General features: G+C 38.9%; 1 protein-coding gene and 1 pseudogene across 2 annotated transcripts; one reads left to right on the plus strand and one right to left on the minus strand.

The window, feature by feature from the left end:
* The first annotated feature begins 20,505 nt into the window (after positions 1 to 20,505).
* Positions 20,506 to 82,272, plus strand: Cul3 (cullin 3). Of its 2 annotated transcripts, XM_052192335.1 has the most exons (16): positions 20,506 to 20,598; positions 33,261 to 33,458; positions 49,950 to 50,063; positions 62,582 to 62,742; positions 64,003 to 64,117; positions 65,367 to 65,595; positions 68,759 to 68,904; positions 69,459 to 69,635; positions 70,584 to 70,754; positions 71,150 to 71,257; positions 73,138 to 73,262; positions 73,742 to 73,838; positions 74,736 to 74,870; positions 77,546 to 77,732; positions 79,809 to 79,954; positions 81,799 to 82,272. In XM_052192335.1, exons 1-16 carry the CDS (start codon positions 20,533 to 20,535, stop codon positions 81,928 to 81,930), a joined length of 2,307 nt encoding a protein of 768 aa, XP_052048295.1. In that variant the 5' UTR covers positions 20,506 to 20,532; the 3' UTR covers positions 81,931 to 82,272. The 2 variants fall into 2 exon arrangements, with proteins under 2 accessions (XP_052048295.1, XP_052048296.1); XM_052192336.1 differs by lacking the exons at positions 20,506 to 20,598; positions 33,261 to 33,458 and adding an exon at positions 34,351 to 34,497.
* Positions 82,273 to 127,694: 45,422 nt separating this feature from the next.
* Positions 127,695 to 128,409, minus strand: LOC127692921 (glutathione S-transferase alpha-4-like; annotated as a pseudogene).
* Positions 128,410 to 136,324: the final 7,915 nt, after the last annotated feature.

Genomic DNA, 136,324 nt, shown 5'->3' on the forward strand with positions numbered 1-136,324 from the left:
TAAGTCTAGTTTGTGTGTCTTGTTGGCATAAGACTAGCCAGCAACGCCCCCTCAGCTGACAAGTTTTCCACGGTACATTTTGAAATTTATGCCAGCTGGGTAGGTCCTTGCCTTGCCGTGCTGTCAGTACCCTGCCTTCTTTCCTATGCCCACTGGCTTCCGTTTACTCCTCCACACCAAGAGGCCTGGACTAGGAATCTGCTGACGTTAAGGCAGGGCTTCCAACCTGGGGTGATTTCATCCTTGGGGTGTATTAGGTGCCCTCTTTTTACGCAGCGTGGACTGGGGAAGTGCTCATGAATAGAGACCAGAGAATTTTGGAAACCACCCTGTACTGTATAACAGAAATGTCTGTCTCTGTGTCTGTGCAGAAAGTGGGAAAATCTACTATAAAGGCCTAGACAATCAAACAAACTTGGCAAGTTATTTAACTTTATGCTTTCAAATCTCCTTCCATCAAAATAGATACAACTCCTACAAGGAAGTTGCCCTGGGGCCTTATTAATCTGCTGTAGTCATATTAACACATGAGAAAAATAAACCTTATTTAATCATTATGGCACTACAGAACTATATTTTCAGTATTTTAGCTATATTGACATTGAAAATTTTTAGCAGTTATTAAATTGCGTGTTTACCAATCAAGTGTTTTAGGATTCTGAAGCCTCTAATTAGAGCACACAGAGAATAAAATTGACCTTATTAGTGATTTCTAAGTCTGTGGTTCAGTCATATTAAAGCACCCATATTGTGGAGTAACCCTCACTACCATCCGCTTCCAGGAATCTTTCTGCAGTGCAAATTTGACAGTCTAGACTCATTAAACAATTAATCTCCCAAGCTCTTGGTACAAACAAAATTTCCCATTCCATCTCTTTGAATTTCACTATGCCAAGTACCTGCCGTCAGTAGAGCCACAGGGTTGGTACTTTTGCAGCTGGCTTATTTCATTTTAGAGCATTGTCCTCGAAGTTCATTGATACTGCAGAATATTTCAGAATTTCATTTTCGTTTTTTACAGCTCAGTTACATCTCGTTGTTCATTTTAGCCACATTTCCCTCAAGTATGCATCTGCAAAAGACACTGGGTTGTTAACATGTTTTCTCTTTTTACAGTTACGGCTCTATGAGCATGGTGAAGTATACAGACATCTCTTCCTTCAGTTGTTTAAGGGAGAGATGAAATTGCTGGGTCTCGTGATTAATCTATGTCACACTTCTGAGGAACTACCCACCTCCTGGCTGTAGCAGCTACACCATTTTATATACACATATATATATTTTTTTAAAGAGATTTACTTATTTATTTATTTACATGTAAGTACACTGTAGCTATCCTCAGACACACCAGAAGAGGGCATCAGAACTCATTACAGATGGTTGTGAGCCACCATGTGGTTGCTGGGACTTGAACTAAGGACTTTTGGAAGAGCAGTCAGTGCTCTTTTCTCTTTTTGTTTGTTTGTTTGTTTTGCTTGTTTTTTTTTGTTTTTTTGTTTTTTGTTTTTTTTTATTTGTTTTTTTCAAGACAGGGTCTCTCTGTATAGCCTTGGCTGTCCTGGAACTCACTCTGTAGACCAGGCTGGCCTCGAACTCAGAAATCCACCTGCCTCTGCCTCCCAGAGTGCTGGGATTACAGGTGTGTGCCACCACAACCCAGTTGCAGTTAGTGCTCTTAACCACTGAGCCATCTCTCCAGCTCCCCATTTTATATTTATATTCCTGCACCAACAAACAGTGCAGAAGGGTTCCAGATTCTTCACATCTTTTCCAATAATTGTTGTTTTTCTGTGTTGCCAGTTTATGGATAACAGACATCCTAATGGCTCTGAGGTGGCCTTTGTACATGGTTTTGATTTGAACTTTACAACAGATTGATGGTGTCAGCAACTTTTTATGTGCTAATTGGCCATTTGTATCTATGCTCTTTAAGTACCATCTCCAGCTTCTTTTGTTTGATGCTTTTTGAGGGTTAGGAATCCCTTAGTGCATTCTGGACATTTCTGTTTATATCTGCTCTTTTCAACCCTGTGGGTTGCCTTTTGCTCTGTCTTTTGGTGGGGAAAAAAATGTTTAAATCCAATTTATTTTTATTCTTCAGTTACCTGGTGTTTGACGTCACATACAAAAACTTATTGCCAAATAGTGAATGTTGTGCACAAGCATGTATACTTGCATGCCAACGCATGCATGTGGAGGACAGAGGACAGTCAGTGAGAGCTGGTCTTCCCTGGATTCTGGGGATCCAGGGCAGGTTCTCAGGCTTGGTAGAAAATGCCCTTGCCCACCAGCCATCTCACCAGTCCTAGCTCCATTTTTAAATACGTTTTTCACTGTTATTTTGTTTCTTTGTTTAATTTTCTTTTTCAGTGCTAGGAACTGAACCTAGAACCTTGTAGATGCTAGACAAATATTCCACCACTGCTTCGTACCTTAACAAGGGTTTTAAATAGTAGCTCATTCATATCTTTCACTCAATTTGCTTTTAAGAGTTTTATTTTTCCAAGCTAAATCTGTAGCTTAGACATACTTGAACTAACACACACACACACACACACATATACACAAACACACACACACACATACACACACAGATACATCATGTAGTGATGAAACACAAAAAGTCAGATAAAGTTGAGAAGGCCTGTGTGTAGTGTGTGCATATTTGTGCATGTCCCTGCTTGTGCACGATGCCCAGGTCATCACTTGATGCTAGAAATAGAAAAAAAAATTAGTAGCAGTATAGGAAAAGACAGGTATATTAATTAGATAGGAGAGGCTAATAGCTAAACAAAGAAATAAAAAAATTAGCATTTGTTTTTTGTTTTTTTTTTTTAAGACAGGAAAAATTATTTCTTGCCTAACCTACAAAGTGAATTGTAGGCTACCCTCCAAATGATGAATCAGGGGGTATGTGTTCCTTCCTCCTTGTGCCATCTGTCACAAATGGCTTTGAAGGCTGCCATGTCCTTCCTGTCAAGCTGGTAGAAAGGGACAAAGAGAGTAAAGAAGCCAAGCTGACTCTTTAACCCGGCTATTTTGGAAGTGACACAAATAGCTTGGGCTTTCACGTTTTGTTGGCACAACACTGCTCACCAGGTGTTAGGGTCTCACTATGAGGTGCCACCTAAGGGACTTGCTCCTCGGCCAGTGGAGTTTATTTATTTATTTATTGAGAGCTTATTGACTCATGGGGGCTCTGACTTTACCAGTCAACTAATCCACTGATGGATTCAGAATTTGATGCTATTATTGAGAGGGGATGAAGCTTTGCAAGGTGAGAGTCTACCTGTAGTATAGAGGCCACAGGAGGCATGCTCTTGGAGGGGGAGGGGCCTATGTTGTCCTAGGCCCTTTTCCTCTGTTACCTGGCTGCTATCAAGCAAGCAACTCTTCTATGCCACATTATTTTGTCATCAGGATTCTCGGTCACTTCAAGCAGGAACCAATGAGTAAGCAAAACCATGGGCTGAAACCATGAACTGAAAATAAATCTTTCCTCTTTGTAAGTTTTTCTCAAGTACTAGTCTTAGCGGTGAAGATCTGATTAGCATGTGTGGCCATGCCAAATACAAGACAACCAGGAAATGGAGTACCTGTGAGCACTCCTGGTTTCCGTGACTCATCTTGTAACATGGTAGTTATCCACCACAGGTAGCAAATGAGCAGATGGAATGTGGTTTGTTTGGTTTTTTTTTTTTTTTAAACTGGTCAGTGCCGTAGTGAAGAACTCATAGTGGACTTTGAGGATTTACCATAGAAATAAGAATGCAGATACCTCAACAATTTTAAATTGCACATTGAACTAACATTGTTGATATCATGATATAGATTATGTTGCTTAAATTTATTTCATCCTTTGCTTTTTAAAAATAGGATTTCTAGAAAACTTTTATAAGGAAGCAGGGCACAGTGGCACACGGCTTTGATCCCAACACTCAGGAGGTAGAGACTGGCTGATTTCTGTGAGTTCCAGAACAGCCAAACTACATAGTGAGACCTTGTCTTTAAAAAAAAAAAAATGTTTACTTAAGTGGCTCACATGTTATCTTTTGGAATTATGTTCTTGTGGAAATCAGATTCTGTGTCAGGCAGACTATCTATTTACCTATTTCATGAGCAGGAAACATTTTGAGGCTACTCTAGAGTCAAGGTGTATGTAGTCAGAATTTTTGTGGTTTGGTTTCTTTAACAGAAACACAGAAATAGGAATGTTATTTTTTTTTAAATCCAAGATTGGGGGGGGGGGTGGCAGTGACTGTCTACAGCAGCTGACTATGATTTGCCCGGTGTTCTAGCAGGGGCACAATTTTGCCAGCCACAGATAGTTTCTGTGATTGGGGGACATTTGGAACTCTGAGGATTTTTCAGAGGGAATTGAAATGCTAGGGCCCCAAGAGGTTGTTGGTGGATTGTTGGTGGTTTATGTTAGTAGCAATTTGTTACGTAATAAAGTCCAGCTGGGCTGTGGTGGCGCATACCTTTAATCCCAGCACTTGGGAGGCAGAGGCAGGTGGATTTCTGAGTTCAAGGCCAGCCTGGTCTACAGAGTGAGTTCCAGGACAGCCAGGGCTACACAGAGAAACCCTGTCTCTAAAAAAAAGTAATGAAGTGCAAAGAAGTAACTAGATGTCCTGATGGCAAAGATCAAAACTCATAGCAAGGAACTCAATGCCCCTAATCAGCAGGAAGAAGTGTACCGATAACGTTGCTCCCTTTCAGACTCCTGACTTTATTCAGGGATCTATTTTCTTTCTCTTTCCTCTCCTTTTTTTTTTTTTTTTTTTTTTTTTTTTGTTGTTGTTGTTGTCTCCTCTCTAGTAGGGTTTGAAAGGATAGAAGAAAAGGGATGGAGAAGGGTGGAAGAAAAAAAAACCTACTAAGTAGCCAAAGACCAGTTAGACTGTATAGTTGGGTGTTCAGGTAGACACCTGTGAGCTGAGCACCTCACATGTTGATGCAAGCTCCAGGCCCCCTGCTCTACACAAGTTCGTCTCAACCAAACAACCCAAGATGTGGGTTATTCCTTCTCCACTCACTGGAGCCGCATGCATGATCACCAGATTCTGTCTTGCTACCTATTTTTGTGGCTCATGAGTTGGGGAGTGGGGGCATGCCTCATAAGGACATTTTGGGAAGGACAACCTCAGATATCATTCTCCTTCTACCATCCACCTTGGTTTTTGACTTAGGGTCTCCTGGCCTGAGGCTAGGTAATCAGGCTTGGGTGTCTGGCCGGCAGCCCTGGGATCTTCCCCTTCTTTGCCTTTCCAATGCTGAGATTATAAGAAGGTACCATTGGGCCTTTTTATGAGGATCCTGGGGATAGACTTTGAATCCTCCTGCTTCTGTAGAATACATTTTATAGATCCGAGCTTGCTCTCTCTCTCTCTCTCTCTCTCTCTCTCTCTGTCGAGCTCCCCCACCCCCTACCTGGTTTTATTTAGCCTTCCTTCTGCATTTGTCTATCATGTCTCCACCATTTCGCTGTAATCAACATTGTATCGTCATATGGTTTGCTGCCCACTTCCAAGAAACAACGGAAACACGTTCTCAAAAAGAGAATACAGTTAGAACAGGCAAGCTGGGCTACATGCTTGCTCAACATGTAGCGTGTAAACATATTTGGCAGCTTGGCAGCTGTTAACATTCCCCAGTTTTTAGACTTCATATAAAAAGCATCAAAGCAAGAGCTCTGTTGAATAGGTGACACATTTAATCTGAGGGTATATTATTTAACTCGTGTCATTACTAAAGAAAACATGTAACTGATCTTTTTTTTTCCCCCTGGGGCTTGTACTGATGCCCAGAAACAGTCAACATCTCTGGCAAGCCTTGAATTACCAACAGTACAACTTGGGACAGCAGGAAACTCATATAACATCAGATCTGGCCCATAAGACTAGGCTTATAAAACCATATGCATTGATTATAAGAGGGTGCAGAATTATAATGAAGTGGGCTAAAGAGGTAACTCAGTGGTTAAGAGTATTGGCTGTTCTTCTAGAATAACTGGCTTTGATTTCTGCTGGCACTTAGCACACATGTATTTTATATGTGTGGGTGCTTTGCCTACATGTATGTACATTACAAAAGAGTAGAGCCTTTAATGTCTATTGTCACTCTCAGTGGTTTACAAATGTCTCCAAGTTGTCCCTGTTAGAATATATGTGTCCTGCAAACATTACATTATATTGTCCCAAACACTTAGGTACCAGACACTGTATTGGAGTCATTTGCACCATTAACTATTTAGCAGAAATAGATCTTTTGAATGTTATATTTCACCCAAAAGAAACAATGAGGCTTTAAGGAATGGAATAGAAGGAGAGTGATCTGATGTCAAAGATAGGATTTGTTTTGCCTGAAAATATGTCCGGAAAAGAGCACATTTCAAGTAATATAAAATTAATTATCAGGATAATTAGGGTGTGGGCTTAGATCCTGGGTATCTAGGAGAGGAGGATATGCCTGGTCTGTTATGATGATGGACTCTGAGCTGTACCATTTTCTTATCCTGATTTGAGGCAGTCACTTGGAGATACTGAGGCTCCTGAAGTTGCTCAGGCTAGTCTCTCCAGAGGGAAACTGACAAGGGACTAAGAAACAGAACTCAAATCTGTCACTACTGTTACATTGTTTTTAATAATCACATAATATTCACTAAAAGACTATTTAAGGCATCTGTTGTTGATATAATATTTTAATAATTACACATATTAAAAGAACATTTGAAATGTATAAAAGCCATAAAGATTTGGATTTAATTTATGCATAGTTTAGAAATGCTTGGTGATTTCCCATCAGTGCTGTTTGGCTAATAGTACAAACTTATCTCAACTGAAATTTAAGTAGTGCCAGGCAGTGTTGGTGCACGCCTTTAATCCCAGCACTTGGGAGGCAGAGGCAGGCAGATTTCTGAGCTTGAGGCCAGCCTGGTCTACAGAGTGAGTTCCAGGACAGCCAGGACTACATAGAAAAACCCTGTCTCAAAAAAAAAAAAAAAACAAAAACCAAAAACCAAAACAAAACAAAACAAACAAACAAACAAACAAAAAACAGAAAGTTAAGCAGTGTAGTGGCTATTCCTGGTTGTCAACTTGACTATATCTGGAATGAACTACAATCCAGAAGGCTCACCTGTGATCCTAATCTGGAGGCTGAGAGATAACAAGTTTCTGACCTGGAGGTCTTGGCATGGAGATCTTGAGGCATAGTGGCTATGAATTCCAGAAGATTAAGACTGGGAGATCTCAGAGTTCAAGGTTATCTGGGATTAAAGGTGGGGTGGCACAGGCCTTTAATCTTTAATCACACCTTCTGCTGGAGACCTACACTAGGACACTGGAAGAAGGAAAATTTACTCTTCTTTGCCTACTTGCCTTGTGGGACTGAGCAATTGCTAGATCCTTGGACTTCTATCCACAGCTGATACTGACCATTGTTGGAGAGTTGGACTACCAGGACTGTAAGTCTTCAACAAATTCCCTTACTATATAGAGACTACCCATGCGTTCTGTGACTTTAGAGAACCCTGACTAATACAGAGAACCCTGACTAATACAAATAGCCTTCCTAAAGTCCTGAGCATTTTGTTGAATTTGTAGTTAATATCATGTGGACCCACAGGAGTCTTAACACAGATGATATCTAATGCTAGGAGACTGAGTTTAAAGCATGCTTCTCTGGGGCTAAAGAAATGGCTCAGGGGTTCAGAATGCTGGCCATTCTTTCAGAGGACCTGGGTTCAATTCCTAGCACCAACATGATAGCTCACAACTGTCTGTGACTCTAGTTGTAGGGGAGCTGTCGTTCTCCTTTCACTCTATGAGCATATGGTGTACAGACGTACATGTAGGCAAATACCCATGACATAAGGTTTAAATAGACATCCTTCTCTTTTATATTTTCATTCACATTTCAGAAGAAAAAAAGGGAGGCTAATGTGTTACTGACACTTCAAACAAGTTTTAATTAGTTTTTCTGACAGAGCAGTAAATCTTTAAATTAAAGAGTTCAGGAGTGCTTAGCCCCATAAATTCTCTAAGGAAATTTAAATAGGAATAAGCTTTAAATACATCATTCTTGGTGCTTCCCAGATGGCAGCCAAAGTTGCCCCTTGACACACATCAAACATAAATATGCAGTGAATCTTCCAGAGTCTAGCACAGATATTTTGTAAAATAAAATGTCATTATGTTAAGGAATTAAAAGTCAATCCCTCATGTCAGAGACTAGTACATACAAATTGTCAAGCAGGGAATCAATACTGTGTCTGTAATAAAAAACTCACATTTACTATGCTCTCATTAAACTGTGGCCTGTTTTCCATTATTTTAATATCTAATTATTTTAACGATGGTACTAGTATTATTTCCATTCTACAGATGGGAAAACAGAACATTAAACATCTTTGAATAATACCCTAAGAATATACAAGAGGGAATATGTAGCAAAGGTTATAAGTGTGTCTGCTATATTTCTTTATGCTTTAGCTCTGTGACATACTCTGTCCTCACCTCTAACTGCCACAGCCCATTGCAACCATCTTTGTGCTGTGCAAGACTGCCTAGTGTTCAGGACTGAATCAAAGCTCAGCCCAGGAGCCCTCAACAAACCACAAGTGGGATCTGGTACAGCATCTCCAGTTCTCTCAGCCACGTGTAGGATAGCTTTGAAGTCCATATTATGGTGGCCACCAAGTGTCCTTGAGTATACTCCAGAGCTTCAGCAACCCACATTATAAATTCACTGGAAAGTCTCAATTATCTTCTTCCTATTCCCCTTCTTTTTTCTTTTTTCTTTTTTTTTTTTTTAAAGATTTATTTATTTAATTTATATGAGTACACTGTAGCAATCTTCAGACACACCAGAAGAGGGCATCAGATGCCATTACAGATGGTTGTGAGCCACCATGTGGTTGCTGGGAATTGAACTCAGGACCTTCGGAAAAGCAGTCAGTGCTCTTACCCACTGAACCATCTCTCCAGCCCCTCTTTTTTCTTTTTTTAAAAATTTATTTATTTATACTTTATCTGTATGAATGCTTTTGCATATATATGTGCCGTGAGTATGGAGGCTAGAAGAAGGCATCAGAAGTCCTGGAATTGGAATGACCTATCGAAGTTTGAATTTCATGTGGTGTTATATGTCATGAAATATTATACTTTTAATTTTTTCCTAGCCAGTTAAAAAAAAAAAAAAACATAAAATTTCTTTTTAGCTCCCAGACCAGAGGACAAGCAGTGGACTCAATTTGGCTTGTGGCCTGCAGTTTGCGGACCCCTATTCCAGAACACAGGGACTTGGGGTTTGGAATTTATTGTCATTTCTGCTTCCATGTTGAATGAATCACTATAGGTAGGCTTTATGAGTGACTTGAGATGACTTTGGGATAGTGCTGCTTTCTCTTAACATTTCTCTTAAAGCAAGGCTTGGGGATGGTTGTGAGCTACTGTGTTTGTGGTTATTATTCTGGGAGTTTGCTATACCCCCTTATTATCTATTAGGGGTTTCTATTCCACTGAGACCATATGATTCCCAAATAAAAGACACAGAAACCTTTAGACTTATAATAAGATTCAAAGCACTAGAGCTGAGCACATATCAACCCTCTGTGCTGTTTTGTCTGCTTCCCCGTGGTAATTCCATGGGGAGACATCACTTGCCATTTCCCCTGAGCCACTCATGCCTCATCAGGCCAGCCTCATGGCCATGGCTCTATCCCATGGTGACCTCTTCTTTCTCTCTCCTCTTGATCTCTACTCCAGACCACAAGCCTGGAAATCGGCACCCTGTCCACACCTCTTTTTTTTTTTTTTAATGGTTTTTTGGATTTGTGTTTTTCGAGACAGGGTTTCTCTGTATAGCCCTGGCTGTCCTGAACTCACTCTGTAGACCAGGCTGGCCTCGAACTCAGAAATCCGCCTGCCTCTACCTCCCAGAGTGCTGGGATTACAGGCGTGCCCCACCACAGCCTGGCCCGCCTACACCTATTTTGCCCAGTCCTGGTTGTAGACATCTTAACCAATCAGGCATAACTTGGGGAGAAAGGTTTATATAGCATAATTTGGTGTAGGTGAGGATCTCCTTGTCAGGGGCAACCAGCTTTTGGGGGCTAGTATTTAGCATCTGAATGCACAGCTGCACCAGAGCAACTTCCTACACTTAGGTGCTGCAACTGAACTTGAGTCCTTGTAAAAGCAGTATATACTCTGTCTGACCCATCTTTCTGGATTCTGTTCTTACTTTCTCACTATGTGGCAGTGATTTCTAAGGTCACTTGTAGTCATGTTCTTGTCTTGGGGTTAATTTCTGACACAATAGACACTAAAAGAGTGCCCTAGCTAGGATTAAACTAAGACAGCCTAGCTGTGGGGGCTGTGGTTGTTTGTTTGTTTTGTTTTGTTTTGTTTTACCATTGTGATGTATTATCTGTTATCGAAAATCTAGTATATATGTTGTAGAAAGTTGGGCAGTGGTGGTGCATGCCTTTAATCCCAGCACTTGGGAGGCAGAGGCAGGCGGATTTCTGAGTTTGAGGCCAGCCTGGTCTACAGAGTTCTAGGACAGCCAGGGCTCCACAGAGAAACCCTGTCTTGAAAAATCAAAAAAGAAAAAAAAAGCCTCTCAAGAGATGACAGGAAGAATTATTGTACCCATATAACTTCTTGTCAAGAGCCAAGAAAAATCTGAATGTTGACTCCTTGTTTTCTGCATCAGTTATTTTCTGTCATACTGTGACAAATGCCTGGCAAGGGTAACCTGAGGAAGAATGGGTTGGTTTCAGCTACCACTTCATACAGTCCACGGTCAAGGCTGGTCATGTTGCATCTGTAGCCAGAAAGCAGAACAATGAATGCTATGCTGCTCTCTCTCTCTCTCTCTCTCTCTCTCTATATATATATATATATATATTATATATATATATATATATCATTTTTATATACAGCCAGAGATACAGCCAGTTATGAGCTGTTGTATGTCCCTAGGATGACCTCATTCTGGTGTTCTTAGTCTGTGAGCAATCTCTTCAGCACCATCTTTTTTTTCTTAAACATTCTCTCTCTCTCTCTCTCTCTCTCTCTCTCTCTCTCTCTCTCTCTCTCTCTCTCTCTCTCTCTCCATGTGCTTTATACATAAAGACATGCCCCCATCTTCCCTTCTTCATCCTGGAATCCCGGCCTATGCAATGGTGCCACCCACATTCAGGGTGAGTGTTTCCTCATTAAACCTCACTGGATAGGGACTTACAGATATGCCCAGAGATTTCTTTCCCAAGTGAATCCAAATCCAGGCAATTTGTGAATAGAAACACTGGCAAATGAATTTGTATGCCACAATTAAAAAAAGCCTGTTAGAGGACATGAGCCCTTCTGGAGCCCTCAGGGACAGAGGGCATTATATATACTCTATGGGTAGCTTCTGCAATTGCTTTGGCACCTCAACACCCATGGCCAGCAGGGTAATGCAAATTAGTACAGATAGCTGAATGTACAGTGTTGTATGATAGACAAGAAACCCTAAGCTAAGGAAGCTAACCCTTTAATAAACATTGGTGACTGTTCTATTGCTGGTGCAGAGACACCAGTGACCAAAGCAACTTAGAAGAGAAAGCATTTCATTGCGACCTGCTTACAGTTTCAGGGGATAAACACATGGCTGTCATCTTGAGGAGCATGGCAACAGACAGGCAGACAGGGTGCTGGAGAAGTAGCTGAGAGCTCATAGTAGATCTGCAAATAGCAAGCACACACACACACACACAGAGAGAGAGAGAGAGAGAGAGAGAGAGAGAAAGGAAACCTCAAATCCCACTCCCAGTGACAACCGTCAACAACAAGGCCACGACTCCTAATTCTTCCCCAATTAGTTGTACTAACTAGGTACCAAAAATAGTTATACATTTATGCTTATGAGAGTCTTTATTCAAGCCACCACATATAGGCATGTCTGTATGTCTGTTCTTTATGAGAAATAGAGACAGAAAGAAAGAGGTTCAAAGCTGTTATTCAAAAATCCTTACAAAGCAACTTGAAAGGTGTGCTGGTGCTGGTGCTGTATTTCAGTGGGCTGAGTGCTGACTTAGCATATGCACAGCCCTGGCCTGATCTCAAACACCATATAAAACCGGGAGTGGTTATATACAACTGCTGTCCCAGGACCCAGGAGGTAAAAGCAGAAGTATCAGAAATTCAGAGTCAAGCCTGGCGTGGTGGCGCACACCTGTAATCCTTCCCTGTACTTGGGAGGCAGAAGCAGGTGGATTTCTGAGTTCCAGGACAGCCAGGACGACACAGAGAAGCCCTGTCTTGAAAAACTGAAAAACCAAAAAATAAAAAGAAATTCAAAGTCATCCTTGGCAACACAATAAATGTGAAGCAAGCCTGGGGGTGGGGTGAGATGTGGTCACAGAAAAAAGGGAAAAAGGAAGGAAGGAAGAAAAGGGAAGAGAATAGAGAAGGAAAGATAAGGAAGGAAGGAAAGATAAGGAAGGAAGGAAAGAGAAGGAAGGAAGGAGGAAAGGAAGGGGAAAAGGAAGAAAAGGAGAGAGGAAGGCAGGAAAAGAAAGGAGTGAGGAGGGAGGGAGGGAGAAAAGGAGGGAAAGAAGGAGGGTGGAAGGGAGGGAGGGAGGGTGGGAAAAAAGACAGGAAAGAAGGAGGGGATGGAAACAAAGTGAGGAGCAAGGGAGGGAGGGGAAGAAGGTAGGAAGGAGGGCAGGGCAATATCCAGAGTGGAAAATCATCCTTCAGCACCGAGTAGGGTTTATCACAAAGCCAGGCCCCATAGTATGTATGGAAGAAATGGCAAAACAAATTGCAAAATTCTAAGAATATTTCTCAGTCTCAGGTTTTATAGGTTTAATTTAAAAACAAACACAATTTTTTTCTTTAATGCCCACAATAAACCTACTACTGACTGTGATAAAGGTTAGGCGTTTATAATTGAGGGGAATAGCTCAAAAATTTGCCATTTTTTTAAAATGTTCAATTTCCTCCTTCCTGTCTTTTTAGGGTGGTTTATATGATGTAAACCAGCCACTGTTAAAGCTAAAAACAAAGAGGCGCTGTAGGCTTAGAATTCAGCTTCAAGAAAACCTGAGAATTACCAGGGCTACAGAGTTCTCACCCACATGATACAGTGTATACTTGCTTCAGGATTTTGTGCATTTTCAGTAGAGAAACATGCATAATTTTGAGCACATTTCAAAGCTTGAGCTAATGTTCCACTTTCAGACACATAAATATATGGATAGCATCAGGGTGGCTCTGTTTATATAGTCTGGTTTATACCTGAGAAAGGATATATACCAAGTTCTACCATACCAAATTGTAGTGGAACTGCATTGTTTATTTGTTAAGAAATCCTAAAGCGAATTCATTTGGGGAGAAACAACAGTAAATGCTCTGGTGAGTGGATAAAGTCTTAGAGACTTTCTAGAAACTCTGGGATCCTAGTGATAATGGTGTGTATGTTTGTGTGTGTGTGTGTGTGTGTGTGATTTGTAATAAGGGGTGGAAAAACTGAACTAGAGACTCTAAAGATCTCCATTCAAATGTCTCCTTTCTTCAACACAGTGCCTAACAATATTAGAAGTTAAGGTTTTGTTCTTGGCTTGTGTTTGTTAAAAATATTTTATAGCTCATTTGTGGCTCTTTATTCTTCCTGTAAAGATAAATATAACTTGCAAAATTATGTATTTATTTTTGTGTTTTGGAGTTAGTAATTCAAAAATACATTAGCCACAACATTTATTAGAGTGACTTTAAAATTCAATGTTGGGTAGGGAAGATGGTTCAGTGGGCATCATTCTACCCACACAAGCATGAGAACCTTTGTTCAGGTCCCTGAAACCCATGTAAAGTCAGTCCAAGGTAGTAACCTTAAGGATACTACTGGAATATAGGGGATGGAGACAGGGAACCGCAGAAGCCAGCAGAGTGAGTTCCAGGAGAGCCAGGGCTACACAGAGAAACCCTGTCTCCAAAATAATAATAATAATAATAATAATAATAATAATAATAATAATTGCTAATTTTCTCTGTGTTCATAGAAACATCTGTTATGGATATATAGGACAGTTAGCTGGTTGTTTAATTTTTGAACTTTCTCTATACTACTATATGTCCCTACCATGGTGACATAACATGAAGTAGCAGCTGTGTAAATTCATCTAAAACAGTGCTTAAGTTGCTCAAACATAAGGAAGGAGGAAGGAAGGAAGGAAGGAAGGAAGGAAGGAAGGAAGGAAGGAAGGAAGGAAGGAAGGAAAGAAGAAAGGAAAGAAAGAAGGAAGGAAGGAAAGGAGGGAAGGAAAGAAGGAAGGAAAGGAGGAGGGAAGGAAAGAAGGAAGATAGGTTGGAGGTTGGCTTGGGCACAATTATAAGATGAGCTATCTTCACACTAGAGATGAAACTGCTTCTGGAGAGGTGGCTCGTGGTAAAAACATTGCTGTACAATCACAAGAACCCAGCAGCTGAGGAGCCAGTGGAAAGTCAGCCACTATGCAGAGCCTAGCTTATTCACTGCCACTGTCCCTGAATGTTCAACTCCCTCAGTCATCCGCTCGAGGGCTTTAGAATGTATCTGCTCACCTGTATCACCTGTGTGCATCCTCACCAAAGGGTCAGTCAAGCCCCTTTGGCTAACATGGTTGGAAGTGACAACTGCTATCCACTAAGACCACCTCCAGTCAAACATCCTTAAAACAAAAGATTAGGAAGCTAGTAAGAACCATACCGTTCCCCTGAAGAACAAACACCACTGTCTTCACTGTCATAATTCATTTAGCCAAATGTGTAGCCACCTTAAACAATTCAAGCACCTGGAAGTAGCTGCTATAAGAAACCTGAGGGCTCACATAGGGATAGGCACTTCTCACAAGAATTCTAGCCACTGAGAGGGAGCGCTCCTAACACACTTATACATAGAGTTTGGTTTTTGTTGGCAGTTAAATGTAAAGGTGTCAGATTCATTTTAACTAGATGTCTGTGTTACCACCACCTCAAACTGCCCACTCGGTGGGTGGATCCTTTATTCAAATAAGAATAAAACACGAATAAAACAAGAAGAAAAGAATGACAGGATCCAGACTGTGGTGGCATAGTCATTTTCTCTCTAGGAATTATTTCATGATACCAACTGGCTCTGTTGGTTTTGATACCTTTCTGTGTTAATTCTTTCTTACCAGTGCCACTTTAATTGCTTTATGACATCTACCAGCTTTAGATAGAATTAGGCATATGGTTTCACTCAACAATGAAGACAGGAAGAAGCTGAGGAATAATGGTATTTTATTACCCTTGTTGGTGGCTAGTTTATACAATTACTAAATGTAGAATAAAATGTAGACTATTTGCTTTTACGGTTCTCTGGCACTATGCTATATCTCAACTACAAAATTGCGTTACAGAATGAGCTGATGAGTTATAAATCTCAACATATACTTTAGCTGTCACGGATGCAAGTAGTGAACGTTCATAATTGTCCCCTGGAGGCTTCTTGCAGTTTTACTGTTACAATGTTATCGGTAAGAGGAAATTATTTTTCTTAGAAGTAAAATCCTGTGGAAGCCAACATGACGGATCAACAAGGTAAAACAGCATGTGCTACAAGCCTGGGAACCTGAGTTTGAACCCCATGAAGGTGAAGGAAAGAACTGTGTCACCCAGTTGTACTTTGATCTCCACATATATTATGGCACGTGTATACCCTGCCCCATGCGCACATGCTAATAAGTAAGTTTTTTTTTTTAATAAAAAACCATATGGGTGCAATGCCAATAATTGACAATTTATATTCTGCCAAGATAACATACATATTTTTATTAACAAAAGATTCACATAGTGGAATAAACAGAACACTGTCTAAGTCAATGACTCAGTTTCTAGAATTGTCCACCAGATGCTATTTAGCATGAAAATGTAATGGAGAATGGGGGTGTGTTTTTATGAAGTAATCAGGCAAGTGGATTTTTCTTTAGTTCAAACTGTAACTTTATTTTGTCTGCTTATAGGTGTCATACTTCTTGTCTCAGGACATAAAAAGAAAGTAAAGGTGCATAGTCAAGGTTTTTTTTTTTTGTTTGTTTTTTCAAGACAGAGTTTCTCTGTGTAGCCCTGGCTATCCTGGAACTCACTCTGTAGACCAGGTTGGCTTCTGCTTCCCAAGTTCTGGGCATAGTCAAGTTTTAGTGGGTAGTTCGTTAATGGTCAGTCCATTTGGATTTCCATTTAATAACACGGCTTCTTACAATGTCGTGTAAACATGCAGTTACCAGGCATCTGAACAACGTTTGACCTTAAATAGTTATTAGGAGACAAAGAAGTAAGAAGACCTAGCTCTTTCATGCAAGGAGTTTGGACTCTGTCTTCTAATCTGAAAAGCATAGAGCTTCCCTTCCCATGGGCTTGGTCTGTTCAAAACCATAAAATTCTAATTGGATTGGTAGGCTGTAAGCTGATTTAATAACCAATATCTTTACAATCAAACATGTGAGTCTGCAGCAGTGATTATAGTGGCTTGGCTTCCTGGATACCTAGAAACTCATGGTCAAGAAGAGGCTGATATTCCCTTTTATAGGCCCTTCATACCTTATGGTGCTTTTTAGACACTGGGACTTAGATGAGGGGCTGGCCCACTCTGCCGCCTGGCCTGACCTGTCTGACTGCACTTCCTCCTCTGGATAATGGAACTGAGGCCGCTGTTTCCCTGTGTCAGGACACTGTCAGCAGGAGTAGGAATAACTGTCAGGCATGCGAGATCTAGTGTGTTTCTATTGCACTGGGCTTGCTCTGCTGGGAAGGTGGCTGCTTGCACAAAAGATAATATCCTGAAAGGTCATCATCTATTTGGAAGTCAGGGACCACCACGGGGCATAGAAGAATAGTCTACCAATATAGAAATTTTTTCATATATATTTTTAAGGATGCTGCTTCCATAGAAAAGAATAAAAAACTCTTGATTTCTGAATTGAAGTATAGGGTAAGTTATTGCTCAATTCAATTTGGGTTTGTGGTTCCAAATTTTGAGATAGAAAAGAACTTTTATGTTCTATGACAGTGCGTCTCAACTCATTCATTTACTCTAGTACTTCACATATATAGTAGCAATTTAGTAAATATTTGAATAAACAAATGAGTGGATAAATCGGCAAATTTCTCCATGAGATTAATTTTGAAGCATTTTGTAGTTTTTTTGGTGGCTAAAATCTAAGAAAGAGTTGATAGTGATTCTTTTAAATGCACCTAAATTTTGCTTAAGTAACACAAACATGAAAATGTGTGTTTGTAAAACAAATGAAAGTGGTTATATAGCTTACAAGTGAATAGAGATAGGTCATAAGGTAGATAATTCAACTAGTCTGGCTTTGGATGTTCCCCCAAGTTCATGGAAAAATGAGAAAGATTAGGGCAATCTGTTTTTCATAAGGCTAAACCTCTCAATGTAAAATACTTTATTTTTTAAAAACCAAATAGCCAGGAAGTGGTGGCTCACTCCTTTAATCCCAGCCCTTGGGAGGCAGAGGCAGGCAGATTTTGAGTTCAGAGGCCAGTCTAGTCTACAGAATGAGTTCCAGGACAGCCAGGACTATACAGAGAAACCCTGTCTCAAAAAACAAAAAAAAAAAAACAAAAAAAAACAAAAAAAAACAAAAAAAAAACAAAAACAAAAAAACAAAACAAAACCAAAAAAAAAAAAAAAACCAAAGAAGAACTGTTGAAAAATACAACAAACAAACCAAAACAAACCTCTTCCAGATAAAAAACATCTTCATAAGACTCTTTAGCTGGAATCTGGCATTCAGAAAGGAAGTTGTGGAGCTTCACATTAAAATTTTACACATTTACTGTTGTATATATTTCATGCACTTAGTTACCACCAAAAGCAAGAAAATAAAAAAATAAAAAAATTATTGCAGGACAGAATTATAACTATCAATAAGGTTAACCTGTAACGTATGTGCATTGCCTGTGGTCAGTCCTTCTTGATGATACTTTCATATCCAGAGTTGCTTCTCTATATCCACATGCATACTTGATTGCATATTACAAATACTGCTGGCTTTTTTTCTCATGAGAGAGAGCATGCAGCTTGTTTGTTTTAGGGAAAGTTGATAAAGTGGCAGAGCTTAAATCCAGTGGCTCAAGAATGTATATTTTAATAAGAAATAGAGCCATGTGATAGGCCAGCCAACAGAAAAGGGTCTGATTATGTAGACAATTAGCACGCTAGTTATAAACCACTATGCATCACTTACTATACTTGTCAGCCCTGCCCTCTTTCACTTAACCCGTCTTTTATTTATTATTATTTTATGTAATTTATTTCGAGGTTTCTCTGTGCAGCTCTGGCTGCCCTGGAACTCACTTTGTAGACCAGGCTGGCCTCGAACTCAGAAATCCCGCCTGCCTCTACCTCCCAAGTGTTGGGATTACAGGCGTGCACCACCATGCCCCGCTAAACTTATTTTTCAAAGGAGGCATTTCATACTGCCCGAATGTGTAACTCTGTAAATTTAGACATTACAAATAATTTAGGGCCAATTCAACCGTAAATTAACAAGCTTTATCAAGTTTTCCAAGCGGGGGTGGGGGGTGGGGGGGGTGATGGGGGTGGGGTGGGGCAGTTTCAGGACAGGGTTTCTCTGTATAGTCCTGGCTATACTGTAACTCACTCGGTAGAACAGGTTTGCCTCTGCCCCCCAAACTCTGGGATTAAAAGTATGAGCCACCACTTTCAAATGTAGATGCTAATCCCAACAACAGTTCTTTGAAAATAGGAAGATCGGTTGGGCGGTGGTGGCACATGCCTTTGATCCCAGCACTTTGGAAGGCAGAGGCAGGTGGATTTCTGAGTTCTGTTTTATTGGAATTTTTTTTTTTTTTTTTTTTTTGGTTTTTTTCGAGACAGGGTTTCTCTATACCCTAATAACAGAGAGACTCAGAAATCCGCCTGCCTTTACTTCCCAGAGTGCTGGGATTATAGGAGTGCGCCACCACCGCCCGGCAAAGAGTTTTAGGCCAGCCTGGTCTAGAGTGAGTTCCAGGACAGCCAGGGCTACACAGAGAATCCCTGTCTCGAAAAAAAAAATAAAAACAAAGCAAAACAAAACAAAAACGAAAATAGGAAGATCAGAAACTTAGGGAGTGTCTCAAATTGCGGCGCTGGGAACCGCAATTGACCAAGAATGTAAATTAAAATAGGATTCATACTGAATTAGAAGCAAAAAACAGTCGAATTGGATATTTCGACTATAGGGTAAGAGTCCCGGAAAAAATGAAAACCTCCAAACCTACAGCAAACTTAGTTTCACGGTGATTTTGGTTTTAATGATCAATACTGCTCCTGGAAATTGTCGTATGTTTAACACAGATACTGCAGTGTATTAGTTACTTGTTTTATTTCAACACAAACAACAGCCGGGTTTTCACATTACTGGGCTCTGGATCCTCCAGAAAGTATCAACTAATGAACAAACCCTGGAGCTTGCGCGGTGTAAGAAAGCCAGGTTGACTCAATTCTGAGGCGTTGCAACACCTAGCTAAATACAGGGCAGTGGTTTCGTAGTCTGCAGGTAACTCAGGCACAAACACTGCTTTCAAGTTTCAGGCCGGGCTCCAGTACCCATCCCTAGGCCACGTGCCCTAGAAAAACACAGGAACAGGTCTAGGACCCGAGCCTTCCTACTCGCACCCCACGCCCTTTCCCAGGACTACCTGTAATCCGCTCAGGCCAAACTCAGCCCGGCCAGCCCACAACAGAACACTCCCCGCTTCCATTCCGGAACTTCCCCGCCCACTGCCCACGTGACACATCACCTTCGCGCTCCACCAATCAAAAGCCACCTCCGCCTACTGGGGTCTCCGACGCTCCTCTTTTAAAAACGCACCCTAGGCCTCCTGCTTCAGGCCCGCCCCTTTTCCCGCCCCCAGAGCGCTGACTACGCCCATTCCTAATTTCCCGAGGCCCCCACTTCTCCCGGCCACCCTCCCTTCCCGGGCTTCGCCCCACCCCCGGCCGCGCGCCCGCCCTGATCTCGCGAGATCTGACGTGCCCGCCGCGCCTCCCGCCTCCCCTCCCGTCCTCCCGCCCCCTCCCCCCATCTCTCCACTCTCCGCTCTCCTCCCTCCCTCCTCCCCCCTCCACCCTCTGGGCCGGATCTCGTCTCGCTGAGGCGGAGGAGGAGAAGGAGGAGGAGGAGGACGTTCGGCCTGCGCAGTGAGATGTTTGTCCGTCGCCGCCGCCGCCGCCATCGCGGAGGAGCGCGATAAAGGGAGCCGAGCCCGGCGCGAGGGGAAGCCCGCGGAGCCGCCGCGCCAGCGCAGCCCCCGGCCGAGCCCGAGCCGCCCGAGCCCGAGCCGCCGCCGCGGCCGCCCAGGGGCCGGCCCGCCGCCCAGCCCAGCCCGGGGGCCGCGCCGCCGCCCCCCGCCGAGCCCCGCGGCAGCTCTCCCGCCTTCAATGTGACACCGGCGCCTCAGAGTGCGAGCCGCAGCCGCCGCCGCCGCAGCCGCCGGGGAGGGGTCGAGCACCATGTCGAATCTGAGCAAAGGCACGGGCAGCCGGAAGGACACCAAGATGCGGATCCGGGCCTTTCCGGTGAGTCGGTCCTCGGCGCCCGGGACCCGGAGCCGCGGCCGGGAGCCGCACGCGAGGCCGGGGCTGAACTCCGCCAACAGGCCGCAGCCGGCCTCCCCTCCCCCACGGCCGCCGCCGGTGGCGGGGCGCGAGGCTTCCCGGCAACGGGGCGGCGCGGGACCGGTGCGGCCACCTCCCGGGCCGTTCCCCGCGCCCCGGCCGCCCCGGGGCCTCCTTCGCGCCGGGCCACGGCGCCGCGGCCCGGAGGGGATGCGCGCTGTCGCTGCCGCACCCCTCGCGTGGGGCGTGTGTGTAACTTTTAGCGTGCGGTTTCCAGAAGAACCCGGCTTGGCTGGCTTTTACGGTGGTGGGGAGGACTGCCCACCTCTGCCCGACTCCTTAGTCAGGAGTGGTCTTGCCATCCGACTGCCCCACTCACTGACCGAGATGCTACGAAATGCCCCCTGGCAAAACACACCTAGCACCGAGCATAGTATTTATGGCATCTTTGATCCTGCAAGCCTCCTAAGCACTTGACCCACTCCGGTTCGGAATCGTGGAGGGCCAGGCACAGAACGAGCTGGACTCTTTGCTTTCCCATGTCTTAGCCAGGGAAGTTCCCAAGAATAGTTGCTACTCAGACTTGTTTTACCTTGAACGTTTTCAGCGGCAGCAAACGTTTTCTCTTCAGAAACTTTTCCTCTTGGCGTTACGTTGAGTCATAGGTTTGCGGTGTTTAGTCGATGGAGTGTAACTTTGGATGTCATGCCTCGATCAGATAGCCAGTGGCAGGCAATTAAAATGCCCTGTTGTAACAAACTGGACATACTTGCTCATGTTGCTACAGTGACAGGTAGAAGTCAATATACAAACCATCAGTGGAGCAGAATTTTAAAAGTAAAATCGGGGGAAGTTATTTTTTTCCCTTCTAAGGATCATAAGCATTCTGTCATGTGTGTCATCACTTTTTGAACAGGATTTTCCTGAAGTACTCTTTTCTGTGAGGAAAGGAAAGACCCCGATAGTATTGTCCGAGTTAAGTAACTTTGCCCTGGAAAACTTGAGGGCCTCTGAATACCTCATACCAAAGAAGTGTACAAACGATGCAGAATTGTGACTTTGCAAAGGACATATTGTCAGCGTGTAGAAACTTGCACCTTTATGCAAATAAATGGGCTCTGTGTAAACATAGAGTATAATCAGAAGAATGAGGTATTTTGATATTAATTGCATTGTGAATGATTTTTCTAAGTGAATTAGAGATTACATCAGAAAGTGAGAAATGCTGGAAAACCAGTGCTAATAAAGGTAACTATTAGGTTTTCCTTTGTAATTGGACAGTGAGCTAGGTGTATGAGCTTGAATAATTTCCCTACTGAATCCCTCCCTCTTTTTTAAAACAAAATTCAGACTTAGTTGTTAATTTTTGGGTTTTTTTTTTTTAAGTCAACTGTGACACTGATTTTTCTAGGAAATGTTTGCTCTTGGTTCTGTTTCTTGGAGTTTTTGTTTGATAAAACATGAAAGAGCTTATATTTGACCAGTTAATATTTCTCAGAGTAACCAGTTCTACCTTAATCTGTGTTTGCAACTCTTTGACATCTAGATTTCTCTACTTGAACCTGTTTTCCTCTCCCCATCATTGGTCCAAGATATACTGAATACTGTATGCAGGCACTATTTATTCCTGGAGCTTTAGGACTTACCAGCAGATGTGAAAAAGGAAAAGATCAGTGGTTTCTGGAGCTAGCATTAGGCATTAGAAGCAGGAAGAAAATTGTACCACTAGCTGAAGATGGAAATAGTATGTGATAGACTAAGCTAGTACTGAAACTGAGATTTTGTTTTATTTCTTGTTTTCTAGCTCATAAGAAAATAACCATAGGTTGTTCCCATTGCAAAAAAAATTAGCTATTGTTGAGGCTAGATAATGTTCCAGTGATATTTCATTGAGTTCAGGGAAGTGCCTCCTTAGGCTGTCAGAATTCTTCAGCCCACTTGGACTCTTAGAAATACACACGAAATATACTATTTATGCTTATAAATATGTGTGTTCCTACAACTGATATGTTACACCATGTGGATATGTAGTTAGCTATAATTGGCAGACTGTAAATTAATCAAGTTTCAGTTGCTCATTTCTGGTTTTTTAAAAATTCATGTAGGAGTGAAATAAGTTTAGACTTGTTTGATTTTCACTGTACAATAGTGGTAAGTTAACTTACAAAGTATATTTCATATATAGATGAGTACTTTTGATAAAGTTTTACGATATAAATCAGGTTTTCTTACATTTTAGTGCATTTTTTTTTTTTTTTGGCCTACACATTACACCACGTTATCTTCATGCACAGTTTAAGTTTTTTCTGCCCCCTCCCTCAGTTTAAGTAAACCTGCAAAATTTATTTAAAATTTTCTGTATTTTTAACTGAAGGAAAAGGTCTGTTGAATTTTACACTTCCCTTCATTATATAGAGTATAGCTTATTATACATATTTTTGTTGGTAATTATTTTAAAAATATTTGTAAACTATGTGTGTGTGTCCATTTGTACATATGACTGCAGGTGCCTGAGGGTTGAGGAGTCAGATACCCTGGAGCTGGAATTACAGGCCCTTGTGAGCTACCCATTCCAGTCTTGGGAACCAAAGTTGTGGTCCACTGCAGGAGCACTGCAGGAGTAAGGGTCACTTTTAACCACTGCACCATTGATCCAGCCCCTATTGATATTTTGAAATTGTTCATAAAGTATCAGCTAGAGTTACAGAAGATTATTAAGAAGGGAGGTAGTGTATTGATTTGGACTAAGTTTCTTTGGAAAAGATACTTTACTCAATCATGTGTCTTAAGTCATACATTTTCAGCTCTGTGTATTCTGTTGGGTTAACCTTTGTCTGAGAAGCCATTCCTCTCTGTATTGTCCAGAAGTTTTGTTCTCATGGGCTTTAACAGGCTTGGTTGGAGTTGATTCTTGAATGAAAATGCTATCTTTTAGATTTGGAGACACTGAAAATCACTTCTACTTTGACCTTTCTCTTAAAATTGCTACCATGAGTTCTGAAAGTAATATCAGTTCCTAGTTTATAAAGCTTGCTAAGTCATAACAGGGACAACTCTTATGTAATCTCCGTGATTGTAGTCGAATTTCACCTGTGCAACATGTCAGCAAATGGTGCCTACAGAGGGACAGACAGGAATGTTAAAATCATTCATGACAGACATTAGAGCATGAAGAGATAAGGACTTAGGTATATAGTTGATGATGCCAGATTTAAGGGACATCTTTGATCTTCACGATAGGTTTATTTCCTAGGGAAGGTACTTTGTACAGAGAACTATCTGCACAGTATATATAGAAGAATAACAGTTTATTTACACAAAGCCAGGAATTAATTGTAAATCTGTTTTCATTCTTTGTTACTTTCTTACAGAGAAATTTTGTAGGAAGGTGTATCAAAATGTTGCTTACACTGAGATTTATGCTTTCTACTTAATAGTTTTGGAACATTGTTTATATTTACAGTTAGTGCTTCCTTGCTTTAGAAATTTAAGATCATCTTTAAACAATTTCTATTTTATGTATGAGTGTTGTTGCCTCCTTGTATGTCTGTATCATGTATATGCTTGCTGTCCTTGAAGGTCAGGAGAGGGCATCAGATCCACCAGAACCAGAGTTGCAGACAGTTGTTAGCCACCATATGGATTCTGCGAACTGAATCCAGAGCCATCAGCAGTTGTAGCAGTTGCTCTTAACCATTGAGCCATTTCTCCAGCCCCTTACTTGTCTTTTTTAGTTATATGTGTATGCTTATGCCCATAAGTACAGTTGTCCGTGAAGGTCAGAAGGTGTTGGATTCCCTGCAGTTGGAGCTATGGGAAGTTGAGAACTGAGGATTTGGTTGTTGGAAACCAAACTGGGATCTTCTGCAAGAGCAGTACACATTGTGCTTAGTCAGCTCTTGTGCTCTAGATGTCTTTGTAGGTGTAACAGCAGTTCAGAAGTGCCCATGCTGAATTCTAGTATGTATGTATGTATGTGAGAGAGAAGGCCATGTCTGTTATTTACTTGGGTTAAGTGTGGAATATGTGTGTGATGTGGCAATGTATGTCTGTGGTTATGTTTGAAGAGGTCAGAGAACTTTGGATGATGTCCTTTGTCTTTCACTACCTTACTCCATTGTTGTATGTTCTCTCACTGAACCTGAAGATGGGCTGGCAACCAGCAAGTTCCAGGACTCCTTCTGCCTCCACCCTTCTGTAGAGCTGAGAGGTATCCATTCACACATCTGTGCTTGACTTTGTACCTTAGTGCTGAGGTCTGAGATCAGATCCTTATGTAGCAAGCACTCATCTTCACTAAGCTGCTCTCCAGAGCCCCATGAATTTTAAAGCCTGTTTGCACAATATAGGCTATAATGTGAGCATTTGGCCTTTCATGGATAGAACATTCATTACGGAAGTTGAATCCTTCACATAAAATAGTCATTTATTTGAAGATCATTTATTAAATGCAGCTTAGTCTTAGTAGTAATAGCATTTGTTCAGTTTAGGAAGAATATAGAATTATGACTAGAAATATTACCACTTTTCTTTGTATTATATGGAGAACTTTTTGGTTTTTTTCGAGACTGTTTCTCTGGGTAGCCCTGGCTGTCCTGGAACGAACTCTGTAGACCAGGCTGGCCTTGAACTCAGAAATCCGCCTGCCTCTGCCTCCCAAGTGCTGTGATTAAAGTATGCACCACCATCACCTGGCAGATAATTTTTATTTTAAAATAAGTTAATAAAGTGATAAGTTCCTTTTTGTCTATTGTAAAATGAACCCAAAAGTATTAATTAGTATTAGTTAGTAAAGTTATAAGTTCCTTTTTGTCTATTGTAAAATGAACCCAAAAGTATTAATACTAAGAATCATTAAGGTTAAAAATATGATTTGTGCCAGGCAGTGGTGGCGCATGCCTTTAATCCCAACACTTGGGAGGCAGAGGCAGGTGGATTTCTGAGTTCGGAGGCCAGCCTGGTCTACAGAGTTCGTTCCAGGACAGCCAGGGCTACACAGAGAAACCCTGTCTCAAAAAACCAAAAACAAAAAAATATGATTTGTAGTTACTAGATATATATTTTGACAATTTAGTAAATTTTTTAAAGATTTTTTTTTCTTTTTTCTTTTTTGGTTTTTCGAGACAGGGTTTCTCTGCAAAGCCCTGGCTGTCCAGGAACTCAGTAGACCACAGGCTGGCCTCGAACTCAGAAATCCACCTGCCTCTGCCTCCCAAGTGCTGGGATTAAAGGCATGCACCACCACTGCCTGGCTTTTTTAAAAAATTTTTTATATCACTATGTGTTTACATAGTTGAATTGGGTTTTATATTGTATGTTGTCTTTTTGTCGTTTGATTTCTTTTTGTGGTGTTGGGAATTTGAACCCAGGGCTACACATGCCAGGCAAGCCAGAAACATTGACCTATTATATTTCTATCTCTTTTTTTAAAAAAATTGTTTTATTTTTATTATTTTATGTGTGGGGGTATTTTGCTTGCATGTGAAGTGGGTATTGGGAGTTGAACCCAGATCTTTCACAACAAATGTTCTTAACTACTAAGACTTCTGGTTTAATAGGGGCTTCTCAGTACATATAGTTATTTGTACTGTAACTATATTTTGAAACCATTTTTAGTCACTGGCCCCTCACAATTCCCACATTTGCCTAATCTTTTCCCTACTGTCAAATATTTTGATTGCCTTTAGGAAGTCCCTATTTTTTCTGTTGTACAGAATGTAGCTTGGACTCTGCATAATCCATCTATGATTCTAGAATTACTGAGCTGACTAGAGTTTAAATGTATTCCTTAATGGTTGTACAGCAAGGTATAAATACAGCTAAAATTTGTTGAATATTTTCCATGGGCTGGGCAGTCTAAACTTTTGTCCAGTACTTGTACCAGACAGCCTTTCAAACCATGGAGTACATAGAACTTAGTGTACGTGGGTACTGAGTGATTAAACTAGTTATTTAAGCCAAACAATAGTAATTGATTAATTTAGTGCAAATGGTGGTTTGAAGTGTTTGAGTCTGTAAGTAAAAACAGTACATTTTTATTGGTCTTTGTATCATTTTTCATAGAGGGTTAATCTCCTTTCTGTCTGAAACAGAAATTACTTGAAAGTACAGTGTGATGGATTACCAGGATCAACATTAGATGAGATTCAACAGTGAAAGTCGTAATCTCTGCTTTTAGTGTTTTCTGTATCTTAGCTGAACTCCACACTATACCAGGGCAACTTGGCTGGGACACACTTGCAGGTCCTCTCCCTCGGCCCACTTCCCTGTACTTCTGATCCACTCCTTTTACTATAGATTAACTGTGCTTTGCCCTGGAGATAGGCTTACCTTAAATTCAGGTTCCTAGTTTTCTTATACTCATTAAGGGCCTAGTGTTCTGATTTTGGCTCAGGTTCTTAAGAACTACTATTTTATCTTTGACAATCTTATTCATGCTCACTCAGACTTTGAGGAAATAAGTGTCTACTTCACATAAATTATTTCTAGTTCAAGTCTTCATTTTTTTATCCATTATATGTCAGAATATTCATTTGTTTAATTTAAAATGCTTATGTATTCCTGGTGTGAGTCAAAGACAGGTATTAGTGGAAAACCATCTTGGATGATACTGCCTCTTTGTGTTTTCATTGCCTGTGTTTTCTAGATTGTGATTTACTGAAGAAAATTGAAAAACAGTGATCATTAATTTAATCACACATTCAGTGACTTAAGGCAATTCATTACCTAGTCAGTAAGATCTTACTGTTCCTACTCAGCAGTTCAGAAAGTTTTTGATTTATTATTTAACTTTATTTTATGTGCATTTGTCTGTATGCATGCATATATATGCCCCTGCTATTCTAATTTTAATCATTGTACTTAAAACTGTTTATTAAGAATTCTCTTACCTCTCAAGAAATCTAACAAACAATTGTTTTTATACACACACACACACACACACACACACAAACACACACACACAGGAGCTGAAAATTCTTCAGCAATCTTTCTATTTAATTATATTCTGGAACATGTATTATTACTCACAGCTTTTTGCCTCTGGTCTGAAAAGAAACTTTTTTGTCTTGAAATCATTACTAATTTCATTTTGTTTTCATAGCCAAGATTCCTGATAGAATGGTCAGTCAGTCTGTCTGTCTTTTACTTAGGAGTATAATTTTCTTTTAGAGGAAACATCATTGATTTTCATTAAACTAATTATAATACACAACACAAAGTAGACAATATTCAGTAAATGAAGTAACAACAGTCAATATTCTTTAGTCCATTTCTTCATACTTAAAATGGCACAGCTAAGGACATTTCTGCACAGAATAAATATAAGTAGGAAATGAGATAGTATAAAAATTACTTTCTAATAAATAGTGCAACTGGCAGATTTAAAAGAGTTGTTAATTGTAAAGTTGTTAATTGTCTTTCCTGTGGAGTAGGGGTTTGTAGTAGAAGGGGTGTTTTCAGAATTGTCCTCAATGTTCATTTAGAGCTGCTTCCATATTGCCATTGATACAGGAATCTATAAAAGAGTTCACTGAGAAAGGCTAGCCATTGCCTTAATATCAATACTCACTAGCTTACTTAGCAGGGCCATATTGCCTGAGTGGTAATAAGAAATTGAGAACTAGCCTTGTAGATCTCTTAACTAGGGCATAGCTTTTGCTATTAGAAAGCTTTCCTTTTAGTGTTTCTAAAGCCAACTGAAAGTCTGATGTAATTAAATAACACTTGTTAATGAGACTTAGAATAATAGAGAAAACAGAATGGACCTATTTTGCTTTTGAACTGGGAACCAAAATGTCAAAGGGAGAATCTCCTTTCCTTGGAAAATTAGCTAAAGTAGCTGTTAATAAACCTTTAGCCTAAGATACTGATGCATTTTCTCCAAGTAATAAATGCAGTTTTTCTCTTTATGTCCAATTACTCAATCTCAAGGAGAAGTTATTTCAGAAAATTAACTGCTAAGTCTTGAACAACTACTTTATTCTGGATTTTGTATTAAATATTTGGCTATTCTCAAATCCCAAAAACAACTTATAGTTGACATTTTCCCTCCTGTTTAAATCTAGTTGGAGTTCTGACAGACCTAGAAAAGGATAGAGCCAGGATTCCTGTCCAAGTGTCTGACTCAAAGACAGTCTTGTTTTCCATTAAGCTGCCAGGTCTGTCCAACTTTGGATCTCACTACATGGCATTGTCATTTGTAGAAGTGTTGGGTCCTATTTATACCTAGCCTAGTGTGCATGCATGCTGTAAATGGGACGGACACAGATTGATCCTGCCTGCTATACTACATAACTTATGTTGTTAAATGTTTTCTAGATTCTGGAGTAGTATGCTTTTTTACTAGAAATATGTTGGGAAAGTAATTCTAAGGTAAAGTATCAGTCTGTTGACTGATCCAGGAGTCCTGGAGCTTGCATGTATCACACAGTACAGTGTACCTTAAGGATATACTTAGAAAAACTGGATTCCTTAATTAATGTTAGCATGTTTAAGTTCTTCTAAAACAATTTAGAGTATAATAAAGTGGTAAACAATGAAATGAATGTAAAGCATGAAGATTAGAGAGTTTTGTTAATATTTTCTTTGGTATATATAAAAACATGAAGTGTTGTTTTTAAATGGAAAAAAATTAGCCAAATTCAACTCTATTTTCTCTCCGTGTATATGTGTGTACTGTGTGTGGTGTGTGTATTCTTGTAGAATGCCAAGGTCCAAGTTGGGTTTTTTCAGTCTCTTTTCTGCTTGCTTATTTATTTATTTGTTCATTTATGAATGAGAAAGGCTGTCCTGGTTTCGGTTACTATTGTGATAAAACACGGTGACCAGAGTGGTTTGGGGAGGCAAGGGTTTGTTTTATACTTTCATATCACTGTTGTCAGGACAGGAACTCAAACAGCAGAGCAGGAACCTCAAGCTGAGGCAGAAGCCATGAAGGGGTTGCTCCCTACAGCTTACTCACCTAAAACCATTATACCAGGCATAGCGAGGTTCACAATGTGCTGGGCCCTCCCCTATTAGTCACTAGCCTATAAAATCCCCTACAAAGCAGTTTTACAGAGGCATTTTTCTCAACTGAGCCCCTTCCTCTTATGTCAAGTTGACATAAAACTAGGCAGTACACAGTCAACCTCACTCTACCTCATTGATTGATCTGTATTGACTAGCCAGAGAGCTCCAGAGAACCCTGCATTTCTTCCTTGCTAGCACTGAGGTATGGGTATGCACCACCATGCACAGCCTTGTCCTTGAGTGCTGGGGTCCAGGCTTGTGTCCTTTATGTTAAGCCATCTTCCTAGTTTCTAATTTTAAAAAGCTATATAAGTCTGTCTTAGAAACCATAACAGTATACCACAAACTGGACCATTTATAAAGAATAAGTATTTTCTCATTCCTGGGGGCTAAAAGTCTATGATCATGATTTTCATAAGGTTCATGGTTTCATAAGTTGTTGCAGGCTTTTCATTGTTCCATTGGTGCTACATACACATACACCAGAAGAGAGGAATGTTCTTTCCAAGGGGGTTAACTCTCTCCATCAAGTCCTTTTTTAAGGTTACCTAATTCTACCCATGAGGGTTCTACCCATAGAACCTATATCCCGTAGGCCTCAGTTCTTGTTATCAGTATATTCATATTCAGAGTTAAAAACTTTGGAGCAAACACATATTCAAGCCATATCAAGGACTTTAAAGAAAATTGGTTATCAATTTAACAAATGAGGAAATTGAGGACTACATAAGATGATTTCACCTAGGAATTTGCATCTTATTTGAATTATGGAAGAGCAACTAACTGATTTCTGGTTAAAAGCTTGTTTCTGTGGACTAGACTGAAGCGTTTAACTGGCCTTTTTAAGTTACAAATTTCTCAGTATGGCCAGGCTTGAGTTGACTTGATACAGTAGAAGGACACTTGGGCTCCTTCATTGTTCTAAAAAGTTTTGCAGTCTTTGATAATCCACTTAGTCTGTACTTTGTAAAATGAAAATACTTTACTTTGAGGTTTACCTCAAAGTACATTCAAGCTCTTAAATAAATTTACACTGAAAGGTAGTTTCTTTATATGTAAATCTAGGAAGTAATACCTGTGTGCTCTCTTGGAATTTGTGAAACATTTTGTCTCACATAGCAGACTAGCCTTTCAGAATTCAGTATTTCTTTTTTTTCCCCACCCCTCAGTATTTCTTAAAAGGGAATGCTGTATCTTTTAAAATAACAATATAAATTATCCTATCAATTTTAAGTACCGTATTAACAAACCATATTTTGTATGTAGCTTACCCTAAAGTGTTAGAATTGGTAGACTGAGCTTGAATCATCTGTTTAAGGATCCTTTTTGATTCAATTGCTGCTATTTTATAGCTAGGGTAAGTGAAATAATTCTTTTCTATACTTCCTTTTTCACAGTTACGCATAAACATAACTTTGAAAAAAATCCAGACTGGGGAATTCTTACCCAGTTAGGCCAGAATGGTATTGATTGACTAGTGTTTCCCAGGTTGTAAATACTGGACTGAGTGTATTTTGTAATACAGAAGGGGTTTCCTGGTCAAATAATAGCAGAAAGATCACTGTTAGAAACTACAGGTAACTATTACGTACCAAGTTTTTTTTTTTTTTTTTTTTTTTTTTTTTTTTTTTTTTTTTTTTTTTTTTTTCCCTCTTGAGACAGAGTTTCTCTGTGTATCCCTGGCTGTCCTGGAACTCACTATGTAGACCAGGCTGGCCTCGAACTCAGAAATCCGCCTACCTCTGCCTCCCAAGTGCTGGGATTACAGGCGTGTGCCACCACACCCAGCTTATGTACCAAGTATTACTTAGGGGCTATTTTAAAAGTTTCATCTTCATGAAGCTAACTAACACTTGACTTAGAGAAGAAGCATCAGAAAAAGAAATAATGGGGCAGATAGGGTCAATAGTGGATTGATGTATTTATTGTAAGCGTGGCCACTTAATAGTTTTTTGTCAGCCTGTAGGTTTGAGACATTCAGATATGTCTGAAAGTGAAACATTTCAGAGAGAGAAGCACGAAAACTAAAGGTTTATTTCCTTATTCCAAAGAATAGTTGGAAAGTAGGAGTGCACAGAGCAGAGTGAACAAGTGAGGAAGATGCAGTTGAGAGGAGAATCAAGTAAGACTCTGGGAGAACCTTGCAAGCATTTGACTAAGTCTAGGGGACATGAAAAGTCATTTGAGGCTTGTGGACAGATAATAGGAGATCTCTTTCTGAAGGTAGGCCAAAAATTGTGGAGTAGTTAGAACTATCTGAGAAATGATAGTTTTACCATGAGTGTATTAATAGAACTAGTGTGAAGGGGTTGTGTTCTGCTTGTGTTTTGAAGGTAGAGAATAAGATTTGTATTTTGGGTTGGAATTAATGTGAAGGACTAGCCAAAGATGATTGTAGATGTTTTCCCATAGCACCTGAAAGGAAAAAATAAACATTTGTTCACTGGGAAGAGATAGCAGGACAGACAAGTGGAATGTGTGGAAATGATTAGAACTTGTCTTAACCTTGAAGATACTTAGTAGGTATTCAGGTAGAAACAGTAGGCAGCTGGAACTATCATTAGTGTGTAAGAGACAGGGACAAGTAGGATATAGGGAATTTGGGAATGACTTCAAGCTCTAGAAATAGATGAAATCTCTCTCTAGAATGTGAGTTTAAGATGGAAGATGGTAGTAAGAATCAGAAGCAAACCATCCATGTAGGAAAAAGTGAAATAGGAAGAAAAAGAAGTGGCTATAGTGCTTGAAAGCAAACACATTTTGTTTTAAGCAGTAGAATTAATTGGTGAGTGCTTTCAAATACTGCTGTATGGTCTTGTAAATGATATCTGGTACTTTGACCATTAGATTTATGAATATAAAACCTCGTGGTGACTTTGTTCCACTGACATAAGAGATGTGAATGTTACATTGAGGTGGATTAAAAGATTGATAAATGGAACTTGGATACAGTGAATGTAAGGGACTGTTTCAATTTCTTGCTATTTAATTGTTTTGCTGTAAATAGAAAGAATTTGTAATAGGATTAAGATGCAAACCTAATTTGGGATGTAATTAGGAATGATTAATATAGAGGGAAAGTCAGTGATGAGAAAGGTGATAGTGAACAAAATGATCACTAGGTGTTCTGCTTGCATGTCACTTAGAGCTCCTGTTAAAATGCACATTGATTGTGCAGGCCTGGGTGGGGCCTGGCATCCTGTGTTTCTTTGTGCTGTTTACTTGTTTCTGTGCTGAGTATAAGAATTAACAGATTACATTGGCATTTAACTAAAAATGTTGGTGGATATGGTCAGTTTGTACAGTGCCTCCCGGTTGTTCGTATTTTTCAGTACCTTAAAAAAAGAGCTAAGTGACTAGTGGAGACATAAAACATTGTGATTTTAAAGTAGAGCATTTTGGTATACTTAGGAATGAAGGAGGTTATAAAGGATTGAATGAGAATGTTTCTATTAGCTCAAGCAACTTCAGATGTATCCCTTATTTTACTAAGGCAAAACAGTTGTTAATGTCATAAATCATTGTAGGTTTATAATCATTGTCATTGTATGATATGAACAAATACAGAATTTTCAACGTTTTTTTTTTCCCTTTTTTCTTGGCTATTACAGATGACCATGGATGAAAAATATGTAAACAGCATTTGGGACCTTCTGAAAAATGCAATTCAAGAAATCCAGCGTAAGAATAACAGTGGTCTTAGTTTTGAGGAGCTCTATAGAAATGCATATACAATGGTTTTGCATAAACATGGAGAAAAGCTCTACACTGGACTAAGAGAAGTTGTTACTGAACATCTCATAAATAAGGTACCCAATTTACAGGACTGTTGCTAATACAATTTTGACTGTAGAGAATCCTTATACTGTTGTGTTTTGACCAGGGCATTCTTTTCAAGGCTACAGGAAGCCTATATTTAGCATGTGACTGTTTTAAACCCTTACTGAGAACTTATAATAGGTTAAATCACAATTTATAATAGTTGAAGAGATGAAGTTTGTGGTCTGTTTTGAGTATATAGTTGTAATTAATGAAGCAAACATTTTACAAATTCTTAAATTTGAGCTAAGTTTTGTGGTAAATATAAAATCTTTAAAGATAAATTTAGTGGTTAACATAAAGGATTGTCATTGAACAGACTGCAAAAAGACAAGTTTCAGTTACAAAATTGCTTTAAGATTGCCAAATACAATGTGACATATCACAGATTCATTGACACTTTTCATGATATTCATTTCTTGAATATTTGGGGGGGGAGAAGGTAGAAATGTTTTATGAATAGTAAAATGAACTCATTTTTAACCTATACATTTTTGTTTAATCAGGCTATTACTATATATTTTTATCTATTGTAATTGTTATTGAACAATTAGAAATAAGGTTTACATTTCATTTACCCTAATTATTAGCTTTCATGTTTCCTATGAATAAGGAAGGTCTTACATAACCAAAGAGGTGTGAAGTAAACGAGACAGGTTAGCATTAGCGTAGTGCCATGTTAGATTTCATTGGTTGTCCTATGTAGCAGTGATATCCTCTACAGTAATTTTTTTCTGATCCATGATGTAATCCAGGATCACATACTTATAAGTTCCTCAGACTTGGTCTGCCTGCACATTGGCATTTTTGAAGGTTGTAGGTCAGTTGATTTATAGATTGTCCCTCAGATTTTGGCTTGTCTGATTGTTTCCTCATGACTAGTTTCAGGTTGTGCATTTTTGGCAGGAATAATAAGTGATGTTGTGTCCTCAGTGCATCACATCAGGAGGCACATGCTGTCAGTTTATCCCATTATTGGTGATGTTAACTTTGATCACTTGGTGTCCGCCAGATTTCTTCACTGTAAAGGTACCATTTTCCCTTTGTAATTCCTAAGTATCTGTTCAGTGCTATTTTGATACTGTATGAATGTCCTGTCCTGTAGAAACTTCCATGCAGTGGTTTCAGTGTTCATTGATGGTTCTTTGAGTCATCACTGTAGGGTTGCAAGCAGCTTTCTGATCCTGTCTGTCTCCTAGAATTTCTTTCTCTGGAAGGTAGAGTGGAGAAATTACATGAGCTAGGTAGGTTAGTATTTCATGACTTTTAAGAGGATTATGTTCATTGTCCAAATTTTTGTTAGATACCCGTGGTTTCTTTTCAGTTAAAAAGAGAAAAAAACACAGTAGGTGCACAGACAGAGGGTAGTGTTTATGATCCCTTCTTGGGGGTTGTTTTTACTTTGATGTGGGAGATGACACACTTTAGTAATGTGAAACCCTATGCATTAAGTGGCAAATGAGTTGTGTAGGTGATAATAGCTTAGGGATTATGTGAAGGAAAAATGAGCTCTGTAGGATTTCATGAGAAATTTAACCAAGTCTTTATACATAAAAGATTAAGGGTTGCATCCAGGCACTGGGAGGGACTCTAATATAGCAGATCATATGGTTTTTAAAAGAACAACTAGTTACTCTTAGGGGGAAAAGAGGATGCTGACTGAGGAGTATTATTATAGTATAGTATAATTAAATTATAGGATTATTGAATTATATGGCAAAGGACATAGGAAAAGTTTAATAAGTTTGAATGCATCACTAAGGTATTTGAATTAAAAAGTGGAAAGATTTTAAGAGGTACACATGGGTGAAAAATATAACAATATTTAGAGATTACTGATGATGAGGTATGAAATGTAGAATCAAGATGATTATTAGAATTAGAAGAATTCTTGAAAAATCTGAATAAAAGGAAAGATTAGAAAGGAGTAAATAGAAATAAGACAAGAAAGATTAAGTTGCTTAGAAAATTGTAGGAGTGCTATGACAAGACTAAAGTGATTTGCAGCAGGTAAGGAAGGGATATGTTTGCTTTAGGTTATAGTAACAATTTTTATCATTGGAAAATGCCTTAGAAGTCATTTTACATGTGAGCCATAAGATCTTCAGATGAGTTTGTAGATAGTCTTAAACTCAGAATACACATAGAGATTTGGTATTAGGTAGTATATACTGAGGAGTAAGCATCATGTTTCAGAGGATGAAATGACTATAGAGTCAAGGGATGAATATTGAGGAAACTTACAGGTAGTTAGAAATAAGAAAAACTAACTTAAGAGGTTAGACTTTAAAAAGAAAGAGGAAAGATAAGAACAGAATATTTTGCTTACTGCTACCAAAGGTTGGTGGATTGGAATACTTGAGTTCTTAGATGTGGGATCAAGAGTGATGGAGGAATGTTAGGGAATAATAATACTGATTATAACTTTTTTTTTTTTGCATCTGCATTTGCATTGCTGTGTGTTAGGCCCAGCCCTGGTTGGTGGGGCTTTTAGGTTAGTTGAATGTCAGAATTAAATAATGCCTTTTGAAAATGAGAGAAGATAACTCGACATGATCATTTTGAAGGGTCATAGTAGGAGTTGGTTAGAAGGTGTAATTTATAGTGTTACTATTTTAAACAATGCTTTGTAACTTGGACACAAACTCAAAAAAATCAACAGTACATGTTGATGAAAACTGGCTCATGGTAAAAGTAAGGAGAGAAGGAGTGAGTGTGAAATCATTGTTTAAGTGAGTTTTTAAGTGTTAAGTGATTTTTTTTTAATCTGAAATGTGATACATAATAATAAGATCATAAGAATTATCCTGCCATGAGAAATGTTAAGGGATTTTAGGCCTAATGCAGTCTCATAACTTTGTCTCAGCTTAGGTTTCCATTATAAGCATCATAGCCCAGATGGCTTGAACAACAACTCTTCACAGTTCTAGATATTATATAGTCCAAGGCCAAGACATCCATCGATCTGTTTTCTAGGGAGTGCTGTTTGTATGCTTTGTTCTTAAGGGCATGTGTTTAATTATTCTAAATTTTAAATTATTTGAAATTTAATTAATTAATTTAAAATTAATTCTAAATTATATTAAATTTCTAATTATTTTAATTATTAAAGTAGCTGATTATTAATGTAAGAAACGTTTCCAAAATTGAAAAAAAGGTGCAAATAATCCAAGTACTATCTCTAGTACAGTTCTGGTAGTGTATTCTATCTCGAATATTTCCTGCTAGGAAACAGACAAAAAAGAAATTAGTGAAATGCTTAAGAACTCAAAGCAGAACATAGGGTATGAGGTCTTTGTGCCTTCCCATAGGAAAAATACTGTATTTAATAATCATGAAAGCATCAGTTTCTCACAGATGTGTTCTGACAGTATAGCTAAAAAATATCCCTGATGTTTTCTGTATTTAAGAAGTTTTGTGAGTTCCTCAGAAGTATTATTCTTTGTCCTTACAGAATTCAGTATACTGGGTATTTCTTAGTTGCCAGGCTCTGAGTTGGAAGTAAGGAATATATAAACAGAGCATGTCTTATCTCTACCCATGAAATAAGCATGCTTAATTTAAAAAAAAAAAAAAAAAACACAGTAAAAGCATGAGGAAAAATACTGAGAGTAACTGCATGGGTCCATTAGAACTATTTGAAGAATTGGTGATGTTTAAATTGGGACTTAAAGATGAGCAAGCCCAAGGCATGGTGGAAGAATACTAGGCAAAGAGAATACTCATGTCTATCTGGCTCTTTTTTGTAAAGAGCCAGATAGACAGGGTTTTCTGAGCCTGTCTCTGTCACACTCCTTAGTTTTTTTTTCCTGAGGCACAGAGAGCAGCAGTATGTATACCATATGTAAAAATGCTTATAGTGGGATTCCTGTGAAACTTGATTTTAAATAACAGGACATCCTTTACCAATTCCTAGAGTCTTCATTCTTATGAAATCTGCTCTGAAAATTTTGTGTAAGCATTAGTTAAGTGCTAGAAACAGGACAAAATAAACTTGGAGAGTCAGAAACCATCATGCCATACCTTGAAGCAGTAGCAGAATGTCTTGATTCTTAGCTATATGTATGTTGGAAAGCCAACAGTGGTTAAACAAAATGTTGGCATGCTGTTATATTGGTTATTAAAATTCTACTTGTGTTGTTGCTTGGAGAATTAAGAGGGCTTCAGAATTGAAGACTAGGAAGAAGTAATCCTGAAGCTGATGACTTATACCAGTGATGGCAGTAATATGCACCAGTACAGTTAGAGCTATAGAGCACAGAAGTTTTCAAATACATGGGGTCTACATGTACAATGTTACCTCCTGGTGCTGATGTGTAAGGAATTTAGAAATGTTGAAAGGCAGCTTTGCTTTGTGTTTAGAAATTTCCTTAGCTGCTTCCTATTTGGGATGCTAAATGTAACTGACAAGTCTCTAGGGTTGTCCTGTAGTAAGGAAATTATTCTTCTGCCTTCAGCTGAGTGTTTAATAAGTACCTTGGATGTAGCTGCAGTGGTATAAGTACTAAGTAGAAATGAGAATGGCACCTACAAGGTTAGTAGGCTAATTCTGCTTCTAGTGATAGTGAAAAAATTATTAGACTTTTCTGGACATTATTGTGTATGATAAATTTTTTGTTTTGTTACTTTGGCATGTTTTAGTGACATTCTTTTTAAAGTTTAACCCTTTTAATATTCATATTATTATTTATTGAGACAGAGTTTGAGTGAATAACCGTGGCTGGTTAGAATTCAGTGTAGAACAGACTGGCCTTAAACCCACAGGTTGCCACCTCCTTGCTTCTTGCTCCATTTCTACCTTTCCCTCTGCCTCCAGGGATTAAAGGCATGTGTCATGTCAGGCTGTTTCTTTGTTTTGAGATAGAATCTCATTGTATAACCCAGGTTTGCCTCAGACTGGCTATCCTAAGCCTTGTGTGTTAGGATGATGAGCGTGAGCCCATTTACAGTCTTTATTTTTTTTCTCCCATATTTTAGGTGAGGAGAATTATTGTATTAAATATTGTATCTATAGATAGATCATTTAGGGAATGTTTATGTGAGGGTACTAGTTGTAGAAATGAAGTTACTACATGTATGCTTTGAATGTAGGCCAGTTAGTTAAGAAGACTTAACTTTTATATTAACTTTTTTAGTCTTCCTCTTGTTCTTGTTCTTGTTCTTGTTCTTGTTCTTGTTCTTGTTCTTGTTCTTGTTCTTGACTTGTTCTTGTTCTTAGGCAAATGTAAAGCAGTGTAGAGAGATAATCTAATTTCATTTATGCATAAAATACAATGATAGCAACTATTAAGACTATTTATTGGAGAAAGATTTCCATTAGCGTATCTGCAGATTCGTTTCCTTGTTTCATTAGTTTTAGTTCAGATGCCCAGTTTCTTCTGATTCATTCCCAGAGAGCCCCTATAACAAGAATCTTTAGTGACGTAGTCAGAATTGGATGACAAATTATTTTGCCTGGAAAGTTCAAGGTGAGATACAAAAAGGCCAATTTTGGGCAACTATTAAAAGATAAAGATTTATCATGACAAAGACAAATAATAATTCCAATAAGTAAATACCACATGAGAAAGAAGTCAGGTATGCATTTGCTCAGTATTTAGGTGGCTGGAGTAGAAAAGGTCTTCAGGGGCATCTGTAGCAGTGAGGTTGTCAGGTGGGTTAAACTTTGAGCAGTGCTATAAGAGCTTTGGGTCTTACATATTCCCATTTCTGTGTACCATTGACTTTAAGTTCTTGTGCCATCTTACACTTTTAACTTAAAGCATTGGGAGAAACTGAGCCTGTTTTATTGGATATTAGAGTTGTTTAAGTGATAATAGGAATCAGAGAAAAGGCTGCCTGCTAGGAAGTAAAATCCCTTGATAAGATGTTTTGGGTCAAATGTTTTGTGGGTAGGTTGATGTCCCCTCCCTCCATGGGAAGTCCTGCCTGGCTACAGGAGGTGGTAGCCACTTCACTAGCTGCTTAGGAGTATCAGTTAGGTTAACTCAACTCCCATAGACTCCCAGGAGCCTCCCCTATCTGCTCTCCAACTAGTCCAGAGAAGTCCCCATACTGGATTTTTGTTCCCTCCCAGTCCTCCCCAATCCTGTTTTGCACACTTGATCCTCATCCCCCTTCACCTCCTCATGCCCTCTACCACCCAGTTCCTCCCTCCATCTACCTCTAATATCTGTTTTATTTCCTTCTGAGTGAGATTCAAGAATCCTCCCTTGGGCCCCCCCTGTTATTTCTTTGCGTCTAAAGATTATAGTGTGGTTATCATGTACTTTCTAGCTAATATTGTCTTACAAATGAATACATATATCATGTGTGTATTTCTTGGTCTGGATTACCTCACTTAGGATATTTTCTAGTTCCATCCATTTGCCAGCAGATTTCATGTCCTTGTTTTTTAATAACTAAGTAGTATATCACTGTGTAAATAAATGTACCACTTTTTCTTTTTCTTTATCCACTCTTCAGTTCTTGATTGTTTCCAGTTTCTGGCTATTACGAATAAAGCTGCTATGGACATATTGAACAAGGATCCTTGTGGTATCGTGGAGCATCTTATGAGAATATGCCCAGGAGTGATATAGCTGGGTCACTATGACCAATTTCCTGAGAAAGAGGCAAATTGATTTCCAAAGTGACTGTACAAGTTGTACTACCATCAGCAGTTGGAGGACTGTGTTCCCCTTGATCAAATTCCTTGCCAGTGTCTACTGTCACTAGATCTTTTCATTGTACCCATTCATAGAGGTGTTAGATGGAATCTCAGAGTTGTTTTTTATTTGCATTTATTTCCCTGATGACTAAGGACTTAAAGTACCTCTTGGCCATTACAGATTCCTCTTGAGAATTTTTTTTAGCTCGGTACACCATTTTTTAGTTGGGTTATTTGGCTTGTTGCTGTTTAATTTCTTGAGTTCTTTATATATTTTGGATATTTTAGGCCTATCATAGGTTGCCATTTTGTCCTATTGAAGGTGTCTTTTTGCCATTCAGTTTCCAGTGGTCCCATTTATTATTGATTTTGGTGCCTGACCTATGGATATTCTGTTCAGAAAGTTATCTCCTGTACCAATGCACTATTCCTCATTTTCTCCTCTATTTAGTATATCCAGTTTTATGTTGAGGTCTTTAATCTACTTGGACTTGAGTTTTGTGCAGGGTGATCAATATGGATCTATTTATTCTTTTACATGTAGACATCCAGCTAGACCTGCACTATTTGTTGAAGGTGCTTTCTTTTTTTCATTGTATGGTTCTAACTTTGTCAAAAATCAAGTGTTTGTAGGTCTGTGGCAGGTTTGTGGCTTTATTTTTGGGTCTTTGAATTCCATTCCATCCATCAACCTATCTATTTTTGTGCCAGTACCATGCGGTTTTGTTACTATTGCTCTGTAGTACAGTTTGAAATCTGGTATAGTGATACATCCAGAAGTTCTTTTATTGTACAGGATTGTTTTAGCTATCATAGGTTTTTTTGGTTTCCATGTGAAGTTGGGAATTGCTCTTTCAGGATCTGTAAAGAATTGTGTTGGAATTTTGATGGGATCTGCATTATTTGTGGCTATTGTGAAGGGATAATTTCCTTCTCAGCCCATTGATCATTTATGTAGTGGGTTACTGATATTTTTTTAATTTGTACCCAGACATTTGGCTGAAAGTGTTTTATCAGTTGTAGGAGTTCTCTAGTAGAATTCTGGGGGTCACATATGTACTATCATATCATCTGCAGATAGCAATACATTGGCTTCTTTCTTTTTTATCCTTTGATCTCCTTTAATTGTCTTACTGCTCTGGCTAGAACTTCAAGTATACAGACAGACTGGTTGATTTTTTTTCTAAAGGACTTCATTTGATTCCCAGCACCCATATGGTGGTTCACAATTGCAACTGACACTATATTTTGGCTTCTGCGTGCACTAGAATGCAAAAACATGCAGGCAAAACAACTATACATAGAAAATTTGGATGCTTCTTATTCTGGACATGAAAGCTTTTTCCGGAAAAAGCACTTACTGTCAAGCCTGACAACCTGAATTCAGGCCCTGGGATCCACATGGTGAAAGATGTGGTTATGGAAAGTTGCTCTCTGACCTTCCATGTAAACAAAATATATTTTTTTCTCAAAAATACCAAGTTTACATGTTTTTCTCTTTGGCCTAACTAATGTGTATGAAATTATGAAAATATACAACCACAAAACTTTCTGTAACTTTACTTTTGAGTCTAAAATTAATCCTATTCCTTTACTATAGAGATTATAGAATGATTTAATTCATCTTATAACTCACTATAGTGTTGTTTAGCACCTTGCTTTGCCTGATGGGACAAAAAAGGGTTTTTGTATATTCTTTGAATAGTAGTTATCTGATATTATGATTTCATTTCTTTGTAAATATGGATCTATTTAGTCTTTTACATGTAGACATCCAGCTAGACCTGCACTATTTGTTGAAGGTGCTTTTAGGCATTTAGAATGTTTTAGGCATTTAGAAGAAAGACTGGTGGTGGAATATTTGATTTGAAATTCAGAGTTTGCGTCACTTTTGAACTCTTAAAGCTATATTATTAACTATATATTGGTAAATTATTTCTAGAAAAATGGGGCATCAATCAGAAAAAGAATTCTATAGAATATAGTAGTGTTGTTAAAGTTATTGGAATGATATTTTTAATTCCTACCTTTATTCTTAGCAGTTAATGAAAAGTAATTAGAATGATATGGTTACCCTAGCTAATAATTAATGAATTTTATGACAGACATTCAGGAAGGTCATTTATGGACTTTTGGAAAGTTGAAAAAGCTATACAATATAAAATTTACTTTCTTAGCCTTGATAGATGTTTTGTTGGAGACCCATTTCATGTTAAAGATAGAAGTAATTGGATTAGTAACTGATGCATTAACTAATGCTACTATTTCCGTTTTAGGGGGAAGGATAGCAAGACCTGTAGTGCTGATATTCTTCATAATGTATGAATATGATATATAACTATGTTGTTTAATGCATTCCTTTAAATTAACAAGGACCCTCCCTAACCACATACAGTTAATACAAAATCCTAAAACGTCACCTTTAAACACAAAAATAATAAAAATCTTATCTGATTAGTAAGGCACTTCAGGCATGCGGGGATATCCCAGGTGTGATTAATCACAGTCATACTTTATGTAAGAAATGGGGTACATATGAGACCAAATAAGGCAGAGACCCTGCCTGTATAGAGTTGTCTGAAAATGGTGATTTTGGTTATTTTGGTTTTGTAATGAGGATTAAAATGCCACAGATTTCTAGGACAATAGGCCCAGAGTTATGCCTTTGTTGTACATTAGCATGTATTCCACATAATTCACGCCCCATTTTAATTACATGTTGATTTTTTCCAGTGAACGGAATGAAGAGATTTATCTTACTTTTGAACTAAATATTGCTTTGTAATTTGAGTATTAAGGGGAAGTCCTCAATTTTTACTTTGTTGCTAATTTTAAGGCTTTGTTAACAGTTTTGGTAAACTTTATAATTTTATACTTATTATTTTGTTTTAGGTGATTTCTGTTTTGTCTAGGCATTTGATTAAAATTGGTTCTATGGGATTTTTAACCTTGACCATTAAAATTTAAAAGGTGAGAGTTTTTAAAATTGTGTATTGGAGAGTGGAATATTCTGGCAGATTATCTCATTGTGGCATAGCATTAGCCTTCTTGTCCATCTCCAGGAACTCTTGGATATAGAGACTCAAGAACAAATATATTCTGTCCCCTGTCTTGTCAGGTCCCGTTCTTCTGTGTGCCAGGAGCTTCATTGACTTAAGAATATATGTATTGTAGCTTGAACGTAGTTTGTCAGTGAAAAATAAAATGTTTCCTTTTGATTCAATAATTCTACTTGAGTCTTAACTAACATTGAAAATTTTTAAAATGTAAGAAAAACTGTATTTATAGAAGCAAATAAGTATGAAACCCTAGTTTGTTACACTATTAGTTTAATATGTTGAAGTTATTTAATTCCAGCATTTTTTAACATTTAAGTTTTTAAACAATGCTTGTTGAATTTTAGTTTTTGATAATGTCCAATTTGAGAGTTTTAGTACCAATTGTATTTATTTATTTATTTATTTATTTATTTATTTATTTATTTATTTATTTATTTTTGAGACAGGGTTTCTCTGTGTAGCCCTGGCTGTCCTGGAACTCACTCTGTAGACCAGGTTGGCCTCAAACTCAGAAATCCACCTGCCTCTGCCTCCCCAGTGCTGGGATCAAAGGTGTGCACCACCAACACTCGGCCACCAGTTTTTTAATGAATATATTCAAATTGGCTTTTATTTTCATGTATATGTCTTTATGAGTTTTAGCATGTTCCACTACCTTCAATGTGGAAATTCCTTTACCCCGCAGAACTCTGAATACTCCTTCATAGCTATGGACTCCTTATCTTCTGATCTCTGTAACTACTGGTCAGTTCTCATTCACTATAATCTTGTATTTGGAAGGATGTTTCTAACTGGTGCAACAGATTACTACCTTAAGTGACAAGCTTCTTTGAGCGTAATTATTTCTACCAATTCAGTTGGTTCTTTTCATATGGTTCTTTTCATAATGATCAACTCATACTGTTGTCTTGGAGTATTGCTATTTGTTCATCCAATTACCTGTGTTTAATGTAAGATGAGATTGTGAATAATGCTTATAAATGTCTAGAAACTTTGTGAATAAATTTTAGTTCCTCTGGGATAAATATTTTGTAGTGAGATTGCATATGTGGATATGAGAGCCCATATGTGGCTGGGCTGATTTGCCTTCATTTGCTCAGTATCCTTGTCAGCACTCAATACTATCAGTTTACTTTGGAGTTCTAGCATGGTTATTAGTTTATCCTTGAAAAATTGTCCTCTGCTTTTCCTCTTTTATGAAGTGGCTGTCCAAGAGTGTCCATTTTTAAAATTGAGTCCTTTGCATTCTTTATTGAGTTGTATGATTTATTTAACTATTTTTTCTCATAGTCTGTGGCTTTACTTTTCTTATTTTAACGGTATCTATAGGACAAAAGTTTTCTGATGGAGTCCAGTTTATGGCTTACAAGTCAGGGTGACAGTTAAAATTCTCACATGATATATTTTCATTATAACCTTTTTCCATGGTGCCTTGCAAATACAACCAGTATTATTATCAGGAGCCAGATTGTGTAAATACTGTTACAGCAATATAATAGTGATGTTAAAGTAGTGCAAAAGCTGCTAAGGCTGGCTTGCTTCTTTAAGCCAGTGGTGGTCTCCTATACCTGGACCTTATCACACTTGCCCAGGTAGCCCTTTACTTTTGTGTATTGTCTGCCTTTGGATTTGAGAGGGCATCAGAATTTCTTTAAATGTCATTTGTTTTCCAGAGAAATTTTAGATTTTTAGTAAAATTGAATGGAAGATACAGCAATTTCTCATGAACTGGATCTCACTGAATCCGCCCCAACCTTGTAGAGTGGTACATCTTTATTTGTTAACTGATGCATCATTACCACACAGAGCCCATAGCTAACATAAGCCTTAGTGTGAGCTGATTGATTCTGTTGATTTAAAGGTATAAATTTTGGGATGTATGTAACCATTACAGTCTGCTGAATTCTTTGAGTAGCCCCACCCCCATCATTCCGTACTGACAACTGATTATTTTACTGATTTCTTAGTTATGCCTTTCCCAGAATATCCTCTAATTGTAGTCACACAGCATGTAGTCTGCTCAAATTGACTGTTTGCTTGATTGATGCATTTAATTCTCTTCTTTATACATCCTGGTTCTGTATTGCCTTTTAGTGCTTAGTACTATTTCACTGTTAGCATGTGCCACAGTCTGTTGTTTGTTTTTTTAATTGAAGGGAACAAGACTTTTGTTCTCAGTGAAAACTGCTTACTTGCATTCCTGTCATCAATGAATAAGAGGCTTCCTGTTACATATACTTGTCAACATTAGGTCTTGACTGTGTTTTACTTTAACCATTGAATAGCATGTATGACCACTGCCATATTATCTCTCATGGCATGGTGTTGAATATTTTTTCATACAGTTATTTACTGTCAGATTATCTTTAGTTAGGTACCTTTTGTTGCCCATTTTAAAAATAGGGTTAATTAGTATTTTGTTAAATTTTAAAAGTTCCTTGTATGCTTTCAGTTATAGTCTTATCAGATAGGTCTTTGTAGCCAGTGCTGGTCTTCTTATTCTCTTGACTGTGATCTATTTTTCAAAAGTTTTTAAGTGGTTTTAATTTTCTGTAGACTGATCCACTGTACTGTGAGATTCTTATTCTTTTGCAAGGCCAAGTACCACACTCAGCCATTAGTTCTCCACTGCTTGTTTTCCTTCTCATCACAGTTGGTCCCATCTTACTCTTAACTTCTGACGTGGTTACTTCTTCCGTGTTTCTTCTTGTGTTGCTCTTCAAATGTCAACTCTTCACCTGGATGAATTTAATGTAAGTTTTCTTTCAGTATTTGGTGTATAGTAGTCCCTTTTTTCTAGTACTACCTCTTCAGCAGGTTCTGGTTACTTGCCTTGCTGGTGGAAAAAGGTAATGATGATATTAATAGATTAACAGTAGTGTTATTACACAGGTACATGTTCTGCTATTCCAAAATTTTGTGTTAATTTTGAAAACAAGTCACTTACTAACTTAATATGTCAACTTACTTTCCTTTAAAAAGGTGTTAATTTTTATTAAAGTTGAATTTTATCTTATTTTTGCTTTGAATTGTGTTTGAATAAATATTTTACTTATTAAGGGTAGAAAAATTCTATAGGAAATTGTTAAAAGAATTTTCTTACAGTATAGTCTGGAATAAATATGAATAGAATAACAGCTGTGTCTAAGATACTTCATTTTTGATAGGTGTTGTGTATGTGCACATCTGTTTAAAAAATAATCATGGGGCAGGGGAGAAAGGTCAGGAACACTTGCTGCGCCTGCACAAAACTTGGGTTTGTATAACCAATAAACTAGGTCTTTAATCAATAAAACAATCATAAAACAGCTTTTAGTCAGATATTTTCTACCTGGTTAAAGCTCTCTGTAACTGACTGTTAGTCTCCTTCTTTGAAAAATGATGCAAATAGCATAATCATTTGTAGTGCCTGTGCTGGTTGATGTCTTTTTAATTTTGCCCAGAGGCTGGTTGTCTGTTACTTTAATAAAACACCATGACTGAAGCAATATGTAAAGGGAAGAGTTTTGGGCTTACAGTTCCAGGGTTGATTTAGGATTGACAATGATGGGGCAGCATGACAACATGCATACAGCAGTCACCAAGGCTGGAGTGCCTGGGAGCTCTCATACCCCAACCACGAAGCTTTGGAAGAGCTCACTAGAAACAGCACAGGGCTTTTGAATCCTCAAGTGGGTTCCAGCAGCATAATCCCTCCAGCAGGGACACACTTCCTGATCTTATAGGCATCAACAAATGACTTAAGTATTCTTAATGTCCAAGAATTATGGAGGACATCTCAATCAAACCACTACACTGATATAAATTATAAACAGGATCTTACATGAAATATTTGTTTCATGTAATATTTTCAAGTGTATAAATCAGGAAATTTCTTAATACAAACTTATTAGATTGGTCAGTTTTTCATTCATTGAACAAATGTGTCAGGTACATAATTTCCTGATTTGAAATTTATACCCAGTTAGATGGTGACTCATGCCTTTAACCCTAACACTCAGGAGGCAGAAGCAGTTTGGATCTCTGAATTTGAGGTCAGGCTGGTCTGCAAAGCTAGTTCCAAGAAAGCCAGGGCTATACAAAGAAATTCTGTCTCTCCCCCAACCCACCCCCCAACAGGGTTTCTCTGTGGAGTCCTGGCTGTTCTGGAACTCACTCTGTAGACCAGGCTGGCCTCGAATTCAGAAATCCGCCTGCCTCTGCTTTCCAAGTGCTGGGATTACAGGCGTGCACCACCACACCTGGCAGAAATTCTGTTTCAGATAAACAAAAATAAGAGAAAGAAAAGTAAGAAGGAAATATGTTTCCAATAGAGTTTATATTAAACTTGATGTAGTTGGCTAGATGTTTTGGTATTTTGGAATATATGACTTTCATGTGTCTAAGGTACGGGTCTTGCTATGTAATCCAAAGCTATCTTTGAAACTGAGGATCATCTGTCTCCTCCCAGTGCTTGGGTCCTTAGAGGTCTTCACATGCAGTATAAGAAGCTTGATGAGGACTGTTTTAAGATGCTGCTCTTATGTGTACATGTGTGTGTTCACTACTTTACATCTTACAATCTCTATCTAGATTTAATACTCAGGTTATATATATTTATGTATTAATACATAATCTTACCAATTTGTCCTTGTTATCTGAAAGTATTTCATTATCATAGTCCTAATCTAGGTGCTCAATTTTAAAGAAAAACTAAAATAGGCCAGTTTCTGGGTTTATGATATAGGCTAGTAGTTTTCATACTATACATTAGGTAGGTTATATGTATGATCCCATTATTAAAATCTAATAGCTACCTTTCTCCAGCATATAAGGAAAAAAATGAGATAGCACTTACTGTTAAGTCTGAACTAAGTTCAATCCCCAGGACTTACTGGGATATAGACCTCCACATGGACAAAGTATCACCCACACTCCCATAAACACATCTATGTTTGAGCAAATGCCCACTAAATAAATAAATAAGTAAACAAACAAATAAATAAATGTTGGCATCTTTCTTCGAAAGTTAAAAAATAAATTAGACATAATTTTCCTGGTTTTAACTTTGTAATATGTTGAGGGCATTCAGTATGTTTAATCTTTGCTTCTACCCACTTAATAATTGATCTACTGTGGAATGGCATTTTATTTATATGTACTTACAACTCAGATTCATATATACAGATATCTGAATTCACTAATTCATGTGTTTCAAAAATGGACCATGGTTTGAGATTCTCCCTAATCCGACATAAGTTTATATCATAAGTTTTCTGTTACAAACCTGTTTAGGCTAGAGTTAGAGTTTTGTTGGCCCATGGAAGATGTTGGAATTAAATGTTTGTGGAGGTTGGCAGTATAGTACTCATTTCTTGTCCTCTTTGGTTGCTTCCTCATTCCCATAGCAGCCAAATTCTGTAGTTGGTTGGCTCCCTTATTGTGAAATCTGCGTGCACATACCATCCAGCACAGCTTCCTTTATACATATAGCAAATATAGTGCAGATGTCCCAAAAGGCTTTTATGCTGTGTTGTTTGTGGAATGACAAGGATAAGAGGTGTGTACACATTTTTAATTGAACAGAGGCATTTTCTCCCATATATTTTTGATTCATTGTTACTTGAATCTGTGGGTGTGAGACATATAGATATGAAGGTTCAACTGTAATTTCAAAAAAATTATGCATACAAACATATGATTCAACTATATTACTTAATTCTAAAATTATAAACATAGAAGAAAACTGCCTTCTGCGCCAATAATCTTTTCATTTATCTGATAGCATAACAGGAAACTTTAACTAGAGAAAGTGGTAGCAAGCTTGTAGATTAGGAAAGGGAAAATTAAGTGGTATTTTGTTATGATTGGACTAAGAAGAAATTTCAGGTATGAGGGAACATGAAAATCTTAGCTTGATAAAGTGATGGTTGATAAGATCTTCTATATACCAAGCATTGTATTAGTTGTAGAGGAAGAACTCTAAAAAGAGGTGGCAGAATGCCACCTCAGAGGCCTTTAGATTTTAGTGGGAGAAGCAATGAATAAATATGTAATGTAGACAGGCAGCAATGAGTAGTCTGAAAGGTGAACAAGAGGATAAAAAGTTAGAATGTATATAGAAAGAGTATATGTAGAAAGAAATGGTATCTGGAGACAGATTATATTGAAATAGTATAGGTGGGAAAGGGGGGGGGGTGAAAGAATAAAGTAAGGCTGTGTGATTCACAGTGACAGTGGCCAAGCATGGTTGGTGCTAGTTTACATTTTTTGAGCTTGCAGAGTTAGGTACCTTAGTATGTTGTTCTCATTTCAATCCTTCAAAAGGATACTATTTTAAAAACCAAGGTCCATAGGCGGAAGAACTTTTCTAGAGTCACGGAGTTCATCAGTGTGCTGGCATTGGCTGCCCTCAGGCAGCTTGACTCCATATCACTGATCTTGAGCTTCCTACCTGGGGGAGAGTACTAGGAAATTTAATGAGCATTGTAGTCTGGGGCTAAAGAGGCCTTTTTATTGTAAGGATTTGGGATTTTATTTTATATTAAGCCACTTGGGTATTTTGAAATGCCTAGGAGGTTGCTTTTGATTCTAGAATTCAAGAAAGAGATCCGAATTAAATGAGCGCATTTGTTAGTCTGCTCTGTGTAGGTTATAGATTAATCTTCTGCCTAGCCCATAACAATTCTTTGATGTAAAGCTAAGGATTCTACTTGATTACTTTATTAAACAATATATGTATTTGTATGAGTGTTATGTCCATAAATAAACTAATGACCTGTTCTGTTAAATAGGTGCGAGAAGATGTACTAAATTCATTGAATAACAACTTTCTTCAAACACTAAATCAAGCTTGGAATGATCATCAAACAGCCATGGTGATGATTAGAGACATACTAATGTATATGGTAAGTAGGCTTTTCTTTAAAAAGTCCAACATTGAGAGACAAGGACTCTTGTCAGTTTTAGTTTGGTGCTGGCTAGATTTGTGTTGAAGGTAGTCTGGGGTTTTGTTTCTTTTTTTTTATGGGAATTTTATTTATATAGGAGTGTTTTGCCTGCATGCGTGCATATGTGCTGTAGTGCCCATAGAGGTCAGGAGACATTGAATCTATTCCCAGTAGCTGGAGTTCCAGATAGTAGTGAGCTACCATGTGGGCAGTAGGAACTAAAACTCAGATCCTCTGCACGAGCAGCAAGTACACTTTATATATACACTGAGCATCTTTCCAGGTTCTGGTATTTTAAAGTAAAAATACTTGCTTTGTAAAGACCACCCTTGACCTGTGTGATGCATGTTCAAAACACTGAAAAGGTGTTACTTGTTTTGTGGGGCTGGGTAGGTAAGACAGCTCAGTGGTAAAACAAGCAAGCAAGAGGGCCGGGGTTTGGATTCCCAGGACCCATGCCAATGCTCAGAGGGTGTGGCAGCTCATCTGTATTTCCAGCTTTGAAAGTGTCCCCAGAAAAACCTAACAAGCTAAATATCTGTATTGGCAAATTCTCGGTTTGGTTGAGAGACTTTGCCCCCAAAAGAATGTGGAGAGAGAATTGAACCTCCAGAGCATATGCATCTGCATTATTACCAGGATTAAGCATGCATATGAATAGGAGAGGAAAACAATGCTTTCTTAATATTTAGCACTGTGCTTCAAAATAAAAAGTATTAAAGAAATCCTTTCTTAATACTTCTTCCTGAGGTAAAGGTAGTTAAATGACAATGAGTTGAAAGCCAAATCTTCTAAGCTTATAAAACCTAACTATAAATGTTTTCAATGACAAATATGTCATATAATAGGAAGTTTCTCTTTATTTTCATAGCTGCTATCCATCTCTTTTGTAAATACTTGCAGTGTTTTACTGCAGTCAGTGTTGCATAAGTCTCATTGTGCTTTATTGGTGTTGCTGTTTTCATTTTGTGTCAGTCAAGAAAATGATCTTTAGAAAAATGACTTGTGAAAACCCACCCTCCCTACTTCCCTTCCTCCTTTCCTCCCTTTCTCCCTCATCCCAGGTTTCTTCTGGGAACAGCCTGGCTGTTCTGGAACTCACTCTGTAGACCAGGATAGCTCAAACTCACAGATCCACCTTACTGTGCCTTCCAAGGGTCCAGGTTAAAACTATGTACCCAGCCTGAGATTTTTATCCTCAATTTAAAAATACTTGTAAGCATACAGAATAAATCTAAATTATTTCAGCTTATTATGTCACTACAAAATTAGTAAGTCTTGTTATTAGACTTGGAAATTACAGTTGTAAACAGTGTGGGTACTGTGAATCAAACCCAGGTCCTCTGAAAAGCTCCAGTGCTCTTGACCACCAAGCTATCTTTCCAGCCCTTGTTGTCATTATTTATATTGGAGAATTGGACACAATGACTTTATTTTAACCCTTTAATTTACTCTCTTCAGTTTTATTTTTAGTTCTTCAGGTGCAATATGTCAAGAAAAGCTTGTCTGAGTTTACTTAATAGAATAAGACAATTTGGAAAGTATTTCCAATGAGAATAAGCACATAGAATTTTGTTTGTTTGTTCATTCTGCTGAATGAACTCAGGCAGGCCTTTAATTTTATGAGAGTATTTAGTGGTAAAAGGGAGAGGCAACCTTATTTTTCAGGGATGAAATAAGTTTGACCAAAGTAACCACTTTCTGAGCATTGCATTCGGTCAGGTTATGGGTTCAGCTTGTGATACTAATTTGAGGATAAATGAGATAGCATGTTAAAACAAATGTGTGAGGAAGCTGGCTACTCTTGTCTGCTTTGCAGTTTTAGTAGTAGTGAGCCTTTAAATTTAGTACCACCTGTCTAACACAAATAAGTATACAACTGCCAGCTTAATAAAATGGGAATTTTATTACCCAGTGTCTCAATTTATGTTTACCCAGTTCATAAAAATTTTTCATTTCTGTTTTCAAAAACAATGAAATCTCGAGGCTTGTGTACCAGCTCTAGTTCTTACATCACTATGTCAAATAGTAAGTTCATGCCACATGGTGCTCATTTCTAGAGTCCTTTTTTTATATACCTTTATCTGCATTTATTTTATGCTGAATTTATTCCTGTGTCATGAGTTTTTGTTTCTTCAGTTTCTTCTGGGATATCTTTTTCTTCTGTGCAACCTCCTCTTCTGGCTTTGGAAAATCTATTCCTTCTCAGTGAGGATCATGTCAATGAGGCATGTATGGGTTAATCCGGCCATCTTAGGTGCCTTGTTCACTTGGAGAAGTTATTGAACTAAACCTTTAAATTCAGATTACTCTCTGCAAAAATTCAGCACTCTTTTTGGCCACTGTCCCTGTGTCCAGCCCCGCTGTTTGGCGTGGGCGCACCAACTGACTCCATTATGCCCCCGGAATGGCACACATTGCTTCTTTAAGGTTACTTCCTTCAGATACTTGGTGGCTTTGCATACCCTTGATGGCTTGGGCAGTTTCCCGAGTGTTCTTAAAGTGAACACGAAGGTTTGAACCTCTTGATTTTGTGGGGTTATCTGGGTCAAGAGAGTAGCAACCATCTGCACAGGTCACCTCTGGCTGCTTACAGGAAGACTCCTCTCCTCTCCTTTCCTCTCCTTCCCTTTCCTTTCTTCTCCCCCTATCCCCCCACAACCTGTATTAATGCCAGAAGACATCTCCTGTCATGCGCTAGTTTTTTTAACCCGTGTTAGAGATCATAATCTGCTATCTGTTCTGTACCCTTAAGCATTTGGGAGTTTTGTTTTTATTGATCCCATAAATGTTATACATGTTCAAGCCTTGGGATAAAATTCAACTAGATTTTTCTGATGGGCCACCATCTTCTAGGGTTAGTTTTGTTTTGGGTGTTTTGCTTCTCAAGATAGGATTTCTCAGTGTAACCACCCTGGCTGTCCTAGACTCTGCTTTGTAAATAGGCTTGCCTCACACAGAGATCTGCCTGCTTCTGCCTTCTAAGCTCTAGCTAGGATTAAAGGCTGCACTACTACTGCCCAGCTCTCCCAGGGTTCTTATCTTTCTTTCATTTAAATGTCTGATTAACAAATGTTAGACTTGCTCTCTCTGTTTTTATATTCACTCTAAACAAATCCTGTTGAGCATCTACCTCAGTTTTTGTTTTTTTTTTTTTCATCTTACTGGGATCACCATGGAGAAGTTATACATTTGGATAGAGTGCACTGCTAAGCCTCCTCCTTTGTTACTTTTCTGCAGCATTTGACACAGCTGGGTGCACTTTTCTTTTAATAAATTGGTCCCTGGTTACTGTGTGCCTACAACCTTCGGTTTCCTTCTCAGATACTGCTCCTCTTCCACATCCTCTTCAGTAAATCAAGGTATCTTTGGACTTTTTGATTTTTCTTCTACTTACCATTATAGCTTTTTGTGGTTCTTTACACAATTCTCAAATTGTATATATAACTGTTTTCAGAGATTTGGCTGACACTATCTGTTTAGATGTTGGTGCCATTTATTGTCTGGATATTGTTTGGAAGCACCTCAAATTTGGCATTTCCAAGTGAGCTTGGGATTGTCATTCAAGTTATCTAAATCTTCCCTTGCTAGAATCTGATTGGCCAAGATCAGTCTTCCTTTTTTAAAAAAAATATTAATACACCTAGTCTTAAAAGTATATGTGTACACACACACACACACACACACACACACACTCTAGTCTTAAAGCACCTCTAGACATTTCTCTGTTCTGTTTTACATATTTGTCCCAGAGGAATTTTCATTGTTATTGTGGGTTTTTGTTTGTTTTGTTTTTTTCTTACCAAAAAAATCATAACACTTATATTTTCTGGGATTTTCATATCCTTAGTTTTGAAAGGATTTAAAAACTGTCCTTGTTCTGATTAAACATTTTGAAATTTCTTGTCAAAGCTGGGGTAGAATTAGTGGTGACTTATGTATGATCTTTGCACTTGGAAGGCAGAGTCAGGAGGATCAGGATATTAAAGTCATCTTCAGCCACAGAGTAAGTTAGTATCCTATCTCAAGAGAAATTACTAGTCTTACTAGTGTTTTGTCCTATAAGTTAAAAGTGTGCTCTCTGTACCCAGACCTGTTTTTTTGTTTGTTTGTTTGTTTGTTGGTTGGTTGGTTTTTTGGGTTTTTTTTTTTTAGCAACATTCACAGTATATCATCATTTACTGAGATTTAAAGCTATAATTAGTATGAAAATTACTTGAATAAAAGAATTTCAGTCATGTGACTTATGGTCTGAAAATCTGGTTCCTAAGTGGAGATTTTGGGCAGGCTGCTGGCTAACTAACTCAGTGTGGAAATTGCAGACAGAGCATTGATTCAATCTGGTAGTTCAGAGTGAGATGGTGAGGTTTCATGTCTTTACTTAAAGTACTATATAATTTTCAACTTTTGGATTGTTGATTTCCAAAATTTTCCATTTATATTTGGAGCCTGTAGCGGGAAATATTTAAAAAGGCACCATCCCACACTGCTGCTCCCCAGCAGTCTTGCCTCCTCCATGTCTAGCCTCAGGTTTCAGTCCTTTCAGCTCCTATTTGTCTGCCTGCCTCAGAGCAGAGCTGCTTGTGCCTTTCCAGCCACTGCCCCCTCATAAATCCCTTTAACCCAGTAAATCAAAGCTAGAAGCTTGTAATTATCAGTCAGTTTTATATATCAATAAATTCTCAATTCACATTGCTCATGCAATAGTTGCAGAGCCAATTGATAATGATACAAGCTGCCCACCTAGATTAGACAAGTCATCCTAATTCTTTCCTTTTATGAAACTCATAGCTGCCTGTGGCTATATAATGCCCCGTGGATAAGGTTCATCCTCTACTCCATCCATCTTCTCTGTCCTCCCCCTCCTCCTTTCTCCTTTCTTCTGTTCCTGTCTCTGAAACTCTTAGTTCCACCTTCCTATTTTTCCCTGTCCAAGCACAGGCATCTTACTGTATTAATATTTAAATTAATTGGGAAATTCTGCTACAGGAGCCTCTAAAAGCAAACCTTTAAGAATGAATCATTGTCCTAACTATTTATGACTTGTCTGCTGGACTGAATTGAGGATAGGGACAATGCCTATACAACTGCTTCGTGTCATAGCCCTTAGCCCAGCTCTTTATGCATGCTAGACACATGCAGGCAGTGTAGTGTAGGATATTTCTGAATTGACCACCTTTTCAAAATACTTACTCAATCTTACTCAGAAAGAATCATCCTCATATCCCATGGTCCAAAATATGTTTATCTTTATATCCTTTATTTTCCTGTCACAAACTTTTTAAATACATGTACTATTCTGTCTTTAAATAAAATATACCAGAAATGACGACATTTTAAAACTAAGAAAAATGTATATGTGTTGAAGTAAAGCAATTTTTGAAATATTAGTTTGTATTTTATATCTTTATTAATTCTTTGAGAATTTCATACAATGTATTTTGATCATATTCATTCTCCTTCCTCAACTCCTCCGGAATCCTCTCCAACCTCCCTACCGACCCAACTTCATTGTTCTGTGTGTACCAAGTCCAGTTTGTGCTGACCAACTACTGTGGGTATGGGTAGTTGGAGATACACCAGGTGTTGGTGCCTTTAAAGATGACTTGAATTTTCCTCTCTTAGCAGCATATGCCAGAAGCTCCTCAGTTATGGATGGGGCTTCATGTCTACATCCCCTCCTCTTGTCTGGGATTTTATGGGATTTAGCTTATTTGGGTCTTGTTCATACTATCACATTTGATACACATCTTTGTTGTATCTGGAAAAGTTTCCTTGAAGTAATCCACTACCCCTGGCCCTTAAAGTCCTTCTTACCCCCACTTTCACATAGATCTATCTTTCAGGCTTTTGGGGGAGATGTGAGATTTTCATTACCTGTTTGGCTGTTGAAGGCATTAGAGTCTGTAATTGCTTTATTTAAATTTACTTTTTCATTTTTGCTGTTTTTATTTATTTATTTAGTTAGTTAGTTAGTTAGTTAGTTAGTTAGTTAGTTTGCCTGAATGTATGTATGTGTATCTGCTTGCTGCCTTTGGTCAGAAAGAGGGACATCAGGTTACCTGTAACCAGAACTAACATTTGGTTGTGATACAACATCTTTGGATGCTGGCACTCAAATTCTGGTCTTCTGTCATGACACTTAAGTAACTGAGCTTTCTCTCCAGTAATTAGGTTTATTGTTTCCTTATGTGTAGCTTTTTTAAGGGAGTTTGGGGGAAGTTCATTTTCAGTTTAGGTTATCCAGAAAACTGGTGATTGGGGAAAGATGTGTAATTTTTTTTGAAACAGAATCTCATGTAATCCTGGTTGGCCTCAAACTCACTATGTAATAGAAGATGACCATGACTCTCCTTGCCTTCACCTCCTGGGTTCTGGAATTGCCTAAGTTTGTGATAGTGAGAAGGAAACCTTTTCATGCATGATAGGCAGATACTCTACCAACTGAACTACATTGAGTGTTTTATAGAATAATGTATTTAATAGTTTGTCATTTTGCCTGTTTTTTTTTTCTGTATATTGTAGAAATAAAAGAATTTTTATAACTGTTCTAGAGGCTGCCTTTAGCAACCCCACTTAACATTAAAGGAATCAATCTTGGGGGAGAGGTAGAGGTACATACCACCAATGCGTGACTAGAGCATGAGTTGTTTGTTGCTATTTCCGAGACAGTGTTTCTTCTCTGTAGCCCAGTGTCTTGTCTCACTCTGTAGACCAGGCTGGCCTCAGAAATCCGCCTGCCTCTGCCTCCCAAGTGCTGGGATTAAAGGCATGCGCCACCACTGCCCAGCTTAGAGCATGGATGTTTTTCCCCTTACTAACAATATGCCATCCCTATATATTGTGATTAACATGACCTCTCAAAGGTATATCAAAGCATAGGTGAGAAAGACAAAACACATAAGGGATCAGGGAGTAGATGAATTAATTGGAAGGTAAAATTACACTAATGTGCTCAGAAACAATGGCCAGTAATCCCAACCGGTATATTATGTGTTGAAATTTCCCAGATGATTTTGTCTTATCCTCCAAGGAACAGAAGGGTTTTGGCTCAAATGAATCACAGTAATCTTCCTTTACACATTACTCTAACCTCACTAGAGTATTCAGAACTGCCTTTTGTATATCTTTTAATTTCTTTTTTTCTTTTTTTTTTTTTTAACCAATTTTGATCATTCTTACTCCCACATCCATTCCACCTAACTTCATGTTCTCTTGTTGATCTCCTGCTCTCTCTCACTTAAAAATAAAGTCAAAATAAGACAAATATGAAAACCTGTGCTTATAAAATCCTGGAGTATTTTATGGTGGATATGGGGCCCGTCCTGGAGTGTGGTCCATTGGAGAAGACCGAGTCTCCCTTTCCCAGCAGGTACCAGTTACAAATAGTTCTGTCTGAGGTTGGAGCTTTATGTCCACTGCCCTTCTCAGTTCAGGGCTGGGATTCTGTCTGGTTCGGACCTGTGTGCAAGACTTGTGCTTAGAGCACAACTTTCCTGATAATGTACATGGAATAAAGCACTTTGGAGTGAAGTGCTGTCAGTGTATGTGGGAAGTTTGAGGCAGTGAGAAAATGCTTCTGATGATTAAGAGTCTTAGCTTTAGTTCCTGCTTTGTCGTTACTTCACTTATTTAATGCTCTGGGTGATCCTGTTTTTCCATATCTGTAGAACAGACTTATTGTATAAGAGCTTTGGTGCTTTCTGTGAGTCAGAGAAATCACTGCATGGTTAGAATTTCTAGATCCTGTCTAGAAATGGGCATATGTGTGTTCCCGTATGTTATAAGATTTGCTTTTATTTGTATGACAGGGAGCATGAAGCTGTCTGTAGAATCTTTTAACGGTATGTTGGTTAGATCATTAAAATTTCCGGGTTCTTTCAGCTCTAAAGCTTTGAACTATTTTAGTACTGGAAGGCAACAGCAAGACCTCTCAAAGGTATATCAAAGCATAGGTGCGAAAGATAAAACAAAACACATAAGGTTCAGGGAATAAATGAATTAATTGGAAGGTAAAATCACACTAATGTGCTGCACATATTCATATGTGGGGAGTGGTGAGAAGGAAGAAAACAGGGAGTGTTGGTGTTGATATTAAGTGAATCACAGTTAAGGGACTGACTCTTCAAGTAAATGATAGCGGCCTGGCATAACAACACATCTCAGTGATAAGTAGATAAGTAATCTAGTTAATGATAGCTAACAACATTTTCATAGTCCATGGTGTGGGCCAGGCACTATTTTAAGCACTTTATCATTTAGTCTTCACAATATATGTTTTAAGTAGTTATTGTATTAAAAGTAGTTAAACAATAAAAATAAGATATGTGACAGTAAATATCTCTTATTACATAGCTCATCCATTACTTTATATGCCCAGCTCACAAGTTGAATATTAAATTGTTTCCATTTTATGGATAACAAATTTAAGGTATAGGAATTCAGAATTGGGGTTAGATTTAGCAAGATCTATATAGCTAGAGTAGTGAAATCATTCCATGCCTGTGGTCTTCAACACTTTGCTGTTCACCTTGCAGTATTAGAAACTCTAAAACCTGGCACCCTGGCAGTTATGCCATCATAAGCCTATGGAAATACAAAATTGTTTTGTTTTCATTGCTTTTGTTTTTTGTTTTTGTCAACTTGACACATCCCAGAATCAACTAGGAAGAGTCTCAGTGAGGGTTCTTGAGCCTACCTGCGAACATGGAGGGTTGTCTTAATTGATAATGGGCAGATCCAGTCCACTGTGTGGCATACCACTTTTTTTTTTTAACTTGGGGATTGTGAATGAACTTTGTAAGGATAGAATTTCAAGCAAATGAACATGCATGTATTCATTTCTCTCAGTTTCAATTGTGGGTATGGTAGGATTAGCTGTTTGAAGTTCCTGCCTTGACCTCCTCACAATGATGGACTGTAACTTTGATTTGCAAGCTTAAATAAATAACTTTTCTACCTATGTTTTTTAGAAGAGTATTTTATCACAGCAGCAAAAACGCATGTAACATAAAAGTAAACAGTTGTTTTGGTCCTGTTTTTAATGTGCGTTATGTATCTCAGATTTTACTTGGAATAAAATTTATCAAGGTACATGAATTGTAGTATATTGCCTTTCTTTCTAGGCCTCCTTTTTTTTTAAATGCTGTTTTTTGACCTAGAACTGTAGGTGGAACATTGTATGGATGCTCATTTGTTCAAGTTTGATGACCACATGTCTCATGTTTTTCGTGTCCTTACTTCAATTTTTGACAGTTATTTTGCCATTTGCTGAGAAATGATCTTTTAAATAACTTAACTGAAAATTAACTTTGTATAGTAGTTGGCAGTTTTATTACAAAGCAAATATAAATTTAAGATTGTTTTGTTTTCTTCTTGAAATGTCTTTTTATAGAATTGCTAAAATTTTGCCGTGTGTGTGTGTGTGTGTGTGTGTGTGTGTGTGTGTGTGTGTGTGTTCTGACAGTTTTCTTTCCAGCTCCTTTTAGTCACTATTTGAGTAAGTTAAGAGGCTTGAACACTGGCTTCCTGGGTTGTGTCATTGTACCCTCCTTGATCTCTCACCTCCCACCTCCCACCTCCCACCTCCCACCCCAGTTATAATATTTAGACATTTGAGTCAGAGTTATTGTTTTGTGTAGAGGGAGGGTCGTGTTAATAGCTGTGGATTGACTGCTAAGATTGTGTGGAAAACTAGAAGCAATGGATAAAGGCAGCATGGTAGCTTTGGCAGTTCTTTCTATTGTTGTTTTGCATTTAATATTTACATCTGTTAATATTGCATTTGAGGTAGATGTTAACAAATAAGGAGACAGACATGACGGTCATAGTCACTAAGTGTCACATAGGACTGATTGAAAGAAATGTTTTATACTTCTTGAATCTTAAATGTTTTATACTTCTGTACATACCTGTGTACATATCTGCCTGCAAGTATGTCTGAGTCTGATAGAGATTATTTTCTTGTGTTATTTCTATATTATATAATAATATAGAGATTATTTCTCCTCATTATAAACTTTACAGTGGGGAACATTGGGGTTTAGCTTATCATAAACAATTCCTGAGCGAAAAATTACCAGATTTTTTTTTCTTTCAACAACTAGAATGTTATTCATTTTAAAACTTGATAGCTTTCATAAAGACCCCTGTACACCCACTGTACAATGGTTGAAACCATGACTACACTTAAGGCATCCAAATCAGTTTTTTCAGTAATACTCAGTTTATCAGATGGACAGTAAGTGTATAGCTTACTATTTTTATACCTTACCTGGTGACTTTTGTAAAAAATGAAATCAGAGTTGCATTAAAGAAATACTAAGTTCATTTTGTAAGCTATAACTTTTTTTGATTCTGTAGAAAAACTTGTTTTGTGCTTTGGCTTTTTACTGTTTTTTCTGTCTTCATTGTTTGTGTTAAACCCTTTTTAACCTATTTCATGGCTTGAAAGAAACTTTGTTTGAAAACATTTCCATTACTTTTTGATAAATGACCTTTCTTGTGATTAAGCCTATCCAGGCGGGTTCAAACATGTTCTGATAGACTAGCTATGAAGAGCTTAGTGTGGAGCATTTTGTTGTTGGGGTATGGGTGTATGCCACTACCCTCAGAACATTGTTGAAAATAAAGACTAGATAGGAATGGTAGAACTTAAAACTTTCCTCCTTTGCACACTGGTGCATGGAGCCATGTACCATGACTTGTTTCTCTGTATGTAGCATGACTTTTAATACCATTTCTTGAGTAATGAAACCATTATTCCATTACAGAGGCATTTCTTCATTACTTTGGCATAGAGGGTGTTTGTACCTCTAGACATGCTTTTGTTTCTGAGTTTGATCTTTTATATTCCTAGTAAACGGTTGCTTGGTTGTCTTGGTGCTTTTGAACCATCAGGAGGGAAAGGATAAACTTTGCTTTATAGCTAGAGTAGTGAGAATAAACTTGGCTAAAATGGTTGAAGTTCTAATATCCTTGGCCTTGTAGAAAGAACCAAGTACCTCCTTAACTGTAAAGATAATAGGTACCCCTGGGCCTTAATTAGATATTAGAGGGAGGAATTTGATATGGATATAACCTGGTTAAGGTTATTTATATACCTAGATTGTATCTCTTTTAGTATTTTTAAACAAGTAGTGCTTTTCTTAAAAATTGTTACCTAGTTTATAGCTGTTCTTAGCAAGGACAGAAAAGTTATAAGATATTGTATTTCAGATGTGTTTACAAGTTGGTTTATGAAGTGAACCATTGTAAAGTCAGTAGCAGGACCTGACTCCCTACCCGGTTCTGTGAAAGGGCAGGTACAAGATGGTCCTCATTTTTGATTCCCCCTTTTGTGCCATGGACTGCCTCCCAAGCTTAGGAAGATTCCTGTTCGTTCTACATGCTTGGCAAGAAATACCTACTATGAGAGAAATACAAATAAATTTAAAATGTAGTCTATCTCTATGTTGATGAGATGCATACTCCTTTATTAAGCTTTCAGATATTCTTCAGAATATTTTATGTTTAAAAATGTAGGAATTTGCAGTTTTAAAGGGCATTCTTTGCAGTAGATAGTTACTAGTGTTGGACTTTAAGCATAACCTCATTTGGTATAATCCTGAGAATAGAGCATTTAAAATTAGTCCTTAATGCATTTGTCACATGTCTTTGGGGGTGATTTTTTTTTATTAGCCCTGCTTCCTTTTGAGAGTAGTAAAGGGTCTTTTTTTTTATTATTTTTAATATATTATTTTTATATGAGTACACTACCTATCTTCAGAGGGCATCAGAACTCAGGACCTCTGGAAGAGCAGTCAGTGCTCTTAACCACTGATTGTCTCTCTACCCCATAAAGGGTCTTTTTAAATTAACACAGAAATATTTGCAATTTAAATGATTAGAGCTACATTATTACTGTATTACATAAAATCAGTAATGAAGTTAACAGAAGGGGAGATTCCAACTGCAGTAAGTGTTCTTGTCTACCTCCAGGCCAAATTCCTTCTCAGAGCTAGTAAACAGTAAACAAAGCCCTTGGCATTGCCCCTCAGCAAATATTTCAGTGTATTCATCTTACTGTCTATTATATTGCTTGAAGATCTTGCTTAAAACATGCCTTTCATACATGCAGCCTTTGTCTGGCTTGATGGCAACTAGCCATACATGTCAAGCATTTGCTATAAAAGATTATTACTAATTTTATATAGCTATACTTGTTTCTTGGGTGTTCTTTATACTTTATATTTCTTTATAATATTGGTTTAATGTTCCATAGGCTTATCATGTAGCTGGCACAAGAGACTTTTTGCAGTCACTAGTATTTTTCCATTTTAGCTGTATAGTTGGCAAAAGTTCTTTTAAATTTGATTTAGTGATCATGATAAAATGTAATAACTTTAGATACTAGAAATACTGTAGATACTGTAGTTTGTGACGATTATTTTATACATGCAATAATTTTGCTTTACATTGTTTTGTTTTAACTGCAGGACCGTGTGTATGTACAACAGAATAATGTAGAAAATGTCTACAATTTGGGATTAATAATTTTTCGAGATCAAGTTGTACGGTATGGGTGTATTAGGGATCATCTTCGGCAAACTTTATTGGATATGATTGCCAGAGAGCGGAAAGGAGAAGTTGTAGACAGGTACAACATTTTTGGTTTTTCATGTTTATATCATAAAATCTGGTTGTCATAATTTCATTAAAATGATAAAAACAAGAATGTTCAGTACTTACTGAAATCTTTAAAGGCTTTCACTATTTTTTGTTTGTTTTGGTTACCTAGAATTTAAGGTTTTTTATCTTAAGAATCTTAAGCTTATTTATTTAATTATTTTAACAAATTAGTTTTCCAGTTTGTTTTTTCCTACTTTCATTTGTGTTTCTATGTCAGTTTAGTCTTTTTTTCTTCTTCTTCTTCTTCTTCTTCTTCTTCTTCTTCTTCTTCTTCTTCTTCTTCTTCTTCTTCTTCTTCTTCTTCTACTACTACTACTACTGCTACTGCTACTACTACTGCTACTATCATTTTTGGTTTTTTGAGACAGGGTTTCTCTGTATAGTCCTGGCTGTCCTGGAGCTTACTCTGTAGACCATGCTGGCCTGGAACTCAGAAATCTGCCTGCCTCTGCCTCCCAAGTGCAGGGATTAAAGGTGTGCACCACCACTGCCCAACTTGTTTTTAAAAAAATTTTTTGCCCTTATTTTTTATATTTTGTTGTCTTGGCACTACTGAGGACTTGGCTTATGCTAGGCAAGTGTCCAATGCAGATCTGTAGTCTGCCTCACTGTACCGTGGAAGCATGGTCTCAGTATGTTATGCAGACCAGTGGAGAACTTTTGAACGCACGTGTTCCCTCCCCTCAGTCATCTTCCAGCTAGCTTAAACTATAGGCATATACTATTGTGCCCTGGTAGGCTTTTGTCTAACTTTGACTCTCTCTCTCTCTCTCTCTCTCTCTCTCTCTCTCTCTCTCTCTCTCTCTTTTTTTTTTTTTTGGTAGAAAAAAAAAGTACTGAATGTGGCCTAAAATACCCCCTACTACTAAGCCCTACACTATCACTTTTCTTGACACGACAGTACCATTTCTGTGATGTTTCTACTGTAGAGGCTTGAGACCCTGTGACTTGGTTTCAGAGGAACAATGAACTAGTAAAGTTCTTACTGATTGAGTTTAGTGTCAGGATTGCCCAAAAGCCATGTATTTATTGAAAAACCTTGTATTGTCTTGGTATTAGGTGTAGGTTCTCATTACAATTATTTCATTTACATATCTTATAAATAAGTTACTTATGAAAAATTGTTCACTTGGATAAAAGCTAAGTGGTATAAAGATATTTCAACTTTTGCATATTTTACATGTCTTTAATATATTTGATTATCAAGTAATTAAACTTCTTTTGACAGAGGAGCAATAAGAAATGCTTGCCAGATGTTAATGATTTTAGGTCTTGAAGGAAGATCAGTCTATGAGGAAGATTTTGAGGCTCCTTTTTTGGAAATGTCTGCAGAATTTTTTCAGGTAATCTGTGACTGTATAGATAAATGCTCTTTAATGATGACCATAACATTATTTAATGTAGTTATTTTAATCTGAACATTTGACCTGTTTTGACTAGAACTCATTGTAGAGTTTTTCATGTTCTGACACACCAGTCAGGTGCTTACTAAAAATTGAAAATTATACGTTAAAAAAAAATGAGCTTCAATGTATCTTAAGAATTGTATTTATCTAATTACTGTAAATCTCACATATCATCAATAAAATCTCCCTGCAAGCTCTTTAGGTATCAGTTACTAATAAAATAAATATTAGCAATTAAAATATGGCATGTTTTCCTAAAGATTACTAATTAGATAGTAAAATCTGATAATCTGAAATGATTTTAAAAGCAAATTTATATAAAATTATTAACTTGGAAGTTCAGTAATTCCTTCACAAGAGCCACTAGATGTGTATTACAATAGAGCTTGATAATTTACCCCAAAAAAAGATGGAGTTTGCTGCTTTCTTCCAAATTGGTTTATAAACAGCCATTAGAGAGATATTTGTGACTGCACAGGAGAGATGGGATCATGATTTATGAATGTATAATCTAGAAACAGTGCTTATTTTTAGCTGGTTTTAGTGCTAGTTTCTTTCATCTCCAAAATATGCTGTAGTTCCATGCATATTATAGGTATACTTAGAAACACACGGTGTTTGTTATGAATGGAGATGGTCTTTTTTATTTAGTGTGTTAAAGTCTGTCCTTAGGAACTTGATTTTAAAATGTAAACCTACTTTTGCTAGGCAGAGAATGTTACTTATTTTTTGTATATCATGTTTTATTATATAATTCTTAGGTATATTGATAATTCTGCTATCAGGTAGGTTAAAATCTATTGATGACATTAGTGACTCTAGAACTGGTAAGGACAAAACAGACAAGATTAATAGTAATGATAGTGTGTCAGCAAAGGTTATGACAGTGAATCTTTCTAGTTAAGTTAATAATAATAACGGAAGAAGTTCCTCTCCTGACTTAGGTCAGATGCTTGAATTTCTAGTATATTGGCAGATCTTTAAAACACTGTTTAAAGATAATGTATTAATTGAGTTTTTTGAAGATTAAAGATTAATTTAGACTAAAACAAATCTATGTAAGAAACTGCATGAAATATCTTTAACTGTTAAACTTTTTTGTTTGATTCATTGTAAATGGTATAGAAACCCTGTTAGAATAGAAACAAACACTTTTTATTAAGTTTTTAAAAAATCTTAATTGCAGATGGAAAGCCAGAAATTTTTAGCAGAAAACAGTGCTTCAGTATATATAAAAAAAGTGGAAGCTAGGATTAATGAGGAAATAGAGCGGGTCATGCACTGCCTTGACAAATCCACAGAGGAGCCTATTGTGAAGGTGGTGGAGAGGGAGCTCATCTCCAAGCACATGAAGACTATTGTAGAAATGGAAAATTCTGGGCTAGTACATATGCTGAAAAATGGAAAGACAGAAGGTAAGTGTTATCAATTAAAAATAATTTTCAAAAAGCTATGTTTTATAGTAATAACTTATCCTGGTTAGCACTGAGATGGGGTTAAAGCTTTTCATTGTACTATTCACAAAAATGTTATATATCTAGTGTATTCAGTTACCTTTTTTCCCTGCTTTTTATTACATTTGTTTGCAGAAGATTAAGTTCAGTGTTTAATTATAGGCCAGTGGTTCCTCATGCACTGCTATACTTTTTAAAATACAAATGAATTTGAATGTTCTAGTCTCAAAGATTTTCTTACAAGTTGGAGCATTCATGTGTGCTGTGTGTATACCCTTGTATTCCATATAAGCGTATTTAGAAAAATAGGTAAATATTTAGGTATATATTTAGATAGGTAAATAGTAGGAAAAAAAGTTAGCATTTTTTGAGCTAATACACTTAACTATAGTAGTCATTGTTAACTTTTTTTTTTACCATGTTTATGTTTAGAGGTTATGAAATGATTGATTGTTCTGGTAGAGATTCTTGGGTTTGGTGTTTTGCTTTGAAGCTTTCATTTTATATGACAGTGATGATGTTCTCTTTAATACCCATTTTTTTTCCCTGCTTCCTTGATGAAATCTTAGCAGTATTCTAGCTGTGTACTATTAGTAAAAGAAAACAGACTACCTATTTGAATAAGCTAGATAAGGTATATAAAAAGGGTTTTTGTGACAAAATATCAAGAGACAAGACACAGAAGGGCAGATGTTAGAGGAATATGGGCAAGAGTTAATCCTCTAAGTCTCTAATGGAATCCTTGATTTGTGTTTAATTAAATTATGTGGCAAGTTCTCAAAACTACTATTTTGAGACAAAGACTTCTAGTTTATGTCTATTAAAATATAGTACTCTTGTATATTTGTATAAGCTACATATTAACTTTTTTCAAAATTAGTTTTACTGCATTTATTTATTATATATGTGTATGTATGTACACACACACACACACATACGCTTGGAAGTCAAGAGAACAACCTGTGGAAGTCTATTCATCTGAGTTCTGGGAATTGAACTCACTTGGTTCATCAGGCTTAGTAGCAGGTGCTTTAACCCCCTGAACCATCTCACAGGCTCCTAGCAAGCATCTTGCCAAGGGGTAGATAACATATATTTTTAGTTGATGTGCTGCTACAGTGAAAAAGCCACCACTAACAGACACAAAAGCTTGGCTACATTATAGAAGTAGAACATTAGGAACTGGGAAGTGTTTGAAATTGCTGGGCATTCTTGAATGACAATATTTCTGTAAGCTACATGTCTAATGTGTGTTGTGAATATGTTCAGCATACCCACTATTGCAAGCATTCTGAATAGCAGAAAAGCTACTTACCGTGCATGAATTTGCTCTATTTAATTCTTAATGTTCTTAGCAGGTAGCTACCTGAGATTTTAAATTAGATTTTTAAATTGCCTTTAATTTCTCAGCCCTACAACAAGAAGTTTAAAGAATATGCTATTGTGGGGGGCCTTGCTCATGAGAAGTTGTTGTCAGACACATTTTCACTATCATTCTCATAAATCAGAAAGTGAAAAATATGAAAGGAAGATAAATATACATTGATCCTTAGATACATACAACAGTTCTAAAGGTATCTCCTATTATTGGCTTAATTTTAATTAATTATAGAGGAATAATACATAATTTTTCAATGCCAGATATTTTTCAATAACTTGCTCTACTCTCCCATGTAACATGTAACATGTGAATCAGACAATTCAATGAGATTATATTGATTAATATATAACTTAAATGTACAAATAAGTAAAAGTTTAAACATAGGAACAAAACAGGCTTTAGAATTAGTTTTCAGTATTTGACATGCAAAGCATTCTCTTTATGGGAAGTTTTTATCATAATACATTAAACATGAGTTGATAGATATATGTTACTCCGATGTGTTATAGATAAGAACTTGTGTTATAATGTGATTAATTCAGTGAAACAAGTATTAGTGACCTTGTATAAGCTTTGCTCATTATTTGTAGGATACACCAACGTTAAATTAGGTACGAATTTGCTCTTATGAAGTTCAGAATAGACAATATGGTTTGTCACATCTAGTCCATCAGAACTTTTAAAATTGAATGAAAATAATAAGCTTTCTCTCTGAATGCTTGCTTACTATGATGACTGATTTTATGTCAGAGAACATATGACATATTGGCCTAAAATATTTATTATTTGAAGCTGGTTAACTAACCTTGACCTAGACTGATTTTATGTCAGAGAACATATGACATATTGGCCTAAAATATTTATTATTTGAAGCTGGTTAACTAACCTTGACCTAGAAACTTCTGTTTTAATGCCATTTTCAAAAGTTAATGACAGTACAAATTTTCTATCATAAAATTCTGACATTATAGTGTCCCAGTAAGCAGTTTTGTAGAGAAGCACTGGGCATATGGGAGAAAATTACTTAGCTCTTCGTGTTGTGGTGTTGAAAATGGTATGAAAAAATGGAAGAAAACCAGAATCTAAATTGAAACAATATAGTGTGTCAAATCCAATTTTCAAAGCAGAGATATAGACAGTATCACTAGGAAATACTAATAGTTGCCCATAATTGCTCAGGTAAGACCAATTTTTAAGGCATTTTTTTTTATTTAAAAAAAAAAAGAAAAAGGATATTAAGTTGTAAATTTATTTAAAATTTGTCATGAGATACAGTGAAGTAGTAGTAGTAGTAATAAATCTGTTTTAGTATGTTTTATTTATTGTAATGGTTGACAGTTCAGCTATAAGATATTAATTGGCTTTAAATGTCTTACTTGTAACCTCTAAATACACCTTTTAGTAGATATTTAGTGTAATATCTGTAATTTCTACGTTAGAGTAACAGGATACATTATGTACAAGTTCAAATAATTGTCACTTTAGAGGAATTGGTTAGTATGCTCTTTGAGTTGTCTCTTTCTGAACAAGTTAAAATATGCTAACAGACTTTATTAGGGCTTCCAACACATCTAGTCAGGCACTGTAGCTCATCAATTGTAATTTTCAACTATCGCCTGTTGTTTATAGTCATGTAGACAGCAAATGGTGTTATTTGATAATTTTTCTTGAACAGATTAGAATTTTTACTTTAATCTTTAATGTAATGTAATTTAATGTAATTTCTTTATTTTCTGATTCTAGACCTTGCTTGCATGTACAAATTATTTAGTCGTGTGCCAAATGGTTTGAAGACAATGTGTGAATGCATGAGTTCTTATTTGAGGGAACAAGGAAAAGCCCTTGTTTCTGAGGAAGGAGAAGGGAAGAATCCTGTTGACTATATCCAGGTAGATTGACATTTTACATTCATGACAAGCATTTTACACACATGTGATGCATTATTTATACTAAGCTAGGTATTATATACCTATGGTAACTATTTTAGGACAGTTCAACATGTCCATGTATGTGTCAGGGAGCTAAAACTCTGCCTGTTTTTGGTTTTTGGTAACCTATTTGTGTAATCTCAGTAATAAAAGATGAACTGTGTTTGTGGTTTGTTAATTTTTAAATACAGGAAAGGCTGGGTTGTATTTTAATTGCTTAAATGTCAAAATGTTTTGTTTTAAGCAGGACCTTGACTGTATTTCCAAGTTGTTCTTTTAATATGAATAGTCTTTTTGTGAATTATTCTTTCTCTGCTCCCCTCCCTCCACTCTGTATATATCCTTACATCCCATTACTAACATTTGAGCATATTTATATAAACTGGAAAATAATAGTCTTTAAATTTAATTCTGAACACATAATTACCAATAATGTTAAGTTAAGGCTAGATCCTAAGTATTTTACTTACAAGAACATTTTTATAATGTTTCCTAAATTTGTTTTTATTTGGAAGGGCTTACTGGATCTGAAGAGTAGGTTTGATCGCTTCCTCCAAGAATCCTTCAATAATGACCGGCTCTTTAAACAGACTATTGCTGGGGACTTCGAGTATTTCTTAAACCTCAACTCCAGGTCTCCTGAATACCTCTCATTATTTATTGATGATAAGCTGAAAAAGGGAGTCAAAGGGGTAAGTAATAATGCATCTACAGTGCATTAGACTTTCCTCAGTGACCTAAAGTTTGGAAATGAATTTAAGGTATTTTACAGATAAAAATGTAAAAACAGATAGGGTTCTTTACTACACTTCTGTGCAGGTCTTTAGGCAGTTCTTTTTAAAGTCTTAGACATACTTAAAAAGTTGTTTGACATTTCACATATACATCCTTATGTAATTGTCATTTTAAAAAATACCCCCAAAAGAAAAAGCACAAACGTCACACCTACGTCACCTGATTGCCTTTGTAGTTGAAAATTATTGTGAAGGATGACAGAATAGGAGAACTTCCCAGCAGTTGCAGATTGTTGCTGCTTTTATCTGGTTCTGGGTATGTAATATCAAGCAGGGCTAGGTTTTGAGGAATGTGAAAAGTGTACTGAGTTCTGAAATACTTTGAAAGTTCAAATTAAGCTATTTTGATCATGTGTGATCATCTTTTGAGACAAAGGAGAAAAGCAGCAAAAAGCTGCAGGTTATAGAGGCAGTAGCTGAGTGAGAAACAAATCACTGACTGCAAAGAAATCATGTCCAGTTTAATCTCTCATTTCTAAAATCACAGGCATTCTACAGCCAACTGTGACGTTTTCTTTCTTTTATTTAAGAGATAAGCTGTAAAGACTTTAACCTTTGGATTTAACAGAAACTTAGCCATTTGTTTGCCAATTTTGAATTTTTAATGAAATTTTTTGAAAAAATTCTTAGAGCTATGTAAGTTTCTGCAGAAAGTTTTACTCTATCCCTTGTCAATAAATTTTTCTGTTGATTATCCCTTGCTTAGCTCAGTTCTGTAGTGCATGTCTACATATATGCAGTAGAGAGGATAGGAGGGAGTGGAGTAGGGCACAGTCCCAGATGGCATTCATTCCCTTAACTAATTACTGTGCGTTTAAAACTAAGCTCTCTTGGTTAATTTTTCAGCTAACAGAACAAGAAGTAGAAACAATATTGGATAAGGCAATGGTCCTTTTTAGGTTTATGCAAGAAAAAGATGTATTTGAACGTTATTATAAACAACACCTGGCAAGAAGACTGCTCACAAATAAAAGTGTTTCTGATGACTCTGAAAAAAATATGATTTCTAAATTAAAGGTAAGCTTTATTACATTTATGATGCTAGTGTTCACACAGTTGTGGTATTCATTTTGAGCAGGGAACAGGCTTTGCTTCTATGTGTTAAAGGTTCAGAACATCAGAGTTGTCTAGCACTGTCACATGGACTAGTCTGTGCCATTATCTGAGATTCAATATACTCTCCTTTTCCTGGAGCATATCAGAATCTGGAAGAGCCAAGAAATTATGTTTTAAACTAAAATCTTAAAAGTTATTCTTAAACACTCTAAAGTTTAATAGCCATAGACTTAGAGCAACTACTAGAAAGACTTTTAGAAGAATAATTGGAATGGCAGTAACATGAAAGGTTTTGTTTCTACACTTTCTCATGGGAAAGTTTACTATTTGTACATATTTCTGATCTGTTTCCATAGACTGAGTGTGGATGTCAGTTCACATCGAAACTGGAAGGAATGTTTAGGGATATGAGCATCTCAAACACAACTATGGATGAGTTCAGGCAACATCTACAGACAACAGGGGTAAGAGTCTGCATTACTTTTTTAAGTATTTATGACCTCAGTTTCACCTCCCACTCCTCTCCCATCCACTCCTCTCCCCTTTCTCTTCAGACAGGGGGAGCCCTCTCATGGCTGTCAACCAGCCTGGCATATTAAATTGCAATAAGACTAGGAGCATCTTGTCCTATTGAGGCTAGATAAGGCAGCCCATAGTGGGAAAGGGTCCCAAAGGCAGGCAACAGAATCAAGGACAGGCTCTGCTCCTGAGGAGTCCCTCAGGAAGACTAAGTAAGCTATACAACTGTAACATTTGCACCTGCTTAATACCTACATAAGTACCCTGCTTGTTACTTAGCTTCTTTGGGTCTGTGGATTGTAACATAATTATCATTTACCTTATGGCTAATATCCACTTAACAAGTGAGTACATATCATGCCTGTCTTTCTTGGTCTGGGTTACCTCACTCGAGATGATCTTTCTAGTTCTATCATTTGCCTGTAAATTTCATGATGTTCTTGTTTTTAATAGCTTAGTAGTATTCCATTTACATTGTGTAGATGTACCATACAGTCTTTATCCATTCTTCAGTTGAGAGACATCTAGGTTATTTACACTTTCTGGCTATTATAAATAAAGCTGCAATGGATATAGTTGAGCAGGTGTCCCTGTGGTATAGTGAGGCATATTTCGCATATATACTAAGGAATAATGTAGTTGGATCTTGGGCTAGAACTATGCCCAGTTTTCTGAGAAACCACAAAATTGGTTTTCAAAGTTACAAAGTTTGTACAATGTACAAGTTTGTACCCTCACCAGCAAAAGAGGAGTATTTTCCCTGCTCTATATGAGCTATCACTTGAAATTTTGATCATAGTCCTTCTGACGGGTATAAGATGGGTTCTCAGAGTTGTTTTGATTTTCATTTCCCTGGTGCTAAGGGATGTTGAACATTTTTTAAGTACTTCTTGTCTATTAGAGATTTCTCTGTTGAGAGAATTTTCTTTATATTTATGCCCCATTTTTTAATTAGGTTATTGGTTTGTTGATGTCTGGTTTCGTAACTCCTTTATATATTTTATATATCAGTTCTCTGGATGTGGGGTTGGTATTATTCTGTAGGCTGCTGTTTTGTCCTTTTGACAGGACCTGCATTAACTTCTTGCCTCAAATGTTGGATCTTTACTTTTATATTTTGAAAGTGTTCATTTAGTTTTATTAGTATCTTGGGCAGTTCCAGATACTTTAAGGCTACTCTTTACATGCAGTTAGAGTAGTTGGGCTGGACTACTCTAGTAGGTCGCTCAGTGGTTAAGAGATTTTATTGGTACACAGCCCATGTTAGGCAGCTCACAACTGCCTGTAACTCTACATCCAAGGGCTCTGGCACCTTCTGGGCAACCACACTCAAGCACACAAAGTCATACAGACACACTAATAAAAAAACTAATAAAAAAAATCTTGAAAAGTACTTTTGCTACAGAATTTAAACTGTAAATCTTCTAAGCTGTTTCCTGTGTTAAAAACAGATGATGTATAGCAGCAGAGTCAGACAAGCAAATGGAGCTCCCTGAATTCTTTGAATTTTGTTAAAATAAGAATGGATCTTCAAACTCAACATGACTTTTCAAGATTTTAGGCCTATTGACATCTAGCCAGCATAGTGGTTCTTGATTTACTTTTGGGAGTCATGTTTTTGTTTTAGAAAAATCTAGTAATGCCTGTGATTATAGTATTATGAGAATATACTCATTTTGTCCTTTGTTTATATTTTTTTTACAAGGGCAGAAAGCCTAATGGTGAGAGTCATGTTAATATGTATTTTATTGAAGTTGTCAGCCAACATTCAGATAGATGTTTATTGAAAAGAGATTCATAACATTGTTCATCTCTATTTGTATAGGCATCTTTAAGTGGTGTTGATCTCACAGTCCGGGTTCTCACAACGGGATATTGGCCTACTCAGTCAGCTACACCAAAGTGCAACATCCCACCAGCACCACGACATGCTTTTGAGATATTTAGAAGGTAATATTTAAATAAGACTCTTTTCTGAATATTAACCAAATTTGAATTCTTATATTCCTAATTGACAATAAATATATTCCACTTTAAACCTCATCTTCTGAAGAATTTTTGTTAGTAACTGTTAGAATGTAAGAACAGATTACATAAAACTTTAGATGAGTGTCAGTGTCTTAGTATTAATCACTGCCTTAAGATAGGCTGTGGAGAAAAAAGTTGGCTTGGTCAAGGTACATAAGAGAAATGATTTTACTGTGTTGGTGCTTAGTTAGGTTACATTGGTCTTATAACAATACCCCATACCCTGCCCCCAACTTTCTTTTCTGGTAAAAAGCAGGAACAGAACTTAATTCCTGATGCTTCCTTCATCTTTTAATATCTCTTACCTACCTATATGTTTGCTGAGGGTTCTTATCTTCCGATTTATGATTTCAGATGAGTAAATTACGTGATTTTCTAAAACTTGGTTTGCTTTGCTATAGGTTCTACTTAGCTAAACACAGTGGTCGACAGCTCACACTCCAGCATCACATGGGTTCTGCAGATCTCAATGCTACCTTCTATGGTCCAGTTAAAAAGGTAAATATTGACACTTTTCAATACACAGAGTAACGTAAATTCCATATTCAGAACTGGTGTGAGATTCGCATTGACCTGAGGTACTTCCCATCTCATATCTTGGAAATCTTCATTTTTATTATGTATATTTTTTTCATTTGCTATCAAGAGCATATCTTCTTTAAAATAAAATACTAATGAGATGTATTATGTGTTTGTGTTTCTAAGATTAAGCCAGACACCCCGTTGCTGAAAATAGTATGTGAGTTGATTTCAAGACATACAAAGCAAAACTATGTGCCCCCCTTTAAAATTCTGTCTTTTAATTTCTGGTAAATGAAAACCAGGAGATTGGCACTTGATACTTGTAAGACTTGCATATATTCATATATATTTCTTTTTAGTAAAGTTAATTTTTTTAAGGTTTTGAGGTGTAGGCTAATCATGTATTATTACTTGGTTTAAATCAAGGCAAGGTCATTTGCTTAAAATTGAAAATTAAGACTTAGCAAAAATTTTTAATCTAGATTATAACCTAGATTTGTTCTTTATGAGTTTCATTTTTTAATATTAACTATGTGTATAACTTATTTTTATATGCAGTTAACATAGATGATGAACTATAATTTAGTTGAAAAATATTTGGCACTATTATCTATTTAAGTATATAATCACATTCTTGGCTACATTGAAGTACTCACTGTAGGGAAATGGGGACAGTTCCTTAGTAAAGAGATGTGTACATGTGTGTGTGTTTGCATGCTTATAAACGTTTTAAGCATGTTTATATTGGAATGGGTTATAATTTTATTGGGGCACAGAAGTTTATGGGATTAATTTCTGAAAACATGGCTAAAGTTGGTAGGAGATAATGTCTTGCTTTTTTGTCTTAATTTTTTTTTTTTTTAAATTCAACAGGAAGATGGTTCTGAGGTTGGTGTTGGCGGTGCACAAGTAACTGGTTCTAATACACGGAAGCACATACTGCAAGTCTCCACTTTCCAGATGACTATATTAATGCTTTTTAATAATAGAGAGAAATACACATTTGAGGTATGGGTTATAGCGATAATGTTTGACCAGTGCTATTGTTTTCTTTTACTTGTAACTTGAGTCTTGATTAAGTTTAAGAGCTGCCCTTTGAATACCAGTAGTGAAAAGTGCACGAAATTTACCAATTGAACTTTGTGAGCTCCAGCCATCACTGGGCCATCACTGGGTCATGCTTTGTTTTTGCTGTTCTTCACTGGATGATTGAGGTGTTGCTTTCATATTTTATAAATAGGGGACATGTTAACCTTTAAAAGTGGGGTATCTGTGTGTCCATTATCATTATCAAGAATACTACCTCTTTTGTGGTGTTTTGTGGTTTTTGTTTTTGTTTATTAATCTATAGATTGTTCCCTCTAATCTTGGTGCCAGTTAGGTTATGATTAATGATTTATTTTTGTGGGTTTTTTTCCCTTTGAAAGAATTTTACATAAATGTAATTATGTGTGTTGTTTGTGTTGAGGTTTCACAGTGGTTTTTGTTTGGGGTTTTTGGTTTTGTTTTGTTTTTCTTCAGATTTATCTGTAATTTGCTTAATAAAGAAACAGTCTTGGCATTCAGTATGGTGGCTGTGTCAGCCACATATCAAATCTGAAAATGATAATGGCGTAAAGCAGCCACTAACAAGTAATTGGTTTCTGAGTTGAATGCTTATTAGCAGGACCTCACTTGGATAGTTAGATGGCTTAAGATCCTTTTGGCTTAAAATTCTTGACAGGTGGTCAAGAATTTAGATGTCAGGTTGAGCTTAGAAAATGTACTGTTTGATTGGGCTTGAGGGATGTGCTTCCAAGGTGTTTTTGCCTGGTGGGTAGATTAGTTATTGCTGTTGGTAAAAGCCTGTAGTTTGTAGTTTCTTTCCATATAGGCCTTTCTACTTGACCTTTTGGTCTTTACATCATAGTGCCTCATTTGTCCTAGAGTTGTGAGTGCACTCAGAGCTCCAAGAAGAAACTACATTATCTTTGTGATCTTGGCACTCAAATTATTGGCCTTCCCTTAACTGGTTGGTCACCCAAGTCAGTTTGGGCCGGAGAGATGGCACAGCACGCAAAAGTGCAAGCAGGCTTTCCCACCAAGCCTGCTTGACCTGAAGTTGGTCCTTGGGACCCACATGGTAAAAGTTAAGAACTAACAAGTGAATTGAGACAAATTCATGCACACACACAGACCCAGAAAATAAAGAAATTTAATAAAAATATTTAAGAACATTACCAAGATTGTTATGAGGAGGGATTGTTATAAGGAAGATTTTGAAGTGTCATATTTAATCCATAGTAATAAAGATGTTGAGTGTTTTTTTTTCTCTTGAGGTGGTGTTTTTGAATAGAACTCACTGTAATACAGAACAGTTATAAGGAATGAGAATAGTAGCTTATATCTTAGTTTTATTAACTAACATTTGGTTTGCAAAGCAGCATGGGTAATAATTTCTGAATTAATGCTCTATATTATGCTTTTTAAAGGGGTTTTGAGTCTCAAGTATAAGCTAATTGGGACTTTAATGTCAGATACAATTGAACTGGAAAGCCATTAAGCATTCCATCCAGTGCTGGTTGTGGTGGTGCACACCTTTAATCTCAACACAAGAGAGGCAGAGGCAGGCAGATCTCTGAGTTCAAGGACAGCCAGGGTTATGCAGAGAAATCCTATCTAGGAAGAAATTATTTTTTCATTTGTAATTAACAGTCATGCATAACATAGTATGTGTAGTAATGCATACTAGTTAGAGGGAAATATTTTAGCATATTCATAGAGAAATAGATGTATAATTTTAGTAATTCCTTGTGTATTTGTTGACTCTACATTTTTTCAATTGAAACGTATATGAAGAATTCAAACTCAGTGAAAGATATAGAATTTTTGAAGTAAATCTGTACCTGACACAGCTATGTTACTAAGAGTGTTTTCAGTTCTTTAACTAGCTAGCTATCTGTAGTCTAAAATAAGACCTGTTTAGCTTCTATTGATTCATACAGTATTTGTAATGTCTGCAGTATTAGTAAGCATGTAATTGTTTGAAACAAATGTGTAAAATAGCATTACACAGATTTCTGACCTTTACTTAATTCATATTTCCATAGCTATATTTGTGAGCTAAGTATAATAGTGTGTCGTTCTTTTAATTATCCCATTGACCTGAGAACAGTGAGTTAAAAATTTACAAGTCTTTCTCCAGGTGTTTTTATTTTTCCTGTACGGCATTGTATACAAAAGTTATCAATTAGATCTCAGATGTCTTAGATTTTCTTTTTTAATGTTAATTTCCAGTGGTCAAATCTTATTTTGATCCTAGAGGCATTAAATACAGTTGATCCAGGTTGTGATGTTTGTTTTCAGTGAGAGCCGATGTAAGTGAACAGTCCTGAGCCTGTGGGACCAGTTGATTTCATCTGAATGCTGCCACGTTCCCGGTGGTGCCTGTGGATGGCATTTTTAGAAAATCTATTGTGTGCTTTTTGAAGCAGAAGTGCCCTTGCCTTTTAACAATTTATAGTTTGTCCAAATAATAAGATTTTAGTAGCAAGTCATAATATTCAGGAGATTATTGTAAATTAATTTAATAGAATTAACCTTTCTCTAGCTACCACTTGATTGACTTATTTGTTGATTAACTAATGTACTTTTAATCATTGTGGAGAAAAATCTAATTATGTTAAATCTAATGAAATTTTCAGGAAATTCAACAAGAGACAGATATCCCTGAAAGAGAACTTGTTAGAGCCCTCCAGTCCCTCGCCTGTGGTAAACCAACACAGCGGGTCCTCACAAAAGAACCCAAATCCAAGGAGATAGAAAGTGGCCACATATTTACAGTTAATGATCAATTCACATCAAAACTACACAGAGTCAAGATTCAAACAGGTACCTGGAATTAAGTTTTCTTCTTTAAAATTATGTATATTTTACATAGTAAAGTTTTACATCTGCTAGATTTCTTCCTCTTAAAAAGTAGTGGTTTCACTGTTAGCAAAAATATGCTTGGTCCTAAGAAGAAAAACAGGGTAAGTTTTGGAATTGTAAAGCCAGTATTACCTTTAATTTAAAAAGCATAATAATAACCACTGTGAACATTTTTTTAGTAAAGCCTGTCATGTTGATGGTAAAAATATTTAGTATGTATAATCAGTTTTAAGGTTTTTATTTTCTGTTTGTAAGTGGCAAAAAGCCCTGCCGTTTATTTCATTGTTTAGAATTAATGCATTCTACTACCTGATTGCAAGGTTAATATTAGTACAGACAAACATACTTCAGATCACCAATCTCCTTGGAAAGATGTTTTCCTATATTATTCAAATGCAGTATTACACTCAAGAAAAATACCCGTATTTCTATATTCTCAATTGTCTCAATGATTTCTTTTATATCTTACTGTGATTTTTTTCATTGTTTTCATTCTACTACTTAAATTTTATTTCTTTTGTTTAATCTAAACACGCACCTTCCTTTTCTTTTTTTCATTGAACATGGGTGGGAATTTTTGTGTATATTATTTTTATTAGCTTTTAATCTTTTTTTTTTTTTAGCAGATAATACTGAATGCAGGGTTTTTTTCCTTTAATGCATGTGTTTCTGTGTGTGTCTAAGAAAGAGACATTAGGATAGATGTATGGATGGGTGGATGGATAGACAGACAACACAGATACAAGACACTGGGACTGCAGTCCAGGGCCTTACATATGCTGGGCCAAGCGCTTTCTGTTCCCAGCAAAAAGCAGTGAATTTTTTTTTTTTTTATGGTTTACTTATTTTATGTATGTGAGTACACTGTCTCTCTTCAGACACATCAGAAGAAGGAAGGCATTGAATCCCCTTACAGATTGTTGTGAGGCACCATGCTAGGAATTGAACTCAGGACCTCTGGAAGAGCAGTCAGTGCTCTTAACCGCTAAGCCATTTCTTCAGCCTGAAAGCAGTATTCGTAACCAAGACATTTTACCTACAAGTAGTTAAATGGTTTTGCATATAAGAATAATCTTATAAATCATAAATCTTATACTTTATGTCTGTGTCTGTGCATAGTCGGCTATGTTTGAGATTTTCTGCTTTCATTCGGAAAGTTTTATACCTATTTTCTTTTAAATGACCAAATGGCACAATAAATGGTTTTGTCGTTTGCTACATCAATTACAGAAAAGTTGTACATTAGTTCTTTGTTTGTCTGTTACTGGTTACTTCAAGCACAACAGAAAGTACAGAGCTAGACTGTACTAAAGTTTGTAAGGCATTTTGAATATAATGATGAGCATTTTGTTAGGTAATAAATTCCAAGGAGATATTGACAAGGCCTACAGAACAGTATTTCCCTTTCTGATAGATACCTCAGTGATCCTTCTTTATTGTTTAACTGGTAGGATCTTGACAATACCTGCTCTTCTCTTTCTTACAGCGTCTTATGAATTAGAGACAACAGATACTTACCTGTATGAAATATTTTTGTTAAAACTTGGAAGCCATGATGGAAAAGTTAGAGTTGAGATCTGAAAGTCCCAGACAGTTCATAAATTGTGTACTACTGCTGTTAAACACTGAAGATAGCCACTGCCTTGTTCTTCTAGGACAGGAATTCTTCTAGTCATCCAGGCATGCATCTAGTATAATTTTAATCCCAGAATTCCGAACGGCAAAGCAGGTGAAACTGTTGAGTTTGAGGACATAGTGGACTCTAGGCCAGCCAGAGGCATATAATGAGACTTTTTTTTTAAAAAGGAAAAGAGAAAAGGACTGTATTTTTCCCCTCTAAAACTAACTTCTAATTTTGCAAAAGAATAATTCTTAATTGAGGTGAACATGGATGTTTACTTATTGTGTGTTTAATTGTGTGCATACTCTAAAATTGAGATGGATTTTTTTTCCTCTGAACAATACTAAACGATTTTACATTTTATTATAAGCCAGATTTTTAATCACTTCTGATAAATGGTTTTATTTCTGTTTTAGTTGCAGCCAAACAAGGTGAATCCGACCCAGAAAGGAAAGAAACAAGACAGAAAGTAGATGATGACAGAAAACATGAGATAGAAGCTGCTATAGTGCGAATAATGAAGTCTAGGAAGAAGATGCAGCACAATGTTTTAGTAGCAGAGGTAAGAACACTTGAAGGCTGGGTCAGCCTTATTGTCCCACAACACTGCTTGCCAAGAGCAAGATACTGTACATGCACAGCTGTGTATCAGAATACTGTTATAACCAAATCACCTGTATTTCTGAACATTCATAAGTTAGGAAACCAATACCCATGAGAGGCGGTTAACATAAAAGCCTGAGAAGTAGATCTAGCAGTTCATTGACCAGTGATGGCAAATGAGAAAGATGAGTCTAGCCTCCTAGGTTTCTTCTGGCTTGAGTGAGTAGACAGAAGTTGAGCCCCTTAACTATAGAGTGAAACAGAATAGTGTGCTTCTGTGGTCCATATCTTAATTAGTAATTAGACAGTTGACTTTATTGTCTACTGGCATACGCTTGGGCAGGAGTTGGCATGTGGCACTGAAAGTCAGTTTAAAATTGGGAATGCCCAGAATTGGGAACTAAAATTGTATGGGAATATAGTTAGAACTGAGTCTATATTAAAGTGCTCAGGAGTATATCATGGGAAATAAAAGGAAAAAAAAAAAAAAAAAAACCAAGGTTCCTGCCTACAGTTCTATATTTGGGAGCAATAACAATGTTTAATGAATGACACTGAGAAGGTGCCCTTGAACACTGGGTTTAAAGGGCTTCTTTCTGAACCAGCTGTGCTAATGTCATGAGTCTTAGAAATAGAGGTTCTTGGTCCACCCAGCAATCTGACTTAACAGGCTCTGCATAGGTGATTATGAAGTGTGTTCCAATCCAGAGTTTGAAGATGCTTTTGAGAGTTGATTGCAATTTATACTTTGTAAGGAAGGAGAATAAATGTAAAGTGTATTCAGTCTGTAAGATACAGTTAAGGATTAGCAATTTCAAGTGGGCGGTAGCAAGATTTTTATTGTTGTTACTTATTTTTTTTAATAAGTAGGTTGATTAAGTGCCTTTGTGAGAACGCAGAGAGGCTAAAGTTGAAAAAGACTACCTGCCAAGAGCAAGGTTTTTTTTTTTTTTTTTTTTTTTTTTTTAAAGATGTATTTATTTATTTTATGTATATGAGTACACTGTAGTTATCTTCAGACAGTCCAGAAGAGGGCATCAGATCTCATCACCACCATGTGGTTGCTAGGATTTGAACTCATGACCTCTGGAAGAGCTGTCAGTGCCCTTAACCACAGAGCCATCTCTCCAGCCCCAAGAGCAAGGTTTTTTAATACTACAATAATAATTGTGGAAGGATGGTAGATTGTAGTTGCATAGTTGAGTGCTAAAATTTCACATTTCAAAGAATGTCCAATAATTGCATGTTAGAAAATAGCCTTGATTAACAAGAGTAAAAGAAAGTCTGGCTAATGGGGTAGATGATGAGTCAGAGTGGATTACTGAAATAAGCATGAGCTTTGAGGACAAAGGTTTAAATTCTTTCTGTTTCTAACTGCTTACACCAACATTGCAGTTAAAAATCTGTGTGTGTGTGTGTGTGTGTGTGTGTGTGTATGTGTATATATATTCTGATTAACAAACTGGCTGCTACAGTGAACGTCTTACTGGTAGCACCATACTTAAGATCTGACTGCAGCTGGAGCAAAGAATGTCAGAAGTTGCTCTTAGTGTTGGGTGCCATTGCTGTAAAGGATTTTATGTTAACTCATCTCTGAAATCCCAGAGCTGGGCTGAAATGAATCAGGAATTCAACCCCAGACATTAGGCACCATGCCTGGTGCATCTAAATTTTCTTTAATTTAGATGTACAGTCACTAAATATTTTAGCTTTACTATGTCATGTCAGCTCTAGTAAAAAGATACAGGTTTTTGTTTGTTTCTGTGAAAGTGTTTTAGTTAAAAATTACACTTTTCTTTTTAGGTAACTCAACAACTGAAGGCTCGATTCTTACCAAGTCCAGTTGTTATTAAGAAACGTATTGAAGGACTTATTGAGAGAGAATATTTGGCACGAACACCTGAGGATCGCAAAGTATACACATACGTAGCATAAAATGCATTCAGAAATTTGATTTATTCTTGGATTGTACTCTTCGCATGGACTGGGAAGTTCTTTTAAATCATACTATTAAGACGACCATCTCTTCTGTTAAACTGCAGTACATGTTATAGACCACTCAGATCAAGTCTACTCCCTCTGAGAGTTTTCAACCTCAGTTGATTGAGCTTCAGGCTTTCCAACGTTGTCCCTGTAGAGATCATCTTTACAGTTCCTCGGGAAAATGTGAATGTGCCGCGTTTTGTTTTCAATATTGTATGAAAACAGGAAAAAAATAAAACAAATTTAGAAAACACAGCTCATTAAAATAAAATTGTTGGATTTCATTTCCCCAGATCTTCAGTGTTGATGTAAATGTGTTTCTGTAGTGTTGCTTATTAGCACTTTGCGCATTGTGTAAGTTGGGTAGCAAGAATGGCAAAAGAGATACAAAATTCCCAGTTATCTTGCTCTGCTTGTGACATTTCCTTAGCTGGTATTGTTTAAAGGTTTGATAAATATACAAAGACCCAGGCATACAATTGGCGCATGCTTTCTCCCACCACTTGCACTTACTAGTCTCAGCCTTATGACCAAGGACCTTTGTTCGGACATCAGTCATACCCTGACTTGTTTTCTCTATTGTAATCTGAGGTTTTCCAAATTCAGTTCTAAGATGATTAGGTTTTGCTCTGAGTTATTTCTAGAGAAAAAATATTTTAGTATGTATAAATTGTACAATAATTTTTTTGCTGTTGTACTTACTGCTAATAGTGGATTGTATAGGGTGGTGTTTTTATTTCATTTATTGTAGACAAAATAAATGAATTTAATATTCACATACACACTAACTCAAGTATGTTAGAGCACAAAGGTGGCAGCTGGTTATATTTAATTCAGTTCCTTTGAAAAGCACATCCATTCTACCATTTGTTTATATTCTACCACCCCCCCACACACACAGTTTAAATATATATTTTGGTGAAGCTGTAGTACACCGTTGTCTGTTTCAAAATGCAATCTAAAGATGCAATAAATAGATTACCTTGATAGTTTGAAGGAATTCTTCAGTTCTTGCAGCTGTGTTTTAGAAAGTGATTAAGCAATATTTTTTCAGAAGAGTCATTTTCATGTTTCCAACGATGTGCTTTGTGCTGAAGATTTGTGTCTGTTACTTCGTGCTTCCAACTTTCACTGAAGTTTTTCTACCTGATTAATCTGCCAAGGATTATAGTTTGCTTTAACTTCAGAGTATTTTTATCTTCTATATTATTTAATTTTGTTTTTTTCTTGTAATGTTTTAGATATGTAATTGGGGAAAACCACTAGATTTATGTCAGAAAAATGATGTTACTGAGTTCAAGTAACCAATTCTCCATTAAATATCAATACTGTTGATATACTTATTAGAATGTATGTCTCAGAAGATGGTTTCTGTTAAATTTATGAAGTTACAATAACTGAATTCTAATATGGATTAAAAGCTCCATATAAATATTTTCCCCATGCGTCTTGGATTATAATTTTCCTTTTAGACTTGCTTTTATTGCATTTAAATTTGCTTTTATATGTACTGTATTATTTTAAGTCTTATGATCTTAATCTCTACATGTTTTCCACCTTTCCATGAGACAGTGAAGGTGTGGCCAATATGGACAGGTTCTCAGTACACCTTGCTCTTCTTGCACAGGTACAGTGGAACACTGACAAATTGCTTCTAGTGTAATTAGAATGTTTACTAAGGAAGCTGCTTTTAACAGTTTGGAAGTAAGGACTACTCAGCTGTACAGATTAGGTCTAGTGTATATATAGGGACATAAAGGATTGCTACTTGTTCTGGTAGATGCTTGCTTCTGGGTTAAAGTAGATTTATTTGTCGGGCAATGCTAGCTCTGCTACCTTACAGAATTCATGTGATGCATTTGTTATTTCTCAGCAATAGGTCATTGACATTTTTATCCTCTAAATGTTTTAAAAGAATAATGTGAGTTTTTTTTGTGACTTGAATTTTAGGAAAGATGGATAATTTTTCCAGCTATGAAAAATGATGTCATTGTTAAGTTATTCTTTGCTGTCATTCTTTGTGGGACAGCATTTTTGTCATTTAAATATTGAAAATTTATTACAATTAGGAAACAGCTTCACAAAATAAAAAAATATGGTTGTATTTGCAAGGATTCTTTATGTCAGTGAACTGCAAATGGAATTGAAGGGATGCATGTATGGGGCAGGAAGGCACTAGTACTGAAAATACTAATGCACCTTTGCGGTAAGACTGTTGCAAGCAATAAAGTATTATTGATTTTTGTTTCCTCAGTATGTAGGACAGACAGAAAGGCTTAAGTAAGAACCAGTGCTCTATAATATGTACATTTCCAGAAACTAGCACCCTTGCTGTCACCTTAGGTTTTTGAATAGTTAATTTCTCTATTTGGGTCTAAATTTTACTATATTAAGTCTACACCATGTCTTTTGGGGGTTAATTTTGAATATCCACTTTGAACAAATAATACAATATCTTGCCCTGTCTACTGTCCTTTTGAGAGTGGCCTAATTTTTCATGTTACATGTTTTACACAATACAAGGTTCTCTCAGTCTTAAGAGGGAAAGCCTTTGTGTGTATTATTTGTATCATGTTTTGTACTATTATGCAGTAAATACTTTCATGTTCTATTGATAAGAATGAAAAATCTAAGTGAAACTAAATTCTTACTAGTCCTGAGAAGTCACGGGCGTTTACTGCACACAGTCACTTGTGAGCTTTTTCTGTTTATTTAGTTGTGTCCTCTGACTTAACCATTATACCACGTGTTGTGTAAGGTAACTGCTGAAAAATGACCAAGCCAAGATTTGAACCTTGTTTTGATTCTAAGCTAGTACTCTGGAGTTTACGTCTATGTCTTATGTTGCAAATGGATATATGGTTTTCTATTTAAATCTGTCATTGTGTATGTAATTTGCATGAAGCAAAGAATGTATTATGAAATGTATATCAATATGGAATTCTGCATGTTTTTGTTGGCCCATGTTTGCTGATACCAACACTAAGCAAGAAGCAAGGATGGTGGCGGCTACTGTTTTGGAACATGTCCATTTAAAGGAGCATATACTCTCCAGTTCTTAGTGTGCAGATCACAAGGTAAGTGGTTAAGAGCTACACTTTTTTTCCTTATTGCATGGTTTTCCATTGCAAGACAATTTTCCCGAGGCATAGGACACAGAATGACTGAATTTAATGATTGGTGATAAAGCTAGCTCTTGGGAGAAAATGAACAAAGCTTCATGTGATGTTCTTAGAAATGGAACATAGGTAAACAAGACTTAAGTAATTTCATCCTTAATATTTGGGCCTAACTTGATCCTGAGTGGCCCGCAGTGAAATGCTCGCAGTATATGAGAAGCTCCAAATAGTGTGTGCTGTGTTTCTAGTTAATAAAGTTAAGTTTAAGCATTCTAATAAAGTACAGCTCACAGCACATAAAGCTTTAGTGTGCACAGTTCTTGCAGTGTGAAAAATTAAAATCCTGAGTCTCCAGATGATTTGTCCTGTGATTGCTGAAAGACAGGGTCTGGTGTGGTCTTAGAAACTTACTGCCGGGCGGTGGTGGCGCACGCCTGTAATCCCAGTACTCTGGGAGGCAGAGGCAGGTGGATTTCTGAGTTCAAGGCCAGCGTGGTCTACAGAGTGAGTTCCAGGACAGCCAGGGCTACACAGAAACCCTGTCTCGAAAAAACGGGAAAAAGAAAAAAAAGAAAAAAGAAAAATTTCCTAAGTTAACTTCTACAGTAAAACTCATAAAACAAAACCATGTGCAAGATAGTCCACCCTCAAAACTCAAGGTGACACTGTATTAGTATTAATTCAGGAGCTTTATTTGGTGTATTTAACACAACTGATAATTACAAAATGCACTTTGCCTGTGTGAGACACAGACACCTTGTTGGCTCTCTGAGACTCTTCACTCTGTTGGACCTTAGGAAGGTAGGATTACCTTTTAAAAATTGCAAAAGTTTATATAGCAAATGGTTTTAAGTTGATGTAATAACTTCATCTTTTTTATAATCTCATAATACACCCAAGTTGATTAGATTTCAGTAAAAATTATCTTCTAAAGTAGTCCCCTCCCCCTTCCTGGGATAGGGGTGTATATAACTATATTACAATTAAGATGCATGGTGCTGAGTGTCATGCAAATGAAATGTAGCAGCATTACAATTTAAATGTGTTAAAGCAAAGGATAAATGAAGAAGCTTGCTGTTGGCTTAGATCATTGGAGCTTCTAGAAACTTGACTGGTTAAAAAAAATGCAAAATCTCACTAATAGGACAGTGCTGGAATTCGGACATAACTCTTATTCTAAAGCCTATGTTCTTAATGACTATTCGTGTACCATCTCTAGGAACCAGTGGTTTGTACAGAGTGGGCAGCGCAAATTTAATTTGGATCTTAAAGATTTTTCTTGGTTTATAGTTTGATGGAAGTTTATGTTGGCTTATTGGTGTTCCTGACACTGAAACGGCATGAACAAAAATTATAATGTGCATATTGGTGGTATATATGATGTGTGCTGATGTTTGCAAAAAGAATGCTGTCAGATACCAACAGCCATGGAATTAATATTTTCTGTGTGTTCTGTAGACCTACTAGCTTGATGTTTAAAGGTAGAATTATAGATGAAACAAAGCTGGGAAATGAAACTAAAGAGTGATGTAGAGTGATAGCAAAACAATTCACTGTTCCAAAGCAGCTTTTGAAAGGCAGAACGTGTGTACCAACAAAGCAGGAAGACATGGAGACTGGGATGTCTGAATGAAGGGGGTAGGGGAGAGGCTGGGGAAGATCTGGATCCAGTTTCAGAAAATCTCAAGAGGTTGCTTACAAACATTTTTGCACCATTTCTAAGAAAAGCATTTCTTAAGCAAAAATCCATATTGTTGGAAGGCAACATTTGACTTGTCTTGAGCCATTAAAGGAAGAGTCTGTTTTCAAGGCAGTAAAGGTTCTCACCAAGCTTATGGAAGTGCTCAAGAATAAAGGCAGTTCAAGAAGAAAAGTAGCCAGGCCTTAAGGGGACCATGGGGATGGGGGTGGGGCTGTGTGTGTGTGTGTGTGTGTGTGTGTAGGTGGGGTGTGTCCCTTGTGAAGATCTTGGCTTTATAGGTGCAAGGTGAGGCTGTGGGACAACTGGGGGGACCATTATTTAATGGTTTTATACTCTCAAGTTTCATTAATTAGCTAAGGTTATGCTTAATAAGTTGTAAGATGTATTTTGTATTTAATAAACTTCAGCTGGCTATAACACTGTTCCTCAAGGTAAAGAGTGCTTGTAAAAAATTGGGCTCATGGTCACAGGTCACATCACAGCCAAGTTATTGTTAATCCTTGGGTAGCATGAGTCATGTTGCCTCCACAGAAAAGTAGCAACCCGTGGTCTCTCAGGCCTTGTCACTAAGAGAAAATGAACTTAGAAACCCCACATTCGAAGTTCAGTGACTTTTCTCCTACAAGTTCCAAGTTTAGGCAGCAGTGTTAGATGAGTAAAGAGTCAAGTACCTATTGACTTGAGATTGGAATTGGCACGTTAATACCATGGGTTATGATTGACTGGGTGGGAAAAATGGGATCTGTATAACCAACTTTACAAATTATGTCCATAAATATAAACCATTTTCCTGGCAACTTTCAATCTAGATGGCTTGAAGAGATTCTATTGTTAGCCTGTAGTTTGAAGATTGTCCATATAATCGAACATTAAGTTAACTTCCTCAAGAATTCAGGATTCTTGATTCCCTAATTCCCCAGTGTAAGTTTTGGATTATGTTTTCAGTATTTCATTCATAGAATTATCCAATAAAAAGTTAAAATGTTCCCTCATCAGATTGACACAAATCCTAAGTTTATAAAACCTACAAACTCTTAAAACCCAATTCTGGTTTTCAAGGTCCATGAATCAGACCTCCCCTTAGCTCTAAAACAGTCTTCCAGCCTCAGCTGTTGCCCTCTCAAGATGTACCTGCCCTTCAGAGACTTTCCAATCGTGAGTCCTACTCTCTGCCTACATAAAAGCACAGCTTGGTGTTTACTTCTCATGACTCCATTCTCCAAGCCTCGGGATCCAGTGGCAGTCTGGGAGCAGGTGGTACTGCAACTTTCATGGGAGGTTGTTTTCCATCTGTGTCTCCTAGAAGATTGAAGCTTTGGCTTACTAAGGAGTAGCTAGCTCATAGCATGCTCTCACTGAAAGAGCTTTTAGTATGATACCTGCTAATCAGTTTTCAATGAGGGTTGGGTGCCCTTATTTACATAAAGCTAATCTGAGCCTAAGCTGCCCATTAGCTTTGCCATATTGTGCTCTGATCAACTGATATCACTTAGAGATTATAAAACTCGTTTATGGTATCTATCCATTTTTAAGCTAGTGTGGCTATCTAAAATACACCTTAAGTCTCATTTTTCCTAATCTTTTTAGTCATGACCAAAATATGAGGGGTTAAAATAGTTACAAAACAGTTATACGGAGTCCAGTTTTGTGTCAGTGCATTTGCACACTTTGTCTGTACCTGGTCACCTTTGGTCTGGGTGTGCTTGTTTGATATGCATGATTAGAGACTAGATTTTAGAGGTTACTAGGTAACTGGTGGGGAAAGGGGTTTTTGCTGTTTTGATGCATATACAGTTTATTATCAGGCAATAATAAAATGATAAGCCCTAGGTTTTTTAAGAGGTGGTTAAGAAACCATTATGAAATACCAACAAATTCTACAAAGGCAGAAAATGTGCACAAATATATAAACCCACATACGTAGAATGTCACAGTAAGTTTGTTTACTAAGAAAAGTGTGTAAATTAATGTTAAACTTGTGTCATCAAAATTTATGGTGTGGATAACTCCTGTGCTTAAAAAAAATGTACTATAAACGTTTACATGTACAAAAACATGACCTATCAATTGCAGCCAAAGATTGATATAATCCCATCATTTCTGATACCAGTTTTACATAACTATAATTTATATGGTTGCTAATTTATATAGTTTCTGTAGATTGGATTCTAATTCCTTAATAAAAAAGTTCAACACAGATTTATAAGGGACTCTGAGGAGGGAAGTCAAAAAGACCATAGAGTACAGGTGATTCTCACCAAATTCTAATTCATTCCTTTTTTTGTCCAAACACATAGCTTACAAGCAGCTATGTTTTTGGAAATTACCTCTTCTGGTAGTGTGTGGACTCACAGACGTAACTGGGCTGTTGTAAAAAAAAAAACCATCCCCAATCTGTTATTTGACTTATGTGTTATATATAGTCTAATTTTAAAGGATATGAATGTAATGAAGTACATTTAATTTATACTAACATTCGGTTTTTCCATAAAATTCATTTTATGAAAATGAATCTTGTCTGTCTGTCAAGCACTTTCTTTGTTAGAATTTTAGGTACTGGAGATTCAACAGGGACCAAAGACGAAAGGCCTTGAGCAAGAAGATCATGCTTCGAATGACAAAGCATGTGCAGAATTTTGTGAGCATGCTGGCAAACGAAGAGCTCAAGGGGTTGCGAGGTAGCACAGTGTCAGGGGTAAGTTGTCTCTTCAGATAAGATAGCCGGAGAGGGTCTTCATGAAGGGGTTGCAAGGTAGCACAGTGTCAGGGGTAAGTCTTCAGATAAGATGGCAGGAGTGGGTCTTCATGAAAAGGTGATGCTTTGAGACAGCATGAGTTGAATGAGTAATTCATGTCAGTATGAGAAAAGTAAGTTCTGGCCAGAGAAAGAAGACAAGCCAACGCCGTCTGGAGAGGACTAAGAGGGCACCCCTGGTGCCAAATACAAGACCGGGGTGGGATGGGACAGACAAGAAAGAAGAGGACTCCACACAGTCCTGCGCAGGGAGGGCCACAGCTTTCACTCTGTTGCCAGGTTTATGATTGGAGTGCTATGGACCAGTGCTTGGTGGGGCGTGGCTAACCTCCGTCTCTGGCTGGCTGAAGGCTGAGGACCGCTGGGACCAGGTTAACACGTGGCCATGATGAGAGTGTGGACTCTGAGCTACAGTACCTGGAATGTGGAAGAAAAGGGTATCACTTAAAGGCTTTTGTTGTTTAAAAGTCTACCATTTTAGGAGGAGGTGTTAAGTAGTTATTTGTTGGGTTGTTTTTGTTTGTTTGTTTTGTTTTTTGGTTTGGTTTGGGAGCTTTGTTTTGTTTTTTTACTTTTAATAGACTTTCTTTTTGGAGTAGTTTTAAATGTACAGGGAAACTAATCAATTTGAGAGGGGAATCAAGGGTCAGTGTGGAACCTTTCCATTTCTGTAGCACACTGAGCACTGCTGTACACCTGGGACCTAGGGAAAGGCAATGGGCTACACGCGCAGCTGTAAGAATCATCTGTCTGTGTGGGGGTCATTTAAAGCCCACATGAGAGAAGAACCTTCCTAGGTCTTGCATACCCACGATGTACGGCCTTTCTCCAAATGAACTGACCATTTGGGTTTTTGAAGATGGTCTCCTACCTAACCTGACATTGAGCTTTGCCAGTGGAAAGCACCGATGAGCCACCGTAGAGAAGCAAGGAGCATTTCTAGTCAGGGTCCAGCTCTCCTGGCTTACAAACCAGCTTCCCGTTAGACAGCTTTTTCAGCACTAGGTGCCAGCAAAGTATAGCTTTCTGTAGCTGTGGGTTTTCTGTTTTGTTTTTTTTTTTTTTTTTCTTGTAAAGGCTTATTGATCTTTTCTTTATTTCTCCCTGCACCATGTGTGTGAAGTGCCACCAGAGGCCAGGAGTCAAATCCCATTGAACTAGAGTTACAGGTAGTTGTTAGTCAGCATGTAGTTGATGGAAGCTGATCCCAGGCAAGTCCTTTGACATGCTCTCTCTCCAGCCCTAGCTGTGATTTTCTTATACCCTTATCTGATACTACCAGCCAAATTGCTAGGCCACATGCCCTTCTAGACATGACGCATACACACACATGCAGGCATGTCAAGCAGCTCTAGTAAAATGGCTGCTTGACCTTTGATCCTTGCAGCTTTTAGAGCTACCCGTGGAAGGCCACTAAGTTAAGCAGGATGTTATATGTCTCTAGCACCGATTCCAGCAAAGTCTGCAGAGATGTACCTCCACCTCTTCTTCAGGCCCAATCCCTTCTGTCAACTCGTGGGCTGCCTCCACTGGCCCAAAGCCTTTGGCCAAGCTTCTCCCAGCATAGACAGTGTGGGTAGTGTAACCTCTCCCACCCCCAACAGACCCATGTATTTGAATGCTTGGCTGTAGAGAGTGGCACTCTTAGGGGCTATGGTCAAGTTGAAGGAAGTGTGTAACTGTGGGGGTGGGCTTTGATCAAGCTATGCCCAGTGTGGCACATACTCCTGCTACCTGCAAATCAAAATGTAAAACTTTCAGCTTCTCTAGTACTATGTCTGTCTATATGCTATCAGGCTCCCCACTATGACAATGAACTAGCCCTCTGAAACCGTAAGCCACCCCTAATTAAATGTCCTTTACAAGAGTGGCTGTGGTCATGGTGTCACTTCATAACAGTTAATACAGTATCTGTTCAGTCCTTGATCCTATTTACGTACCTCTTTTTCCACACCTCCCCACTGTTGCTCTCCAGGTTCTGAGAGGATTGTTTCCACTTGTCTGAACAGGAATAAGCAGGCCCTTCTCCCACAACCTCTTCACACAGGTTTGAACCCCAACATACTTGTGAATTTGTCCTTAAGAACTCTGCCTAACTCGTAGAGTACCCAGCAGAATTGTTTTGTTTCTTCCATAAAAGCTTAAATACTCATGTTAAATCTTCTAAATAGTAATCCTCCAAGTTATGCTTGCTGTGGTTAATTTACTCTTTGACACTGTCTCTTATGCCCAGCCTGGCAGGGTATTGAGAGTAGAGAGAAAAGGGTTAGGGAAAAGCCTCTGAGACAATCAGTAGACAATTAGGAAGATTAACCAACTTGGCCACCCAAAGCAATATTGCTTTCCAGATCTCCAGGGACAAGCCTCTCCTATATGTAGGAAAAGACAAGTTTGTTTGGAATATCATTTTGGAATATCATTAGCTACGAGTAAACTTTAGGGCTTTGTGTGGATTTAAAATCACACATCAGTTACTGTAAATAGAGAAAAATAAGATGTTGGAGAATGGTGTTTCTTTGTATGACTTTACTATGTTACTGTTGTTCTAAGAACTGGAAAGTATAATGAGTAAAATCAGAAAGCTTGTCATCACAAAGCAACCCTTATGGATGGAGAAATGAGCAGTGAGCATGGAAAGAAGTACACAAAAGAGTGTGTTTTCTGAAGGACTTGTGTAAAGGGCATGAAGAGTGACAGATCATGATAGCACCCATGGTTCAGAAGAGGTACTATATAGGCTGAGACCTGAATGTAGACAACGGTAGAAATAAAGCAAAATAGAAATAACCTCTGGGCAAAGAACACTGAAGGACTGCATGGCAATAAAAGGAGAAGCTTTGCAGAGTCAGTTGAAAAAGACAGCTGAAGCATAGAGTGGTTGCTGGTAGACAAATGGTATGCACTCACTAATAAGTGGATATTAACCTAGAAAACTGGAATGCCCAAAACATAATCCACATATCAAATGAGGTACAGGAAGAAAGGAAGAGTGGCCCCTGGTTCTGGAAAGACTCAGTGAAGCAGTATAGGGCAAAACCAGAACAGGGAAGTGGGAAGGGGTGGATGGGAAAGCAGGGGGAGGGAAGGGGGCTGATGGGACTTTCGGGGAATGGGGGTCCAGAAAAGGGGAAATCATTTGAAATGTAAATAAAAAATATATCGAATAAAAAAAAAGAAAAAGACAGAAGGAGAAGGTTGAGTGATGGAGACATAGAGGGAAACTATTGCCTTAGGACAGTTATGTGGCTCATGTTTCATGGCGTTCATAACCTCCCATTCCCAACACTTTTAGCTCTCACTCTGCTATGAGAATTTCCTTTCATACTTAAATATTATCTCACTGCCATTCCCCCTTATTTGCTTGTTTTACTTCTGGCTATATGTATTCCTCATTTCCAGCTAAGCTGAAACAGCTTTAAGGAGGTAGGTTCTTCACAGCGTATGTGCCCACAGGATAGATCCACACTACCACATCTGTCTTCTCTAGAAATTCCTGTGTTGAAGCCTGACCTCCAAGGTGTTTGCATTTCTGGATCTTTGAAAGGGGGTTAGGAGGACAGAGCCTGTAAGGACACCACAAGATGTCCTATATGAAGCATCCTGTGAGTTCTCTCCAGGAAACTCCTGCCTGCACCATAGCATTGTTCAACCTTCTAGAACCTCAACAATTTTCTGTTGAAGTTCTGCAGGTTTTGGCATTTTGTCATAGTACCTGGAACAAACTAAAATTTATTCTCATCATAGAGAAAAGAACTTCGGGTGCCAGCTGCCACAGACTATCCCAGCAGGGTATGGGGGTCCCTGGGATGAGGGTCCTCGAAGTCCTGGTGGGTAAAAATTTGGTGGTGACAAACTGAAACAAACTCAGAGGCAGTTTGAATCTGAGTGTATTTTGCAGCTCTCAAGCAGGGGATTTTAAACATTAAAAACCAAACATAACAACTCTTAGAAATGTATCCAGTGAAATAATCACTAATACTAACAAAAATCATTTGGCACAGTAAAATACAAAAACCATCTGAGCATTACAACTCTGAAACTACATGTTCAGTAAATTACAAACAGAACAGGTAACATCATTATTAATAATATAAATTATCAAAAATCTAACAATTCTAAAAGAATGTATTCAATAGGGCAGTCATCCAAGGCTAGTGTCATATTCCCAAGAACAGGTTAATAAATGTTTATGGTCAGTGCTCTTAACCACTGAGCTAGTTAATTATTATTTAACATAATGCCTAATTTTTTATAAGTCTTCAACACATAAATTTAGACTATTTTAATTCTTTCTAATTAAGGCTTTCTTTACCATATACTGAAACCCACCTCTGATGACCCACATGTAGCCATATGAAATTTTGTTGCTGGCAAAGTTTTTAATCTATCATAATTTTGTAAATGATTTGAAAAATGAAGCGTTCGTTTCCCCAGAGATAAGGTCATGTTAGTGACCCCATCTCTAGGGATGGTTTTATACACATTATTCTTCCCTTAAGATCATGGTCTAGGCTACCAGGAACTGTAACTAAGAAAAGGAACGAAAGAGAACAAAACAGAAAAATTGCCATGAAAACTACGGCTCAATTTGCTCCAGCTGAGAGTTCCACAACTGGTTCCAAGAGACCTCCTCCTTTTGAAGTCTAATGATTGAAACTTGTCACGCAAATTCTACTAGGGTTGGTGTGGCAGGAAGCTTATGGGTACCACTTCCAAATGTAGCCTCCTGGTTCCTGTGAGGAATCTGATTCATTAGTCACTTTAGTTCATCTACTAGTTAGTGTTTCCTGCTGAAAACTCTTGACAAGCAAGTATTCACAAACATTTGCATTTCTTGACTTCAGCAGGAGTCTGTCTTCATGACATACCAGTTATAAAAGATATGTGTCTATATGATATTATAATTTATTCATTTGATTTATTTATCCTATAGTATGAGTTGTGTCCTATGTAGAACACAGTTCTCCTGATTTGCTGTGTGGACTAGCTCCTCACAAACAGTTTTGTTACTGTTTTTCCTAATTTTACTATTGCCACATGGTGAAAATTACTACCCCATAGGTTGTCTTTGACTTGTACATGTGGAGGCATGAGGGGAAAATTAATGTTTTTCCTTCTCTGGCTTTTCTTCAGTCTTCAACCTCTGTTGCCTTAGAATCTTCCTACAGCCATGTGCTGTCTTCACCTCTGCCTTTCTGTCCTTCTGCCCCATCTTTCTGTATGGCCCTTACCCTTCCTGTGTCCTCTTTGGAGAGCCCTGAGATATGTCAGCCCCAACTAGGTACTAAGTAAATCAGGATAATCTTCCTACTCAAGATTGTTTAAATCACACCTGCTGCTCTGGGGATTAGTGTGTAAGCATTGTGAGGAAACCATTATGTAGTGTATCACACCAAGTAAAGCAATTTTTGTGAAAAATAAACATTAAAATAAGGTCAAGCTTTATTCTTTCTTTCAAATGGGAACCTGAGGGATTTAGCAGCTTCTGTTTAATAATGTAATTTGTGTTGATTAGCATAACATCAAGAGAGATGTAGATTCTCTCACATCAATTAGTTTATTTGTTACAGTTGCTTTATAACATAGAACATTATTTGTGACTTATTAAAAGACAGGTCTTGGCTCAGTGGCAGTGATGCTTGCTACCATGTCTGATGAGCAGAGTTCAGTCATCAGGACCTATACAATTGAAGGAGAGAACCAGCTCCCACAAGTCCTCTGACCTTTACATATGCATCATGGCTTCTGTTCACAGGCACCATAAATACTAACCCACACACAATGTAATAGAAATTAAGGCTACCCTTTACGATAGTTTTTTAATATATATTTTTATATATTTACTATAGTAAATACCCTTTACTTTACAAGGCATTTAAAATGGACCACCTAAAAAATATTTTACCACTAGAAAGTGAATGTCAAGTTAATGTCTAGAGAAGTAATCTCAGGGTCAAACAATACCTTCACAAGGGTCAGTTTTCCTGCATATCAGATATTTATATTACGATTCTTAACAGCAAAATTAGTTATGAAGTAGCAATACAAGATGAATTTAAGTATTTTATGTATGTGAATACATTGTAGCTGTCTTCAGACATATCAGAAGTGAGTATTGGATCCCATTACAGATAGTTGTAAGCTACCATGTGGTTGCTAGGAATTGAACTCAGGACCTCTGGAAGAGCAGTCAGTGCTCCTAACCTCTAAGCCATCTCTCCAGCCCAAGGAATTTTATTATCAGGAAGGTTGAGAGCTACTGATCTAGAGAATAATTTGTATAACTTAATTATTTTTATGCTGATGAAATGTGACAATTTACCATCCTTACATCCTTTTGAAAACCAAAAGCAATGAGATGAACTAAAGTAGATTTAGATTTGTTTAGCATTAGCTGTCAAGAATCCCCAACATACATGAAGATGCTTATACAACCATTTTAAGGATCATATCAACTCTGGTCGAAAACCACAAAGGAGGTTACAATGAAAGCAAATGGAAAACTCAATTAAACAAAGAGGGCCAGACATGATGGTGCACACCTTTAATCCTAATACTTGGGAGATGGAAGTAGGTGGAGCTCTGTGCAAAGCCAGACTGTTCTCTGCACAGTGAGACCCGGCCTGAACCTTCATCCTGGAAAATGGCCAGTAAAATGGCTCCACAGATAACGATGTCTATAGCCAGGACCCACGTGGTAGGAGAGAACAGATTTCCACAAATTATCCTCCAACCTATACACACACACACACATACACAAATAAATAAAGCAAAGAGGTTTTTTGTTTGTTTTTTGTATACAGAATAGGTTTGCAAACTGAGAGATCCAGTTGTTTTACCTGAGGTGAGGAGTTAGGAGTTTTTAACAAGGAAAGAGGAACATAGTATATTCAGCTCAGCTGATTTATAGGAAAACTGAGAAAGTCCAGCTATTTGAAAAGTTGATACTAATAAGCATAGTGATAAAATTTGAAAATGCAATTCAATGTCCAGAGAACATAATTGGACAGTTGCCTGGGCAAATACCTACAAAAATATTCTTGTGAGTTTGCAATTTCCTTTTTTTTTTATTGCAGATTTTCATGAAAATTACTCATACTAGTTTTTCCATCACTGTGACAAAATACCCTAGAAAAACAACTTAAGAAAAAAAAACTGTAGAAATAAATATTAATCCTGTTGGCATGTTTGCTACCTGCCCCAACGGTTTAATGTTCCTGAATGAAAGACACACACAGCCATGGAAGACACAATCATTGAGTCACTACCTAACCTCAATGTGGTTAATTCTGAGTTATTACTAATTCTATGTTTCATGTTGGCTGCTCTGGACCACGCTCTCCTGGCTCCTTCACATGGTGGCTGTGCCTCTCTGCCCTGCTCTCTCCTCAGGCATGCCATCTCTCCTCCACACTCCCCTGGCTTGGTGGCTCTCCCTTCCTCCTCCTCCCAGTCCCTCTTCTCTGTCTGCCCTCCCCAGGTGTTGGCAGCTGGCGTCTTTATTTTACCAACCATAACCGACTGGGGGCGGGTTCCCAGAAGCTACGTGCAGACATTCGTTTGTAAGCAGTTTTTTGGGGAACATAATTAGCATTTTTAATACAAACAGCTACCAAAAAAAGGCCTATTTTGACTCTTTCAGATGTTTTAACAACCATTTCTACTTGAACATCTGGTAAAGCAGAGTATTCTGCTTTCCCAATGATGACCAATCAGTAAGGGCAGCGGAACAAGAAAATATAACCCTACTTTTTAAAACTAGATCCTAAAAAAAAAAAAAAAAAAAAAAAAAACTAGATCCTGCTTCCCAATTACCTGTTCCCAATAGCTCACCAAATTATGAACCTGTGAATGGATTAATCCATTACTTAGTGAACTGTTGTGATTACATCACTTCTCAAAGTCCCTCCTTGTTGCTCCTACTGTGGGCTTTGACAATTATATACTGTCCTGTATCCACCATTGCAATGTTGTAGAGAACAGCTAAACTACGCTGCGAATCCCTTGTACTCTTCTATTCACCCCTTTGTCTACCCAAAGAACTGTTCTTACCTTTACTTCCTCTATTGTCATACCAGGCAGCTGGTGCTCCCACAGGCTGGCTCCTTTCAGTTAGCAAGATACATTTTAAAACTCTACATGTCTTTTCATGGGTGAGAAGCTCACTTCTTTGTCATTGAATAGTGCTGTACTCCACAGTAAGGAGCTATCAGTCTTTATTCATCAATTAAATGACACTTAAGTGGTTTCCAAGTTTGGCAGTTGTAGGCATAGTGTTAGCATACAGGGTTTGTGTGGACATAGGTTTTCAGCTCAGTTGGGTAAATGCCCAGGACCATATGGTAAGAATATCTCCAACATCAAAAGACACTACTGAAATGTCTTCTGTGGTGACTGAAAGCATTGGGTGAGAGAGAGTTCACTTTGCTCTGTGTCTTTGTCTGCCTTTGTTATCAATTCATGTTTGTTTGTTTGTTTTTTCCACTAAAAGACATGAAGTTTCCTAGTCACATATGATATAGGGCAGCTCTTCACATGCTTGTCATTTGTATGTCTTTTATAAGTCATCTGTTCAGATATTTTGTTCATTTTAAAATTGGAATAATGCCAGAGAAATAACTAACTAGTAAAAGCATTTGCCACTATTGCCATAAAAACACAACTCTTACCTCAAAGGAGCTTAAGAGATGGTTGAGTCTAGAGCTAAACATCAGTGCCCACAAGAACACACAGGCAGCTTCTAGACGCTCAGGGAAATTCCAGCTATAGACCTCAGATCCTGGCAGAATGCATTCTTAGCCTTTGCTTGCTGGAAGCTAGAGAACTGTTGGTACATTTCAAAAGACTTGCCTAATAATCACAAAGATGTTAGGCCCAGACAGAAAAGGGCAATACATGGCTATTCAGAGCACAGAAGATTCACCCAAGATAATCTGGCTCCGGATTTGCAACATCCCAAACTTCTTGTAGTTTTTGAAGTCTTAATCAGTTAATTAGCATTGCAGAAGACTCACTGTAAAGTGGTGTTCTTTTCAGGAACCACAGCCTAACAATCTAAGTCCATTGCATGCCTGGGGCCCATAGCAAATGGAGAAAGCCAGCTCCTGAAAGTTGTCCTCTGATTTACACACACACACACACACAAATTTGAAAATAAGATTGTTTTCTTTTTGTTGCGTTTTAAGATTTCTTCATGTACTTTAGATAATCTATTATCAGATGCATATGTGGTTTGTCTTCAATTCTTTTAGCATTGTGTGAGCTTTAGATATTAACAAGGTCCAATTCTCATTTCCTTAATGGAGTGCATTTTTTATTCAGTTGAAAAGATCATCACCAAGTCCAAGGTCGGAGGGGTTTCCTTCCAAGTAATTTTCTAAAGACTAGACTTTTGATTTAAATGTCAGCATATAAGCCATTTGAGCTCATTTCTGTGAAAGGTGCAAGATTCTTTTTTTCTCTCCTTTTCTTCTGCCTGCCTGTTTACTTGCTTACCATGTAGATGGAGCTAAAGCTCCAGTTGTTGGAAACGTTAACCTTTTCTGTTGAATTGCCTTCTTTTTCTTCAGTTGGATAGATTTGACTGTGTTTATTTCTTGGCTTTTTATTTTGCTCCATTGAATCTCTGTCATCTTCACTCTTAGAAATTTATAACACGTTTTGAAGGCAGAGGCATAGGGCTATCACTTAAACAGGTTTTCAACAACAAATGACTTGATTAGATGAAGTTCCCTGTTGAAATTTTTTTTTCCTACAGAGTGAATATCATGCTACTCCATTTCATGATAAGGTAGGGAGTCCAGAGGACCTCATTCTCTAACCTGTACTTGATGGCATGAAATTATTTACTACATGTAGGGCATCAGACCTAAGTCCATCTCACTCCTGTTACTTGTCAAGCAGCTGTGAGGACTAAAAATATGGACGTGGGGTGGGGTGGGGGAGATCTGGGGGGAGTTGGAGGGGGTAAAGTGATCAGAATATATTATATAAAAATTATTTTAAATTAAAAATATATGTAATTATTTATTAAAATGTAGCTTAAGGACCTGCTCTGAGGGTTTCCTCTCCCATCTGGAGCTTCAGCAATGTATATCAGCTAATGGAAGAAAACAGTCTCTCAGTCCTGAGAAATGAGAACTAAGTTCCAGTCCTACCTAGAGGTCACAAGTATCTACTGTGATACAAATGGAGCTGACATATTTCCCATCAGTCATTTTGGAGAGGACAGATCCCTTACTAGGTGATTTCCCTCCAGCCATAATGTATAGCCTACCTCAGACCACTGCCAACTCAGAAGGCAGAAGACACATTTCCTTGCCTGGCATAAAATGTAATCTGGGGCTGCTGTAGTCTGAGTACCAGGGATACTACAAAGCCCATGTCTATGTCTCCTATGATACAATTATGCTCTACCATCCATCCTAAAGGGGGTGGGGACAGAGAAGGGTCCCCTGAGCAGGATCAGCCACTTGAAAACAATAGCAAACTGAAGAGTCAGCAAATGGCCCCAGCACAGAATTAACACAGAAAACAGAGAACAATGGAGCAGTATTTTAAAACTGCTTTTCAGACTCACTGATTCAGGAATATTGGAACAATAAACCAATATTGTCAGGGAAGAGGCTCTGATTGCAAAAATACAGACTTTGAAAATATTTTAAAATGCCAAAATATTCTCAATTCACTGGAGACACTAAATGGAATGTATATTCCCCAAAAGGAAATAATGGTTTGAAGAGTAAAGGACTCCATGAGTTCAAAACAATAGGGGTGGGAGAGAGAGAGGGAGAGAGAGAGAGAGAGAGAGAGAGAGAGAGATTGATTAATGGGGTGGGAGAGCGAAAACTTAGAAGAGACTCCATGTTCTTGAAGTAGTAACGTCAAGAAATAAGCAGAACCACTGAAAGAACCCCACCCCAAGCCCCATAACCAACCCTCTACTTCCTACCCCACCCCATTTAAGAAAACACCTCCCAGACGCTCAGTAGAATTGTTTAAAAAGTTGAAACAAAAATCACTCATATTCTGCAAGCTAAGCAACATATTAATAAAGTGTGAAAGAGACTGTTGCAGTTCCAATGCAGAGTAGTGGGGTAGAGCCCTGAGGAATTTTAGACATCTCAGAATTTCACACCAGAAAAATCTAAGGGTCCTCATACAGTGCTCTGAAATGGATTCCTCTGAAGTCTTCCAGGCTAAAGTCAGTGTGAATCTGAATTTCAATTGGAAAAACTTGGGCGTGAACTCTTGACCACAAAAAAAAAAAAAAAAAAAAAAAAAAGGCCATGTCTCACCCAGAAGGACAAATTCAGAGTGTGGCATTTTACAGACTCACAGGGGAGAAGCTCTCTACTAAGTAAGCCTTGAAGCTTTTGTAAATTTTACTCCACCTGATTTTATGCCAGTTTTGTTTGAAAGTATCATTTATGCAATATCTTGGCCTAACTTGGTATCAGGGGCATGAGGTGGCAGGCTGTGAGTTAATACAGTCTCCCTTATTCTGCCTATCATCCTATTGGAACAGGGAGCTGAATAGAATGGAGATCCACAGAGACTCATTTGGGTCTAAAAGAAATGCTTTGGCTTCCGGTTGGACCTTGGGTGTCACTGACTGGAAACTGGCAAACTGCAACAATCCTGTGTTCCTCCGGGCATGCTGCAGTGATCTGCTTCTAAGTTCTCGAAGAGAGAAAGCCAAGAGTTTGTTTTTCTATACTCTTATCTGGTCCTGGCTGCCCCTCCCTAATCCTCAGTTTTCACTGAGTCTCACGGAAGTCATTCTTGTCAGGCTACAGCCTTGACATTACCTGTTCTTTGCTAGTCCAGCACAGTACATCTTCCTCACTGTCTTCTCAGGTTGAACAAGGCTATGCTGTGACCACAGCCCTCGTTGTGTCATGATGCTACTTGTCTTGACATCACCAGGGCCTCCCTTGTTGAATCAGGGCAGTCTAAACTTCAGGCTCCTTCCATACCCATGTGGGAAGAGAGTCCTCACCAACATTTCATCACAGGATTCCCTCACCGGGGCAAGGCTCCAAGAGGAGGACCTGCAAGGCCTCTTTGACTTTCTCTTTCAAAGTCTCATGCCCTTACCCCCTTGTCTTGTTCTTCACAGGACCAGAAAGGGCAGGCAGGCTTTTTAAGTACTACTTCTGATTAATCTTCTCTGCCACTCTGGAGACAAGTCTTCCTGGCTAATCTCTCTTAGCAAGCAGGATAATTTTTTATGAGGTCTAGAAGAATTACTGCAACCTTCTGGGCCAGGCCCAGCATTTGATGTATTAAGCAGAAGCAAAGGAATTTGAACATTTGTCTTCAACTAGCTTTCACACATATTTGTCTAATGTCTTACTGCAAAATCCCATTTAAATGTCAGAAGCTGAAAAACTCTTTGTTCATTGTTACATTGCATTTCTACAAAGGAATCTTAATAATTCCCATTTCCTGACTTTTCTTCTGAGTGATAGATGAACACCTTGGACTCATGTAGGAAGACAGAAGAGAAAAGTGCACAGATTTTTTTTTAAAAAAATATTGTTTTATGCCACTTAAAATTTACAGTGGATTTAAAAATAATTTTTCTAAGGTAGTTAGGTTGACAGAAAACAAACTTTTTAACATAAGATTTATATAATATAAAAGTAAACACTTTAGTAAAATGCTAGCAGGTCTATGGGGGAGGCAGTGAGCAAGGCTACACATTAATAAGCAAAAAGGTAACAAAAATTAATTTCACATAGAAATATGCTATTGCTTTTCTAAAAACACAACAGTCAGAAAATAGAGCTGAAGATATGAGTGAGTTCTTTAGAATTCCATAGCAATAGTATTACTAGCTAGTAGTAACTGGAATTGGCTTTAGCTATCCAGTGAAGGAATTTATGGATTCAATGCTTTTATTTTTTTTTAAGTTGGAAACAGATTAAACTCTTAATTTAAGTCTGCAATAAAATAACCACAAAATGAACCAAAAGAAAAGAAAATTGACTAAGCTAGTTCAGTCAGTCAACAGGTTTTCCAGGGCAGAAGGATTAAAAAGAAAAAAAAGATAATTAGACAACATAGTAGCATCATCTAGCCAGTTCTGAGGCTGAGGCAGGTTTATTTTTCCCAGTCCCCCTTTATACCATTTTAATTTTCTAAATTGAGGAACAAGCCATACAATAAACACAAATAGTCAAGGAACAGGCAAGGCAATAAACAAAGTCCCTTGATCACTCCCATGATCACTGTTTCTAAGGGCTTATCAGGATGACCAAGATATCAGAGCCTACTTCCCTGCCTAGCCCAAAGTCATATCCATGCCTGAAGCCTACTTCCTTGTCCTGACCCAATGTCAGATTCCTGCCAAGTAGCCCCAAAAAGCTCTCCACAGAAAACAATATAACAAATATAAAACTAAAAATTAGTGGATAAAGAAATTATGAACCAAGCTAAGGTTTCAATTTTGGAAAACATTAAATCTATGAGAGATGTATTTCAGCAAAGCCTTCAAGCTTATCTAAGAACCCTGTTTATACAAGGCTGATCAGACACGTGTGACCACAGGCAGATCACAGTGTCTTTCTGTTATGCTTGCAGTAGAGAAAATCAAGCAGCAACTAGACTTATTCTATAGGACCTTCTCATCTCTCTGGTATTAGACCCTTCAGGAACCTATAAATAGGGAAGGAAAGGTTAGGTCATGAGCCAGGGATGAACTGATACTCACTTTGAAAAGCATCCCAGGGCCTTTTAAATGGTTCTCCCTTACCTCCAGTGGCCCCAGAATTACTTTCAATCCTGGAATGAAGAAAACATCCCAGAACAAGTTGAAAACAAACCATTTTGTTGGGAGGAGAGAGGTTGTAAATAGAAGTTGGCACACAATGAAGCATGCTTCATGTTCCCCAGCAGAGCTCCCTCCCAAAATCCAGGCAGCTAGTGGACACCCTCTAGAAGGTTGAGAGGAATGGGTTTCCTTCAAAATGAGAGACACAACTTGACACCAGGAGTACCCTAAAACCATGGCCTGACCAGAGCTTCTCAAATCAAAGGGCATACTCAGAGTTACATTCTGAGCCTTGGACCTGCTGTTTGGTTCTTTATATTTACAGGTAAATATGAATATAAATAATGTACAGAGAAGAATTTAAAAAGATATTACCTGGGAACAGTAAAGCACTGCTGTAAGACTCAAAGGAGACCCCCTGACTGGACCACACAGAGATGGGAATCGATGCAAAAAGCAAGAGGAATTTTATTAAAACCAGCATGCTGGGGCCACTCTGCACATGAAGAGAGAACAACCCTGCAGCTGTGCAGTGGGAGGGCAGTTATTATTGGGCACAATGTGATTGGTAGAGCAGTGTTACCTTTAAACTGATTGGTTGTTAGGGGTAGGTGGCCAATGGTCTCTGGGCCTCCCTAGTCACAAGGACCTCCCTGTGGTTTGAGGAAGGTAATCTGGCCTCTCCCTTCTGGGAGGGGCAAGTGTTCTTTGACCTTTCTAAAGTCCCCAAGTTAACCCTTTCACTGCTATTGTAACAGAACTAAGCTGGTCTTCAGGGAGACTGAAATAAGAGCAAAGTTTTAAGGTTAAAGTGAAGATTACATAAGCTATTTTGCAGAGTATTCTCTGGCAACAAGGATCAATTACAAAGGTCAGATCTGTCCACTTTTAACCAGGAAATGGGGAAATATCCTTTGAGAAGCTGAGTGTTGTGGTGGTGGTAGTGGTGGTTGTGGTGGTGGGGGTCGTGGTGGTGGTTGTGGTGGTGGTGGTGGTTTTGTTTGTTCTGCAATGCTGGGGATCAAACACAGAACCTTGACCTTGCTAGTCAAGTGCTCTATGATGCAGCTCCACCCCAACCCATTTTTAGGCAGGATATTACTGATCTGCACATTCTGCCTTCAAACTCCCAGTTCTTCTGCTTCAACCTCCTAAGCAGCTGACATCACAGCCATGTGCTACCACATAGCCAGAGATGTTTTTGTGTAAGGTTGTGGTGGTTTCTGTGCAATGTTATGGTTCTGGGGAAGTGTTTTATGGTAGATGCTGGCCTTAGACAACCATGTGCAACATCCTCTTTATAGCCTTTTGAAATTATTATTTCTTTTAGTTAGCGTTGACATAACTAACTCCATTTTTATCCTGACAACATTTATATTAGAAGCCAAGACGTAGAACAATTGATTGCTCTAATTTAAACATTTGACTACTTTCTCCAAAAATAAATAAATAAATAAATAAATAAATACTCATGATTTGTCCTCTGATCTCACCACACATGACATAGTACACATACACATAGACAGATGTAGTAAAAATTTTTTTTTAATGAAGCAACAAGAAAACATGCTAAAAATAAAACAAAATGCAGCGCAATCCCTTCCCCAAGGCACTGGAGAGTAAAGTGACATTTTTGGAATTAAAAATACCCCCACAGGGCTGGAGAGATGGCTCAGTGGGTAAGAGCACTGACTGCTCTTCTGAAGGTCCTGAGTTCAAATCCCAGCAACCACATGGTGGCTCACAACCATCTGTACAGCTACAGTGTACTCTATAGCATACATAAAATAAATAAATGTACAGCTATAGCATACATAAAATAAATAAATTTAAAAAAAATACCCCCACAGATATGAGAGACTCCACAAAAGAACTGTAGGATAAAGTTGAGAAAATGAACTAGAATTGCTGAGCAGTGGTGGCACACACCTGTAATCCCAGCACTCTGGGAGGCAGAGGCAGGCGGATTTCTGAATTTGAGGCCAGCCTGGTCTACAGAGTGAGTTCCAGGACAGCCAGGGCTATACAGAAAAAAACAAAATCCAAAAAACAAAAAAAACCCCACAAAAACAAAGAGAGAGAGAGAGAGAGAGAGAGAGAGAGAGAGAGAGAGAGAGAGAAGAAAGTGAACTAGAAAGCAAGAAAAGAACAACAAAAAGAGAAGACCGCTCTAAGATGTTAGATGCCTACATTAATTCCATAGACAACAGGGTAGAAGGGATATGATAAGAGGAAGCTAGCATCAAGGAAGTGATGATGATGATATACTTCTTCCTCTTCCTCCCACTCTTCTTCTTCTTCTTCTTCTTCTTCTTCTTCTTCTTCTTCTTCTTCTTCTTCTTCTTCTTCTTCTTCTTCTTCTTCTTCTTTCTTCTTCTTCTGGCTAGGAAAGAATGATGGAGTGGATCTACTCAGTGCTCAGAACAGGTCCAATATAACTACCATGATGAAACAAAATTTCAGATCACAGAGCAGGATGGAAATATGGTGCTTAACATATAGAGAATGGGCATGGAAACTCTTGAGACTTAACAAAATAGACCATGGAAGCCATGATAAGCCAGGTTCCTTTACTTGTCTTCATTAAGCCAGTTAAACAATAGCAAAAAGCAGAAAAAGATTTACTCGGTGTGGCCACTTTGGGTAAAAGAACAAAGAAATTCAATGATATCCAGACAAATCATCTTCAAGACCCTGGAATGAGGTCTATGTTTAAACAGAGGTCTAGAGATGTGCACAGCAAACGTATGGTCCCTTGATGTCCATGGTGCACCATTGTCTGGACTCCAGCAGTTTCTACAAGATGGCCTGACAAGTTGTAAATCTCTTTTGAGGAGACAAATTCCATTTCAGACTGGCCCAGCCATCAGCCTTTTTCTTTTCTGAACATGAAATTCTTACAGAATTCCAATTTCTTGGAGTGTATTGTTTTAATAGTCTGGTAGCCAAATGGAGAGGTTAAATGTCTCTGGAATATTCTCATTCTTTTCAGGCATGCTAGTCACAAAGTCACTGAACTAAATAGCACTTAGGCATCATACAGGGCCTAGAAAAGGAACTGAATAACTAAGTGTAAAGCATTAGTGCTAGATGGAGACTAAGTAAATGTTCTTAGACAATTACAGTTAAAGTATAACTTGGACTTTGTTAAACCTCGGTAAAATATATTTCCTCCATAATACCTCTGCTTTTGCTGTTTTTATGTGGCCTGCTCTAATTTTATTATCCAGATAAAAATAGCATATCAAGAAAGGGTTTTGATGTTACTCAACGTTATTCATACACACATACATATATATCACATATATATACACATATATAAACTATATGTATATATATATATATTAGAGAATATGATATGTAAAATATATAATGTTATATATTATAGGAAAAAGAAATATCAGAGAAAAGCTTGGAATTGGTGGCTCACACATCAAATCCCAGCACTTGAGAGAGCAAGACTGAAGGACTTCCTAGAATCTGAGGCTGGTCTGGGCTTCACAATATTAGGTCATCAGGGCTACAAAGTAATACTCTGTCTCAAAATAAATAACAACAGAAAGAACAAACAACCACAGACACAACAAAAAGTAGAAACAATATAATTACAACACTAACTTTCATAGTAGAGGATTGTGCTATAACATCACCCCCAAATAATATAGAAAACAAATCAATTTTTGTTTAACACACAGAAAGAATGCATTAATTCACTTGAAGAATATTTTCCCCATTGCGTCTTATCAGTACATACCTAACCTTACTTAAATCAAACAGCCCTCCAATGCGTTGATGAGTTTTTGATACATTTTTTTCTTTTTTTTTTTTTTTTTTTTGGCTTTTTGGATTTGTTCCCTCCCACCTCCCCACAGCTCCACCCCCCCCCCCCACCTCCCCACCCTCCAGACAGGGTTTCTCTGTATAGCCCTGACTGTCTTGAAACTCACTCTGTAGACCAAGCTGGCCTCGAACTCAGAAATCCCCCTGCCTCTGCCTCCCAGTGTGCTGGGATTACAGATGTGTGCCACCACCGCCCGGCAAGTTTTTGATACATTTTGCAAAGACAGAATACATCCTTGAAAGGACAGTGATCATTAACTTACAGCCCAGATCTGGGTGTCACCTTGTCACAGCATACCTTTCCTGTGTGCAACTGAGATGTAGAATTGGGACCAACATAATTGGCCTAATTAAGCACCCACTCTGGGCTTTACCTCTGTGCTTTGCCATTTAAAAAACATGGTTGTCCATGCTGTTGGCAAAGATGACTATATGTGGTTTTGCTGGATGACACCACAATCTACTGCCATATACAGGGTTGTCTAAACATTTAAATAACCTGTCTGGCCTCTGGAGGCATTGAAGTCTGACTCTAGAGATTGCCATAAATAAGCATGTGAAGAATCCACAAGGGGTCAGCGCACCAAGTGTGATCACCCCATTGTTCCTATGAATTGAACCAAGGGGGAAAATCCAAATACATTTAAAACTTGTAATATACATATAACTAAAACAACAACAGCAACAACAACAAAACCTCATTTCCCCCTCAAGTAAGCTTGCTTAGCACTGCTTTGGTCCTTCCTCCAAGGACCAGAGACTCAAAAGTCACTAACTCTGATTTCAATACTGTGTGAAATCTATCAGCTCTCTTTTCAATTCTATTATGAAGGCCCAGTAAAGACAGGCTATCAAAAGAGAGAAGTGTGAAGGGAGAATTGTTTAAAAAAAATGGCTTTGTGGGCCAGGAGGTGACCAGCAATGCACTGTTAAATGCAGTGCCCCCAACAAAAAAAGACCTGTCCTGAAGTTATTAAAGAATATTCCTCATTAGTAAGAGAAGAAAGTCAGAATACAAAACAATGAGCAGAAGCCCAGAACCTGATAAAATGTAAACTAACATCTATAAACTGTTGGCTGTAAAACAGCAGGAAAAAAAAAAAACACCCTTAAATTTTGTTCTGCTTCAGTAAGTTCAAAACTAACCTAGAGGGCTGGAGAGATGGCTCAGTGGTTAAGAGCACTGACTGATCTTCCAGAGGTCCTGAGTTCAAATCCCAGCAACCACATGGTGGCTTACAACCATCTGTAATGAGATCTGATGCCCTCTTCTTTTGTGTCTGAAGACAGCGACAGTGTACTTACACATAATAATTAATAAATCTTTAAAAAAGAAAGCAACTAACCTAGAGGGTAGTTGAGATGGGCAAACTGAATGGGCAATGTGAATGGTGTCTAAGGTGTGCTAAGGCTCATTTAATATTGTTCAAGACAAAGTTTTTAGATGTTTCAGATTCATTGGATTCAACATATGGCCTAATATGTACTTTACATAAGTAAAGATAAGCAGTCCAAAAATGAAACACATGTGTCAGTAACAAAAACAGCAGCCCGTGAGCGGGAGATAATTAGATCACTATAAAGGAAGACATACAAGACTATGGCGTCAAAAACTGTTTTAAATCTTGGCATGGCAATTTAGTGTATTCAGCTTAGAATACTATATTGTCATAACCTGGATGGCTTACAAATGACAGCATTTGTTCATGATGGGTCAGAGCATGGTCGGAGCTATGTCCAGTGGGGGACCTCTTTCTGGCTGTGCCTAAAGCCATGAATGAAGATGCATGGTCTCTGTAAAGACTGGATTTGTAGCTTCAGGAACCAATCCCCTTCAACGGGTCCCACTTCCTATGACTGTTACAGTAGTATTGGAGACAATATGTAAGGGAAATGAGACATTCAGACCACAGCGCACAGTTTTCATTTCTTTCTTTCTTTTCATTTTTTGAACATTTATTTATTATTTATTTATTTAAAAAATAGTACTCATAATAAATGTATATTTACTAGCACTGTCTGTATCTTCTGTACACCTTTGTGGCAGGAGAGGGTATCATATTTCATTATAGATGGTTGTGAGCTATCCTGTGGTTACTGGGGATTGAACGCAGGACCTCTGGGAGAGCAGACACTCTTTTAACTGCTGAGCCATCTCTCCAAGCCCAGCAAATAGTTTTCTTATGCAGGATACATATAAAATTAAGTCACCAAGATAAATTAAAACAGAGGATTAGAAAATTTGTGCCATGAAAACAATTAAATGAGAATCCTAAAATGATAGACTAGCAATATCAAGTTCAGACAAGTGGTAACTTATGAGAAAACATACATTTGAAAAGGATAAATACATGTAGTGCATGCAAATATGTATTCATCTAAAAATTATCTTTGGGCTGGCTCTTCAGTTGCTTGCACCTTTTGAATTCCAGTTCCAGGGGATCTGATGCCCTCTTCTGTCCTCGGCCAGGAGCCAGACTTGGTACACGGACATGTGTGCAGACAAAACACCTATAAACATAAAATATAAGAACTTAAATAAAAGAGCAGAAAGGAATAAAATATTGTGTGTCTGTGTGGGTGTGTATGGGGGGGTGTCTCTGCAAACACCATGGACAACAGAGAATGTCCATCTTAAGAAGGAAACCCAGTTCAACACAACTCAGTAGCCAGTACTAGCTCAAACTTTTAGAGTATTAAAAGGCAGCTTATTTTATGCATACTGGAGCACACTCAACTTAGACAAAAGTTTCCTGGTGATAATGAACTCAATTCCATGTGCACAGCTAAGCTCAAGGTACGACTGCATCGAAACTCTTTGCAAAGTACAGGTGACATCTTCCATAAAGATAGGTTTTATAGATCGACTACATGTGACCTCTTAAAGGACTGGGGATAGATCTGCTCTGGTCTCTGCCATACAGATAGCATGGAGGTCAGCGGGCTATTAACCACATCCATTCCTAGCCTCCAGAGAGGAAAACAGGGGCTACATCTCCTTTGAAGAGACTATTTCCCTAGTGCTTATCCTTGACAGCACCTTTATGTCCCTTATATAACATGAAAGAAAAAACTGGGAATTAAAATAAAAGGCTTTCTTTTTGTACCAAAATTAGAAAATGGATGGAATAAAACAGACATAATAAAAGAGGATATCTCCATATATTTAATGGAGCTTGAATATATATCTGTGTATACATACATACACACACACACACACACACACACACATATGTATATATATATATATATATATATATATATATAATTTGAAATACAGTTTCACTCTGAAGCCCAGGCTGGCCCCAAACATGCAGAAATTCTCCTGCCTCAACATACTGAATGCTTGGGTTACAGATATGAGTCATTGCACTTAGCTTTGTGGAGATTTATAAAAACACAAACAAACAACTAGAACTTTGGTGAAATAATTATTTTTCTAAAATATATATATATATATATAAATTATGAACTTTCAAAATAACAAAAAGGCAGATTCTCATAAAAGTGAAAATCATAGCCGGGTGGTGGTGGCGCATGCCTGTAATCCCAGTACTCTGGGAGGCAGAGACAGGCGGATTTCTGAGTTCGAGGCCAGCCTGGTCTACAGAGTTCCCGGACAGCCAGGGCTACACAGAGAAACCCTGTCTCGAAAAAACCAAATCCCAAAAACAAAAAAACCAAACCAACAAACAAAAAGTGAAAATCATGATAGAAATAATATTAGGAGCCATCCTGTTGGCCTCTCACCTCTCAAAGGACACCAGTTCAGATCATTTTACTTACAAAGATCTATTTCAAACCACTTCACAGAGAAAATGGGGAAGCTGTCTGTTAATTCTATAGGCTAATATAACCTTGGTACCCAGGTGTGAGGTGATATAAGAAGAGAAAGTCTTATGCAAATTACAAGGATTGTTTGTATGCAAATATCCTAACTAAAGTACTAGCAAAATAGAACTCAGCAGTGTCTGTTTAGGAGGCCACATGAAGATTTTTTTTTTTTTGTTTTTTTGTTTTTTGATTTTTGGATTTTGGTTTTTTGGAGACAGGGTTTCTCTGTATAGCCCTGGCTGTCCTGGAACTCACTCTGTAGACCAGGCTGGCCTCGAACTCAGAAATCTGCCTGCCTCTGTCTCCCAGAGTGCTGGGATTACAGGCATATGCCACCACCGCCCGGCTCCACATGAAGATTTTAATTCCTTTTTGGACTTCCCTTCAAAGTCACACATGGCTGTTTTTTCTTGTTCACACACACTAGCCCTGATTCAGCATAGGACTTGCCTATGGCTGTAAAAACAAGGACTATCTTCTAGAAACTAAAAGCCTGGGCTGGCTCAGTGGTTAAGAGCACTGATCTTGGCTAAGAGTACTGAGTGTTCTTCTGAAGGTCCTGAGTTCAAATCCCAGCCACCACATGGTGGCTCACAACCATCCATAATAAGATCTGACACCCTCTTCTGGAGTGACTGAAGACAGCAACAGCGTACTTACATAAACTAAATAAATAAATAGATAAATAAATAAATAAATAAATAAATAAATAAATATTTAGCCAGGTGCACGCCTTTAATCCCAGCACTTGGGAGGCAGAGGCAGGCGGATTTCTGAGTTCGAGGCCAGCCTGGTCTACAGAGTGAGTTCCAGGACAGCTAGGGTTACACAGAGAAACCCTGTCTTGAACCCCCAACCCCCCCAAAAAAAAGAAAAAAATTGAAAGCCCACATATTTCGTTAGCTTTTCTAAAAATCACTACTACAATTTGTGATTTTTTTTTTTAAGACAAGTCTCATGTAGCCCAGGGTAGCCTCGGGTATGTAGTCAAGATTCCCAAGGCTGGGTTCATAGGAATACATCACTACACTCAGTTTATTCAGGGCTTCCTGCAAGCTAGGAAACCCTCTACCAACTGAGTTATACCCCTAGATTCTTAACATGTTTAAGAAAACCATTTTATTTTGAGATAACTATAGAGTCTCAAAAGAAATAGTATATATATGAGATCATTGCAGGTCCATTTACACAGTTCCTCCTTTGGTAGCACATTGTTAATTGAAATACCACGGTAACATAACTAGACCTCCACAATGACACTGCAATAAACAGAAGTGCTCTAACACTATAGGGGCCCTCCAGTTCATTCTTTTAAAGTCCAGGTTTTTTGTTTGTTTGCTTGCTTGCTTGCTTGCTTGCTTGCTTTTGTTTTTTAAATCCTGTTTTATCATGGAATCTTTGACTTGAGTGACACTATTGATTCCCCGAGTGTACGGTGGAAAGTGCTGGGTTTAGTCTTCAGTTGAAGGGAGCATAAAAGACCCTGTTCCCAGCACCTTGAGCTGGGCCAGCCTTTGTCAAGCCATGTTAACCTAGAACTCGGCAAGCACTAGATCGGTAACCTGATATATGATTGGCTTCTGGACGCTTCACAAACGTCCTATCACGAGTGGTCTGGCTGCCCTTTCTGGGTGAAGGTTCCTATTTTCGGAAGACAGTTCATCCTGGGTTAGAAAGAGCTTCCCAGCCAGGACTGGGAGAAGCCTTCTGTGGGCTTCTGATCTGTGTGGGAGGGTAAATCTCTTTCTATTTCAAAATGCCACAATTCCTAATTCTTTTCATGCCTTTGTGTTCTGTGACCTCCCCCTCCCCAGTACAGCACAGCCCACACTCAAAACCCTCTTTCCTTGCACGTTTGAAATGTATGAGCACTTGAGAAAACAAGCTGGGTGGTCCTTCATGTGATGCCAGTCTGAGAAAAGTGGTCAACGCCCCCCCCCCCCCCCCAAGCTAAGCTCGGCTGGGACTTTTATTGTTCGTTGAAGCTTGTTCTCATGAAACAAGTAGCTAATAAAGGCGGTTGTCTTCAGTTCCGTGCACACTTGACTGGAGATCCTCTCATGTGACTGAGAACCACAGAGCTCTGTCAGAGTCCCTCAGCCCCTCCAGAGATGACCTTGGAAATGAGAAAGATAGCATTCCCTGGGTCAGATCGGTGAGAGAAATGGAAAGGACTAAAAAACCTCTGAGAACTTATTCTTAGATTTTTTTTTTCAGCATCCATCATGCCATCTACAGCTGTCCCTTGTCCCTTGTCCTGATCTGCTGGCCAGACTCCCCAGGGAAGGGTGTCCTTGTCCCTTGTCCCTTGTCCTGATCTGCTGGCCAGACTCCCCAGGGAAGGGTGGTAAAGAGAGAGTGAGGTTCTGTCTAAGTCAACAGGACTAATAGCTAGGGCAGTCCGCCCAGCTGGGAGACTCCGCAGTGGGCATCGAAGCGGGCACGCGGCAAGGACCTTGCAGGTCGTTGGTGCTGAAGAGGAAGGAAAAGAGTGGGGGAAGGAAGAGCAATGAAAAGGGAGCTCTTAGGTGCTTCTTTCTGATTTTCTTTTGTAGAGAGGACAGAGCTGTGGTCACCTGCAGAATAGCTCCAGCGGGGAAACTTCACGGTCAGAAGGAGAGCAGAAAATCAGGCCTCGTATCTCTGGGCGACTCTTAGGCTCCGTCTGGGTTCTGAAAGCAGAAGAACAGATCTGCACACAGTTCTCTGCACAGGTGGAAGGGTGTAACAGACAGCCTCCAGACCATTTGTTGTGTCTTTGTTTTGTTTGTTTGTCTTAAGTCATGGACTATACTAGAGCAGGAAGGTCTCAAACAAAGCAGTATTACTTAATGAGAAGGCAGAGACTGAGCATCATGCTGTCAGCAAAATTGTGAAAGCCCAGCAGGGCGGCAAATGTTCTTAACCCTAGCACTCAGGAGGCAGAAGAAAGTTAATTTAGAAAGAAAGAAAGAAAGAGAGAGAGAGAGAGAGAGAGAGAGAGAGAGAGAGAGAGAGAGGAAGGAGGGAGAGAGGGAGGAGAGAGAGAAAGAGAGAGAAAGAAAAAAGAAAAAAGAAGCTAAGAAAGAGAAAAGAAGGAAGGAAGGAAGGGGAAAAGGGAAAAAGGGAAACGAAAAAAAAAAGAAGCTAAGTTTTAGTACCTAATAAGGTCTGGGGGGAGTACTAGTGTCTTTTTTACAGTCTCCTATAGGAAGTCTTCATGGATAACTCCTTCCCTAAAGGGTCCTTCAGAGCTTGAATGAGCTCTTGTATCCTATCAGCTTCTTTTGGGGTCTTGGCCTTGTTCCAAGGGGGAATGCCAACCTAGAACATGTGGCACCTTCAGCCTGGCCAGAGCTTGGCAGCCTCAGTAGGTCACTGAGGTTCTGGGACACAGTGGACAACTGTGCTAGACATAATGCTCAGAGGAAACAGTTGAGCAGCACTTGGTCTCCAGAGAGACAGCAAAATGGTGGTTGCCACTTGCAGGACATCTAGTATCTGCTGGTGGATCCAGGTGTGGGCCCAGAAGCTTGCCAGGTATCGCAGGACTTGGGTGGGCAGGATCTTGTGGCCAGGCCTCCCAATGTCAACTTTGTCTGAAGAGCTGGACCTTCATCTTCCTCCCTTGCGGGTATGTACATTCCTGACACCTTGGTGCAACCCCTCGGGCTTTATACTGCCTCAACGTCATCATCTCCATCTTGTCTGAGCTCAAGGTGCTTCCTGTGTCTTCCAGAACACATAGTGACCTCTTTTCACAGACCATAGAGGACTGAAGCTAAGCTTTATGCTCTTGACCACCACAACCTGACCCCTTCTGTGCTGGACCTGAAAAGACCCAGGAGCTCGTCACCATCTCAGGAGTGTATACCTGGTAACTGACAGCTCCCAGTCGACTTGGTGCCTTTGGATGGGTTTACAAAATCTATTTGGGGTTCTGTCCTAGAACTCCCTATGCAGATCAGGCTGACCTCAGACTCATAGGGAGCTGTATGCCTCTGCTTCCTGATGGCTGGTTTTAAAGGCAGGCACCACTATGGCTGCCTTCTATCTAAGAATAATAAAAGAGTTCCTGTGTGGGTCAGGCTTTTAACTCCAGCTGATCAGGAGGCCAAGGCAAGATTATATAAAAGTTCAAGATCAGCTTGGGTAATTTGGAAAGACTCAGCCTCAAAAAGTACAGAGGGCTAAGGATATTGCTCTTTTGATGTGGTTCTTGCCTAACATGCTCTGGGTTCAATTCTTTTTTTTTTTTTTTAAATTTTTTAAAGATTTATTTATTTATTTTATGTGTATGAGTACACTGTAGCTGTACAGATGGTTGTGGTTGCTGGAATTTGAACTCAGGACCTTTGGAAGAACAGTCAGTGCTCTTAACTGCTGAGCCATCTCTCCAGCCCTCTAGGTTCAATTCTAATCATATATTAAAAAAATAAAAAAATAAAAAGCAAACAAATCAACAAACCAACAAACCAACTGGATATTTACTAAGTATGTTTGTAATTCAGTAATAAAACAAATACTGAATTAAGGCAAATGAATGCCAGTGGACACTGCTGTTGGGCTCAGAGGACTCCTTGTAGCTCAAAGTCCATTTGGATATCTGATAGTTTCCAGTTTGTTGTGACATCCTGAAGGACATTGTATTCCAGTTGCAAAGGTGCTATAGAATGTGGGGGGTTGGGGAGTGGAGCCTGTGTTTCTTGTCTCTGGAATCCTTAAATAATAGACAGAAATGAGAGGAAGGCAGAAGAATAATTAAAGAGTAAGTTAATATTGCTCTCATCCTGTTCTCAGAGACCACCGGATGGGATTTACATGACAAAGGATGGATTTACATTATAAAAGAGTCTTTTAGGCATTTTGTAACTAAATCCTCTTAGGCAAAGGCCTGCAAAGAATCGCACGGACTAATAAAACACCATTTATAAGGTCTAATTCTATGGGAGGCGAGGCCGTCGGTGCAATAGGTGAAGGACACATTTGGAACACAGCTCAAAGGATGTGGGAGTAAGAGTGTGCATGAGCCTCGGGGCTGCGGGGACAGAGCCTTGGTCCTGGAGACTGGGAGTAAGGTACGTGGTCATCAGTACAGCGACCTCTATAGCTAGATGACCTGCCTGGTGATGGTGTTGGAAGTAGAAGACCCTGATCATTAATCCAAAAGCCATGGCCCACTTAGTTAGGTGGAAGAGGTGAGGTGGGTCAGGATTGGCTGCTTCACATGAGCCTTAAAGTCCCAGACAGGAATTTTAGTGTGATGTAAGGGTCAGATGGGAGGAACAATGACAAGCTTCAGAGGAAACTCCGTGAGCTTTCTATGGCTGCTCAGGAATTTCCAGTGTGGGACGTGAGCAGGGCAGAGGCTCTGCTCTAAGTTACTTGGTAATGCGCAGAACGGTTTACAGAACAGCTCCTCTGGAAATCTGACCTCTAAATGAAGCTCTCTCGTATGATATAAAACAGTGCTTCCTTGGGCTGCGTCTTCATGTCTCTGCACCTTCATGGACATATAAACGACAGCATCTATCTAACACTGTCTGTGGGACATAGTAGTCTGACTGACAGACAACTTCAATATAATGTATCAGAGTGAATTGATACTATAGGAACACGTGGGCATATTAAAACCCTATCAGGAAAACTAGCTCAAGAATTTATCTAACCTACCAGACTGGGGCAAGGATGCAACACCCTCCCCCGGACACTCTGAACCTAACCACTGTGAAGGGAACAGTTCCCATCAACCTGTAATCTGGCCACTCAGGGTATAAGTCAAGGTTCAGACAGGCAGAGAGCTCCTGACTCTCCCAGAACGTCAGCTTGGCCCAATCGCCAAGAGTGATGTGACCTACTTGAGTCACCATCCACCCATATGCTGTTAGTTCATCTGGAACTGCTGTCCACTCATTTATCTGTCTAGATCTCACCTGGACCTACCTTCACCTCCCTGGTCTCCAGGAACCCACACTTGATTCTGCGGCTCTAATTAACCCCAAAGTCGTTTGAATGACTCTGCAGCAGAGCATACAGCAGACTTCCTGCAGAGTTCATTATCTGACCCCAGCAGGATTCCATTAGCATTCCTACCACCTTCAGCTTCTGGCTCTCAAAAAGACCTCTTTGAAACTCTTGTACTCTATTGTGGTCCCATTTAGCCATCCCTAAAGCCTGTGTGGGGGTGGGGAGGTGATGTACTGTAGGAGTTAAATTAGCAGTCAGCATTGGAATAAAAGAACTTGGTTTTTCCTTGACCAGTTTTCAAGGGAAAGCAGGAGTTCTTGGTATGTTGCTACCAAGGAAGCTAAGGTAGCTCGTGAATTCGTTTGTTGTTCGACACGTTCCGCCATTGGAAAGACACAAGTGCGCCTTCCATGTTTCTGACACAGGATGCTCATGTCAGCTCCATCTTGAGTGCAAATGGTGGGGAGAATAAATGTTTATCTTATTAAATAACCACTATCTGTCCCGCACAAACCATGATGCAAAGACCGATAAATGGCTTTTTTGTGCATGTAAAATATTATCATCTATCTCAGTTGGGGCTTCATTGCTGTGTAGAGACACCATGACCAAGGCAGCTGTTATACAGGAAAACATTTAACTGGGGCTGGCTTACAGTTTCAGAGGTTTAGTCCTTTATCATTGTGGCAGGAAGCACGGCAGCATCCAGATAGCCATGGTGCTAGAGAAGGAGCCGAAAGTTCCACATCTTGACTCTAAAGCAGCAGAAGGGGACTGTGTGCCACACTGGATATAGATTAAGCACAGGAGACCTTAAAGCCCACCCCCACAGTGACACACTTCCTCCAACAAGACCACACCCACTCCAACAAGGCCATACCTCCTAATAGTGCCACTCCCTCCAGGCCAAGCATTCAAGCACACCAGTCTATAGCAGCCATACCTATACAAACCACCACATCATCTATAAACACATGGATATATCAGAACCATGTCATAAAAACAGGCCTGGGAACTTATCAAACATGTTACTGGAAGCTTACTCTGGCTCCTGTCAGCTCCCCAGTCTTGGCAATCTCCATCAAATGTATTCAAACAAGACACAGGGTATACTGTAGAAGACAGATGGGTCATTTCCGAGTATACTCAAGGCATGCGAGTGGACAGTAGTAGCTGAAGGGCCCATAGCAGAGGGAAACACTGCAATAGCCAGAGAGAGCATTGTGCCAATCTACATATGGTATGGCCAATTCATGAGGGGTATTTGAAGTCCACTTCACCAATCAGTCTATTTGGACTAACTCTTAAAGGACAGGCAGTCATATGTCTTTGAGGGGACAATACTTCTTTGTTTTTCACCAGAAAATCTCTACCTATATAACAATTTTGTGATCTTTGGGAAAGTTAAGAATGTTATGTCTTTACTAAGGCCAGTGGTGAAATCTATCTTTTGGCAAGCAGCTAAAGTCTGGCAGTTTCAGGTGCTAATTTTACAAGCTATCAACAAGGAAGGGTCTATCCTCAGTAATATTCAAGCCTCCTAACAGCTGACATTGCAACTCCTACTCAAAAGCTGAAACCCTAAAACGTTTAAGGGATGGCTCTTAGTAAGTTTTCTATTGCTGTGAAGGGTTATCATGCCCAAGGCATCTTATAGGAGAAAGAGTTTACACGGGTACAGAGGGCGAGTCCATGACTATCGTGGTAGTGATACAGGTAGTAAGCTTTCACAGTAGCTAAGGGGTTACATTTTGAAACAACTACAAAGCAGAGAGAGGGGGTGGGGGGAGAGGTGTAACTGGAAAGGGTGGGAAGGGAAGAGCATGGGCTTTTAAAACCTCAAAGTTCATCCCCAGTGACATACCTCTTCCAACAAGGCCACACCCCCTAATCCTTCCCAAACAGGTTCAGTGCCAGGGGACTAAGCATTCAAATATATGGGCCTGTAGAGGATACTCTCATCAACCCACCACAGGTATCGAATGGATATGGCTTCTTAACGCTGAAATGAGATAAAGAAGGGTTTAGGGTCTTCACATGTGTTGACTTTTAGGTCTCAGGATGATAAAGGAAACCCAGAGAGACTGAGTTAGATTGTTAACACAATGATCTAAAGGTTGATTGATTGCTAATAAGAAACAAAAAAATTTTTTTTCAAATACATTTTTTATTGGGTATTTTCTTTATTTACATTTCAAATGCTATCCCCCTTTCCCAGTCCCCCTCACTGCCCCTCCCCGGAAAACTCCTATCCCATCCCCCCTCCATCTGATTCTATGAGGGTGTTCCTCCAACTACCCACCCACTCCTGCCTCCCCACCCTCAAATTCCCCTACACTGGGGCATCTATCTAGCCTTCATAGGATCAATGACTTCTCTTCCCATTAATGCCTGACAAGGCTATCCTCTGCTACATATGTGGCTGGAGCCATGGGTCCCTCCATGTGAACTCCTTGGTGGGTGGCTTAGTCCCTGGGATCTCTGGGAGGGGGGTTCTGGTTGGTTGATATTGCTGTTCTTCCTATGGGGTTGCAAATCCCTTCAGCTCAAGAGGAAACAAAATTGAAACAGTGTTTAAGTACCCAAAGACTAAAGACCACTATGAAGATTCTAATAGGCACAGCCCACTTCCAGTATATATATAGTGAAAATATGTAGCTCAAAGTGCACTTATGAGATACTCCCAATGATCTTAGTAAGTTCAGAGTATCCTATTTAGAGCTCGTCATGTATGTTGGAACCCACAAAGGACCTCCCTTGGGTTGATATCCTGCATTGAGCCCATGTTATACTTGTATGAAGTACAGGGTATATGTACTATTGTAATACTCAGAGCTCCAGGAGCTCCAGAGCCCCTGGGTGTAAGCCATAGCCCTCCTAAACTGAGTTCATGACACATCTATTTTAGAGATCATAACACATATTTATAGAGTTCTCAGTGTACCTTTCATAATCATTCATAACCATGAAACACACAATGTAGATCACATATAGCATAGAGCTCATATACATATAGTACCCTGTGTAGACCTTGTAGTGAGCATATATTGTGCCCATAGTGACATGTATTAGGCCCAGAGTGGTATGCTTAAAGCTCATATTACATCTTCATTGAGATCATAATGCCTTAACTTGGACTCCTACTTCACTCACATGGAGATTGTAGTGTACCCACAGAGAGCTCAGAATGACATGGCTACAGTGTATGGTCCCCTGTATATAAATCTTCAAACTCTGGGTTGAGCTTATAGAGCATTATATAATTCATAATGCCCTTTGTATAGCTCATGGTATACCTCTATGTGTCTCACAGTGCTCACAATCAGAGAATATCATGATGTTTCATTGTGTCCTATACAGAGCCCAAGTGCCCTGCACAGAGTCCACAATACATGTGTCAGAGCTCAGCGGGCCATGTATAGAGTTTAGTTCATGGAAGAACTCATATCTGCAGTAGTATATGATCATGATGCGGCAGGATAACACAGCAGTTGTAACACCAGCTCACAGTAGCCTCAGAGGTCTCATACTGCACTTATATTCATCTCATAGTGTCCTTTATAGAGGTCATAAAGCCATTTATGGAACTCATAATGCTCTGTATATTAGCTTCAGTGGCCTGTTTAGAGCTTGTATTGCCTTACTTATAGCTCACAGTACACTAGGTAGACTTCATAATGCCCTTTATGGAGATCATGGTATTTCTGAGTAGAGAACACAATGGTACAAAATTATCGAGCTCACAGTGCCTTGTATAGTGTTCATGTGGCACATTTTGTAGCAGAGTTCCCATTATGCATTCATCTCTTTTCTCTGTGTGATGCCATGTATAGCATGCACAATGCCCTACATGCAACTCCTAATGCACACTGTATAAGCCATTCCTTGCTGTACACAATTCATTTTGAGTGTTTTAGATGCTGTAGTGTTCTGCATAGGTGCAGCATTAGACTATATTGGTCTCACATAACCCTGCATAGAGCTTATAGAGCATCTATATATTGACAACACTCTTACCTAGAATAGATAATTCCATTTCTGCACCTAGTACTTGACCGTTTGTAGCTTATTGTGCATCAGAATCAGAGATATAATTCGCTGTATGGAAATTGTGGTACCCTCAATTCATCTCATATTATGCTTTTATTCAAGAGTGTCATAGGGTTTTATTGCTGTGAAGAGACATCATGACCAAGGCAACTCTTATAAAGGAAAACATTTCCTTGGGGCTGGCTTATAGTTTCAGCGGTTTAGTCCATTTTCATCATAGTGGGAATCCTGACAGTATTCAGGCAGATATGGTACTGGAGGAGGAGCTGAGAGTTCTACACCTTGATCCTCAGACAGCAGGAGACTGTGCATTACACTAGTATAGCTTGAGCATACATGACATCAAATTCTGACCCCACAGTGACGCACTTCCTTCAACAAGGCCACATCTACTCCAACAAGACCACACTTCCTAAGAGTGCTATTCCCTATGGGCTAAGCAGTCAAACGCTTGAGTCTATGAGGGCCATATTTATTCAAACCACTACAAGGTGCATCATGGTCTATACAGTATATGTATCTTTTGCATTTGCATACATCTCATGATACAAATTATAGCTGTCACCCCAAAGATGTCACCAGGTTGTAAATAGACTGACAGGCTCTGGTAGCTTAGAAGTGTACCCAGAAGAGACTTCTTGAAGTATTGCATGCATTTATAACCACTATGAGTTCTTATAAATCCCCCGACTTGGCTCTCAGTTCACACTGTAGATGTGGTAGTTCCCTGTATAGGAATCTTATTTCAAGGCATAGACATCGCAACCCTAGGTGGCATCCCATGAGATCCTTTACATAGCTTACAGTTACAGAATGGAGCACCTAGTGCTCTTGATCAAGCTCTCAGTACACATGCGCAGAAAGAGAAGTGTAAAGAACAACTTAGCCATTAATGAATTTATAGGCCCAGAAGCCCCTCTCTTGTCTCAGTTGCTCACAGATCCTGTCCCTTATACTTCCTACTTCCTGAACAAACTTTTCTCCCTCTCATGACCACACAGTTGCTTGTAGACAGTTATGGCTAGGATTGTCTTCTCTCTTAAGTTCCAACCCAGAAAACGTAGCTATCTTCTCTCTAACATTCTCTCTTTCTCCTCTTTCTATCCCCAACACTAGCTAGGCCCGCTTGCCCTGCTAGTGCTAGGAATCCTCACTCTCTGAAGGCTGGTTCTTACACCAGGAGGCTGTGTGCAGATTTAATTTTGGAGGTGCCTGACTTTTTGACTCTAACTCAAAAGTCTGCCTTCTCCACCACTGAGATCTTTAGCTTTCCTACTGTGTTGTTTTTACTCTCAAGCTCCAATAAAATTTTTCTTGAGTTTTTCTTTTAAGTCCATCTTTAAATTCTGCTATCTATGAGACCAGGAGCCTATAAAAGGAACCCTTTATCATCTGGTACAATGGAAACACTCTCATTGGCATACCACAAAATCACGTTTTGCCAAATTCCCCAGCATCCTATGGCCTACTGAAGTCAACACACGATAAATCCAAGACAGAGATCTTTTATTAAAAGGTATTGGGGCATGCTGGAGAGATGGCTCGGCGATTAAGAGCACTGGCTGTTCTTCCGAAGGTCCTGAGTTCAAATCCCAGCAACGACATGGTGGCTCACAACCATCCATAATGAGATCTGATGCCCTTTCTGGTGTGTCTGAAGATGGTACTTACATTTAACAACAAATAAATCTTAGGTCCAGAGGGAGCAGGGCTGGAGCAGGCAGAGGTCCTGAGTTGTATTCCCCAAACCACTTGATGGCTCACAACCATCTGTACAGCTACAGTGTACTTACTTAAAGTATACTTAAAATAAATAAATAAATAAATCTTTTTTTTTTTTTAAAGCTATCAGTGCAGTTATTTTCCTCCTTGTTCTCCCAGGGACTCAGCAGCACTCGCCATGAAGGAGACCCAGCTGGTATATAAAGCAGGCATCCTTTCCTCTTCCTTTGTGGTGACGTGGAGGTCTGTTCTGCTCCTATCCCTGGAACTGAATTCTCCACTGATGCTCCACTCCACTGAATTCTCTCCTTCCTGAGTGCGGGGCTGTGGTTGATGTCAGCTGTCATTCTGTGTCCCCATTTACACCTCTCTAGAAAGACTGCCCTCATCTGGTTTACACTTGAACTGACCAACCCCGGGCTTCGGGGTGAAGTTCAGGGTCGAAGGTGCTTGGTTAGCATGTTCAAGGCCCTGAGTTTATCCCAAGGACCACAACACAAATGACAACAAAACAGCTGGCATGGGAAGGCAACAGAGGACCATCACACATTACACTGCAGGCACAATCACAATGCTACACAAAACAAGACAAGGCAAAACCCAACATACAACAAAGCCCAACAAGCCCCTTTCATTTATTGATTGATTTTTCCCCCCAACAGTACTATTATTGATTGTTTGGGAATTTCTCATCATGCTCCCTGATCATTCTAAATGTCTTCCTTGTCCAGTGACCTCCCCCCACAAAAAGAAGAGGACAAAGCGGCAGGAGGAGGAGAACTACCACCACCACCAATAAAAGGAGAAAGAGGAGAAGGAGAGGAGGAAGAGGAGAAAGAGGAGAGTATCCTTAAAATTTGGGTTGCCCATACACTCACTGGAGCATGGTCAGACTCCTATTGTTCAGCCTATTAAAGAAAACCCCCAGCCCCACCAGAAGCCATCCATTGTGGAGAACTATACTGCAGCACCCTTATTACACTTTTAAAGTGTTCACTTCAATGATTTTCTATCTAGCCTGTTACCCTTGGGAAGGGCAGGGAAAGGGGTTGCCACAGAAGCCTTGCTTCTATGTTCCTCTTTCTCAACTGAGTCTGTAGTTATTGATATCACTGAAAAAGTAGCGTCCTTGCCCTTGGCAGTCAGAGGGGGCGTGGGGCGTGAACTTCCACATCGTCTCTGGCATCAGTATGGGTCATGGACACCATAGCTTTTGGCTGCAGTACAGATCACAGCCATCCACATGGCCTTTGGTGGTAATACTGCCTGACGTCAACATGACCCTCATTTCCAGCAGGACCACAGACCCTGATGTGACTTCAGGAGGCAGCATAGACCGCTCATATCAACATGGCCCTGTGTGACAGCACAGACATCAAACATGGCTTCAGGCATGCATAGACCATAAACATCACAGGGCCTTCAGTTGTTACACAGGCCACTGACAGGCACATGATCTCCAAGTGACAGCACAGACCAAGGACATCTGCAGGAACCTTGAACTTCAACACGGCCTGGTGCAAGGGACCACAGATATCAACATGGCCTCCAGGGGTGGCACAGACTGAACCATAGAGGTTTTTTGCGGAGGTCCAAGCCAGACAATGAGCCCTTCTTATCTTGGACATACTGGTTTGCTCAGAACCAGGGTGATGATGAGCCTGGACAGACAGCATGTTTGGGGACTGAGTAAGCACAAGTTCCAGACTGCTGAACATCACCCTGTGGCTCCACTGCAGACCTCTCTCACATCTGCCACTGCCATCGATCGAGTCTCTAGTTCTGCTCCTCTCCACCACTCACTCACTGCTTCTGTTCCTCCATCTTTCCCACCACTCGATCTCATATTCATTCATTCATTCATTCATTCATTCAAGCATTCTGATTTTTGGACAGTTGTGGAGACTCCTCTGAGATCTTCTGCTGTTGCCCACAGTCAGGGTGATGTTGCCACTAGGAAGGAACCTGGGCACAGGTTCTGTGCCAGCTCCTGGATGCTGCACAACTCCCAGCACTCGATGTTTAACAGCCCTGAGGCTCTGCTGGACTTGACCTTTGTGCCTGTAGCGTGTGAGCCGCGCCACTGCCCCAGCTCTCCATTTCCCAGAAGGCCAAGCTGGCAGCACCGGCTGTAGCCACAGCAGCTCCCTCCAAGCTGGGCCAGCAGGCCCATGGCAAGCAGCGAGCCCTATTTAGTAATGACCTGTTTCTGCAGGAGCTCCAAGCCATTGCTGCACATCTATCTCCCAGTCATCTGTGCTGGCAGTCCCCTGGCTCATAAGGGACAGCCTTCCCTTCCTTAGGATTGTTTATCCTAACCTTAACATATGGATGGTGACTGTATTCTAAGGGGAAACAAACCTAGACATCTCTTAAAGTGGGGATCTGTGAGGGAGGGCTCATGATGCTCTTGCAGGTGACTTATGTGTGAGAATACATTTAAAGGCCTTTGTCTGGTATAAAGTAGCTCTGTCATGGGGTGATGGAGCAGTGAGCTTCCTCAGTGCTGTGACAGAATGCTCGGCAGAGGCAAGCTTATGGTCTGTCCATACTGGAGAGGAGAGGAGGGGAGGAGAGGGGAAGAGAGGGGAGGGGAAGAGAGGGGAGGGAAAGAAAGGGGAGGGGAAGAAAGGGGAGGAGAGGGGAAGAGAGGGGAGGGAAGGGGAAGAGAGGGGAGGAAAGGGGAGGAGAGGGGAAGAGAGGGGAGGAAAGGGGAGGAGAGGGGAAGAGAGGGGAGGAAAAGGGAGGAGAGGGGAAGAGAGGGGAGGAAAGGGGAGGGGAGGAGAAGGGAGAGGGAAGGAAGAGGAGGGGAGGGGAAGGGAGGAGAGGAGGGGAGGAGAGGAGAGGGAAGGGGAGGGGAAGGGAGGGAAGGGAGGGGGAAAGAAGAGAGAGAGGAGAGAGGAGAGAGAGAGAGAGAGAGAGAGAGAGAGAGAGAGAGAGAGATGGTGGGTTGTTCACACATCAGCAGACAAGAGGCTCAAGTCAAAACCAGGGTGTAGATGGCATCCGAAGGCCTTTCTGACCTGCTTCTACTAGCCAGGCTCGACAATTTAAAGTCTCCACAGCTGTTAAAATAGCACAACTAGTTGGGGACTGAGTATTGTAAGATATTGAACCTGTCTGGGTTTGATGGTACACTCCCTATAATCTCAGCTCTCGGGAGGAAGAGGCAGAAAGATCATGAGTGTAAGGCTAGCCTTTGCTACATAGCAGGTTCAGTGCCATCCTGGGCTACACGAGGCTCTATCTCAAACGAACACACACATACACAACCCTGTTGAGGTTTTATCTTTTACTGTGGGGATGAGGGGTGCCAAGACCTGGAGGTTGCACATAGCCCCTGTGCCCCTGCCCCCAAGTTTGTTCTGATTGATGAATAAAGATGCCAATGGCCAGTACCTGGGTGGAAGAGACATCAGTGGGGTTGAGGGTTTTTTCCAGGCTTGGAAGGAGAAGAAGGTGCAGGAGAGGAGAGAGAGCCAATATGGGTTAAAGATCAAGAGGGCGTGGCCCTGAGGACTGTCCAATTGGAGCTAAGACAGCCCAGATGGCCCATAGTAAATAATAAATAATAACTCAGAGTTATCCATAGGGAAGTGGATCCTAGCACCATGGAGGGTAAGCAGGTGCCCAGCAAACGTGCTGCTTAAGGCTTATTAAAAGTATAAAGGCTGTGAGCGTGCGGGGACTCAAAAACCAAAGGCCTGGGCTGGGATTTTACATAATTTCTACAACACAATCCTTGGAAGATATTTCAGATTCAAATCACAACAGTTAGTTAAAGGTCGGAGAAAAATAGCACAAAGATGTATGAAGGAAGCCCTGGGAAAGCTCTATGGAGCATCCTCACACAAAACAGGAGCGCTCAGGGCCCCAGTGACTCAGTTCCTCATCTCTGCTCACTTGAGTGCAGTTCTTGCCGAGTGTTATATTTATTTTCTGCCTGGATCGATTTGCTGAGCCAGCCATGTTTTATGGAGTCGTGACTTTTTGTCGTGACATTTTTTTTTTTTTTTTTTTTTTTTTGTGGGATGTAGACCATATAAGGAGGAATCCTCTAGAAAGCTGGCTTCACAAGAATGCACAGTAGTGTTTGCTCCCAAACCTTAAATTCTTTTGGTAAAGTAGCTTCAAGCTTCTTTTAGCTTCAAGCACTTCAACTCTTGTTAGGCATATCATGCAAAATGCCTTAATTTAATCTCTTTGCCGAGGCAACGGCGGCATAGGAAGACAGACATTCTAGTTTACAGACAGATGTCCATCCACTCTGTGTTAGCTTCTGAATGCTATTTTCCAAGGCGGCTGTGGCCGAGTCAAGTGCCTTAGCCCAATATGCAGCCTGGAAATACTCTGTTGAGTAGTTTTAGAACATCCTTCTTCTTTCTGATGAAATTGATGTCAAATCATTTTTCAAAGGATGCTGGTACTTAAAGAATTTCTTATACACTTAATTTTTTTTTTTTTTTTTTTTTTTTTTTTTTTTTTTTTTTTTTTTTTTTTTAGTGAGAGGATGGGAAAGTGTCTTGTTATTAATCTTCCAGAGAGTTTTGTTTCACTTGGCTTTTTAAGCGGAAGAAAGTGATTATTGAAGGTTGGGTCTCATTCGCTGGCTTCCCTGTACTTCCTAAGAGGAAAGCCCCGGACAATGGGATCATGAACTGTCATTTCTCTAGTATTATAAGTAGGTAGATCCAGACACATCCATTTTTGAGCTTCCATTTCAATTAAGCAGACCATGTCTCATGCATTCTCTGCACCCAGCTTTTAATAGGCTTGCAAAGAGAAGATCCACAGGGTTTTTTTGTTTGTTTGTTTTTTTGTTTTTTTGTTTTTTGTTTTCTCTGTATTTAATTGGCATTTGTCATTGTGGGCTGAGTGGGATCTACACCTTGCTTCTGGACTGCTCTGCAGCTGGCCTACAGTGATGCTACAATTGGAACCTTGCAGTAGTCACCTTAAAGCATGCTGCCACTAGAACTTCAGGATGGTCCTGACCACCTCAACATAGCGGCCATCTGGAGGAGGCTTCCTCTGACTTCCGGGTTGCAAGAACTTCTTATTGTAGGAATGTTGCTGATTTTTATCTTTAACGCCTGCAGCAGAGGGAAGACAACATCAGAGCATTGAGTTCTTCCACCATCAAAATGGCTTCTAGCAGCTGGATGCCTGCCCAACCGAGTTGGTTGCCAACAAAAAGAGCCTCTCCATAGTCTTTTAAAATCTTTTCAAACACTGGGAAGTCACCAGTTTTTGCTTTCATCACTATTGGAGCATAGCTCTCCTCTTTTTTTTCCTGAGGGGCTTTAAATGGAGCCCCAACAATCATCATCATCAGGTCCTGGGTGCCCTCCGCATACATGTCAGTCCTGACTCTCTCCTTCAGGTCCTTCCCATACAAGTTGTGCTTGGCAGCGAGGTAGCTGAGGATAGCTCTGGTCTGTGTAAGCAGCAGCCCGTCTCTTTCAACCAAACGTACTTGGCCAAAAAGCAGCCGTCCATCCTTTTGCAACTTCTCCTCCTCTTCTCTTGTCTTGAGAAAGTCTTCGTCAAACTCCACTCCAGCCGCAGCCAGCAGCCAGCGGATCCACTCCATCCTTCTCCTGCCTTGAAAGTAGTAGAGCTTGGGTTTGGCTTCCATGACTCCTGGTTCAGAGTTTCCTTATTCTTGTGGGATTTTGTCTCCAGGCACTAGGGAACAAAAAGCTGTCCTCAAGAGCCACATTTTTAACGATAAAAGCAGTTCCGGGGCTCAGTGAGCTTTGCATTTTGTGGGATAAAGTTTAACTCTGAAGAAGACAATTAGTAATTTTTATTTAAAATTTAAGATAAATATTTGCACAAGTTTTAGAGTCAACTATGAGGTACACACATGCCTGCATTTCTTGTGGTCAGGTGGGCTGACTAATGATGTCCTGCGTTTGTCCAAGTTCAGAATCCTCTTGCAGCTAACAAATAAACAGCTGTAGTACGGGTGCTCGAGAATCCACAGCTGGCTCAAGTTTCCCCAGTTGGCTTCTCACACTCTTTATTTATTTACTGATTTTCCGAGCGTAGAATGTTCCAGGTGTTAGAGAGCTTCAGAAAACAAAAAACATAGACCTATGGCCCTTCCCCCACTAGAGGTAGGCTTCTTGGGATAGTTTTAGTGATCAGTGCTGTGATGTGACTGTGGCCTCAGCGAGATCTGTAGACATCCGGGAAGGATCTTTGGAGGAAGGAGTACTCATACTGACTTATTGACAAAGAACTGAGCTCCTTAGGCACAAAGGGGAGATGGGGGTCAAACAAGGGCATCGAAGAGGGGGGTAGCCAGTGAAAGACTGGTTCAGGAAGCTGTAAACAGATTCATGAAGCTGGAGGCTGGCTCTTTCCTAGCCTGCGTGGAAGTCAGCTATAAAGTTTGTCAGGTGCATGTGATGAGGGCTTGCGGGGAGGGTTTAAGCATCTGTAACGCATATGGTGATGGCTGGGAAAGATGCAGGAGAGACCTGGAGTACAGTCACAGAGCGAGCTAAGGTATCGAGTGGGCAAAGGCTGGGCAGTGGTGTGCACAGGAGACAAGGATTATCTTTGGGGTACTTCCATTCCCGCTTCTCACCATAACGACAGGAGCATGACCCATCATATAATACTGTGGGGTGCTATAGCGATCTAGTGACACATGAGAAGCATTGACAGCAAACAAACTAGAAACAAATGTGAACTCGGAGAGTGTATTCTTGTGGCCCAGTAGGGAAAGGTTTAGGGAATGTATTTGGAGGTCACCAGATGAAGAGCTAGGCTTGCTCTTATTTGATGACCACTAACTAGCATGTCCTTTCAAGTCCTTTATAGATCCCAGAGGACACAAGGCACCTGTATTATTAGTTGCTTGTGTCCTTGCTGCAACAGAAACAACTTGAGAGAGGGAGGTTAGACTCTGGCTCACATCAGGCAGCTGGCTAGAACCACAACCAGGAACCCATAGGGATGAACACTGACTGGCCTGCAGCTTGCTTTCTCCTTTTAATCCATTCCAGGACCCCGGCCCCTAGAGTGGTGCCACCCAAATTTAGGGTACAACTTCTCATATCAATTAACTTAATGTAGATGATCTCTTACAAACCTCAGGGGGCTTATTTCCATAGTGATTCTAATCCCTTCAAGTTGAAAATCAATATTAATTATCACAGGGACCCAGCCATATTATCCATAGATAATTATCCCATTTCAAATACAGCCACCCTGGGCATGGGGGCTTCACAGTGTGAATTTCAGAGATGAGGAGACACAGTCTACGGCACCCATCAAACAGTTTGAGTGCTGGGCCCCGCCAAGCATGGTAGGTGCTGAGTCTGGGCCTTAACCTCATCATCTCCATATACCTCTTTTCTGACTTGGATTTCATCAGCTTCAGATAATGCATCTTGGTTATCTTCTGTGTGCCCCATTAGAGCAGGGCCTGATTGTTTTCTAGAAAAACCCCCAAGCTTATATAGCTCCTGCTATATTTCAGAGCTACTCTGGAATCCACTTTACTTCAGTCTGAAATTAGCCTGAGACAGGCCCTTACTGGGCTTCTCCTAGGAAGCATGCTGTGAAGGTGACGCGTAGCGGGACAATGATCTTGAAGCATGGATACCCAAAGACAGCACTGCCGTACATCTCCTGCATATTTTTTCCTCCTCATTTTTGGGGGTAAGTTTTAGAATTAAGCTCTGATTTCTGTGGGAAATTAAAAATAGAGGTAAGTTAGCTGAAATTTCTCCTCCTGCAAAAAGACATCATCTTTGAATAGGGACTTGTATTGCAGCTGGTCCCATGGCACCTCAGGAAACAGGGGCATGATTGAAAGAGATGACAGGAAACAGTGCCAAAAGAACTAGGAAATCTAGTATGTGGCTTGAACAGGATTTCAAACTTTGTGAATGCCACATCCAAAGCTCTGTGTCCTGTCACCGGGATAACTGCCTTTGAAAGCTAGCACTGGCACTTAAGAAAAAATGTTTAAGTCAGAGAACAAGAGAGTGCTTGGATCCTCAGGGGCTGACACGTTTTCTAGAAGGTAGTCATTTTTATACTTAATTAGGTAAGAGTCGAGTCTTGTGTCAAAGGGTATATTTGATAATTCCACCTTTTATCCACCCCCCTCGTGTTTGTGAGGCAGAGTCTTAGGTAGCTAGCCCAGCCTGACCTAGAACTCACTATGTAGTCAAGGCTGGCCTTGCTGGGTTCACAGGCATGTGCTACCATGCCTCATTTACATGTTGCTGGTTACTGAACCCAAGCCAGGGTTTTCTGTACTCCAGCCTGTCTCCAGCCATGACTCATCCGTCCATATCTTAATTATTTAATTTAAAATTTCTGTTAGCCGAACACAGGTTAAAATCAGTTACAAACTTGATTATGATGAAATACAGCAGATTACCAACAGGTAAACTGTATGGATTGTGTGTGTGTGTGTGTGCAGCATGTGTGTATGGTATATAAATATGTGTGTGTGTGTGTGTGTATGTGTGTGTGTGTGTGTGTGAATCTATGCCATGGTGTTTGTGGTATGTATGTTTAGTGTGTGGGTGAGGTATGTGAGTATATAGTGTGTAAATGTATATAGTATATACATATTGTATATGCTTGGTGTGAATATGTGCTATCTGTAGAATATATGTGTGATTAATGTGAAGTATGCATGTAGTATCATGTATTGTGTAACTGTTATGTTTGATGTGAGTATGCATGTAGTATGTGCAGTGTATATATGTTTGATATATATGGAATGAGGATGTGTGATATGTATTACTGTGTGATTGTGTGTGATATATGTATTTGGTGTGAGTATATGTATGTGCTGGCTGTATGTATGATATACATGTTTAGTGTGAACATATTATGCAATATATATATATATTGTATGCCTGTGTGTGAGAATGTGTTGTGTGCATGAATATATATGTTTGTGTGGTACAGGTGTTTGTGTATGTATGATATGGGTTTATGGTGTGTGTGTATGCATGTGATATGTATTTAGTGTGAGTGTATATGTGTGTATGATGTGTGTGTATATTGAGTGTAGTATATGTGTATGTGATATGTATTTAGTGTGTGTATGTGGATAGTATGGTGTGTATGATATGTGTGTATGATGAGTAGTATATATGCTTACATGTTGCTGGTGATTGAACCCGATTCAGGGTTTTATGCACTCCATCTGAACCATGTCTCAAGCCATGACTCATCCATGTCTTGAACATTTAATTTAAAATTTGTTAGCTGAATACAGTGAAGAATTCATTGTGCATGTAGTATATGTGTTTAGTGTGAGTGGTATGTCTGTAGTGTATGTGTGTGGTGTGTACATGTTGTGTGCACGTGTGTTGAGTCGGCAGTATATGTTTGGTGTAAGTGTGTGTGTACAATATGTACATGTCATACACATGTGTGTGTCATGTGTGCATGTGAATACATGTGGCAGACCAAGCAGTCCTGTGTGTTTCTTCTCAGTTCTGAGAGCCTCTGTGACTGACCAGGAGTCCTTATATCTCCAGCATGAAGCCCGGCCAGCACAGTATGCCTGCCTTCAAAGGCAGCAGTTGTTCCAGGGCTCCAACAGCTCCCTTGGCATCAAGGTGCTGCCATACACCTTTTGAGGGCATGCTTGGGTGTTCACAAATAGCCAAGCAGGTAGACTGCCATTTCTAAAATCATTCCCTTTTTTCTAAGCATGTTTCCTGGTACTGTGACTAGACTGCAGGAAGGAATTCTTTCTGAGTATCTCTGTAAATGCAAAGCTAATGAGAATGGCAGGAAGCAGCCCTGTCAGTGAGAATGTGGTGCTAATGAGGGCATGATCCCCCAAGACCAGAAAAACAACTCCATCAGTGACATAAAGGCCACGCTCACTGTCACCAGCTCTGCCACACTGAAAGCTGTTTGTCATGAGAGCAACTGGGTTAATGGGAGAAGATCCCCAGATTTACCTCCTGGCTCCCATCCTGACAGGTTGTCATGACAATCTTGCAGTGGGAGGACGACTTGTGGTTCACAAAGAATTGAAAACAAGCCTCATGAACCAGCTCTGTCTTCACCTCGTAAGAGCCAAGTGCCAACTGTCACAGCTATGCCTCAGGTGGACACAAGGAGGTCATGGCAGTCTCACAGGAGGGAGGGAGCTCTGCTGTTCTATGCATCTCTGCTTAGGGGTTATCCAGCCCTGGGTGTGGCTCAGCTCCCCACTTTGCAAGCTCTCAGGAGACACTCATTGATAAAATCAGGTAGAAATTCAAGTCTGACCTTCCTTCATCAAGGCAGCTTCATCCGGAGGGTTTAACAAAGGCTTTCCCGAGCAGTTTCTAAGTACTTAAGAGATGCATTTTGTAATTTATCAGGAGAGCTCGCCTCTGCTTTTAGTCTCTGTTTCTTGTTCCATCATGTTTATTATTAGAGATTATAACTCATTCCAGACTCACAAACCCTCAGATAGCTAAATGAAGGGCAGGCTGTTAGAGACTTTCTTTCATGTGTGTGGTATGCATATGTACACCATACATGTATGCATGTATGATGTACACGTAGAAACTAAAAAGCAACCCTGTGTGTCACTTCAGGGACTGTCTACCTTCTTGTAAAATTTAGAGATAGGGTCTCTCAATGACCTGGAACTGGCCAAGGAAACGAGGCCGTTTACCAGTGAACCCTGAGAATTCACTCATATTTATCTGCCTGGCATTAGGACTATAAGAATGTGCCACTGTTCCCAGCGTATTTGCTTTTTTCCCACATAGGCTCTAGTGGCGGAACCATCTCTGTAACCATTGACCTATGCAATTAAATGTTTATCAAGTTAGTAACTTTTTGCATATATTTGCATCTCTCTCTGCTCTCTCTGTTTGTCTGTCTGTCTGTCTCTCTGTGTTTTACATTTTTACATTTGAAGGCTAGACATTAATGTCAGGTGTCTTTAGTGTTTTCTTACTTTTGTTTTGAGTCTCTCACTGAACTTGCATAGACTGGTTGGCTTGTGAGCCCAAGGATTCTCCTGTCTCCACCTTTCTAGTGCTGGAATTCCAAACATTTGCCACCACACTTGGCTTTTTTATTTTTTTTTTTAATTTTTAATTTTAATTTTAATTTTTTTTAATGTAGGGGTTGGTGGGAATCTGAACTTAGGTCACCAGGCTAGTGCAGCCAGCAAGCACTTTACAGAGAGACCATCACCTCCGCTGCTCCTGGTAATTTTTACTTTCAAAAGATCCTAAGACATATCTGTAAAATATCCCATTTCCTTTCACAACTCTACCTGGTTCTAGATTGGCACAAGTCAATAGACATAAGTCAATTAGAAGGGTACTGCTGAATAGATTTTCCTCCCAACCCAGAAATATCACAAGGATTTCTCTGTGGCCAATGAACAGAACAGAGAGGGACAGATAGGTCACTTAACCCACTCTTTGTCCTGATAATATTACAGATAAAATGACATTTCTCCTTTACCTACTGATTGTGTCCCTCTAAAAAGGAAGGACATCCTGCCTACTTAATTATAACACCATTATCGTCTTAACAAAATGAGTACTAACTCCTTGGAAGACTTTAACACTAATTTTTCTTTCAAATTGTTTTATCTCCCTAAATGTCATGTATCAGATGTTTGAGCCAGGCCCAGTCATGGTCCTGCACTGAGCTGTTCTGTCTCGGGTCTCTTGTCATCTACAACAGTTTTCTCCCCTGTCTCCACCTCCCTGAGGTGATGAAGCCCTTCAGCTGGCTGTCCTCTAATACTTGGACTTGCTTTATTAGATACTCACTTTGAATCTTGTAATGATGGACATAAGAGTTTTGTCATCTCAATTAAATTTTACATCTTTATTCTAATTTTTATGTGGGCTTTACAAAAAATAAAACCTGTGGATTGACCTTTTGAAGGGATATATCTCCTATCAGCTTTTTTTTTCCTTTAAAAGGTTTATTTATTTATTGTATGTATGTGAGTACACTGTCACTGCCTTCAGACACACCAGAAGAGGGCATTGGATCCTATTATAGATGGTTGTGAGTCATGATGTGCCTCCTGGGAATCGAACTCAGGACCTCTGGAAGAGCAGTCAGTGCTCATAACTGCCGAGCCATCTCTCCAGCCCCTCCTATCAGATTTTGACTGTGTTTCTAGTAAGTGACTACACTGAATGAAAAGATGTTTGTGGGATTCCCCTTCCACTTGCTTATATCTAATCCTTTATTCTCTCCTCATAGAAATGAAACTTACAGAATGGCCAACAGTCTCTGCGAGTATTCTCTCTATTAACCCAAATTCCTCTAGGGCATTTGCCTTGGTGTTGTAGATGAGGGCTTTATACACACAGATAGGAAACTTCTATCAAAACTTGAATTTCTCATGAACTATTGAAACAAGGCAGCCCACTAAGTCAGCAGGTATTGGCTAGGGTTATTCTATGAACCACGGTGCTTCCACTTAACCACATCCAGTTCCCATTGACCCCAGATCACCCATCTACCCTTCTTAGCTTTGTGTGTTCTCTACTCAGAGTCAGAAGATTGGTTAAGGTCACATCCAGCTGATGAGCTCAGTCATGTGTCATAGTAACAGCACACCATATATTCCTCCCCTTCCACCCATCACCATTCCCCCCATCACCATGCTCCTCCAACAGGCTCTTTCCAAGCCGTGTCCTGTGAGCCTCTGAATTGGAGAGGGAGCCATGGATAAAGAGGCTTCTATTCTTAATCATCAAGTATGACTTGGCTGAGCAGGTTATTTCATGTCTGCTTATTATATGCTTCAGGTCTCCCACATGTGGAAACAATTCACTTTCCTATGTAAGGTCTAAAAGATATTCACTTATGTCAAAGCAAGATGTGTGCTGGTATAAGGTTGGCTTGTTCTGATTTTTTTTTCTTAAATATGAAGCAAGTAGATATGGAAGTATTGAAAGAAATTGGAAATTCGACACATACAGGTCACCTGCATTAAGAAAAAGAAATGCAGGCCTGTAATCTCAGCTCTCAGGAAATTAAGGTCATCTTTAGCTACATAACAAGTTAAAGGCTACCCTGGGCTATGTGTATAAAGAAAAGCAACTAATCAATCAATACATAAGAGAACTCTACTGTTTGGTCTGGACACAGAGCCAGGAATGCGTTGATCCATTTTTTGTGCTAAGAACACAGCGACACAAGAGAATGCTGTATGGTGGAGCAAGTAAACAGCGTGACACAGCAGGGATCACAACTTGGGTTCTCTGATATCAACCATCTTCCCAGCATTCCAGCCCAACTTTTAAATGTGTCCGTTCCAGCAATATTATTATTGTTCATACCTACACTGGCTCTCTTACGAACAATCTCCACTCTTCTGATGTGTGATCCTACAGAATTGAAGAGATAGATTTTAAAAGCTTCTAGTATTTATTGATGCATATTTAAAGAACAACTCAAGTTCAATTCATGTCTTATAAAAGCTCATTTACGGAACTCAATAGAGGAAGATTCCCGCGTGCGCGTTTTGAAATGGAATAGTGTGAATGTGTAAGGAAGGTCCTTCCCCTTTCTTCTATTTTTGCTGTGTGGTTGGCCCAGCCCTGGCCTTTTGAAGCAGCTGGGATATA

The sequence above is a fragment of the Apodemus sylvaticus genome, chromosome 9 (assembly GCF_947179515.1).
Source record: "Apodemus sylvaticus chromosome 9, mApoSyl1.1, whole genome shotgun sequence".
NCBI lineage: Eukaryota > Metazoa > Chordata > Mammalia > Rodentia > Muridae > Apodemus > Apodemus sylvaticus.

Coding starts and splice junctions, on each gene's coding strand:
- Cul3 (XM_052192335.1), top strand. CDS start 20,533: ATGTCGAATCTGAGCAAAGGCACGGGCAGCCGGAAGGACACCAAGATG. Junction 65,596..68,758: donor GAAAAATGGAAAGACAGAAG/GTAAGTGTTATC, acceptor TTCTGATTCTAG/ACCTTGCTTGCATGTACAAA. Junction 70,755..71,149: donor ATATGATTTCTAAATTAAAG/GTAAGCTTTATT, acceptor CTGTTTCCATAG/ACTGAGTGTGGATGTCAGTT.